This window comes from Neolamprologus multifasciatus, chromosome 15 (genome assembly GCF_963576455.1).
Source record: "Neolamprologus multifasciatus chromosome 15, fNeoMul1.2, whole genome shotgun sequence".
NCBI lineage: Eukaryota > Metazoa > Chordata > Actinopteri > Cichliformes > Cichlidae > Neolamprologus > Neolamprologus multifasciatus.
In genome coordinates, this window is record NC_140453.1 from 13,397,503 (window position 1) to 13,536,958 (window position 139,456).

Consider the following 139,456-nt stretch of genomic DNA (forward strand, 5'->3'; position numbering starts at 1 on the left):
TCTTGCAACCTATAGGCTGTCGCTATAGTCTGTTATTACTCTGTTTAAAATCGTAATTTATCAGATTGGTCGTTGTAGCTGTCAGATTACGAAAGTAGACGAAAGTAGATATAAAGTGGAAAATAGATATAATATACATAAGTAATATAGACACCTCTGTCAATTAGGACTCGAACACTGCACATTTAAGAAGAAGGAAAAAGACTTCCTAAGCTAACTCTGGCTCTTTGAGACCATGCAGGGGAGCGTCGATCCCGCAGGTGGTGGCCATCCTCCACAACACGCAGTTGGAAGTGTAGTCAGAGAGCTGTGTACGGCTCCAGTCTTGAGTAATCCCAGTCTCAGTCTCACAGCGGTGTGGTGGGAGGCTGAGGAGAAGGCTAGAGACATGGACGCGCACATCTCCTGAATTTATCTCGCAGTCTGAACCTCGATGTTTCCGCTGCTGCTGATGCTGCTGGACTTTCTAATGATTCGGAGACAATTTAAAAACGCGAGGCTTCAAGGATGTTCTTCTCAGATGGGACTCTCTCAGCCGTCAGTTTTACGCTCCTCTTGGGAATAACGTGTCTGACCGTCCTCTGCGATCTCACCGTGGGCTCTCCAGACCTTTCAGGTTGTGGTTTTGTTATTTGTTTTGCAATACACACGAAATACAATCTTGTTTTCTAGACTTTAGAAAGCGGCGCGTTCTTTTCTTAGAACTTGCTTACTTACAAATGCGCTCATTTGAAACTTGAGCGTGTTGTGTGCAGAGTTTATTTTTGCCCCCTTGGGAAATGAAACACATCACGAATAACTGCTGAGCACGACTGCCACTATAACTGATTTCAGTGCTGTTTCGCATCAAATTCTCCTCTCGGGACGACCCGTGCCTGTGGCGTGCTGCAGCATGCACACTCAAATGTTTGCGCAAACCCACTATAGGGCACGACTTAAACATGCGGAAAACACCCTTATGCTTATCTTTAAGGCCTATTCTGACACAGTTTGACCCACATAAGGCACTTCAAACAGGTTCCCTTTTACTAAACCGATCCGACTGTATGGATTAGTCTGGAGGCTGGTTTATCAGCACAGCATAAACCTGCTACACACACACCCCATTGATGATGCAGTTGAGATAAATGGAATAATGGTTAATGTGTTACTGGATGGGAACTGTGGTCTAGGCCAGATGCTGCCCTTCTTTATAGATTTACAACCCAAAGAATAAAGCAAAAGCCGACTACAGAGGAAATTTTATGGCTTTTCTGTACTTCATATAAGCTGCAATCAGCTTCAAAGGTAAAAGTGAATATCAGTGCTTAGACCTCAGGACAGAGTCAGAATTTATACATAAGCCAGTGTGATGGAGGCTGTAAGCCTTTGTGTCTGCTCCTAAAAGGTAGTATATTACTGAATTAAATTATTCTGTGTTGCATTAGTCTGTTGAGCTCTGCTGGGCCCAAGGCAAGCCTGCAGGTTTTGTTTATGGTGCCATAAAACAGAAAGGGAGCTTTGTGATGGTGTTAATTGGCCTCTAATGGGTCTAATGATTGGAATCAGCAGACTAACACTACGGGGAAAGGTGCTAAAGAGCAGATGCATGTAACGCGTCCCCCGTGTATGATTCTGTGTGCACGTGTCCATGTTGCTGCCTAATTAGCTGTGAAAGACCCTGGTCTAGTGAAGGCTGTTAACAAGCTTTCATTTCTGTAATTAACATGTACACACATACATGTGGTGGATGTTAATTTTGTCACAAGTAATAAGACTGAACGGATTACATGGTGGTTGATCAGCCAGCAAGTAAAAACCAAACAAGCAGCTGATTCCATCTCGAGTTCTGCTGCAGGCTTACACGCAATTATGCAAACATAAACGAAAAGCATGTCCGGCAGAAGTTCATTTGCTGAACTCTCAACTTTGGTGCAAATTCACTTCCTCTTGATTCTGAAACCTGTAATTCCTCTGCCCCCAGTGAGACCACTGACCTCTGATCAGTTTTTAGACTTTGCCCCGTAGAGTCATCATTGCTGACTACCCAGATGCACAGAAATGCTGACCAGTCTTTCCTGTGGATACGATGAGAAAGAGACTTTTTTCAGAATACCTCAGTGACAAAGAGAACCTTCAAGCCTCACATTTTTGACTAGCTGGATTGTTCTTGGACACCGTGCAGACCTTTTTGATTGACAGGTGCTGCCACCCTGCACTGTGACAGAAGTTTTGATCTACCATCTGTCAATCAGACCTTTATCAGTCAGACGGTTGAACCAATGATGGTGAGCAATCTGCTCACTTCAGTGGACCTCTGTCTCTGCTTTTAATGAATCTTTTCAAGTGACCATTTGTGGCAGTAGAAGTTTATTTCATTTGCATTTGAATTTGTTGTTAACAACTAAATGTAGCCATAGTTTCATATTTCATCAATGGCATGGAGGAACAAAAACTATGTTGGTGGGTTATTTAATTCTTCTTCTGCCCTGTAATCATTTTCTATTACAGTACAGCAATCTGAGCAGCTAATTAGAGGCACAGAGTGAGCCATGCAACACTTAAGAGCCTATAGGCTAACAATGGTGTCAGCCTAGCTACTTTATCTAAATTGAAAGTTCACAGAATTCAGTGTAAAACCTTGTCTCCCCATCTTTGTTCACACTATGGGCTGAGCACTCAGCTTGTAATGTAGCATCTAACTGCCAAGCCTCTCTTTCCAAAAACGCTTTCTTTGTGCAAATACTAACCACAGTCGTTTTAGTGCCCATTTTCTGGAACCTGAGGACCACATGATTACTGGCTGTTATTTCTGTGTTTCTGTCTCGGTGCCATTACCAGCTGACGTAGGACAGATTATCATTTCTGTCAACACGTAGTTGTGATGCTAAAGGAAAGTGATGAATGCCAGGCTGTTTGGAAAAAGGTCAAAACAATAACAGGAATAAAGCTTTTGCTGCAGCCGTGCCTTTTGGCCTGATGGTTGCTCACTTTATCTGTAAGCACTTCCAGCAAAACACTCGCATACAATAGCGTATGCTTCTTTTAACTGCAGAATGTTCTAGAGCCGCTACCATTGTTAATGAGATTTTACTGATGATGTTGCCAAAGAGTTACAGTCAAGCCACTTTCTTTCTCTTTTTATGTCTTAACCCCCCACCCAGGCATCCCTTATTTAACCTTACTCAAAGGGAAGTGAGGCTGTTGAGGGGCCAAAGGGTCAACTGAGGTCATCCTATAGTAACCATAAGTGTGTGGTTAGAGGGACCTGCCATCTATCTTGTGCTTTGTTCCCCTGTCGAACCTCACCTCACATGTTTTTCAAAGATGAGCAAGGTAGCGAGAAAGTCACCGCAGCACTGTGTTTAAGGTCATTTTAAAGGGTCATTTCTGGCTTGTGTGATCCTTTCGACTTGCATTTATTTACTTTTAACTGGGACTCTAACTGTGATGTCGACTTTTAAGTTTGTAATATAACAAATACCTTATTTAACAAGGAGAAAAGAGCAGCCTCTCTTATTAATACATAATTAAAATTGACATTGTAGGCCTACGATCAGTGTGTTGATGTCGTGCGTAAAGCCTGTGGCGCTCAATGCATTTTAGGTGAGAGATTAGCTGAGGACTTTTCTATAGCCAAGTGCTTTAAGCTTCATGTAACTGCAGCCAGCACATACACAGACACACAAATCCAGTGCTGTTAAACTGTTGGTAAGTCTTGGTATGGCTAGCCCTAACCCCAGCTCTGCATACACACTGAAAGCCAATCAAGGTCCCTTAATTCTTAATCTGCTTTGATTTTTTTTAATGGTCCTGGATATGGGTGGCATGCTGAACCCCATGCTCTCCTCTCCAAGCCCCTTCCCCCTCTCCATAGGCTCATCATACCTCCACCACCACCGCTTCTCCTCCCCGCCTCTTTGCTGCCTCTACTCCTCCCTAGGGCTTGCCTGATCACTGTTTCTGTGTCTGCTTGTGTGCCAGGTGAGCTCTGTCTAAACAAATCCTGCCTCCCACTTGTTTTGTCTACTGCGGTGGAGGCAGGCGGCTAGGCGGACAGCAAGGACCTGGCATAAGGCCGCTTTTCTCTCGAGCTGAATAGCGAGAGGTTACGCATCTCTTCAGAAGAATGGTTTCTGTGAACGATTTTCCCAAAGGAACGACTCGAGTACAGGGAGCTCACGCACACAAAAGTTTAAACTAAAGTCCTCTCTTGATTTCATCTTTTAAATCCACTTATATGCCGAGTGGTTGAATAGGGATATAACTGGGTTTATAGCACGTTATCGCATCTGAATGATGCTTTGAGTCTGCTTATAAGATCCAAATCCTTTTTCAATCTTTTAAAATCACAAGCAAACATTCAAAACTAAAGCTGGTTGTTTTACATTTAGTTTAGGTCCTGACGCAGCTCTGACACAGCAAATTCATATATGAGAAGCATAAAATGCTGCAAATCGACATATACCACAGTCACAGTTTTAGGGAATAGGAAACTAAAGTGGGTGCAGAAAGCTTGGGGATATAATGTAGATAACTTCTGCCCCTGTATGCATTTATGGCAGAGTGCGTGGGGTGTGTGTGTAATTTAAGATGGAAGTCTGGCCTGGTGCAACATGGATGTGATGAAAGACATGACCTACCATGTAAGTTCCTCCCCCGGGATACAATCAGTACATAAACAAACACACGCATAAGGCAGAGCTTGACATCACACAGGGGAACAACAAAGTGGAGCTGGAGATGAGAGATGGCTGTTTACAACAGGAAGCAAATCTTCTCCTCTGCTAATTTAAGACTGGCATGAGGAAATTAAATTTTACCACATCGCAGTGCAACAAACTGAGAAAACTCTGTTCTGTTTTGCTGTGGCTGTGATTAAAAGTGGCTTGTTGAGATGTAAATAAGATTTTAAGCTTTTCGTTTTGCATAAATCAAGTTCCTTATCAGCTTTTTTTTTTAAAAAACCCACAATCCCCTGAAGGTGTTTTCAAATGAAAAGAAAAGACAAAGCAATGAATTAAAATAAAGTGCTGACATGATTAATGTTTCTATGTGTGCTCACAGGACGAATAGCCTTAAAGGTGAGCTTTGCGTTAGTCAAGTAGTGGCATATGGGCTCATTAACATGATCCAGTAAAAATGAGTTATTGTGTCATTGCCAAAAGATGCATTGGAAGCGATCGTATCCTGAGTGAGGTAATGTGTAATAAATATTTTGGCACCTTTTGAGGTAATGTTATGCTAAATTAAGTAGAGGATGGAGTGTTAGTAATGTTGTGGTACCACCCAAAGAACAGACACACAGTAAGCTGCCATCATCAAGCTAGCTATTTTACAGTCATTTTTTTCTGGTGTATCACATGCACACGTAAGACACCTTCCATCTGACCTTTGGTTTGGATGAAGTTGTATTTTTGAAGTGAGTTTAAAGTTGTATTTTGTAGATTGCAGAATGCTTATTCTAGTTTGAGTGTTATGAAATGTGGAGTTTCTATCGTGTCTTAATGTGTGCTCTTCCACGCCTTACCTGCTTGCCTTGATTCAAATAGGCTCAGGCGCATTTGTCTTTTTTAGCTTGTTTTATCTGGGCTAGAGTCATAGGTGTTATATGAACTCTTGCTAGGGTCATCTGGTATAGGACAACTTGAGATGGCGGCTTTCTTAAAACAGATGTGACCCTACCTTTGTAGTGAGTGGTCACACGGTATTTCCTTAATAATATTAAAATACTTTTTTTACCCTATTCCTATTAGTTTATCTTTATTGCTAATTTTTAAAGTATAGCCTCAGTACCTTTATAGACTTGCATTCCTGTCTATTAATCTTGAGACAACTTGTCATATCTGAATAATCACCCTGATTGTTTTGTTTGCAACAGTGGTGACGGCATTCTCACCATGTCTGACTAGAATTAATGATTGCATTTATTTCTGGGCAACCTTTTTTCTTTTACACAGCAGTAGCACACAATGACATTTTATCTCAGTAATCTGTTTAAAATTTTCCCTTGTAGAAAAACATTTGTTTATTATGAATTTTTGCTATTCCAAACTCAGACCAGACATGTGTCTGAGCCTACATGATGTCATTTTTGATGGTGAATGAGGACCTTAAATGCAGACTTGCAGGCAGACAGGGATCAAATGAAAACAACCTTTTATTGAAGGGGAAATTGTAATCTTACAAAGTGCAGTAAAATAACAAACCCCATGTGAAAACACAAGAAAGCGAGGGAGACACTGGGAGCTCAGAAACAACGGGACTACAGGAACCACAGAAAACAGTAACCACCGTAAAAAGTATCGGGAACAGTACAGGTACCAGTATGACCTGATAGAGACCTGAGACAAACTGAAGGAATAAATACCTCGACATCTTGGGAACTGCACATATGTAAGCCAAATCTGGATAATGAGACATTTGAAGTGAACTAAGAACAAGGCACAAGGGCACACAACTACAAAAATAATACAGGAAGAAACTAAACAGGAAGACTTAGCAATACATGGGGAACACAGGGGAGGCAGGGTATACTGAAAGAAAGAATATTATAAATACAATGGTAACTGGAACAAATGGCACATGGCTGAAAACACAATAAATGAAATAAGAATGAAACTGAAGACAATTAATAATCAGCAGAACTTAGGAAACCTTATTCAGCAGCACAGCGGTGCACACACACAAAAACAGAGAACACATTGGGAGATTTTAGAATTCAGAACTATAGTTTTCCTTTGCTAGAGTTGACACTGACAGTAAGTCATTTACACTGATGCTCAATATCTTGTACGAACTGTGGCTTTCTCCATCACTGTCAATGTTACTGAATGACAATATGATGAATTGCTGAGCGGTGGAGCAGTAATATATAAGGTAGGGCCCCTTGCAGTACAACTACTGTGGCCTAATCACCAGCATGTCCAGACACACATGAGCTTTCCAGAGGATGTGTATCTCCTGCTAATATATTCAGGAGGTCCTCCAACTACAGGATATAACAGTTAAGCAACAATTAATTACAAGATTAACTTCATCAGTGCTTATTCTACCCTTGAGAGTGGGATGTAATTAAAAAAATTTACCTACTCTCTAACTGCTTAAATCAACTTATCTTTCAAACATCAGATCACACTGAAAGTACATATTCTGCATTTGTCATATGCTCCCAGGAACTTCAAGATATAAAGAGTCCGGAAGGGCTCGGGCTGGTTTTGCAGTTCCTGGGTCCAAACGAGACAGAAGGCAGTTTAGTAAAACACTTTAGAATTTCATATTTGACTTGACATTACCCACATAACACAGCTGGGTTAAAAGCGCTGTGCATTATGTTTAGTGGTCACGGGCCTCCTAGTGAAAGGAATTATTTTCCTTTTTTCTGTTATACATATAATGGGACATGAATGCTCATATTAGGGATGGGTATTGATAAGATTTTCACGATTCCGATTCCATTTTCGATTCTGTTTAACGATTCGATTCTTTATCGATTCTCTTATCGATTCTTTTTAAAAAAAAGGAGAACACTAAGGTCAAATAGCTTAGAACTTTGTTTTATATCTTCTCTTTGAATGAGATAGAAATTTAGGAGTAACATGGCCTTACAAACCCAACAGTGAGATCTTAAGAGATCCACAGCCTACGGCTTTTCAATGGGGTGTCACAGGGTCACCAGGAAAAAAATTGTAAATGTAAAATAATAAAATAAATATTCTTCTGTAGCAATAAAACAAGAATATCCAGTAATGTTCCTGCCTACAATTAAACACATTCACTTACCTAAAATCGGGGCATCTGCTGTGGCAAATGGGTGCAAACGTTTGACCACAAACTTAGTCACTGCTCGGTGACATTCGTCTATCCTGGCCTGAAAGGAGACGCTAACGGTAGACTGCAGCGACAACTGCCAGCATCTGAGCCAGACTCTGTCTGTCTCTCTCATCATGGTCACCTAAATGCAGCGCACAGTAATGGCAGGTTTTGTAATAAGGCAGATCGCGCTAACATAATATGCACTGTTAGTTGATTATTTACCTGCCGCATTAACGGGAGAGGACGTGCAAACGTTACCGCTGCTGCTGGGTTGAGATTCACGAGTCCGGAGCGGAATTAAAAACACGACATTCATTTAAGGTTATCGCGTGTTTTGTGAGCAAATGCTTTTGCATATTCGTAGTGTTTCCTCCCTTAAATGAAATATCTACTTTGCAAGTATTGCAAGTTGCCCTGTTGTCATCCTTTCTCGTAAAGTATAACCAAACTTTTGAGCGTTTGAGCCGCTTAGGCGCCGTGTTTCCTGCCAGGTAAATGACGCTCCGCAACGTGGTGACGTCATTCGGGGCGACTGGAATCGATAAGGGAATCGTTTGCAAAAATGGCAAACGATTCCAAGGAATTGAAACAGTGGGAACCGGTTCTCAACAAGAACCGGTTTTCGATACCCATCCCTAGCTCATATTAATTAATCATTTTAATACAAAAGGACTTGGAATGCTCTAAATGTTCAGTTTCTTTCTGTGTGATGTCGGTGAGAGCAGATATCCTTAGTATGGTCATCTTGCACTACTGTCACACTAGGTAAAACTTGTAAATCCCTAAACAAAATAATTGTGCAACGAACTTGCAGTCTTGTTGTCTTTTAAAATGGTTTCTTGTCATTTGCTGTCTTCAAAGGAAATTTGCTGTTTTAAGATGGCAACAAAATGGCACAGCCATCAGTCTGCTTGTGTTTGTGACTCAGTGGGTCAACTTGGCAATTAAATGCAATCTGTTTGTGATAATATGGTGATTAACTGTGATAAACTGGTAAAAATTGTAAATCTGTTGACATCTGTTGCAAATCTTTTGCAATCCACATGTGCAGAGCCAGAAACACGTGGATTTGAAACATAAATTCCTTCATAGTGACGTAGTTGCGGACTTTGACTTTAATAGATGACTGAAGCCCGCAGTGTTAGTTATTCTGTGAATGAAGGGGGCTTAATAACACAAATAATGGTCATACCTTTTCCTTTTTGGGCTCTTTGAGTTTTGCAGGTAGATTTGAGTAGTGGTGATGAACATCACACGTTTTTCTCTGGGGTCTGAATCAAAAGAGCCAAAGCTGTGTGAAAGCAAACTCAGCAAAATACTGCGACGGACTGTTATCTGTGTGTTGACTGTGGGCTTATATTGGCTGCTGACGAAAAAAGAAGAAGAAGAAAAACACTATAATTTTACCATGTTGGTGTTGCTTTTTCAAACAACGCCTGTCTCAATCCTGATTTTAGGCTGAACTTCATAATTAAATCCGGGCTGAATTTCAAATTACTAATGTTGGCCAAGAAGGAAGTCTGACTAGCAGCTGAGAATCGAGGTTTTTTATCAGGAGAGAACTTCTCGTCCAGTCAGCTGTGAATACTGCACCATAATCGTTATTTTGTATAGATTTCTCTCAGTACGTAAAAACACCCAAATGGCCCAATCAGACGCTGAGCTGGATGGTGTTATAGTAATAACTGTTATTGGGGAGAGAAGAGAGGGTCTAATTCCATTTAGCTGAAAAGATGTATATATACACATTGCAGGTGTGTGTTTCTACTTGCCCTTTCTTGCATTAGGGAGAGTTAGAAGATCCAAAGAAAACACACAGAAACTTGTGAAGAAGATTCTTGAGTGGCACCCTGGCGTTGCTGTATGCAGCTGCACTTACAAAACTATCTACAGATCTCTGTGTCTATTTAAGCTCTAATTAAACAATAAATTAACAATAATAATTCATATTTCCAATACAGCCACAGTCTTTTGAGTTGTGTCTTCTGCTGCTAGTACATAGGGTTGGACAGTTTATGTTGAGCTGTAAATAAACAGCAGTATGTGGGGAGGAAAAGGCCGAAGGGTGTTGGCACTTGCTATTATTATGCTCTAAACAAGCAGGAAGACATGCTCACATGCTAAAAGATACAAGACAAAAAAAAAAAACCTGTCACTCTTTATTATTTCTGTGACTTGAAAAATGTTAGCCGTGCATTGATGCCTCCTCTGTCTTTAAGTCTGTTTCCTGGGTGCTGATTTGTGCTTGGCTCAAGAGTTGATATCTCGTTCCATCCATCCACCCATGAGCAGGTTGCTATAGTAGAGAAAAGGAAACAATTTGAGCAGCATTTCTTCCTTTTATAGTTTGAAACCCTTGGAGGCTAAGAGAGAGACAGAGGGCACAGAGCGATGGAGAGGTAGAGAGGTGGGGCACCGAAGGGCCAGTCAGAACAAGGAGGCATTGTGTAGCCCCCCAACTGTGTTGGACTGACAGTCTGCATTACAGCACGCTACAGCAGCCTGCTCTCCAAAGCACTGCTAATCTGTTGCTTACTGCCCCTCTGGCCAGTTCAGGTAAAGGGGGAGGGAACGAGAGACGGGAGGAGACAGATTCCACTCGTTTTCCCCTAAGCCAAATAAATTTTTACCACCCAAACCTAGATTGTGTTTGTTGCTCTTTCAGCACAATTTAATCACGATAATAAAAAAAAGAAACAAAAATGTGTGTAAAGTACAGACTGGATTTTCTTCAATAGCATTCAATGGCATTTGTAACTGAAGCTCTTTATAACTAAAACAAAGTAGGTTTCACCTTCAGTCTGTCCCTGCAGATCTGTCTGACTTTGTTGTAAAGGGAAAGGGATCTCCTTCCTAAGTGCCAGTGGACATCCTGCAGATGGTTTTTACTTTTGCAGTTCTTCTGAAGTTGTTCTGTTGCTTGTTTTCACAGAACACCCCACCAGATAAGCTTGTTAATTCCCTCCAAAAAGCTCAGCCTTTCAGTGCCCACCCACTCCTATGCTTTTTTCTTTTTTTCCCTTTTTTTAAAGGAAATATTTCTCTTTTTTGCCAAGCACATGCCTGAACTGTGATAGAGGTATGTGGTCTTGCTGTTAATGCATTAAGAATGACGATTGCTTTTGGAGGGAGTTTTGTGGGCTTTTGAGAAAAATAAAGAAGGATGAATGTAATGCAGCAATTTGCAGGGTTACACCCTGCCAGACAGCCAGGCTGTTTTGATGGTGTTGCAAAAGGGTTTGTTATTTTTAATGCAAGAGTATTTTCAGCTTAGACAGCGTTAGGAAACCAGCTGATGGAAAGAAGGCTTAGAAGGAGAATTTTGACTGTACATTTCATTCTCATTTTAGGATGACTATTATAACGTACTATCATTTAAAAGAATTTTTTTTTACTAATGTCAAGAAAGATGTGAAACTTCACTCAAAAATAAAAGTAAAGCTTAATTAACTTCATTAATTTGGCTGCTGTGTTTCAGTTTCTATCTTATTGTGATAACACTGTTTATTGACTCAGACAGAGCTGAGCTCAGTAAATCTTAAGCAGATAACAAAAATATCATTTTGTTGGTAATACCGTAACTGGTTAAAAGTGTAGTTTAAAGTAACATGACATTGTAACTCTTCAGCAGTCTGCACACTATTGTTGCATAGTAAAATTGAAATTGAAAAAAATATTTTCTACCATTAGATGTATCTCAGGCTGAGCTTTGAAACTACTTGCGTCAAGTTCGGATCGGAAAGGAAATCAGTGGTATCGCGCATCACTAGTAAATTGTACTGGAAAGTGTGTTTTGATCTCATGCATTGAAACCATTTTCTTGCAGATTTTACAAGTAAGCACGTACTGGACTCTTTTGGTTTTTTTTAGATGTCTAATTTTTTGTAGCCAAACCTCTTTCATATTATTTAAGTAGCTCTCTTTTTAGGTACTACACAGGCTGACACTCTGCTCTCGCTCTCAGACATGCCTGGGCTTGTGTTGTTGTTCTGCAGAAAAACATCGCTACATCCTATCATGAGAAGGTTTTTAATAATGCATTAATATATTTTACCTTTGTCATGTATAGTATGATATGTAAAGGCCCCATCCAGGAGACAGTTTTTCTAATTTAAAGAATATTTAATGAATAAGACTGAAAAAAATCTTCTTAAACATGACTTTAATGTATGGTTTGATTCTAGAGCTGTTAAAACAAAAATTCTTGCTTTCTATTTCTTTCTTTCTTTCTTTCTTTCTTTCTTTCTTTCTTTCTTTCTTTCTTTCTTTCTTTCTTTCTTTCTTTCTTTCTTTCTTTCTTTCTTTCTTCTAGTTTTTTGGATAACAAAAAAGCTTAATTATGTCCATTACCATGATGACCACGAGTCCATTACCACGCATTGGCCTACTGATAAAGTTTCCCCGAGGACTCCTAACCTTCTAAGTGTATGCTAATTCAAGTGTTAATATTGACGTTCGTATTTTTGAAGAGCGATAATTTTGCTGCTCTGTTGAAATTTGGACACGTTTCTTTGAAGTTTCCACACTGTATAGCCAATTGTTACAAATTGTCATAAGTATCTCTGTCTAGCCTTCTCTCTGGCAGTTTAAATGAGTGCAATGAATTGTCTCAGTGGTGACCTCACTGTCAAAAGCTCACTTGTCCAAGCCTCAGGCTACAACTGCTCCAACCAGCAGTCACTTAAATCCAATCTGCTGTGATGATGATGACTGAGGAAGGATACATCTGTCGTTCACTTTGTGAAGATGAAGCTTACACACTGATGCATCTGTCTGGTGATTAGGGATATGCACTCTGACTGCCACCCAACTCTTCCAGACCGTAAAAGTGACCATTAAAATGACAGATCTGCCCTCCTCTGGTTCTGTCTGTCCATATTTTTCTCCATCTGCATGCAAAAATCAGAGATATTCCCGGAACCCCAGTGCCCCTCACTCCTTCACCCCTTCAACCCCATATTCCATCCCACCGTTTAAAAAGAAACACGCATGCTCTGAAGCTTGGAGTGGAAGTGTCCTCCTGCCTTATGCCCTTTGACCCTCTGAGGTCACAAGAAGAGGTACGTGCTGACAGAGGTCATGGGAGTGTCCAGTATTTGGGTTTTGATGATTCCCTAAGGCAGACTTAGTGGCCACTGTCATGCCGTGAGGACATCCCCAAGCTGGGAGATTTATACCCATTCAGCACCCTCGGGACATCTTTAGACAGCAGACCCACAGGTGGACGTCCTCTGATTGTCTGCAGGGGTCGGCTCTTGTCAACAATCTAAAATATCAAGCGTGACCTCGTTGCTAAGATGACTTTAGCTGTCAGGGCAAGCTCCTCCTGTGCTTTCATATAAAGCAGATTGTCCACTGTGGGTTTTTTTCTTTCCCTTATTGTGATAAACAAGCAAGAAAAAGAAGTTGTTGCAAACTCCTTGTCCCTCCTGACATGTGCATGACCTAGCATGTGACATTCCTCGCTAGTTCATTCATTTTAGTAGCATTTTATGCACCCCTGGAAGAGTGGGATTCATGCCTCTATTAGAGTTTAAGCGACTTGCAGAGTTTCAGGCCGTAAAACGCACACACATCATTATAAGCTTGCCAGTGTGCTGCTTTTGGATTCATACATCATGCTGTGAACAAATAAATGAGCTGTGTTCGGAAAGGCTGGGGGCAGAGTGGGCTGTAGACGTTCGTTTGTTTACTTATACATGAGTCTGCTGGTTTAAATGTGAGTGTGCGTGTGTGTGCGTGTGGCTGCTTGTTTGTGTGTTAAAAAGGTGTTAAAAAGATAAGCTATCACCGGGAGGAGGAAAGGACCAGGAGAACAGAGTGTTTGTGTTTGTGTCTCTGGTTTTAATGACTTCAGCTGCTTGGTTTCTGGTCTCTCTCTCTCTCTCTGCCCCCCCCCCCCCCCTCTCTCTCTCTCTCTCTCTCTCTCTCTCTCTCTCTCTCCCTCGTTTGAGGGGAGGAAGGGTAGATATGTAAGCAACTCTGATTTTCAAAATAAGGCGACCATTGCCTGAGGGTATTGATACACACCATGAGGCCAACCTGTGCTGTTATTTTTAAAAAGTGGGATAAACAAGTTAACACACAGACCTTTTCTTCCCTCTGGATTCCAAACCAGAGAATTTTGCGCACCAGTGAAACTGATCAAAGCACAGGAATTTTTTGTTTGCTTTTTTTTTCACATCTGTGTAAAATGTTAGAATCAATGTTGCATTTACCCATATGCTCACAGTTTTGCCACTGTGCAAAAGACAAGAAAGAAACACACACAAGCATACCCACAGTTGAATGTCATGCTTATAAATCTTAATGCAGCAAAACCCTCAGCTTGTCTTCTTATATCAGTTTACCCACTGTTTATTTTCTCTCTCCTTAGGTTTTCTTTCTCTTTTTGCCACACGTTCTCCAATTTCATTAGCTATTGTTTGATCAGTCAAACAGCAAAACTAAATGTAGTGCACACAGCGTATGTAAAGTGCATGTCTGTTAACATGCTCAGGAAAGGCAACACTGCACCGGTTAGACCTCAGTCACACAGACCTTGAGACTGGTTGGCGGCCCCTTTGCGACGGCCAGTTGCTAGGGAACAATGGGAGCAGCTGGCTAGTTAAATGTGTTGCAAAGAGGATGTGGCTGCAAAAACCTCTTTGGGATTGGTTTGATTCATAGCAAATTAATTGAGGAATGCATTTTTAAAAATCCAAATCAGAACAGCTTAGCAGTGAGGACTGTACATGGCATGTTTACAAAAGCAGGTCGGCACATTTCCTTGGCATTATATTTTTGTGGTGCGGATGCCATTAGGTGTGTGTTTTTAGTAGCATCCATGTGAACATTTGCTCATTTATCTAGGTTGTTTTTGATATAATTTAGTAACTTAGTTTGCCTTACCCAGCTGTAGTAGCAGAAGATGGCCTGAAGATGTGATTTACAACTAATGGTTGTTTTACGATTCTGCTTAAAAAGAATTAAAATATGAACTAAAGAATGCAATGTTGTTGTGCATATACATTTTTATTTTTTTTTACTTTGATATTTAAAAAAATGTTGAGATAAGTTAAATATTTTAGCCTTTGAAACTCTACTACGAGTAATCCTTGAAGGGCTTTTCTGAACTGAGGGGTATATGTCATAATATAGGTGTGCTTGTAGAACAAAGCGACTGGGTGTGCATCAGTAGTTAGTGAAGGTGGTCTATGTCTATCTACCATCTACCATTGAAAAAACCTAAAAACTCTTCCAATGGTCATTAAACCAAGTCTGTAACGATATATACTGAGGTGACAAGACTCGTCATTAAGGGTACAGGGGTGGTCAGTAACTCTTGTCTTTATGGGAGAAAGAGTTAAGCAATGTAAACAAACCTGGCAGAGAATCTTACTATAAATCAGATACATTTTCAATAGAATACAATTACAAGACTGGAGATAGTAGGACTTTCTTGAGAATGACCATCGATTTGCGAAAGACTAGAAGTAAAACAACTTGTCAAGAATTTGGGGGGGTTTGTCTTTAGTTGTTCACAACACAGTTAAAGCAATAATCTGGAGAAATCTTTGTAATCCAAGTAGAAATTGTAACTGTCCTGTGCTCATTTTGCAAATTGTCCATGTTGCATGGTCATAATTCAAGTAGCAGGAAGAGGGGGACTATCTGGGTTGTTGTCAATGCACAGTTTAAAAGCAATTTATGCACATACATACTGGTTTTCCTGCAGTCCAGACCTGTCACCCCTGCAAGACATTTACTGCATCATGAAATGAAAAGTTGGACAAAATAAATAGTTCAGCAGCTGAAACTTCATATCAAACATTTCACTTTTAAAACAGCAGTTTGTCTCCTTCTTATGGTGTGTTGTTAAAAGAAGAGGTGATGCAACACAGATATGAGCTCATTCCAACATTTTTGAATATGACTTGAAAAAAAAACATAGCTTCCAGCAACCAATGAAAAGGTGTCAATATTTGATCATTTATAGACTTATCAGTCAAAAAGACATTCTGTTTCCCAACTATTTTCAAGAGGAGCGGTATTTCAAAGTCATGCTCTGCTCCAGGCCTTTGCATCTCATCTGTCTTTTAGGAAATGTAATTACTACAGGGCCTAAAGCCACCAGCATTGGTCTTTGGACCTCTGCTGCCACATCCTGTGAGTGGTGGCTTTTAGAAGCTCTGTCTTCCTCTCTCCATACAGTTTTCTTCCTCAGCAAAAAAAAAAAAAGGTCATTGTTTTTCTGTTCTTGTTTATTTAAACCACCATAAAGCATTAAATTATTGAGCTCCTTCTCCAGCATTCATCTTATTCTTTGCTCCCCCCCCCCCCCCCCCCCCCCCCATTCTCTTCTTCCTCTTTTCAAGTACCAGACTTCTCCAGAGCAGTGCTGGAGTGTGGCCCGTGTCTTTGAGGCAAACCTCATCTCTTCCCCGAAATTACCACATAAAGGGAATTCCTTTTCCAGCAAGCGAGCCTGCAGCCCTCCATCTTTGAACATTTGATTGTTTGATAGCTATAATTTGCTTAAAATAACACCAATAAATTTATGAAGCGGCAAATAAATGCCTAATGCACCAAGATGAAACGCAATACAGCCTTTCATACTGTAGCGCTCGGGAATGTCTTTATTATTTCGTTTCTGTGGAATGTTTTTTTGAGGTCTTGTTACAAATATACTTTATCATATGTGAATGTTCTTGCACTTTTAGTTTATAGTTACAGCCTGTCAATTATCTCTAAAGTACAGTTTAAGCAATCACTTTTGTGGCATTAGGCTAAGCTGTAATCTCACAATTTTATGCAATGTTATACATACTCGCCCAGTACAAGAGGATTTACATTACTGCACAAGCACCATAACACTGACTTAAAGGAGTAAGCAGCTAAAAAAGAAGCAGCATTAATGGTATTATAACACGTTGGGAGCATTTGCAATACTTCTGTCTTTCTTCAGGCCTGGCCAATAGGAAAAAGCGGCGTCTTTCAAAAACAGGGGAAAGCCCTGAGCATTAGTAACTGACAGACTTTGTAGTCGAACCGCTCCCCCTCTCTTTTATTCACCTCCACCTTCCCCTCAGTTCATGTCAGAAGTACCTGTCGTGCTCATTCTTAGCAGACACTGAACACCTCAGCTTAGTGTACCAAAAGTGAATTAGTTAGCTTCCTCTGAGGCTGACCTGAAAGGTGAGACAGGTAAGATTTCAGCTGAGGCTCCAGCTTGTGTGAGACCACTTTATATAAGCTTTTCATCAGTTTCTGCAAGACATGAAGACAATCTTTAAATTAGCAAAGGTATTTGATATGCACTAGTTTGCATACTAGTACCAGAGAACCACTATGCCAGCTGGGGTTTTTGTTATGTGATGTTGACACAACACAGCAGACCACCACTAATCACTAATCTCCATCATACGTGACCTGCTCCAACCCTGGGTCAGACTTAAGGGTCATCACATGACCAGATATAGGGGGCTAATAACTGCAAGAGCCTCTGTTTTTATGCTTCATGACTGGCTGTGACAGTGGACATTATTTCCTGCTACCGGGATAAATTGCATAATGTGACAAAATCCTATTCGTGTAGGACAATAAAAAGACAGGTGCTGTTAACAAATCCCCGTGTGTACTTGTGCAGGCGTTAAATTAGCCTTTCAATTCAGTTCATGACAAGAGTTGAGCTGTTTTTACACATGAAGCATCAGAGCCACAGCCTCCTGCCTTTTAATGAGAGAATAAACAAACCAGTAGACATAATAGCGCAGCGCTTTTGTCAAGAGAAAGGGCAGAGAGCTAGTTAAATAGGGAGTCTGCCCCCCACATGAAAAAGAACACAGGGGAAAAGGGAGGAGGAAAGACGCCTGGGTGTTCCTGCAGCATTGTCGAGCCTAATGCCTTTGAGGGACACCTGTCATTGGCTGGGCAGTTCACACAGGTGCCTTAACGCCGTCTGATTTGTTGTCCTTAAAATGAGGCTTCAGTCAACAGGTAATGGAAACAATGATGACGATCTTGAAGAAGAGAGCGAGGCAGAGTGGAGGGAGGGTGTAGTGGTGGAGAAAAAATGGATTCTTTAGAAGGCACCTGAGGGTTTTGTGTGAGATAATCTGTTTGCCTTTTACTCACAGTCCTCCTTTTGTCGGGTGGAGGAAGGCGTATCGATGTGTTTGCGGTGCTCAGACTGTTGCTCAAGGATCGCTCGCTCAAGAAACTCCTCCTGCGAGTGGTCCGTTCAAATTCACTTATCTATCCTCAGTCCCCTCTCATTTACCCCTTTCGTAACCTCTCACGTTTCCATGGCTACACAACCCCAGCCAAGGCCTGGGTAGCTGGAGGGCCGCGCAAAATCGTGGTCTGTCACGGCACTTTGCCAAGAACCAGTTCCTAATAATGTGATACTGTTACACCATCACCCACACCCTGGTTTCAGGAGCCAAACAGCAGGGCTTGTTCCTACCACGTTGTTTGTGTTGACGTTTTGCATGCATGTGTGTGTGTGTGTGTGTGTGGGTGTGTGTATTTATGTGTGTGTGGTCCAACTGCTTGGGGAATGCCAAGTTCCCTCTCACCCTGTGTGGAATGTGGCATGCAAAGCAGACCTGTGTGGTTGTGTGTGTGTGTGTGTGTGTGGAAGCAGGAGATTAGAGCTAAGACCAAAGAATTAAAAGAATCAAGGGCAATAATGATGTGAAAAGTGTAATTTATAAAACACACCTAATTCTAATTTATCTGACAGCTGCAGCTACTATCAGCTTTTTTTGTCTGTGTTTTTTAGCCGTTTGGGTCACTGAAAAACTCCTTGCACTGTGAAGATTTCATAAACTCTGTTTCTGCATTTGTGTGTGGGCAAAGAAAACAAAGATTTTGTCTTGTAAGTCACAGGTGTGTGCCTTTATCTCCTGTACTGACATCAGACCGTGCGGTTACTGTTTGTAGGCTTTGTTTGTAGGCTTTGTTTGTGGGGGGTTTACACGTGAATGCAGATAGTTTTCAGACTAAAAGCATTAAACGCCCTTTAAAAAAAATACAGCCTGAATTCTAGTTCCAGTATCATCCTGTATCAGATCACTATATCTCACCATTTCTCAGCTATTAAACATTTCAATTATTCTACCTATTACCTTACCATTTGTACTATTTGTCTACTTGTAATTTTATGACAATTTGTGACTAATTTCACATATTAATCCATTATGGTCAGCTAACAATTTTGTTTGTATTAGAAAACAATTTAATTCCTTTTCCTCGTTTTCATCAATTGCTAATTTATACTGTTTGCCAACAGTCTGTTATACTCTTTGTGAAAATAATGACAGTTTATAATCCAGATTAGCATTTTAAACTGTTAGCCATGCTATAGGTATTTTTAATAATTTATTAACTATTTAATCATTATTGTTAGGTAACAGTTTTGTTTGTGGTCTTCGATGACAACTTAACTAGATTATCCATACTTTTATATTAAATCATGCTTATCATACCAAGAACTATTTTTTTTTACCTTCATTGTCCCATATATTTAGAAACATTTCCAGCTTTTTATTCAAATGTATTGTCTTTTAATATCTTATTATATCTGTACCATTAGTGCTTTTTATATATATGTAAAACAAGCTGGGTCTATTTTTGTTCTGTTTTTGCTCATTATCTTTCTTAAGTCCCAAATTTCAACAACTTATTAACCTAAACTCTGAAAACTCAGATCAGTTCAGTTCTTTTAGTTATTTTAACAGCTGAGTTGATCATTCCACCTATACTCTGGCTAACCATTAATAACCTAGCACTTCAGCAATGTCTCAGAGAGCCTCTGAATTGGAAATTTAGGCAAAAAGTCCCCCACATTAGGGATGCAACGATACCAATTTTTACAAAACGATACGATACCGATACTTGGATCTGAGTACTTGCCGATACAGAGTACAAAAACCGATACTTCTACCACACACACACAAATGCAATGAATTGGAAGACAGGTTTTATTTTATTCTCTGCCGATAAAAAATAAAATCTTAATAAAAATGACCACAAAAAAATTTCAAGTGAAAAATAAGCACTTCTGTTAAATTATTGCAGAGTCTCCACATTGTAATTTAACAAAATACCACTGAACTATTGGCACTGTCTCGAGCTTTCAGAATAATAAATAAACACTTCTGTTTGGAATAAAATAAATACAAATTAGGTTTGAGAATAAAATAAACTTTTAAATTATTGCAGAGTGTCCATTTTGTAAACAAACAAACAAAATAACAAAAGTATTTGGCATTGACGAACTCCTCATCTGCCCGTGGATCATCAGTCCACTGCGCCGTTAAACCAAGGACTGACATCGCGCACACACTGCTTGTCTTTACCTCTTCAGAAAGTTTTGGCACCATTATCTCCCTGATGTATGGGCGGTTGGGAATTTCATATCGCGGCTCGAGTATGCTGAGAAGACGGTGCAATCCTATGTTTTCCACGGCCGGCAGTGGCTGGTCATCCAGAGCGATAAAATGAGTCAGAGCCTCTGTTATTTAAACTGCCCATGGATTTTCTCTTGACATTTTTCATCGCTTTTCCAAAACCTGAGTTAAAGTTGGCTGTTCCGGTCCACACTGCAAACATTTTGTTTAGCCTAGCTACAGCAGTCTCCAGTTTCTCTCGCCTAACCCTGTGCCTGTTTAGCGTGGGATGTCCCCCTAGTGGCCAATCTAAAAAACGACAACAGAAATGACATACCACCCTCTGATTAATGAAATAAGTTAGTATCGGTTCATGGTATCGGTTAGCTTTTACGAGTATGAGTACACACATTTTACAGTACCGATACCCGATACCAGTATCGGTATCGGTGCATCCCTACCCCACATGCAAATCCAAATGCTTACGTGCTCATTATTCAGGATGTTTTGTGTTTTTTTCTTTTAACCACAGCCCAACAACTTAGTATCTCATAAAGATAGAATCACCCAAATGCATGCAGGTAATATATACAGCTATTACAGTAGTAAATTTAAAAGTGATCTATACCATCGCAGTAATATGGCACATCTACCTTTTCTCCTTTATCACATCATAGCCACAGGTGGAAACCGGTTACTGTGAGAAGTGGTGGTTTAATAACCATCTCTATTTAGAGTGAGGCTAACCTTTCTACACCCAAGACTGTCTCCTGTTTCCCCTCTGCCTCTTTAACTGTGGCCATGGTGATAAGGGCACAATGTGTGTGTTTTGTGTGTATGTTCTGCAAGTCCACATCTGCTAATGTGTGTGTTAATGAACGCTGTCTTGGTGTTATTTCCTCTTTTCTACCAAACCCTAACCAAATAAAGGTAATTGAATGAGAGTGCGTCCACTTTGTGTGATGTTACTCCTCTGTAAACATGTTTGCAGAGCATTAACTGCAGAAAGAAGGCTGAGCTTACGTTGGAATGTGTTTTCTTTTGTTGAAAAGTAGCTCTTTAACATATTTTACCACCTGGATTAACAAAAAGTGGCTGCGTTTCCTTTTAGATATGGCAGACCTTTATAACTTCAGAGAAAAGAGATTAACTCATTCCTTAAATTTTAGATTTTACAATTCCAGCCAGTTTTTCAAATGGAAGAAGCAAAGTGTTCTTTGGCAGCCAGCTCATGAATGAGCCAGACGGTCGAGAAAAACATTATATGGCAGCGGCCAAGGGATCAGCTCTCTTCTTTATCTGTTTCCTTCTCACAGACTGGAATGTTAATGGTGGCTTTGTGAGGAGTTCTCTGGAGTGACTGACAGCCGAGTGGCAGCTCTCAAAGACTCTTAATGGAAGAAAGAAACCTTTTCTTTAATTTGAAGCAGCATCTGAGTTCCTTGTTTCATGAAATGGTTATATAACGTATCTATTCACATGAGCTGCCTTGCATAGTGCAAGAAAACATGGTTTCCAGCAAACAAATGAGATGCTAATAGATATCAAACATGTGGAGTTGGACATTAAAGGTTTAAGAATGAGAGACGACAGGTCATTCCAGAAAGACTTTATTTCAGATTTGTTCTTGGATCAATATTAATTCAGTTCAATTCTGGTGCAGTATCTTTCTTTCTTTTTTTTCTTTTTTTTTTTTTTTCGCCTGTCCCATTTGGTTCTTTAGCCATCAGAATTGTTGTCTGAAGACCAACAAGGATACCCAATGGATTTATTTTGCCAAATGGATCATCATGGCATTGCCGTATTGGTCCATTTGATCGACCTTTGTTTTTATTATTTATTTTATTTTCAGTTGTTACAGACGGGACAGACATGAGTGAGGGATAGGAAAGGGAGAAAGAAAGAGGAAGGAAAAGAAAAACAGAAGGGGAGAGGGACAGTGAGAAAGGGGGGAAGAAAAAAATATCTCCGGGATCACCTGTTGAGAGAAAAAGAATAGAAAACAAGCAAAAAAAACAAAACAAAGCAACATACTATACACAACACCATCGCATTAATCTAGCTAAGTGTAAACAGCAGTAAATACTAAATATTGAATGTTGTTGTGCAGCACGCAGGACAGACAGCGCACAATGTGCTTTGAAGTAGCAGCCAAGAAAGGTGTGATTTAAGTCTACGAACAGTGAACACCCATGTGCACACCTGTGTGGATCGGCGCGCTTGTATTCAAATGGTTTCCCCATGTAATGGTCTGCTAGAGGATGTAGAGAGCCATAGCCCCGTCCCCCAGGGCATGAAGCAGGCATGGAGGAGATCCAGGCCCCAGACATCCAGAGGCCCCAGAGTGCAAGAGCCCAAGGAGGACCACCGGAGGGGCATCCGTGCCACCTTCATGGGAAGGGCTGAGGATCCCCAGACGAGGGGTCACCCAGTAGCCACCGGGCAGGAGCTAGAGGGGGCTGCACCGGCGTGCCCGCCGGCTCCGCCGGCAGCCAGCTGTGCCAGAGTGAACCGAGCCGCAGGCACAGAGGCCGGAGGCCCGAGGGCCCCCCGCGCCCCGGAAGAGGCCTGACCGAGCAGCAGGCGCCAGGCCCCGCCAAGTAGCCACCGGGAGTGAGCCGGTACATACCCGAGCGCCCAGCCCCGGACACCAAGAACCAACAATGCACCGACCCCTGAGGGCATCAGTCACCGGCAGGGAGTGTGGTGAGGGGAGATAGGCCTCCACACTTTGGAGGGCCTTGGAGTTCCCAGAGAGGTGGAGTCTAAGACCCGACCTGACATATAGACACAGACAAACAGGCACACACAGACACAGACATGCATTCCCACCCTCATGCACACATATACAAACACTCAGCACTCGCCCAACGTAGGAATAAACGTAAATGGACATGTACACACAATCACACTCCCCAAACATACTCTATACCCCGGGTCCAGGTATCCTCACCCCCAGAGATGGAAACGGCACCCAGACCCAAGAGATATTACCCTTCCCTCCGGGGTGGAGGCAAGCAGACCGCCCCAGGCTCCGCAGCAGCAGGGAGGCCAATCGGACAGCCAGCATCTCTTCCCAGCCCCCCCGCCCCGATGGCTAGCAGAGAACGGGGGTGTGTTAAGACCCCATACCTCCCTCCTCCCGCTCAAGTGTAGTGTTGCTGCGTGTTGCTCTAAAGTGTATTTAAAACAAGGGAGAGCATGGTGCTGCTGCCAGAGAGCAGCAGGTGTTAGCACGGCCCCTCCCGAGAACCCTCAATGTCTACATGGATTTAAAATTGAGAGGTGGGCACCGGCGCCAGAGGTAGGTTTGAATACACAGACCGTCTACTGGACGCCGTTAACGTACCCACCCTCAAGGCCCTATATATATATATATATGTGTGTGTGTTATGAGAGTGTAAGTAATGTGGATGCAGTATCTTTCGATAAAATAATAATAGTTTCATGTTTTAAAAATCATCCTTTGCACATGTTTTTATAATATAAAACACAGCAGTTTGTTCTGTAGCGATAACAAAAGGGCTAAAACTTACAGCTGAATAAGATAAATCTTTACTTTCTTTGTTGCTAGTCAAGGCTTTAAAGGCATCTTTGAGCTGGAAGCAGTGATGTAGTTATTTAAATGAAGGCTGGGCTAGCATGGTTACAACTCTCTGCATATGGAAATGGGATGAAATAAGAGATTAAGTAGTGCATCATAAAATTATACAACTCGAGAATGCTTGAAACTGTTAAGTATCAAGAAATTAATTATCAACAGATGGTACTGTTTAATGTGCAATAAATGAATGTCTGCGGTTCTGCTTTCTTGCTTTCTCACAGGCTATCTGTCCAAAGTGTTGAGGAACTACACAGCGAGGGCTTGCGACGGAGACTTCCTGACTGTGCGCTGCCCTTCGCGTGCCACCATCACCATCCAGTCAGCTTTCTATGGAAGAAGAGGTGCTTCTGATCCCCAGCAGTGCCCTCAGACCTACCAGGCCCTCCTAAGCTCTTATAAAGCTCGGGAGGATGATCGATATTGCTCTGTGTCCACTGCACTACAGGTAAATAGCCAGGCTCATTCCTTTTGCGCTATTACATCATCATTATTCACAACTGTATTGAGTTGGTATTTACCAGACTTTTCCTAAGAATAAAGAATCTCCTCCCACATTTGGCATCCCGCCTTCTGTAAGTCACTTCTTAATGCACTGCCTTTCTTTTTTGGGTTGAGAGAAAGTGTTCTGTAAAAGGTTCAAATTAGCCAAGGGTTAAACTCTGGAGAACCAACGATTATGTAATGCTTTGTGGGAACGTTTTCTGGCAAATTACACTCTCTAAAGAGGAAGCAGGCTTGTATGTTCCTGTGACACAAAGCGATTTCATGGGGTCTTTGCTTTAGCATCCTCTCCTAAATTGGGATGCGGCTGGACAAGAAGACCCGCTTTGCAGCACCAACACAAACACACACAAACACATCCTGTTTGGCATTCATTCAGTTGTTCGGTTTATTCTTAGGCTCCCCTGCCTTTTAGCATCAAACACCCTCCGTTTCCATAATAGACAGGGCTGCCATGAATGCACAGACACAGAGGCTGCATTGTGTCGAAGTGAGAGAATGACTGCCGTGCCACCCACATGAGCACCACCTGTTCATGACCTTTGGTTTGCTGGCCTTACAGAAAGAATGCCTCCATCTACTAATGCTTGTTTAGTGATGCCTCAGGTTGACCAAGTGACATTTGTCCTTATCTTTTAACCTAATTATTTTCAACTCCCATTTATACTGATTCATTACTTTTTGTGCAATCAAACTTTACACCATAGAGATTTTTCAAGTAGCAGATATTTAGAATTTTTGCTGTAAAAAGGCAGATTAATCAATTCATTTCTGTCTGCCAGTAACTGAGTTAATAATTGTTTAATTAACATAACATAAGTTTCTCACAGTGAAATTTTGGCAATAGCATTCAATAATATCTTTTTTTTAGATTTTCAGCATGTAGAAAATCTAAAAAAAAGATACACCTACTTGGTGTTCCTAGAGTATTTAAAAGTAGAATGGGAGGGAGAGCCTTCAGTTTTCAGGCCCCTCTTCTGTGGAACCAGCTTCCAGTTTGGATTCAGGAGACAGACACTATCTCTACTTTTAAGATTAGGCTTAAAACCTTCCTTTTTGCTAAAGCATATAGTTAGGGCTGGACCAGGTGACCCTGAATCCTCCCTTAGTTATGCTGCAATAGATGTAGGCTGCCGGGGGATTCCCATGATGCATTGAGTTTTTCCTTTCCAGTCACCTTTCTCACTCACTATGTATTAACAGACCTCTCTGTATTGAATCGTATCTGTTATTAATCTCTGTCTCTCTTCCACAGCATGTCTTTATCCTGTCTTCCTTCTCTCACCCCAACCGGTCGCAGCAGATGGCCGCCCCTCCCTGAGCCTGGTTCTGCCGGAGGTTTCTTCCTGTTAAAAGGGAGTTTTTCCTTCCCACTGTCGCCAAAGTGCTTGCTCATAGGGGGTCATATGATTGTTGGGCTTTTCTCTGTATCTATGAAGCGCCTTGAGGCGACATTTGTTGTGATTTGGCGCTATATAAATAAAATTGAATTGAATTGAAATTGAATTGAATAGTCTGATGGATGTGAAAATTCAGCCTTTGCTGTGTGCTTAATCTGTGATATGTAGAGTCATTCTTTGGTGTATTCAGTAAAAAAGCTTTGTCTTATTTTGTATTCTTTCTGACTGTCAACACAGTTGGCACTGAAACTTGTCTGGGAAGATGAACACCTTCACTGAGCCTTCTAAGGTTACTTATTGTCACCAGATTCATGCTCAAAGGGGGAATTTTGGTGTGTGGCGGGGAGATCCTCTCAAAAATGAGCATGATCTTATTTATTTCCTATTTGAAATGCTGTGAAAAGACTTTAATTTGTTGCTATGTGGATTAAACGGAGCTGAAGCAGTCTGATAAAAGAGACCAACAATGGCCATCACTTTGCAACATAATTAATTCTTCAGCACGAACCAATGTGGTCGTTTCTCCTAAAGATATCGCCCTTTAAAAAACACAAACTTAAATATAGTTTGTAACAAACAGGATCAAATATTGCATTTACTGCCTGTTTGCAAACATGGATCATTACCCAGCCATGTGCATGTTATTAATGTAACAGCTAATTCAATTCAGTGGTTTACTGTGTTTTTTTTGTTTATGTAATACAGTGGACGTACACAGAAGAATAAGACTTCTCATTCAGTGCTTATTGTTTCATTATTTGATTTGGTTTTCTTGTTAGATCTTTTAGGTGAGAGTCCACAAATTACATCTTTTATCTTACCCCGGCACTATTTCAGGGGTAATTCATGTCTCTTTCCGTGCTTTTTCATAACTAATGCGACTCTTTTAATATTTAATTTAAGGGATGCTCTGAACTGAAACCTTTCAGCTATTCCTGTGTGTTGGATTGGTCACTGGGCTTATAGCAGGCTAAAACATGAGAAAACGAAGTGGGTGAACTGATGCCATATACCCTAATAGCTATAAGCAACCTGTTTGAAGTGGTTTTAGGGTTTTTTTGCTGCTGGTCTCACTATCATTGGCTTATTGTTTTCCCTCTAAACGTGCCTTTGTTCTTCTCCCGTTTTGTGTCACTTTGCTTCAGAAAATGCAGGACGAGTGCCAAGACAGAAGGAGCTGTCAAATCCTTGTCAACAGCCGCGTGTTTGGGACGGACCAGTGTCCTGGGAGCAGTAAATACCTAATTGTCTGGTACAAATGCAGACCGAGTAAGTCCCTCGTCGCCCCGCGTTGTGACAGCGACAAAAATTTCTGTCCCTCCCTGTGCTTGAACCATTCTTTCTTTGTCCCCCCTCACAACGCCAATACACAATACACAAGGGTGGTGTCAGGTCAAAACCAAACTAGTACACTAACAATCAAAGGAAATCCCACATCAACCTTGAAAATTGTGTACCAAGGCTCTCCCCTGTAGCCACTTATAAATATCTGAATTTGAAAAAGAAATTAGGGCTGAGATATACTTTTTAATATATTACAGGTGATGATTATGCTTTTTCATCATTCTGTGAGGTACATGCTCGTAGAGTAGATGCTCATAATAGGTTTTTCCAACACAGCTGGACTCTTTACTGACTCTATACTTTATCTAGCATCAGGATGTGGTATGTGTAGCTAACCCAAAAGCCAAAGTGCCATTGTTTGTCATGACAAAGCACTATGTCAATTAGTGGACACACTATATATTAGAAATCAAGTATATTGACAACAATTGAGGAATAAGGCTGCACAGGCAATACTGAATCTGCATCAATCAGTACTGGACACTGACAGCCATATGTTATAGCCTCATACTCACTGGATGAAGAGACTATATCTGTTGTGATCGTGGCTGTCGAATCTGTATCTGTTATAAAAAAAAAACGTCAGATGGAAGGAGCTAGCTAACACCTCTCCAGCTGTGACTGGAGACCTTCTATAATATGTTATAACTATAGAGGCCATCTTTCATCTTAATCTTTCTGATTGAATTTAATTCTCTTATTTTCTGTTATTTTTATTGGCATGCATTTCTATTCGTATGTTCGGCACTTTGGTCAGTGGTTGCTGTTTTTAAAGTGTGTTATAAATAAAGTTGGCATGGCTTGGCTTGGATGACATTCATGGTAGCATGCAGTAAGGAGCATTTTGCTGTTTCAGCAGCTTGACCGTTATATGGCAGCCTGTTAATAGTAACGTTTGGTCTTCAACTGGAAAAACATGCTGTGACTTTGCTTATCCCGTTTATATACTTTGCAGCAGGTAGACACATAGCTTCAATGTTGGTCAAAATGTTCTTAAGTATATCTCATTCATATATTGAAGCTGTTTCACTCTAGGCTCACACTTTTGCATTTGTTACTGACTAAATTTAAGCTTTTTGTTTCAGATGGAGATCCCAAACAATACTCTTGAGCATAAGGGGGTCAGACCTGGCAAGAGTATTTAAATGAATTTCTCATTTAACTACTTTTTGTAGGAAGATTTTTTTCTATAATTTTTCTATAAAGTCTGCATTGATTTAGGCATCAGTATCCATGTGACTCTCTTGAAATTTCTTCCCTCTGTGCTGCTTCTTTTATCTGAAAAAACCCCGCTTTTTGCATGCCTTGCTGTTTATCCTTGTCCATCGTTCCCCTTGTGAGGAAGTTAAGAGTATCACTCCGGAGGGGAGCCACAGCAGTGCAGTAATCCCACCCTGATTCTAGTATTCATTCGTCGCTCAGTCCTGTGCTGAGCCGAGCCGCACTGAGCTGTGCAAAAGTTCACACAAGAGTGCCCACAACTCAGCATTAATCCACTGATCCCCCCACCTTACCTACTTGTTCCTTTCTCCACTGGACCCCAGGACCAATCAGCAGCTCTTTGTTCACTGTCACTTAACCAATGACTTCTCGGGGGGGAAGAGAGAAAGGCTGCATGGGGTGTTAGTGAGGTGCAACGGGCAGGTGTCACTGCCTCTGAAAAGAGAGGTGGCTAGAGGATGGTGTTAGTGAAGGAGAACAGGGAGGGTCTGAGACAGAACAAGAGTGAGTCCATCACAAAGAAGTATAACAAACTGGTGCTGAACATTTTCTTTGCTTTCTCTCTCACTTTTCTTTTCTGCATTCCTGTTCCACTTCCCACATGGATATAGAAACACTCTGCTGTTGTGTTTTTAGTTGCAGGCCAGTGGAGCTACTTCTTGCTGTCACAGGTCACTTTGGGTGGATGTGTCAGAGGAATGCCTCTGCATGGCTCTACATGTCCACCAATCTGTCCTCCCTCTGTCTCATGCCCATTACTCTGAATGAAAAATGGAGTCTGTGCTCTCCGCATATGATAAACTGCTAAGCAGAGGTTCTAATTTAGTGGTTCTAATTTGTATCTAATCAGCAAATATCCAGGAAATGAAAACTTATATCAAATATTATTAAATATTTTTTTTTCACCTTTACAGAATATGTGTTGTTTTTGGTTGACAAGCTTTCTTCTTTCTCTCTCTGTATCCACAGATGAGTATAAGAGTAAGGTGGTCTGTGAGGAAGATAAGATGAGGCTAAGCTGCAAACAGGGAATGCAGATCGCCGTCTACTCCGCCATGTTCGGCCGAACTCTGCAGGGCACCCTCGAGTGTCCCCTTCTCCACAGGAGGTCTCCATCAGTAGGTGAGAAACCTTCTTGTTTTCCTTTTCTGTCACTTCAAGTATGCAGTGTTTAAAAATGTACTTTGCTCTTGAAAGCTGTATTTTTTTTGGCATTTTTTTGAATAGTTCGTGATCATTCAATGACTTCCTTTTTTACGAAGGTGCCTCGATCGTGTGATTGTGTCATGTATTTTCATGAAAGGTGGCACTTTTTGCACATTTGTATCATTCCTCATATAATCAATTTAGGGGTCAGTCCGAGGTCAGGGGAGGAGTTAAAAAATAAGGAGTCATAAAACAAGACACTAGCTTGGCATGCAAATCAGGCCTACATGTGTTTGCATGAAGTTAAAAAGAGTCTCCTTGTCATGCTAATGCTCTTATACATATTAATGAATGGGAAGAGTGCAACTTCAGGTCTCTGTTTTTTTGCTAAAAGACAAAAATGCCCTACAGCGAAGACATAATCAAAACATTCAGGTGTCATTACATTGAGCAGATGTGAAAAATGAAAAGGTTTTGATAATGAGTGTTACACGCCTGGACTCGAACTCCAGTGAACCACAAAGAGAACTACAAATACAGTCAGGTTCAAAACACCGGCTGAATCCCCCCTTCATGAAATGTCTTTGACGTGGGCGATATTGCCTTGAGATGCTGTTGTGGTTTGGAAACCTTTATTCCTTCATTTCCTCCACTTTCTTTGACTGAGAGGCTCTAGAGCAAACACTGGTCTGTCACACCCATCCCTGATGTCATCTATTCAAACCTCTTTGCACTTCTTCCACAATCACTGGTTGATAATTTCACTTTTAGAAGCAATTTACCTTTTGTCATTTCATCATCTTGTTCTCGGAGCATTTTGAGATAAAGAAAACCACCACTGAGCATCAGGTAGACACACACTAACGTGCACACATTGCCAGGGGAATGAGGAGGAATGTAGATCAGATGTCCCTGTCATCAAAAGCACTGAGTTTGGACTGTTGAAAAGGAACATATTGAGTTCCCTCCAAGTATGCATGTTTGTTATGTGCATGTGTGAGTGCATGGGATAACCAAATGTACCCCTGGCCTTGTTTAGAGGAATGTTAATGACTTTAAACTTGGATCCGTGGCAAGTATTAGTATTAGTTTAACCACAGGTGCTATTGTGGTGGCCTTGACCCTTTTGTCAGGTAGTCTTTACCTCTGTACAAGGAGGAAGCATTGGACCAGACATGTGGCAAGTAGGTGTAGCAGGTGAGACAGGGCTGGTTTGAGATATGGTTTCAGACTCTGGGGTTAAATACAGCAGCTCTGAGTATTGATTAAAAATCTAATTGAAGCAGGGGAGACATGGTGTTTACTGAAAAATCACATATTCACCATTAGTGTGTTTATGTCGACTGGAGACTCAGACACACACAGACGGCTGTTCGCCCATTTTATAGAATGAGTTTTCCTCTCTCCATCACATACACACGTGTGTGCATGTAAACACTGCACTCACCCACAACCACCCCATGAGCTGTTCCAGACAGTCTGGTGGTGCTGTAGTGGGATTTCCCCTGTCATCTCTATCTTTAATGTGGCTCTCATGTCACCTGGAGCAGGAAGTGAGGGTGTCTTAAGTGACAGCTTAGACAAACACTGTTAATTATTTCTAAATGCTTTCCCCCTTATTTTTTTACCCTTCCGAAGCAGCGTGGAGCCTCAGATGCATGTGTGTATTTGTGGTTCGGCATGTCTGAATTAATCTTGAGGTTGGCAGTTGCTGTAAACGCAAGTTGGTTTTGTGTCTGTTTTGAATTTAAGTTTCCTTAAATGCGGGTTCAAATGTGCTAAACGGAATAGGTTATGGTAATCTCTCAAACCTTCCTGGCAAAGTTGCAGCCTGAGGTGTGGGATCAACCGCTGAACTTACACAGCTGACTGCACGGCCCAGGTATGCTGTGCATAGTGTAATGTTAAGGAATATTACAGTGCTTTGCTTGTACACTGTTAGATGCAAAAATTTTGACAATTTAACACCAGCCACCTGCCAAATAGACGGACATTTTTTGTGATAACTTGTGCTAGCCGTTGTCTAACAAACAAATGTCTTCTGGAGGTAATTTTCTAGTCAACTTATTTAACTTAATTAGATTTGCCGCAAGGAATTTATGCCATGGAAAACCACTGTCTGCTTTCATTTTGAATACAAAAGTCCTGGAAAAGTATACCAGGAAAAAACAAGTATGTACACAGACATGTACTCACAACACAAGGACTCTTTGATCTTGTCTTCTGGGTGGGAGTGGCGGAGTTGGACGGCTTTTGGCGGCGATGAAGAATCCTCAAAGTAAAGGGGCCTGCTTCAGCCCTCCTCTCTCATCTGCCCCATTACCATGATACATACCTCTTGACATCTAAATAGCCCCCCATGCTTGGCATGCAGGATCTTAGAGTGTGTTTTTTTTCTAAAATAAAAGGAAGGCCACTGTGCTTTCCCTTTTGTGCTTTGAAAACGATGGTTCACACTTTAGTCTACTTGCAGGTTGGATACTAGATTATTGTGCACAGCTGCACTTCAACTTTAATACTTCCATTTTGGACTGCTTGTTCCATTTTTAGGGTGTGAGATACTTCACTGTAACTCTGTCTGTATTTATTTCAGACACTAATAGATGCAGAGCAGATAAGTAGCATGTTTATGCTGTTTTGGACTTTGCTGATATAGATATAGATGTAGATTTGTGTTAAATGTGCAGGTCTGTCTATTTAAATCTCTCCTGAAAGACCTGAGTTGACAGATTTCTGTCAACAAATTGTTACTGGTTGACTGTTTTTCCTAAACTTTGCAAAAATATCATCAATGACATTTGTATACTGGCTATCATGAATTTCACAGGCTGCATGTTTTCTATGATAACAAGCTCATGCAGGGTTAAGGTGATAACACACATAGCACACATACCAAATTCTCTGATTTGCTGGAATGATTGTGACATAACTTGCTATCGCCTTACAAACCCACACAAGGAAAATCTTCTGTACAGTACTGTGCAAAAGTCATCAAGCCCTTTGTATTTTACTAAGAATATAAGAAACAATTGGAGTTATTTACGGAAACATGCATAGGAGTACAGCATATGTGGCAAAAATAGAGTTTGTAAAATTCTAATAAGTTTAAAAGTCAGTATTCAATATGACCACCTTTATTCTTAAACAGAGCCCGAACTCCTTTAGGCAAAATTTCTTATCATTTCTTTAAATAGTCTTCTGATCGCAGATTCAGCTAAAGTAATGGACACAAACTTTGTGCTTTTGTGACAGGCTGCTTGTAACAAAGTGCCTAAAGATACAGTTGTTTGTTAAGTGTAGACACAACGCTGGTTCATCCCTTGAATTAGGTGCCTTTTTTATGCATGAATGATTCAAAGGTTAGTGTTAATTGGCTTAACCAACAAAACAGTCATCTGAAAATGGTCAGGGACGAGGACTGGAATTAAAATGAGTGAAAAAGCAGCCAATGTTTAAAGAAAAACTACTATAGCTAAAGATCACTTCAAAAAAAAAATCCTTGCAACCAAAAAGCGACGATATGAGGGGTGGCTCAAGACTTTTGAAAAGTATTGTTTACGTCTGGCTGTAAAATATGTTTCCAGAGAAGTGAAAGAACATTTTGGGGTAAATGCATGTGGTGTTACCTTGGGTAAAAGGTTGTCTGTCAATGTATCATTGACATCTACTGAAAGCATTTGGCGTGTGCAGATCCTTTCACCTTATCACCATATCTGAAAGTCGCTCTTCTATTACACAAAGAGTTTAAATCCCACAACAATGAGTTAAACCTCCCTATTAAATGATACGTATTGCCGATGAGTCAGAACGAAAGAGGAGTCGAGTGTTTTCCATCCATTGTCTTGAAATTCCAGGAAAGGTGTGCGTGGGTGGAAAACTTGGACTGTTATGGTGGTTGTAGTGACAATTCACTAGGAAAGGTTGCTGTGCTCTTTGCACGTGTGTGTTCATTTGTGTGTTTGGACATGTATGTGCTCTGAGGTGTGTTGTGTTTATTTGAAAACACACAGTTGCTGCACACCAACCTCAGAATGTATGACAGTGAAAATGCACTAACCTTACAGGACATCAGGCTTAATACACGTGCTCTGTGATGAGTGAAACTCAAGATGTGGCTCTCTACTGGATAAATTATTATCTTTTTTTTCTTTTAAAACAATTGAATGACATGAAATGCCACATCACACAGCTTTAGGTGGTTTCTCCACCCAGAATCACCCTTTCGTTGTATTAGGAAATCATCTCAGTAACTTTTCGAACTGTGTAATTCATTTTAAGAAAAGTACTTGTAGGTGCTTTTCTGTGTGTGACCTCAGTTTATGTTTCCTGCTGTAATTAGTCATCATTGAGAGTAAGTGTGTGTATGCATGTGAATCTGTGTGCATGTGTGTGTGTATCCAGGAAGCTCCTCCCTTTCCTCATATGCTGCTTCTCTTGACTATGGACCTACTCTTCTGAGCTATAGTCCTGTCCTTGTTGGGTGTGGAGGATAGAGGGGTGGTGGCCCAAGCTTGGAAAATTGGAGAGGGTAAAGGTTAGAGGTAACAGGGGTTATTCATGCCGTGTGTGTGTGTGTGTGTGTGAGAGAGAGAGAGAGGGGAACTGTTGTATGCTTGTCTATCTGTGTTAAGACCACTAATGAGAGCCAGAGGAGGTCAGGCCCTTGGGAGTGTTCTTTTAAACTACATAGAAATTCTGTGTGTGGCTGAGCTGGTGAACAAAGAATACATGTGTGTCTCCATCCTCTCTATCAGCTCCTGAACCTCTAAGTCCCACCCCATTTTCTGTGAGCTCTGTGCTCAGCTAATCACCCAGTCAGTGAATCTAAGGTGCAGCTAATGGGGGTCTGTCTGTCAGTGGACTTGGCTTGTCAGGCCCTCCGGACAGGAAAAAAGAGCGGCAGAGAAAATTAAGGCACATTCGTCAGAGCAGGAGGTTATTGAACTGAATCAGAATCAGAATACTTTATTAAGCCCTAAGGAAGTTATGTAATTATGTAACGGCTGTACTATATATATATATATATATATATATATATATATATGTATATATATATATTGCTATAAACAGTGAGCATAAAACCAACTAGTACAAATGTACACATTATAGAAAAATATAATGTCATTAATAAAGGAAATAAAAGCCAATAGTTACACCATTGATCTCTGTCATAGACACAGACTGCTTATCAGTTTGTCTTACATAAACAGATAATAAACTGCTAATACGAATAATAAACTTTAACATTAAACGCTTCCTCACCACTTTATTAGGTACACCTTGGTAATACTGGGTTGAACCTCCTTTTGCTCTCAGACCTGTGTTATTTCGGCATAGATCCCTCTGAATTCTGTTCCATATTAACATGATAGCATCACACAGTGGCTGCAGATTTGTTCTATGATGCAAATCTCTCATTTCACCACATCCCTTTTTGATTGAGAAGCGGGGATTGATGAGGCCAACTGAGTACATGTTCAAGAAACCAGTTTGAGATGATCTAAGCTTTGAGACGTGGTGAGTTATTCTGCTGGAACCAGCCATATTAAGATGGTTACTGTGCGGTCATAAAAGGGATGGATATAGTCAGCAACAATACTCAGGAAGGGTGTGGCATTTAAACGATGCTCAACTAGTACTAGGGGGTCCAAAATGTGCCAAGAAAATATCCCTCACACCATTATGCCACCATCAGCTGGCTGAACCTTAGATACGAGCCAGGGTGAATTCTGACGCACAATCAGATTAAGCACATTGTGACGCTTCCTCTGAATGCTGCAGTAGAAATCAAGGCTCATGTGACCGTGCAATTTTTTTCATCTGTTGTGCGGTTGTACTTAGATGTACCTACACGTCAAATGTACTTAATGACTTGTACCATAGTCCTGCTTCTGTCCTGTCCTCAGGATGCAGCTCAACATGTAAAGTCTGGCAATGCAAATTTAACAGTAAGGTAATTTGTAATTTACTAAATCAAAACAAAGTTGAGTTGCCATTTTCATAATTAAAAAAAAAGAAAGATAAACAATTAAAAAAATGTTTTTTCTGTAAGTTTAAGACTAATGGCAGAATTAAAATGAACTTTTTTTAATTTTATTTTACATTACTCCACATGTTTTAAGTGACAGCAGGAATTATTTCACCTTTGAGTTATGGTCCTTCATATCCAGTTACTCTCACTGGTTCCCACAGGCTTTCACCTCACTACATCCTGGTTGGGAATTCCACTATGTCAGCTCCAGCTGGGGGTGTACCCGTTTGATCTATGTCCAATTGAACCAACAGTGGTTCAGGCTTACTTCATTGAGAAGCTTAATGCTTTGCATATGCTGTGACCTGTAACCACACAAGATTTATGGAACAGATTTCCCCGCAATTTATTTATATGACATAAACTGTAAATAAATCTCCTGATTATAAGACAGGCCTGCACGGTTACAGGCCATCTAAGGAATTTCCAATTTTGATATTATGCATGACCGCTAGATTACCCTCAAACACTTCCAGGCTATGACATTTAACCTTTGGCCATAATTTGTTGAGGCTTGGTGACACTTGAACCAAGTCTTAGCCAGCATGCCCTCAATAGCTTTTTTCTGCACTTCTCCTTCTGCGTAGGCCACCAAGACAGCCGAGTGTCCATTTTCAAAGGCTCATTTCCTTGTGTTGTTTTTAGAGGTTAGATGGCCCGTGGGGGGCCCGGGAAGCATCCATGTGGAACCAAGGGCCATCCACATTCCCACAAGACCACAACAGGAGTTGATTAGTGCTTCTCACACCCTTATCCTTAGTGTCACTGGAGTCATGTGGAGATATGTAGAATGGGAATTCCACTGGGACTGCACCTTTGAGTACTTTTATATTTCCTTCGCTGTTTAGCTCATTTGCAGATTATTGGCTTAGAAGTGCCGTGTCATCTTCTGCAGCTATGTTACAATTATGGAATAAAGGAATGAAATCAAAGCCAAAAAACGAGGAGAGGAGTTGGCTGGTGCTTAGCGATGATGTATGAGAGGCGTATCCATTACTTTGACTGGTCTCCATACACAAACATTCACACACCCACATGTATTGGATCAGATATCCTTTAGACAATGTAAGGCCTGCGGAAGGTTCTCTATGTGGGTCTGATGTGGACACAAACTCCATCATGGGATCTGAGATGTGTGTGTGTGTGTGTGTGTGTATGTGTGTGTCTTTGTGAGTGTCATGTCATCTAAGAACACAGAGCATAAGAAATGTAAATTGATAATAGTTATAGGGGAAGTTGTTTGGACTTTCAGTCCATTTATATAGAAAATATGTTAACAGAAATCTTCATTTTTTTAAAAATGCGTTTGCCTGTATTTTTAACAGAAATCCACATTTTACAATGCTGGTGGAATTTTTCTGTAGACTATAGTTGATGATCCAGTGGAATAGACATTACTGAGATGTGGGAGGTAACAAGCATGGTTTTACAACATTGTATTACATATGTTTCCCCATCTCTGTCTTTATTCCAGAGTGCCAGTCGTCCGTGGCTCTGCAGGTTTTGACCAACCGCTGCCAGGGAAAGAAAACCTGTCTCATCCGAGCTTCCACGAGAGAGTTTGGAGATCCGTGTTACGCTGGCACCAGGAAGTACCTCAGCGTCATCTACACCTGTGGTGAGTCCCCAAGAAACCAATACTCATGGTTTAGTTTTTGCCTGCCACCAGGGGGTGATGTTTGCTAATTTATCAGCTGCACTCCTGCCCATCATGTTGGACCCCAGTTTCAGGATGAGGGGGTTCTGCTGTAGTTGCAGAAATATGATTATCATCTGCGATGATCGTGGTTATGGTGAATAAATATAGGTAACAGGGGGATAATTTGTTAGGCTTATAATTTTTACTTTGAAAGGAAACTGAAACAATGAAATAATTTCAGAAATAGTTTTTTACTGAAATGAGGAAACTATTCAAGGATTTAAATGCTTCTACATGTATTTTCCACCTCAGATCTTTAGTGAAGAAAACTACATTAAGCATTGTATATTGTGTTTAGACCTTATGTCTGTGCGGAAGGATGAGATTAATGATCTTCTTCCTTTATCAGTTCCCCTCCCAAAAGCTAATCTGGACATGTCAAGACTGTAATTAATTAACCACATGCTTTAGACATGCACAAAAGTATACATACACAGACAGGAACGGATCAATCAGCACCATGCCCGGGAATCTCTTAAATCCATAAAATCCATTTGCCCAAACACCCAAAGTAACATTCGTTCTGTTTTTTGCCTTGGCATTTCAATCTGAATTCTGAATTTATTTTATAGATTTTGAGATTTTTTTTGTGTGTGGTGTAAGTTGATCTCTGTGTTTGTTGCATTTTCTGCTGCTTTTCTGCTATACAGTTCTTGTCATTTCTTGCTTCAGGGGATAATCTGTATCTTGATGTTGTGATGAGAGTTTACAGCTTGTTTATAGTCTGGTTTTGGAGATCCTCCATGCTAAATCTCCAAGAACCGTCAACTGTGAGCTAGCCATTGCAGACAAGAATACGGACTGGTCAACTGTGTTTATGGAATCGTTTGGAATGAATCTGTGTCTGACCTCTCTTATCTGTCACTGATAGCACAGTGTATTATCCTTACAGCTCTGGTGCTGAGTTTGGCTGGTAAATGTGTGAGTGTCTGTAGGGCCTCAGAGACAAATGAGATAGAGGACAGATATAAGATGCTAACACACACAGAGGGGGATGGGGAAGCGGGAGAGGGAGGTCTTCTGGGCTGCGGTGGGAGTTGAGAGGTTTGAACGTGAGTAAATCAGTATAACTGCAGTAGACATGAAGTCACTGGTTTCTTCAGGCTCTCTCAGAGTGGTAATTTTGGGGGATCCTCTTTCGTTGGTGGTTGAATGTGTGCAGAACTGACCCCATTTTTGTCAGAGTAGGGGATGAAGGCTGTCTGTCCGCTCATGATTGGTGGTATTTATGTGCATGTGTGAGTGTGGTGGTGTGCTTTGTTCCAACTGGCACTGACTTACAAACTGACTGAGAGGACATGATCACCAGAAAGAAATCGCACCTTTAATGCCTTTTCAAATAAATACCTGTTATTAGCAAAGATTTTATTGATCTTAGGTTTATTATAGTTCAGAATTTACTTTTTGCGCTTTTGTTTTAAAATCTACAGTGTGTTAGATGTTTAACTTTGAGTATTCAGGTTTGTGATTCTCTATGCCCTGTGTTGAGAACCTTTAATGGACTATAAACTGCTATTTTCATGCTTTTGAACCCAAGACAAGGATTAGGGCCACGGAATACATGCTTTTGGTCATGACTTTAAAAAAATAAATCCCAGAATTATGACATTTTTTCTAAAATGCAGATTTTTTCACAGTTTTTAGAAACAAAAAGTCAGAATTTCTATACAACCCCAGGGGTGCCCTCTGGAATGCCTTCTGAATAACACAGCAGCAAATGACCTGGAACCTGCCATCAGTCTATCAGTAGATCTCTCTCTCTCTCTCTCACACGCACACACACACACGCGCACACACACACACACACACACACACACACACACACACACACACACACACACACACACACACACACACACACACCACTGTCAAGCACCATTTACGACCACTGCCCTAGAAGGAAGTCCCTTTAGTTTATGAAAAAAATCCTACAGATTAGTCAGAAATAGATTGTTAGACGTCTGAGAGGAAAAAGTCAGAATTCTCAGTTTCAGTCAAAATTCAGATAAAAAAGAAAAAAAGAAAAGTCATGACACCAAAATCTTTCCGCTGGCCCTCATACTCTTTTGTAGGTACATAACAAGCTTTTATTTATGTATCACATTTAAACCAAAGTTACTTTACATTAAAAAGAGAGAGTAATGAAAACATTCCTGAAATTACTCACATACAATAGCTAGCTGATCCATTGGTTCCTGTGGGTTGTGGGATTGGGGGCTTTTGTGGATCGGACTTGTTTTCGTGCATCATGCAGATGTTTGATGAGATTGGGATGCAGGGATGCCTTCTTGAACAGTTTTTAGAAGGTGTTGGGATGCACTGAGGGGTTTTCGTGTACAACAGGTCTTAGGGTGCAGGGTAAAGTAACAATCACACCAAGGCCAGGACCCAAAGTGTACATACAGAACTTTGCATTGTAATGACACACTCAGTGTTATTCACTTCACCTGTCAGTGTTTTCAATGTTGTAGCTGTACTCGTGTCTACTCTCTCTCTCCCTCGCACACAGACACACACAGTCATCCACCCTTCATTATCGCCCTCAGCTTGCCTCTGATTTATAATTCCATCAGGGTCCAAGCTCCAGCTTCTTCGTCATACAGCCCCAGGGGTGATCTACTCTTTAGGAATTAAACAGCAGCAAATGGCCTGGAACCTGCCATCAGTCTACCAGTAGATCACACACACACTCTGCACAGCCACCACGTCAAGCATCATTTACTCCCCTAGGAGGAAATCCCTAAGCTTTATTTCTTTGTTAAAAATTGCTCCAGGAGTCCAACTGAGTGCAGTTCATTTAACATTTGAATATTTTAAGGAGATGATGTTTAAAATATATGTGTAAGAATGCTTCCTGTATTCCAAATTATTCATAGGCTAAGCTTGAAAATATTTGCATCTCTCCTCCTGAAGATTGATGAATGAGTCTGCTTGGGGCATTTTCTGCAGAAAGCAGAAGTTCCGCTGCGACTGCTTTGAACAATCTTCCTTTATGTCTCATTATTTACTGTGTCAGGAAGTTTGATGTTGGAATGAAAAACTGCCTTATTCAACAGTTATCTATATGTATATTTAATACAGCGTAGGTGGAAATATTTTGGCAATGTGTAGTTAGAAGAGCTCAGTATACCGGTCCTGCAGCTCTGCAACATAATTCTTCCATCTTGCCAATAACCCTCTTTTTCCAGATAGCCTGAAGGCATCCTGTTTCTGTATGTGCATGTCTTTATACCATCAAACACGGTGTTGTCTTTGAATTATTGCAAAAACATGATTTATGGACCCCCCATGCTAATCCGATCGTATCTGGAGGAATCTTTCTCTTTCAAGTGTCAAGGGTCTCCCAGTTCCTACCCAGTGCACAGTTATTCTCCTTGCCTGAGAGTTATTAAAGCTTCAGATCTCAAAGGTGTGTTATAATGGGTCACGCCGATCAGGCCACACAGCCTCTTTTGAACCATGTAGCACAGGCTTCAGGGGAATAAAAGGTTATGGAAAGCTCAAGGACCAGGTCTAATTGCTGAGTAGGAAACTGATTGATTATGGCATTTAGCTGGTCTGGTCTTCCTGCACTGGGAGCTCTGTGAAAATACCCTGTTCTAATCCTGAGGTTGAAACCACATAATGGACATAGGATCCCTCAAAAATCCTAATGAAAGTATAATGAGTGCATTAATATAGTTTATGTGTTCTTGATATAAAGAACTTCCACCACTTCTCTGGCCTTTGGACCAAACATGGAAGTGAAGTAATGAAGTAGAGCTAATGAGCTAAGTTTATCTCAGTTCATGGCTTAGTATCATTTTCTTAGAGCTGGTCAAAATGTATATCCTCAGATAAACATTATTTTCTATTTGTTTTCTAATGTAGACTTTGTAAATATTTCACTCAGCGTGGATCCTGCACCAAGGCTGGTGTCCTATCATGCGATTTTAAAAGACAATAAGTAATTTCAGAAGTCTTTGTTTGCTCATGCCCCACCTCTTCACTGACTTTTATGAAATTCAGATGGGTGTTTTTTTGCATAATGTTGCTCATACAAAGGTGCACAGACATGTAAATGGTGCTAAAAACACAAATTGTTTCCTCTTTAGCAGTGGAATAAAAAGTCGAGTAATAAAAGTCGAGTATATGTGGTTTCATAGTATCCCTCACAGTCAAAAATAAGCCGCCGTGCTGTCTATCACGCCAGTTACATGTGCCAAAAACATGTACACTCCATAGTGATTTTGTAGTTCACTTGTACAATTATTTTGCAGTCTAACTTTATGAACAGCCACAGAATAAAAGAAACCAGTGATTATGTTTTCAACATTTGTTTCTTAATCTTTTTTCTTGTAGTATTTGAACTTTAGTGTGATGCGGAAATACAGAGATATATGGAGGTGTGGTCACTGGAGCGCACCGATGGTATTTTTAATGGACAAAGGATGGGCAGTGGAGGCCGTGGCTGCCAGACATAGCTCAGCGGGGGCTGATTTAGATGTAACTGGGGGAAAGAGAGGAAGATAAAGATGTAATTCAGAAACTTGAGGGTTTGAATTCTCCAAGTTGGTTATGTGGACACGAACACTCACGCGCACATACGTACAAATACACATGGACATAGATACTTGAGGAACACATGCGACCGCTGGTAGCCACACACTCCTCTGGCTGCCCCACACACATTCATGTCCTGTCAGCAAAGAGACTGAGGTTGATGTTTATTTAGGCTCTCATGCATAGAGCGGCAGTCCAGCCGGGCAGCCAGTAGTTGCTGCTGGCCCCATCATTCCCCCTTAGAGCGTATCCTAGAGCTGTATGACTGGTGGTCATATGTCCCAAAATATACCAAAGTATGGTATTCATCTTTATTCAGCACGTGTAACCTGACATGCATAATAGGGTTGTCAAGACACTAGAATTTCAAACTCAGTACAGTTACCCAGGAAAATACTCAGTCATTTTCGATTCCACAAGGGGGAAAAAAACGTGAAACTTAGAAGTATTTTTCTTTTTTTGTTTTTAAGTTGTCTTACAAAATAAAGTAACATAATTGTAAGGTATATATAAGACTCTCTTAGAAAGTGAAAAAAAGACATCAGTATTTTTAGGCTCTCTGAGATCGTGCTGTGCCTCTAATCATTTGGGACTACATTTCCACTGTTGATCAAATACAGCTGGTAATATGAGCTACCACTATTTCTATTTAGTTGTTGTAGGCTTTTCTTTTCTATCTGGGGCTTTAAGACAAACGTAAAACTTTTAAGATGAATATAATTGCATTATGGGGCGATCGTGGCTCAAGAGTTGGGAGTTCGCCTTGTAATTGGAAGGTTGCCGGTTCGAGCCCTGGCTTGGACAGTCTCAGTCGTTGTGTCCTTGGGCAAGACACTTCACCCGTTGCCTACTGGTGGTGGTCAGAGGGCCCAGTGGCACCAGTGTTCGGCAGCCTCGCCTCTGTCAGTGCGCCCCAGGGTGGCTGTGGCTACAATGTAGCTTGCCATCACCTGTGTGTGAATGGGTGGATGACTGAATGTGTAAAGCGCTTTGGGGTCCTTAGGGACTAGAAAAGCGCTGTACAAATACAGGCCATTTATCTTGTTAAACTAACCATGTCTATTAACATTACAGACTAGCAAGTCTGATCATGTTTGCTGCCTAGCTCCACCATTAACACTGTAATTTTATTATTAGCCACAGTGATAACAGCAGGCTAATGTGGCTGTTGGGAAATTGCTAATAGCTAAATGGCTAATGGTAGCATGTGTGCTGGCCAAATTAAGATTAATGATAACTGTGAAATGTAATATTTCAATTTCTCATAAATTGTTATTCAGTGCTGTGAATGTCAGTCATTTCAGCTGCTAGTGAGGGAAGGGGGGATATGGCGAATATGGCGCTGTTGCTATCAATATTGTTTTAAATGACTATCTAATCTCATAGGAATTTTTAATATTGCTTAGTATCTGAGTATTCACCTATATTCTTAATCTTTAGCATCAATAACAGTCTTGCTAGTTTTTTTAATTCAGGTGTTTTTAAGGCATCTTAAAAAAAAAAGTCATTTGTAAAATATGATCATGGTGAATGCGATGATCAAAAGATTATTTACTGTTGGCTCATCTGAGTATGAAGGCACAAGTTGCTAGGTTTTGCTCTTAAGGACTTATTTATACATTTTCTGGAACTAACCATCACCGTTATTTAATTTTCTTTCATCCTGTTTGGTTTTATTATGAATGACTCAGCATCAGCTTGTGACTTCATTATTAGTCTGAACAAAGGAGCTTTCAGGATACAAAAATAAAAACAAATTTCCTGTAAGCTGGAGTTTTATTATTCCACTTAAGTAGGTTCCATAGTGTGTCCACACTGTATATTCATGGCTTAAGGAAACAAAGAATTCCTTGACTATGTATTCACCTGAATGCACTTCCAGCAGAGGTGTGCTCTGCTACAGCTGGCCTAATGCAAATGTACCAAGTACGGCATCAACAACTTATCCACGACCTAACTCTACCCTTAAATACCTCCTAGGTAACGTCAGACGATTCTGGCTCTTATTGCACGATTATGCCATTTTACACCTTATAACTAACCCCACACATTGAGTATTTTATGAGGGTAATACAACCAGTAAACCTGGAAAATGTGATCTGTATTGCGTCTGAGTTTAGTGAGCGGAGAAGTGAGCACAAAGGCCATGGAGGCAGCTCTAAATGCTCCCCAGCCTCGTAACACAAGCCTGACTCTGCAGAAACCCCGTGATAACTGCCACAATTGGCACACTCATGAACACTGCAGCGAGAAAACACAAAGCACGTGACCTGGCCTGACCTGTGTGGGTGTGTTGCATTAATAGTAGTTGTTGTGGGTTTAGCCAATAGCCATATATGGCATTGGTTTTGAGTAGTATAACATCATCTTTGCTGACCTTTTTTGTCCCTTCAACACACCACTAATCTACAGTAGCTTGGTGAAGTCACAGGCTAATGTAAAAAGTATTCTTTGGAAGAGGATGAAGAACATGTGAGGAGTTTCTTGTAATTTGCTGACACTAGAGCTCGCGGGTTTCATGTTTTGCCAACATGTTCAGTCAGCTGATGTCTGGCTTACACCATGTCTTTCTGACTCACAGCATCTGGTGTCTGCTGTCACTCTAGAGCGCACAAGCATTGAACGATGTATGTGATTTACCAGGTATACAGTACTTTGCGAAAGTCTTGAGCCATTGTTCATATCTTTATATTTTGCACTAGCAGTGCAAACATACACGAAAAGACGGTAAGTGAGGCAAAACTGGACTTTTTTTTCATTTCGGACAAGCTTGAAAGTCAGTTTGGCACAACCATCTTTATTCTTCAACACAGAACAACCTCTCTTAGGCAGACTTTCTTCTAATGTCTTCAAGTGGTCTTCAGGGCTCCAGACTTTTGGAAGGACATTCAAAGCTCTTGTTTGGATGTCGGCTGCCTTTTGTACCATTTTCTGTCAACATGGTCCCACAGCCCTCTGGGGAGGCCAATCCGTGACAGATAAACTTCGACACACACATCTGAGCACACATGAAGAAAAGGTGTTACATTTTCTGTTAAAGTTCTCATAGCTTCTATGACTTTTCTTCCCCCCTTTTGCCTTTGGTTTCGTTCCCTCTCACCAGTCACAGATGTTTCAACAACTCAAAGAAAACAATCAAGCACTTTCACTGGGTATGTCTGGCACTGTCAGTGTTTTTTGCCTCTTTCCTTTGTCATATTCCCACATTTCTGCCACCCTCATTGCTTTTCAAAGCCTCAAGGCCTCTGTTTTTGGCAGTCGCCACCATGAGCCACCATTTCAAATAAGATGTGACAAGCAAGAGGGGACTCTGACTATGGCATTGCATGCTTATTGGCTAATGTCAACTAATGAACATGCCCTGGATAACCCACCTTTCAGAAATTTAGAATAACCAAAATTTCACCAAAATGACTGACTGAGCCATTAAAGTGTTTAATGGTCAAGCCAGAAGTGCTGTTGTCCTATAGACTTTTCTAGAACCCCCTGGTGGCTATTAAAAAGAATGCAGGTTTAAAGCGCTAGACCTATGTTATGTATGAGGTTACAGAGTGTCTCTTTGTGAAAAAATTGTAACTTCTAAAAGATGGACATCTCATGGAGGTCTGAAAACTGAAGCCAAAGTACAAGGGCCTTCAAAAAAAAAACAAAACCCTGAAACCCAACTCTACAAAAGTCTATGAGGAAACAAACCCCATAGACATTCGTATGGTCACTTTTTTTTGCTATTTTTCAATCTTTCTAATGTGCACTTTCTAAATGACGGTCTTATTTAAAGTCAAATCAACAATGAAGCGGGTGTATTCTTTAGGGCGAGTCCGACTTGTGATTGAGAAGTACCTTTTGAGCCTGTCAAGCACAAACACATTCAGTTTAAAAAAAGAACATGACCACAATGCTTAATTCAAGGTTTCAAGTGTTGGCGGAAACCATCTTTTGCATACAATCCATAGAAGAAATATGAATTTTGACTTTGGGAATACTTGGTTTACGCTATATTCAAAGTATTCAAAAGCAATCAACTGAACTGCCACAAGCTTCAGCTGTAAACATTGCTTTACTGCCCAGAATATGTCATGTTACCGAAGCTGCATGCCACATAATCAGAATGTGTTTAAAGGAAAAGTCACTTGCTACTTAAACTCTAGAGCCTTTAATTTATCCGATGCAAGATAAAAAGAAAAAACTAAAACAGAGAGAAACAGACTTTTTTTTTTAATTAAAAAGCAAGAACATTAAAGAAAACCATGAATAAACAGGAGTCATTACAGTAACTGATGTGGCACTTATAAAGTGTCTTAAACTAGATATTAAGAACGCACCCAGTCTGCCGGGCGAAATGCACTTAAGCAAAGCTAAACTTCACCAACCCAAAAATTTTCCCAGTTACAGTCAGAAGTGAAAAAGAGCGAAAACGCCTTTGTTCTTTCACTGTGTCGTTTAAAACTGTAAAAAGAAAAAAAAAATCCATTATGAAGCAAAACTTTGTATCTGTGACCAACATCCATGACTGAGGCAAATTAAGAGCATTGTCAGAGCTCAGCCATGATGTTTTTCCCCCTCAGTGCTGCAGTGTTTTCTATCCAAAGCTATTCAACGTGGCTGGTACCAAAAAAAGTCCCTTAAATTAAAACAGAAGGAGAAAAAAAAAGTAGCAAAGCGGAAGCTGGACTGTGAGCCAGCCAGACGCTTTGATCCCACTACAGACTGCTTAGTAAACATGGCGGGGAAAAAGCAAGATACAGACAGAGATAGCACAGGTGACTTGATAGACCTTACAGTTAGCGCTCACTGGGTCAGGTTAACTCTTTTGTAACCTCTGAAGCATTCAACAGCTCTGTTTGCACATGTCTGTATATGCGTAATGATCTGTTAACCCAAACACAAGATAAACCCAAACGGTGATAATACTGTGCATTGTTTCTGTGATGTACTTTGTAGGGCATTGATTAGGGCCAGAATCAGAGGGAAACATACACATAGTCACTACGTCAGAAAGATTCTTCATGTGAAACAAAGCATTACCTCAGAGGTATGTAAGACTGTATATTGACTGTTTTATTACTAGATTCTAGTAATGATTAATGGTAATCCTTTTCTCTATATGATGTTTTGCCCATTTAGCTTCATTGTTCAGACTTTTACATTACAAGTTTATCCTAAACCAGATTTTTATACCAGTTTCATACAAATTGGTCACATAAAAGTCGTGACTATTCGATTTTGTTATAAGGGTTTTTCTGATGAGCATTTTGGGGTCTGTCGCTCCGCTGCCACTTATGTCCCTGTAACTGTTCCAGCCCCCAAACATATGAAGCTCTTTCCAGAGTGAAGGAATGTTTTGCATTTAGCTGCGGGCTGTTTACCTCCTTTACAAATGAAGAAAAATCGAAGCATGCAGTGAAGTTAACATTCATACAGTCACACATTTGCATGGATGTAAAGACAAATTCAGATAAAATATACAAAACTGTACACACTAACACAAACGTCTGCCCCCTTCCTGTGGTCTTTTTGCTTGGTGTTCACAAATGAGCAACTGCTTCTTTGTTGGGCTGGAAACTGCAAAATAAGCAAAGCTCCGGACGAGAATTTGCTGCCAACTTTGTCGGCTTCACACACTCGTTAAACGGTGCACACTACTGTTTTCGTGTCATTGTGTGCCCATGGCAAAAACTACTCTCTGCTTTTTCTGTGAGATCCATACTACTTGTTTTCATTTGTGTGAGGAGTGTTGAATCAGATGTGTTGGGGGGGGGGGGGGGGGGGGGGAGCAGGCTAATGCTTTCCAGTCTGTGGCTGGTTTCAGTTTTCTTTCTGTGGTGGACAAAGACAGAGAAGAAGAGAGAGAAGGCAGAATTTTTGTGAACGGAGGGGGCAGTCTTGGGTGGGGGGATTCAAAGAGAGTAATTCCCAGGATATCTTAAGGTGGAAATAAAGTGTAAATTCAAATGTTTACAAGAAACAAATTAAAATTCAAATGTATTTTCTAGTTAATGCAAATTTACTTTCATATTTTTTGTTTTGGTAGTATTTTGAGAATATGATTATCATATCTTGTCAAGTTTTTGTCCAGTACTATGTAAAACTACATCCAAAAGTCTTCAGTCACCCATCATTTCTTTATATTTTCCTTCCAAAGAGCCAGGCTGTCAAGGTCTTTCAAAGTTGCCCTTGGACATTGATTACTTTTTCCCTCATTTTTTGTCAACAAGGTAATTCCCAAAGAGCTTTTAGCCAAAAACTTGGCATAGTGTTAGCCTGAATAGAAAAACACACAAGGGATCGCTATCAGTCATGGATTGGCCTCCCCAAAGCCTGCATCTCAACGTTACTGGAGCAGTGTAGGATCATCTTGACTTGATAGAGAACAGAGCAAAAACAAGCCAACATCCAATGAAGAGCTTTGAATGTCCTTCAAGAAGGACATTAGATTTCTTAAGAATCAAATGCATGCCCCACAGTTTTTAGAGTTCAAAGATGCACCCAAGGATTTAGAGATATTATTATCAGTTAAGTTTAAAGAGAAGTTTTTCTTAAACATGCTCATTATATCGGTTTCTGTCAAACGGATCTTTTTTCTAAAGATCGTGAATCTTCTAATGTTTCTCCTGAGAGGTTATGAATGAGCACAGTGATCTGCTTTCCAAATCTCAGCAACAAGCTGCTTAGTTGGTACAACTTCCTGTCAGCAAACCAAAATAATGGGGGAAAAATGCTTTCATGTTACACAAATGATCAGTATGGACAAACCGCTGACTGCTGACAAATCTATCTTGTCTAATGGAACGTATGATCTTACTGCCCAGCCCTGCAGCCGTGCATGTCTGTTTACATACAGCCTGGAGCCGCATGTTCCATCTCTGGCACACCGCATTTCCAGTTTTCCAGCCTAAGTTGAATGAAATTTTCAGCTTATTCCCCGGAGCCTCACTCGAACTTTTCATTGCTTCTCTTACTTTATCTCGTTCTCAGACAGCCCTCCTCCTCTCCTGCCTGCTCCTTCCCTCCCCTTTGTACCTCTTCTCTGACTGCTCGCTCACACAGCAGTCTGCTGTGTAGGTGGACACTACACATGTCCCTTGTCTTTCTCTCCTTCCCTCTCTCGCACACACACTCTCTCTCTCCCTCCCTCACCACCTCATTCTCTCTCTTGCTCTCTCCTGCTGTCACATTCCAGTTGTCTAAAGCCAGGTTTAACTTTCTTTCTCACTGAGTGTAGGAAGGAAGGCTAAACCAAAAAGAGCCCAGGCATTAGCAGAGCCTTAGTCTTTCCGGATGAGAAGAAGAAAAGACGAGGAAACTCTCTTCATACTCTATTTGGCTTAAAAAGGGGGAGTCACCCAAAAGAAGCATACCTTCTTAAAGGGGCTATTTTTTTCCTCCCTCCTTCCTTTCTTTGCCTTTTTTGGGCCGTGCTCTCTCATTCTGGTTAAACCCACAGCGGACTATTCACGTGAGTGCTTGTTTTTACAGCAAAGCCAGTTCTAGTTCTTTTGCCGGGACAGAGAGGAGGCGGATTGGGGGGGGGGGGGGGAGTGTTTGACAGAGATATACGCTCAAAGAGAAAGCTGCCGCTTGGACCTGCAAAGGATTTTCCGTTCAGCGATGTGTGTGTAAGTGTCACCTGGTCTCCTGTCTGAACACGCTTTTAAATCTCTTCGCTGTACTCTGGCCACTTTTGCCTCAGACTTGGAAACAAGCATGTGATCTGAGATGCAATTTGTAATAGTTAAAGAGTTTTAAAGTGTACTGTACTGAACTCTAAACCAAAATAAATAGTGGTTATGTTTCACATCCACAGCATATCACGTGTTACATATCCCTTGGACTCCCTGTGGCTTCCAAATCCTCATCTGTGTTAAAGTTTTACATTCTGAACTTCAAATGTTTTATGTCCTTTTGTGTCTGCTTATTTTGCTTTTGCCTTTTGCAAAGTCTTGCTTGCATTGCCGCCCGGAATGTTATTGCTGTTTTAGCTCTTGCAGTTAAGGATTTGAGAATGTATGAAGGAATACAATAGTGTGAGACTGAGTGCCAAGCATTTGGAACTTAAGACAGCAGTCTGTGAAATGTGAAGAAACAAGTTAGCTAGATTAGATTTGTAGACATAAGCTTAGATAAACATCATAAGATCACTTAGTTATAAAATACGTGTGTCTCACTCGGTACTGGTACCTTTAATAGAGGGACTGAAACTCTGTTTTCAGCTTATCCTTTTGTGTGTGGGTTTCTATGGATGGTCAGTGTTTTCGTCAATGAACAGGATCTGTTAGCAGTTAGACTCCACTGTAATTAAGCACGGGGTGCATAATACTGTAAAGAAAGTACTGACTTGTTGTTACACATGCCAAAAGGTTACTGCTGACTCAGAGTGGGTAGTGGCATGAACTCCCCAAACATAGGCCACCTTAACTCCAAAACTCTATAAGATCACTTTCTTTCTCATGCATGTAGCTAACAGTTATTTTCCATTTGAAAGATAATTTTTATGTATTAATTAATAAGTTTGGTTAGAGACTGGTTGGCAACAACCAGGCAAACTCAGGTTGCTAGGAAAATTATGTAACCCCAAATGGTTGCCGGGTGGCTGCTGCAGATTTTGGTCTATTGTTGGGTGAAACCAGTCGAGAAAAGTATGTTGCATCAAAAGCTTCCTTTTGCTGTGGCAGATTGCCGCAGTCACACATAGTTTGCACTGAAGTCACCAATTTGTATGTAAACACTTGCCAACTACTCACAAGCTTTAAAGCTGAAGCCAATGCATGCTGTGTTCACACAACATTTACTTTAAAAATAAACCCTCTGCATTTCTGTTCTATTTCTGTTTCTGTTTCACCAGCAGTTGCAAGTAGCTGGTGAGTGTTTGCTGGCAAGTCAGCTTCTTTCATACAAACTATGCCATCATAATGTACTAGCAAGCAAAGTGATCTCAACAGGGTTTTCAGCACAGCACCAAGTAACTGCCAGCAACCTCCAGCAATTGCTCATCGACTAATGGCAAACAGGGCTTGCCTTGAGGTTATGACTAGATGATGTGTTCAGATCAAATTAAGATAAAGGGACCAAGCTTTAACATTTGTTAACCTATTAACAGCATTTTTTTATGATTTTCCTAGAATAAAATTAGGAAAATTGGATCACGTGTTGACTAATTTTCTGCTGATCGTGTAGACGATAAGTCCTTTTATCAGTAATCTTTTGTGTATTTCTCCCGTAAGTCGGTTTAACTAATAGAAAAACCTGAACCAGTATAGTGAGAGGGCTGGTTGGCTCTCTTATGGTCACTGCAAAAGATTTTTTAAGTGATCTATTTTATCCAGTGATAAAATATTTCCAACCTGATGGAAATTGCTAATAATTTCTCTATAGGGAACCAGGGTCACTGAATGGTTTGATAAGTATGATAATGACTCAGCAGTTTCCAGCACTATTATAAAGACTCCAACTACTGTAATCCAACACTCACTCATATGTCATCTAATGACACTTAGTCAGCAACCATTTCACATCATAGTTTACCGCATGGCCGGAAAGAGCTAGCCACAAAAGATACTCCTTTACCTTCTTTTTCAATCATCTTGAAGAACATTAACCAACAACACTTTTAAAAAGGGGGCTAAAAGGCAAAACGGCAGATGGCAAACTTCTCATTAGTTTCCTTAGCACGGAAAATAAAGACACATTGTGTGACAATAGGAACCTGAAAGCAAAGCTGGACCAGAATTTTCAGTCTTCTCACATTTTTCTTACATTTCTTTAATGATAAACTAGAAAACATGTTTAATGTTTAAACCACTGGTACAATTTAAGCAAGTCTTCCTGCACTTCAACCCGTGTGTTTTTACAGGAGCCTGCTTTGAACACAAATGTGGTTTTAACTCCCAGCAGTGCGTGCACAACACCCGAACGCACACGTCACCCTTCAGAAACAGGCCTGAGAAAACCAGCGAGCTGCTAAGAGCACACAATGGTGCAGTCAGTTCCTGGATGCCAAAATGACCAGACTGTTTAGCTGGCTTCCAAATTGTCGGTGTGTGTCTGTGTGTTTGTGTATATGTGTTTGTGTGTGTTTTACTGTCTGTTGTGAACACGTGTATGCAGCACTTTTGCGCTCATTCCTCCATGTTTGAGCTACTTTAAATGTGTCAGCCTGTGAGTGTGTGCTGTGTCCACACCTCTCCCTGCCAGTCAAGTTTCCCTCTAATTGACGCGTTGCTGTTCCCCCGTAGCGCCAGTTTGCAGTGCCGTCCTGGTCCCTCCCAAACCACAAGGGACTCTTTGTTTGTAATTTATGAATTAGTGTGTGGTTTGGGTTACGAGAAGAGAGGGCAGGCCGGAGACTAAGGCACAGGAACGGCAGCAGGTCTACTTGATTAGCTCAATGCTAACCCGATTTTGTTTATTATTTCAAATTATTACTTTGGAAGTCCTGCATAGAAAGAAGGAAAGCTCAAGATGACAGTAGACATGATTAATGGAGAAGAAAATGAATGAGCTTCTCTGTCTCTTTCCCTCTGCTTTTCTTTGTGTGTCTTTTGCGCCCACAGATGTGACTTCACGTTTGACAATGCCGTGATAATCTTTTTAAATCTGTGTCCAGCCATCAGATAAGGCTGGCGGCTCAGTTGTAAAAACAGTGCATACATAAAGCCTTCTCTTCATCTTCATAGTTTCATATATACAGCTTCATACTGAGCTGCCTGGAGCACTCTTTCCACCATCCGTTCACCCCCCCTTGTCTCTTTTTCATCAAGTGGTTATATTTACTTTGTCTAGTCTGAATGGAACCTGGCACAGTATTATGCTTTGGCCTGGTCCTTCTTTTCACAAAATAGCAAAGCCCTTTCCAACCTCATCTTTTTTTTTTTACACTTGATTTGATTTTTATCCCTTTCTCCCTGTTCTCTGTTTTTGAAACTCAGCATGCATTCCTAATGGCTTCAGCTCTCCTAGAGAGATGTTTTCATTTTTTCCCCCCCCTTCCTTCCTACTGACCTTCCTTCCTTCCCTCTTTCCTTCCAGGATGAGGCTTGCAAAAGAAAGTGAAAGACATTTGAAGGGGGGTGAGGAGGTCCTCTGATTGCCAAAGCAGATGCCCCACTCAACCCCAAAACAAAAAAAGTTCCTGACATTCTTCAGCACCAACGTGCAGCTGCTTGCAGGCCAGGCTGGGGTTCTTCTGCCCCCACATCCCACCCAATACTTCCCCACCAGCATCTTGGTCTATATATCATCATCACGTTAACTGTGTAGCCTTAGCTCAAGCTGCTTCTCACTTTTATTTTCTATTTTTTATTATCTCCAGAGTCCAGAGCATCTGCCATGACTTAACCCATACTTCAAATCTAAATACTGGGGACCCCCCACTCTCAAATTTTATATACTACAGTTTCATTGATAACAAGCTGACTTTACAAACTAATAATCATGTTAAAGGTTTGATAGTTCTGCTTCCAAAAGGTACAAGAATCTTTTCTTTTGTCTCGGGCCAGTTCTTTGTACTTTGAAATCAGTGGCAGTTGTAGCAGACTTCTTTAGTCTTCTCCTGGGGGAATAGTGTTTTATCACTCCTCTGATGTCCAGGTTATTGCCTGGACTGGTCCAGGATAAAGGGATTTGAGGAGCTCATAGCTTTTGAGAGCAATTTATTTCCCACTGAGATTGTGTGGGTAAGTCCTCGGGATCGTGGCAGAATTAAAAGGTCAACAAGGTGAGAAAGGGAAAAAAAGCGCCTTAGCCCGGTGCACTTGGGCGCACAGAAGTTAACACTTGAAGATCTGAAACACACCAAGACACTTGCACTTGTAGTCTATTGCCGTGTGAACATGCAGCAATGAGAGTGATGCACTGGTCACGGTGAGTAAGATGAGCATTTATTCTATTCCCCTTCACTTTTATATTGTTTCCCGTTCATACTAATTGGTGCAGAAAGTGTCAAACTTGCTGATCTAACTAAAGTAACTCTTAACAATGTCATGGCAGAGAACCTCTTGAAAGAATTAATTCAGCAGAGCTTTTTGCCTTTTAGTTGACCTTTAGCAGGTCACGCTTACCCAAATTAATATTCTCTAGAAGGGAATCTGGTAAAGATCAAGGACACTGCACTTCACAGCGAGAATGTGTCCCTAAATATGTTGGCCACGTTCATAGTAGACCGGAGAAATAAAGAGCATTGTACTGTTAGCTTTGTCTACTCATGTCAGTGTTTTACCAACGGTGCAGATGTTTGCTTACTTACCTGTCTGGCCGAGTTTGTGTGTGTGCGTGTATACAAGACGTGGGTCAGCCAGTATCTGCCAATGACTGTGAATGGTTTAACCTGCTTAGAGTAAAATGATGGATGGTGTTTGACAGTGTAGTTACACTGGGAGAGTGTGAAAAATTAAGTTTGCTTTTATGGCTGCCCGAAGTTTCCAGACACGTTCAAGTTCATGAAAAATGGCTTGAAGTGCTCACCTGTGAGAGTTAGATCTGCTGTATGGAGTAATGTTGCATTAATGCTACTCTTCTCTTCTTTGGAGGCTGGTTTGGAGTAGCATGTGGTGTGTTTTTACAGCTCTTTCTTCGTCTACCCCCCACCCCCCCATCCCCACCTCACCCTGCCTCACCCCCATTAAACTCAATTTGTTCTGAGACTTGAAGATCACTTTGAGCCCAGAAGCATGTGCTGCATGAGCAAAGCGATGCAGGGAAATGTATTTTAGAAAGTTTAGTAGTAACATTGTAAAAAAAAAAAAAAAAAGAAAAGAAAAGAATAACTGCTTGAAGATGGGCCAAAGAAAGGCACCATCACAAATGCTTTGGTGGTAAAACAGTTAATCAAAAATGTAGTTTGAGCGTGTGGTGTGTGCTCTGTAAGGTTTTGCTCACATTTTGTGAAGTTACAGTACTTCTTATGATCTAACTCTTATATGTTTTAACTTTTATTTTGTTTTCTTATATTTTCTTTTCTGTTTCGGGCCTGGTTGAGTCCTTATTAGATGTCAGCAGACTTTCAGAAAGCCCAAACTCTCCTCAGAAATCTACTGAGACCTCCAATAAAGGTTAAAATATGCAGCAGGATTACAGGGAACAGATTTAATGAAGACCCAGCATCTCAGTGAAGAGAATTTAAGATGAAGTTTGTTTTATCTAAACATGTGTTTTAACTCAAGACACATGTGATAGGTTTCAATATACAGTAAACATGTGTTGCGGATTGTGTTGCCTTGGTAGTTTTATCGCTGTTGTAGTTCAGGTTTTAGAAATTAGCAGACATGCTTAATGATGTCTTGAGATTTTACAGCCCAGGGTTTTCAAATGAAGCATTAAATGACTATCTACAGATGTGTTTTAGGTTTTCTTAGACTGGAGAACATCTGCTGCTACGTAAATGTGTGCTTGTAATTTAAGATAACGCCTGAACTTTGGGGCTAATTTTTTTATGGTATTTCTGGATGAACTGTAAAATTTGTTGGAAATATTTAACAAGTAACAAAAAATATAATAATGTTGGAGTTATAGTGCATTTTATAATTTTTTTAAAATTAGGTCATCCTGTGTGGGGAATGTTTATACAATCATATTGCATTAGTACGTATTAAAAAGCAAACATTTTTTCTGGCCTTGCATTGAAGTCTATAACTTTACAGTTTAGCATGATGTTCTCAACCTGACATCAGGACACTATTTATGCCACAGATCTGCTCAGAGGATTGATTGAAAACTCTTTTCAAATAGCATGGACAGCTGTCCTAGTTCTGGCATGAGAGAATTACTGTGATAATTATCTGAAACAATCTGCAGGACACAGAGCTCAAGTAGAAATGCGATGCCTCAAACAGCCGGGGTCAGTCCACTTATCACTTGTCCTGTGTGGAGGGTGGCTCTGCTGTAGACAATATTGACCTTTAATTGTTGTTTTCAGGGTCAAAGGTTATCTCTTATCAGCTGCTGTCACACAGAGTATAAGGATATGCTGAAGGAAATAAACTTAACAGAATATGTCTCAAGGAATTCAGGTGTCGTTATTCTCCAGACGTCCAACTTTTTTTCTGTCTACTGTTTACAGAGCAGTATAATAAATACGTCTGAATCACAGGGTAGTTCAGGTTTTTGCTTTTTATTTTTGTAGTTTGTGTCGTCATCATTTTTGTCTATTAACATAATACTGATCAATTTTATCAGAATGAATGCATCAACAACACAAAGCTGGGCTGAGTATAGAGTGTTAATAAATCCACATGGTAGCCATTGTTGCTTGTGTCCAGATCTGTGGCAGCATTTCTGTTTCACTAGCTTTCAGTATTATTTCAAGAAAAGAAAGTATAGTTTTTACAGCCTCTCCTGCCCACTCCTAAAATAGGCATAATTACACCAGCAATTTAAAAACACCACTGCCTAGTTTTACATGGAGTTACAATACTGGTTACAGTTGGTTCCTCCTTGGGAAGAAAAAGGTGCATTTCTGTTGTTTCTGTTTAATTACTGAGCCTCAGTGGTGTTTTTGACTGTACCAAACGAGCCAGGCAGGTGAAATCCAGTCTTTCGCCTAACCTAGGGTAACCGGTTTCTTGTTTCAGGTAAGTGATGACCATCTAAAGGTGAGAGTGGTGTTGATACCTTCATCCAGTGCTCTGTGAGATGTAGTATTAACTTACACCTTTGGGTGAGTCCTAAGGTTACCATTTCAAATTCATTTTCTTTATACCATATACCATTTATTTAACTTCTGGTGCCTCTTCAAGAATAGATTTTAATCTCAATCACACTTTCATATGAATAAATAAAGGATAATGGGGTTGATTTTAGATGCAACACTGGACAGCAATATTATTGCTTGTAGGCTTAAAATATATTTTCACTATTTGGGACGTACCCCAAAGTCTTTCTTAAATAGCCTACAGGCTCTGAGGCTCAGCCTAGCCCAGTACAGTAGAACCATGCTGAGCTGTTATTTAAAAATCTGCCACAGAACTCCAGCACTCTGATCTTGAGCCAGAACCCGCTGATCTACGCTCCAAACACCACCATGGCCTCACTCTTCCTTTTCCTTCCAGCTGAGGATGAAGGGATGATGGAAGGAGAGATGGTGAGAGAAAAAGAGGGAGGGAGGCATTCTGGCCTTCTTTGGCAAGCTTTTTTTCTCCTCTTTTCCCAGCAGCCCATCTGTTTCCTGTCTGCAACATGACACCAGTGCCCGATTAGGTTCTGCTACTCTTGAGGTGTGTGTGTGTGCGCGCGCGTGTGCTATTGGAGGGATTATGATTGGCTGCCATACACCTAGTCATATATGTTGGTACAAACTGGCCCATGTGGTTGCATGTGATCCAAGTGTGATATAATAGCATCACTAAAAATGTGTGGGAACCTCTGACTTCTGTCACTGAATCGTATTGAGCATGCTCAGTGGCTGATATATTGTGGTAATGCATTATTCTACTCTTTTCACACTTGTTTTCATTAAAAAGTGAGGATGTTCTTCAGATAAAAATATCAGTACACTGAGCACTCTGTGCAGAAAAGAAATGCACATTTTGAGCTGTCATTCGGGTATATGCTGTGGCTAAAATGGCTGTTTTCTCAATCTGGTTTGGATCTTGGCTCTTATAACAGTAACAGAGCTGTGTGGATTAGCCGAGATAATCCCCACTCTGTTCTTCTTCACTCTCTATGGCAGCAAAACTGGGAAAGTGAAAATGTATCAAATGGACATCTTGTACATCAGCTCAAAGTACCCTTCCCTTTTTGTTGCATGTCTTTCCCTTTTTCACTGGTTTTTCTCTGTCTAACCCTGTCCGATGGGGATTTTTCACCCTCAGGCCCGCACTGAAAAGCTGGACGCTCCGCTCTCCTACTGTGTTTGTTTTTATTTGACGCACATAAAGACGTCCGTCAGCTAAGGCCAAGCCAGACCTCCAAGTTGTGTTTGGCAAGGCCACAGTGGATGCACTGGATTCAGGGCTCCGTAGGTCTAGTTATAGCCTTCTCCAAACCAGACAGATTGTGGGATGCTCCTTTATATAATCCAAGATTTTGGTAGCTGGGCTAATAGAGGGAAACACTCATCAGGTCTCTGTTGTCATAGTCCTTGACACATTAAAATAGAGTGAATCCACCGCTTTACCAAATTGAAGAATCAATTTGGTAAAGCGGTGGAGACAGAAAAGCTCTAGGATGTGTTATGGATAAATGAATGAAATAATGTTATATTATGTAGATACAACAGTAAAAAAAAAATACATTTAGAGAAACATAAAAATGCATTAAAAAATGACAGAGCCTCTTTAAAAATCTTATAGACAGCCACATGTTCTGTGTTTTGATCACATGATTTCTGCTCTGGCAGTGTTAATATGACAGTTGCCCTATAAAGGTCAGGGCTGGTGAGCTCGTGGGTGGTCTACCACCTAAGAATCCTTTTAAATCTAGACTTTGGCTCCTCATACTGCTGGTAGCTAACGCTACAAGAACATTTAACAAACGTCTACATTAAAATGTCTAAGTCATAAAATGTTACTCAAAAATTGTCAAAAATGTTACAAAAATTTTACTTAAAAATTAAGAAAAAGAAAAAAAACATTATTACTCACTTTAATGAATTCAGATAAACTCATTAGCATATGCTTACTTACATTTAAGCGATAGTTGAACTCCTTCTCACATCTGCTGGTTAAATATGCTTACAGAGCGGTGAGAATGTTAGTGTGCTATAAAGACAGGAAACCAGTCAAAATAACTCTTTTGACTCACCTACCTACAAAGCTAACTCATTAGCATAATGTATGAGAAATGATCAGTTTCTTTTCTCTTCTTGCTTTTCTGTCTCTGCTGTTCTTAAAGGTCAACAGCTCAATGTGCTCAAAGGATGTTCTTCATTGTGTGTGTATGAGTTAGTGTTAGGTTTTGACCTATGTGTCAGGATATGTTTGTGTCTCACTTGTGTTAAATAAGCATCACACCCCCTGCAGAATCCCTGTTTTGTTGATACACGTCTTACTGGTCACAGTGCATTTTCTAACTCTATAAGCCACAGCTGTTGCACTTCTTTTTAGTGGTTCTACAACGTTTTGTTACAGGAAAGATTCATAACACAGTGTGAATTAAAATGCACAGATCTTCTCATCTCTGACAAGGAGCTGAAATATTGTTTTCAGTCCTAGTATTTCGTACTGTAAGTTAGGTCAACTGCTTTTTGCTAGTAACTTTAAAGTCATAACAAAGCTCGTTTTAAAATAAAGACAAAATTGATGTTTCATAACTAATATATTTCCATCCAAATACTGACACAACTTTTTTTAGTAAAAACCTCAGACCCTATTGGGGAGATGACTGATAAAATAATAATTGTAATAACTTCCCTTTCTTCTCTTTTTTATTAAAGCAGTGAACATCAGTGCCAGAATTTATTGAAACTTAGCTCACCTCCTGCGCTTACTGTTCTGGACTTTCTACATTAGCTTACAAGCACTGATGTTTGTGATTTAAAATATAAATATATCCTCCAGCCACCAGTGTGTTAGGAGTCTTGCCAACTATTGGCTCTACTGTATCTATTAAAAATACTAATTTGTCTTTTGGATAACTTACAATGTACCCCATTTTGAAGAAACCAAACCTAGATCCTGCTGTCTGTAATATCTATATTTTAAATCACTTTTTAATCTAAGTTCTGTTAAGGATATACTGTATACTATAGAGACACAGTTTCTACCACAGCTCTCTGTCAGAGCAGTTAAACTACTTCTGAGAGTGTTAAATGACCTGCAGTGCCCTTGGGCGCAGGTGATTTCTCTGTTTCAGTATTAAACATCAAGCACTAATTAAGAGGCCACATGGATTTCTGCCTGTATTGGACTCCAATGTCAAATTTGGGACCCCTGTAGTTCATTTTATATCTGTTACATTTAAGACAGATACATTGAAGAGAGTTTTAACATTAGATATCACTTATTCACCATGGTGTCCAGCTTTATTTTTCCTTCAGACCATATGTGGTTAATAAGTTAATTATTTATATGACTAATGAGCTGCCTGAAGGCTATCAGTGAAATAAAAATACAGCTCAGTGCAAAAGAGTTTCTAGACGCTGGCCCAGACAATGTACGTCTCTTAATCAGGAATAGTAAAGACACCCTCTGTACTATTCCTTTATTTAATTTAATCATTATTTAATCTACTAACTGTTAGATTAAATAACCTTAATCTAAAGGGTATTTTCAATCAGTTCCTGCCTTTCAATGCCCATGTAAAAACAGCTCTTTTAACCTAATTTTATTACGTCTTAGAAATATTAGTGAATTCAGATCCATATTCTCTATAGTGGAGCTGGAGATTTGTTTATGCATTCATTTCATCTTGTATTGACTTCCACAGCGGGGTGGCTGTAGCTCAGGTGGCAGAGCGGATCAGCCACTAACCGGAAGGTCGGTGGTTCAATCCCAGGTTGCTCCAGTCTGCATGCCAAATATCCTTGGGCAAGATACTAACCCCATGTTGCTCTCCGATCCATCCATCGGAGTGTGAATGTGTATGAATGTTCGATACTGCACACTTAAGCTTAGAAGTGCTTGTGTGAATGGGTGTGATTGGGTGAATGAATTGGCTGTATAAAGCGCTTGAGTGCTCGGACAGAGTAGAAAAGCGCTATATAAGAACCAGTCCATTTACCATTTACAACTCACTGTCAAAAGCCTGTCATAAGACATATGCGTATACTCTGGCAGTGTCTTTAAATGTACAAATTCTATTCAATGTAGATTCTGTGCTTTAATTCTTGTACTACTCTGAACTCTGTTTCATTTCTTGTGCTGTTTTTGCCCTGTAGAGTTTTTCTGTGTTGTTTTACATTTGTAGTCTTTTATCTTCTGTCCTCTTCAATTCTCTTTGTCATTTTGGTATTCTCATAAATGCTTTTCTGTAAAGCACTTTGTGACTTCTGTGTGAAATGCTATATAAATAAATGATGCTTGCTAGCTTGACTGTACACTACAGTACAGGGGGGTACTTTGCTTGAATGTACTCAGTAATTTGCCAACTACAAAGGTCAGTGTACATTGCCTCCTAGGGCAGATAGAACCTTCAGGACCTCCTTCCTCTGTTACTCTGTGTAAACTATTCAGATCCATATTTGTGCTGTAGAATTTGATTGGTGTCTCAACAGAGTTTTATGTGCATTTACCCTCCTCCACAGGCCTGAATGCACATTTGAATTGTGTGTGCATTTGTCTTTATAAAGAGTATGTCTAAGAGAGAGAGAGAGAGACAAGGATTAAGCTCCCTTTCATCATCTAAGCACATGCTGGCTACATGCTGGATCTCTAATGTCCGCCAGGCACTTCAACCACGGCAGCAGGTGTTTATTTTAAAGACTGCTGTAAAAGTGTCTCTGGCTGCCTCTGTGTCTGTCACTCCTCTCTCTCTGATGGCCTCTTGTTCTCTGTCTGTCTGCTCTCTCTTACCCCTGAGGCCATGTATATGCATCTGCTTTTAAAGACCATGATCTAGGTTGACACAGGCAAAACGAGTCAGGAGACACACACACAAATACAGGCAGCAACACAAATAGATAACCAACTGTACTCAAAAAGCATCTGCAATGGGGATGGAATGCCAAAGCTTTGAGGCCTCATAGGACACGTTTGTATCAACTGAATTTGAGATTGTATATATAAGAAACCCAACTGGAGTAATGCATGTGCTGCCCTGTGAAAATGCCAAGAAAACAAAAAACAAGCAGATAAATGAAATGTTTTTAGCAGTTCTGCTCATCTTTTCCTATCTCGTCTGTCCTCCCTCCTCTTGATCACAAGCAGCTGTTGAGGGCAGTCTGCGATAGAAGTTGCCTCCTAAAATCTATTTTTGGAACTGATTCTAATAATAGTCCATATTAAAATACTGTCAAAACTCCCCTTAGGTGGGAGAAATTTGGCAAGTGTTTGGGTGGGGTATAGAGCCTCTACTTTTTGGTATTAACCAAAATTTGCTAATGTATCTATTTAAAAAGGTGTCCGTAGCCAGTTCTAGACAGTATTTTATGATAGCAACATTTCTAATTCTGTGTCAACCAAAGTGTAATGTTTGAGAACTGCTTTCAAAAAAATTTCAAACAATACCCAGCTCACACCCTGCGTTCTGGTAGTAGACTAAACGAACCGTGTGTAGTGTCATCCATTTGTGTGTGCAGTGTGTATTTGTCATGATAAGACCGATGACGGCTGACCCAGACCTCACTGTTATTATCACTGTGCAGGCCTGACCGCTAATATAGCCCAGCGCTCTGTCAGCACATGGAGAAAAAAATACGTATTTAAATACACAAGAGCAAGTCAACTCCCACACTTCAATTTAAGCACGATGGTGCTTAAGTTATCATTAGGTTTTTGACTCTGGAATACAGAAGGCTATTACTTAGTATGAAAGCTGTCGGTTATGATTCACTCTCACTTTGGGTTTGTGTAATTACCTGACAATGACAGGGCACAGGAGCACATATGATAGACAAGTGCTATATGAGGCAGGTGGTAGTGTTTAACCAGAATGATAAAGAGGGAAGAATCAAATCACAGAGCATGTAATGAAACGCAGATGCTGAAACTTTTGTGTTATGCTGTTATGAGTGTGTATTCTATTGTTTAGAACAATGGGCTGTAATGTAATTTAGTCCATTCTAGTGTTTACTGAAAAGACTGTGTGTTATACAAAGGTCTTAAATGCTGCATTGGACTGTGAGGTTATACTGTCACAGGGTCCTAACTGTCTTTTCTCACAATTGCTATGTTAACTTGCTAAATTGTATAGTTCTTCTACTCTGAAGCTGAGGCTTTGCACTGATTTTATACTCAAGAAAAGCATTAATCTATTACTCTGTTGAGAAAAAGTGTGACCGCAGTTTGGATTAACAGCAGCACACAATTGGATCATACCTTTAAAGCATTAATGACAGAACCATACTATCTTTGTACCCACTGCTCTCTGTTTGCTCCTTAGTTTAATGGAGTTCAATGAGACTCATTCAGTGCCGACTTCAGTCAATCTTTGAGAATTCGTCTTTGGTGTGAAGCAGTGTCTTTCTAACTTTTACTGTACGACATTTGCATCTCATCCACTTTTATTATTCCTGATTTTTAAATTGCTTAATTTCAAATTAACCTCTTATGCATTGTGTCATATATACACTGACCAGACACTTCACTAGGTACATCTTGCTAGAACCAGGTTTGAACACCTTTTGCCTTCAGAACTGACTTCATACTTTATGGCATAGATTCAACAAGATGATAGAAGCATTGCTCATCGATATTTGATAGAATCACAGAGTTGTTGCAGATTTGGACTGAAATCTGGTGACTGTGGAAGCCGTTTGAGTACAGTGAAGTCATTGTCATGTACAAGAAACCAGTTTGTTGATTTGAGCTTTGTGACATGGTGCATTATGTTTTTTTATGGAAGCATCCAACAGAAGATGGGTACACTCTAGTGTTCAAACAATGCTCAACTGTTATTAAGGGGCGTGCCAAGAAAATATCATCCACATCATTGAACCACCAAAACTGGCTGAATCTGTTGATAGAGCACAGGACTGATTCATGCTTTCATGTCATTTACACCAACTACATGACCCTACGATTCAAATGTCAGTGCAGAAATCAGACTCATCTCTTCTTGGTCCAATTTTGGACTGGAAAAATGAATTGTAGCTGTAGTTTCCTGGTCTTAGCTGACAAGAGTGGCCCATGGTATAGTGTAGCTCTGTAGCTCATCTGCTTTAAGGTTTCACATGTTGTGTGTTCAGCAATGCTGTGATGAGTGGTTTGAGTTACTGTTGCTTTCCTATCAGATAGAAGCAGTTTGGCCATTCTCCTCTGACCTGGGGCGTCAACAAAGCATTTTTGCACAGAGGATACCTGCTCACTGGATATTTTCTCTTTTCTGGACCATTCCCTTTAAACCCTAGAGATGGTTGTATGAGAAAATCCTAGTATATCAGATGAGCCCGTCTGGCACCAACAACAATGGCACATTCAAAGTCTCATAAAACATGTTGCTACGACACTCTAATGCTCAGCTAGAACTTCAGCAGGTTCCTTGACCTTGTCTACATGCCAAAATTCACTGATTGCCTATTTGTTTTGAGGCGCAGGTGTACCTAATAAAGTGGCTTGTGAGTATCAGTTATAGTGTTACATTTTTATTATATTAGGTCATCCAAAAGCTCAGGCTTAAGGTTGCTCTAAATGCTCTGTTTCAGACAGCTCCACACACCTGCTCCCCGGTCCTTTTGTTTGCAAAGGGGAGCCAATCAGAAGAAAGCTGACTTATATGGAGGGTACCCTTAAATAGAGAGGAGCTCATCGTCATTGTCCACTCATTTGTTGTTGATCCTATTATATCACTGACAAAAACGTTGGCTTAGTACTGATGGCATATATTCTGTTAAGGCAGGCTTACAGATCATTCCTCCATGAACAGATGGCAAGGAGGGAGCTGAAGTGGAAAATTAAAGTAATTTAATTGAGCATTTCACATCAGTATGAATGATATCTTTTTGTCACTTTAGAGCTCAGTCTGTCAGTGCTAATTTAAAGCTTAACGAAGTCTTTTGTTCAGGCGTGCAAGAGACTAAGTGAGAATGAAAGAATGTGGACTGCCAACATGCTTAGTAACTGCCAACCTTTAATAAAGTTGACTAAACAGTACACAAAGACTTACACTGATTCATTTGTATATGACAAAAAATGATAGAAAATGATCATAATTTTTCGTAGTAGCATCACAGTTTATCTTTCATTGAAGTAGCCGGTTCCCAGTAGACTTCATGTTGCCAAGTGTTGATTTTATTAACTGCCTTGCACAGCCAGTTGTTGCTTGCAGCTAAAGATAGCACCATTGTTTAGATCATCCTTGACATATGTTGGAACATGCTTGTTGAAAGCTGTTGCCTTTATTTCTGTCACGTGTGGATTCTAGACGGCACAACTATTTCACAACTATTTTTTCCCTCTCTGCTTTGTTTCATTAACTCACGCCCTCTGTCCTGTATGCAAAAGGACTATGTCATTTGCTGGTCTCATCAGCCCTCTGCACACTAAAAACTCAGTATCCCATTACCTCACAACACTGACATGAAGGAGTGCGTTTAGGCGGGTGGCTTGATTTGATGATTCAGCGCTGGTCTCATCCTTGTTTGCCCAGTGGAACATCAGATAATGCTGAGCTTTTGCTGATCTCTAGTGTGGCCCGACTCTCCCACATCCAGCCAATAAAGATTTGGGAGTAGCAGAGTGTTAGGTATGTAAAGAAAGTGGGTGGAAGAGATGGTCATTTAAGTACACTTCCAGCATTAAAAGTGTGTTCTGGATAGGTGTTATAAATGGAGAAATATGTCATGTTAACATAGCAGGAGACACAAGTTGGGCTGTCTTTGGTTCATATGTAGGCTGAGTGGATCTGTTCAGTGCCTACTTTTTTATGCTTGCTTAAAACTCGGAGTGAGGTCATGGGTGAAGATATAAACTCTAGCATGTGTCTGTGTGGGGTCTGAGGGGATAGCTCCACAGCTGAGTGATTTTCTCACTGATTGTTATGACCCCCGCGCTGTCAACAGAGCATCTATTTCTATCTCCGAATCTGTGTGGATGATGCCAACTGTGTGTGTGGACTGTTTAAATAGCCCACACGGCTGGGATTTGGAAGTTTAACCAATGGTTGTGGTGAAGTGAAAGTGTTCATGTTGAGGTCCCATACACACATGCACACATGCGTCTGTGTGTATGTGTGTTTGCATACATTAGCATTTGTGGGTATCTCACAGCAGAGGGTTGTGTGTTATCCATTAGAGTAAATGGGGAAAAATTCGACGCAGGGTTTGGGGTTTTGAGCTGTTCCACTCTCTCCATTCTGGAATGCATTCCCAACCCACATTATCCTGACTCTGGATGCTTTTAGACTGCATCACCTTCATAATGGGTCTTACACAGACTGCATACCTGCATTATTGCATATTAGAAAAGCTTCATCAGGACATGGCCTTCGTTTATTTCGAGCTTTAACAATCCACACTGACAAGATAACTTGACGCAACTTTTTGCATTATTCATTTAAGCATCTGAGCCAAAACATAAAGCAGAAAAGGTTTCTCCACCCCTCCGAGATGTGAGGCTTGATTCTCAAATTTTCTCAAAGTTTTTTCAAATTCTTAATCTCGTTTTATTTTTTTCTAGGAGAAGGGGAAATACATGCAGTAATTTATTGAAACATCTGAAAGCATACATGAGGCAAAATTCTAACGAGCTTCCCAAGGGACAATAAAAGCTCTTCTCTGGATGTCGCCTGCCCTTTGTCGCATTCTCTATAAAGATGATCCCATACTGCTTACTCAATGTCAGGGTCTGGGAACTCAGGAGGGAAATCCATGATTGATAGTGTTCGACTGTGTGTTTTCCTATGCACGTATGCTTTTACAACAATATGTTTGAGAATGTTTGTCATGCTCAGAAATTGAGTCATTGCCATTTAGATGCTTTCCAAATGATGCTGCATGTTGGATCAAAATCTGACAGCACTTTTCAATGAGTTTTGGCGAGATCCCCAAAAGCATTGGCTGAAATTCAGCCCCAAACCATGACACAGCCTCCAGTGTGTATCTCTTGAGTTAGGTGCCTTTTATGCTTGAATGATTCATAGGTCATGTTAGGTGGCCTTACAAACAAATAAAATACCCAAGTCACATAGAAGGACTAGATTGAAAATGAGTGAAAAAGCAGCCAATGTCCAAAGAAAAACTTTGAAAGACATTTAGAAAGACTCAAGAATTATTGATCAAGACTACTTAAAAAAAAGTACAAGTATGGGTCCTTGTAAGCAAAATAATGACTTTTGAGCACAAAGTAAAGTTTAACATCTGTAGGTTCTGTATTTTACAGGTGTGGGAGGCACAAAGTGGTTGTTTTGTGAAAACGAACCTTTTAGCACGTCTTTGAGCTCATGTAGCATAAAAATGTAAATTTACAGCTATCCTGATCTAGAAAGTAAATGTAAGACTTACAGCATGCATCATAAAACAGTCAAGTTGTGTAAATTTGATACCATTTATATTTAATGAACTAAAACCACTGGCATTCTCCTTTATGGATACCACAGTCTCATTGTGCAGTATTTTTGTACACACATGCATGTACACTGCTACTGAACCTAATGGAGTAATATAGGAAATTTGCATTCCTCAAACTCACATAAAAATGGAAGCAGAACCAGGAAAGGTCTTCGGTGTAGACCACCAGTCCCTTGGTAGAGTTCACATTACTGGTGCAAAAGCTGGTCTACTTTGTATACATAAGACGAGAATGAGTGTGTTAATCATGCTCACCGACACACGCGCTCTCAATCATGCAAGCACGGGGATATTTAGAAAAAAAACATAAATTTTCACAGTGTGAGGTCAAAGTAGTGCAAACATGGCTGTAAGACCCCAGCTTTGTATTACACTTATGCACTTATGTTGTTTTATACCATTCTTATCTGAAAAATGCTAAATCATGCTGCATATTGAATACTGGCAGCCTCCCACACTGCTATTAAATGTGCTCTCTCTCTCTCTCTCTCATTCACACACACACGCACACACACAGTGATACCCAAGCTCAATAAGCTGCTGTCAGCTGGATGGTGTTAGAGTGTTACGCTGTGGGTTGGAGAGAAAGAGCAAAGGGAGGGAGAGGTTGAATGCAATCTCAACACCTTCAGCTTCTGCCCTATTCACCTTGCATTTTATTTTGCAGGAATGCCATTAGCTAAGTGAAAAATGACTGTGTGTGTGTGTACGTGTACGGGTTGGTGGATGGCTTCATGAGTATGTGCATGCAGATGTCTGTCTGCATGCCTGCCTGTGTGGGAAGCAGAGACTTGAAAGGACATAATAGAACATTAAAAGCATTTTGTGAATCTGAGTGTCCATAAACATTGAGTTTTTTGAGGCACTGCCTTTATTTGTGTATCAAGTGAAAGTGGAGCCTTAACCAGCACTTTAATGTCATAGATTAAGTTGGCACTGGCTGTGTGCTGATGAAAACCAGACGTTTTTGCTCAGACTTCCTACACACATGCACACGTGTGCGTGCACATTGTGTCAGTGGACTGGTTCTTTTGAAGAGTCCATTTAAGAAAAATGTATTACCCAATCTGTTATGTGTTTTGCCATCTAACTGTGTTTATTATCCATTATACAACAGATTAAAGAGTCAAGCTATTTTTGAAATGATAAATATCTCATTTGAAACAAACTCTGGAAGTTTCTCACACGGGAAACGACTCCCATCTCTATGCAGTGTCTCCATGTCTATTTTACAGTTTCTTGCGCTCATTTTTGGGGTCAAATTTTAAACGGTTGAAGCTAACCAACCATCAAGGATGCCCTTAAACATACCTCAAACATCTAGTCTTCAGCAGTCTCCCGTCTAAACCCATAAAGGCAAAAGTATGTGCAAATTATTGGCCGAGGTCTTTGAGATTTACTATGGTTTAATATTTCATTATATCCCCTCTGGCTTATAGGGCTTTGTCCCAACTGTGTTCTGCAATGGTCAGCATATGGCTCACAAACACAGACACATACAGACATGCACACACTCTCTGGCCTGCAGAGCCCAGTGAAAACAAAGCTGGGCTCTGCCAGTGTAAACACAGCCCATTGTTAAGGGCACTCTTTCCCACCTCGTATCTTCGCTCCCTGTGGCGATCCAGGGCTCTGAGAGGTACAGTTCTGGGACAGATCCCATGTAGCAGAGTTATATTAAGAAGTTCGAGGACTCATTTGCTCCACATTTATGTGACCATGTCATTATAACGAAGGCTGGAGAGTGTGATTTATGTGCTGGGTTTCGCTCCCTTGCACTCCTCTGTCTCTCTTTTACTGATTTAGTTTAAATGCTTGGCTCCTTAAGCGTGGTTTGTGGTCGCTTATTTTGAGGGGTTTTAGCTTTTTGACACTTATTTTTAGAAAGGCAGCAGTCAATATACTATACTATACTGTACCATTTTTTGTTAGCAAATAAAGGTTACAGAAAAACTTGGCAGACTATTGTTTTGGATGATTGATGGACTGTGTGTGCATGTGCATTGGCCAGGTAATGCATCCGATTACATAGTCTTTTGTTAGTGAGGAAAATGCATGTTTCACAGTGTGTATAAGCCACATTGTGCCCTCTTCAGCTATGACTCTGGTCCACATGTGCAGCCAATTAGGACCAATGAGAAGCCTAAAATAAGGGCGTGGCATGGCACCACGGCAACATGGCAGTGGGGGAGTTGTAAGCCCTGTGATTAGTGTGTCAGACTGATGAGAAGGAACAAGGGTTTCCTGCCAGGCCAAATCTCACTTCTTAATTTTGCTATTTTTTTTATATCCTCTTAGTTTGACCCAACCAAACCAGGTTAGTTTGGGCTTCTAAGTCTCATTTTTAAAATTCTTTTCTGTTGACAGATCACACACACGAGATAACACAATTATATAAAGTTTTTTACAGATATGAAAATCTTATTTTCACTTTTCTACTCAAGCATTCAAAGTGCTTTAAAGAACATTTTTCATTCATCCTTCACACACAAATTCATACAAGTGCTTTCTATCTAACATTCACACATCAGGAGCAGCACTGGTTTCAGTATTTTGCCCAAGAATATGTAAAAATACAAATATACATGTATGTTTATACAACTGGCGAGAAACTACATTGCTAATGGTCTTCTTTAAACTGAAACAAAGATCAGAAATCATTTACTGGTTGTTACTTGATGTTGAGGAGGTTAAAGTCAGACCTGTTAGATCCAAGTCCTCCAGGAACAAGAGCTGTTGAAACGACTTTAAGTGCAGTCTTTAAACTGCTGTAAGAAAAACATCATTTTCATGTCTATTGCTCTCTGTTTAATTGTCAGAAGTTAAAATGGTATTGATTGTACAGGGTGGGCCATTTATATGGATACACTGTAATAACATGGGAATGGTTGGTGATATTAAAGTCCTGTTTGTGGCACATTAGTATATGTGAGGGGGCAAACTCCTCAAGATGGGTGGTGACCATGGTGGTCATTTAGAAGTCGGCCATCTTGGATACAACATTTGTTTTTTAAATAGGAAGAGGGCCATGTGACACATCAAACTTCCCATGTTATTACGGTGTATCCATATAAATGGCCCACCCTGTATATTCTCTTATAATATTTTAGCCTGCACAGTTTTGCAGTCTTTCAGATATTTGAGCCTTCAATGTTTTTAGTGCCTGCAGAAATACAAATTGAGTTAATCACTTAACCTCCTGCACAAAGAAATACTTCAGTCTTCTCCACATTCCCGTGTTGTCTCATTCTTCTTTGATGCACGGCACAAAAATCTACCAAGTCAGCCTTAAGAAAATGGTTTGCATATTAATTTTGGTCTTAAACACCATAAATGCATCCTGCAAAGTAGAGGCAACATACTGGTTTACTTAAGCAGCCATATATGCTCCATCTTTATTTATTGCTTCTTCAAAGAGCTTTGTCTGCTTAATTGTCCTGTTGTGGAAGAACAGGTTTAGTAGGAAGATCATGTAACTGTGGCCACCAGCATCTCTTATCAGCCAGTACTGTCCAATATCCGATAAAGGCAAAATGTCACACAGTATAATTACACAAATTGTATCATGCACTCTTTTCATCATTGCCTACAACTGGAAAAATGTGCACAAGCCAAAAGCAGCATCCAGTGCAACGGGGGAGTGTGGCCTGCTCTGCTCCTTCCTGTGCTTTGATTGGCTCTTGGATCACTGCCAAAATACGTCTCTGGTAATTTGATCAGCGTGTTTATCGTCATCCTTTAAACAAATGCTGAATTTTTACCCCAATTTTCATGTCATAATTTTACTATTAGTACTGATGATCTCCCGTGGGGAAAAGCAGCAGATTTGTCTTTGTGGCCATTGTTCACAAACAGCAGAATGACCAACAGCTGGACAGACAGTCATCTGTTCAGCTGTGAACTGTCAGCCAGTCTGACAGAACGGACAAACACGGTGACCGGAGCACGGCTCGGCCTCCGAAACCACATGTGAGCCGGCAGGAATGTATAGTCTAGTAGGTTTGTGTCTGGGTGAAACTTCCTTGACTAACAGGACACTGTTAGGTTGGGGGGTTGTGATGGCGGGGGCAGCGTAACTTTTGGGAACTTGCATGCATGGTCCGGAAGAGTGTGTGAATCATGGCCACAGCGCTGTCTGACACTGTCAGTGACAGCATACTCTTGAGTATGTTTACCTTTGTTTGACTCCTAATGAAATGAATCAGCAGTTGATGTGAGTCTTAATCCTTATCAACAACAGCAACAGAAACGACAGACTGCACAGCTGTGTGCACTAGAGCAGCGGTCCCCAACCCCCGGGCCTCGGACTGGTACCGGTCCGTGAGTCGTTTGGTACCGGGCCACGAGAGTTGAGGCTCAGGTGTGAAATGTATGGTTTTCAGGGTTTTTATCGGTTTTCAGCGTTATTTTGTTATTGCTTTTATTGTTAACTCTGTTTTCCTGGGTCTTTTCACGTGTGTTATGAATAAATCTTCTTTTTTTCGGTATCGGTACTAGTTTTATTTTGTTGTATTTATCCGCGACACCTTAAAGGCTGGTCCGTGAAAATATTGTCGGGCATAAACCGGTCCGTGGCGCAACAAAGGTTGGGGACCGCTGCACTAGAGGGTAGAGAAGAAGATAGTTCTGATTAAAAACTGGTTGCTTTGAAAATATAATCAAGTATATTGCTTTACAAATACTGCATTTTCCTTTACCTCCTTTACCTACAAATACTCTAATACTGCATTGTCTAATTATGCTCTGTTCTGTCTTTCTTTTCCCTAAACACCCCTTCCTTGCTTTACTTCCTTCTCTTTGTAGTCCCAAAGAAGTTGCTCCACGAGCAGGGCCCCAGACCACCAGCCTACCACCCAGCACCCAGCGCCCATGACCCTAACATAGTAGGAGACAGCCCTCCTGAAGGGAGCTCAGTCAAAAGCCCTGACACTGTTCCAGGTGAGACAAATGACAACTATAGTGTATAAGCTCATACACTCTCACCCCCCCCCCCCCCCCCCCCATGAAATGTAGTTAACGCTAAACAGGTTTGAGGCCTCTTGAGCATCAGACCTTGATCTAATTCAGGTCTTAAGTCAGAGCGTGGTTGTGTGCGTTTTCAAAGTAACACAAGTTCAACTGTTTCCATATGGATCCTTTCTGATTGATGGTACTCACAACATACTCCTTCCCAACAACCAATGATTGCACTGCATGTACAACAACCTAAGTCAGGCTTTCAAATTCCCAGAGAATGAATGACCAAGAACGGAATGAGAGAATGAAAAAGAATAGACGCCAGCAAGAAAGAAACTTAAACAAGCTTTATTCATGAGTAATGGTGGCCTGCATCCAGCACACTAATTACTCTGCTAGGCTACTGGCACTGTGCTGATTAGGAGGATAGAAGAATGAATGAGCAATTAAGAGAGGTAGAGGACAGAAGACGTGTGCTGTAGCGCTGACGGTTCCTGACGCATGAATGTCTCCTCCTTATTGCCACGAATGTACGCATTGCTCACAAACTAACTCTGGAATAACCTTTTTTGTGAGATTGTGTGATAGCAGATAAAACATGGCAAAGAAGAAGTTTTCAAAAGAAATATTCAACCAAATAAAGATGTGATTCAGTGTAAATTCAGGTGCCTTGTTCTTCTTACTTTAGCATTTCTCTTTAGTTAATGTTAGACTGCACAAAATGATGGGTATGTTGACATAGATTGAATCTTTTTGCTTGATCACCAAAGGTAGCCATGCAGACAGCAAAGGCTCCAGGAAGTCACTGCCCTCTGCCAAAAAATAGTCCAGGAAGTGGCATACCATAAAAACACTACTTACTGTATTTACTATATAACACAAGTGAGTACATGCATAATTGAAGAGGCATATTTGAACTTTTGGACTAATGCACCACTAATAAACTACTTGGATCCATTTGTTTCCCATCATAAGCCAATAAGCATATTTATATTAATCATACATGGATTAATATCAATTTTCTAATCCAATTTTGATTTCTCAGATTTTAAAAGCTTTGTGTGTTGTACTACTGCCTTGATAAATTATGCCTTTTCTATCACTGTTATCATATATTCCTCACTCTGCACACTTATGTGCTTGTTACTATAATTCAGCAAAACTATGTGACGCTTAAGACCATGATATTATAGCTTTTAGAGGAATACCATTATATAAACATTTTGAATGCAGTCTTGTTTATTTCCTATCCTTGCAAAATTGGTTTTATGTGTACAAGTTAAAATAGAGCTTTGTAAACATCATATGGCACAAACACAAACACTGAACTTTTTATTGTCTCCATCTTTGGTTCCAGCTGCTTCTTGATGTGGCGTTGCTGCTGTGCAGTTCACACAGATTACTTGACTTTTCTTTTTCCATTTATTTCATTGAAGTCAAGCTCTTTCTTTGACTGTTAAGTTAGTTTCCCTGTGCATTGCACGACATGATCTTAGGTTGAATTCACTGGGATGTCGTGTTAACACACACCTGAACACGCTGGACCAATGAACTGACAACACTTTTGTTTTTATAGAGGTGCACAATGAAGTGCATTTGATTAGCAATATCTGGCTGATATGTATGCTCTTATTGCCTAAGGAAGTAAGAAGGTGGTCTTTAGTTTCCCACAGGAATGCTAGTCCTCTGAACACAAATGTATTGTTTCATAGAGACAACAGTATAACAACAACGTATTTTATATTTTCATTGATAATGTGACAAAAGTTGTCTGTTTTCTGTGAGTTGAGACAGATTGCGGTTGAACGATAGCTCATGTGTGCAACATAGCCGTAGGTCCAGGTGGAAGCATTTACCTCATCAGCGAGCACTTCCAGTATAAACTGCATTTATCAGATAAAGAGAGCCCGACGCACCTTAGAGACTCTACAATTAGAGGTCATTCCTGCGTGTGACAAATCACCAGAGTATGCTTACCGTCATTGACAAAAGAAATAAAGCATGTAAAAATGACTATGCAACCACACAGAGAGAGAGAGCTCAGGTCACTAAACTAAATGCTTCTGTTTATTTTGACTGTCTGAGGTTTGGTTGCTTTTTTTCAGTGGTGCTAAACTTGCAGTAGTTCCACGCTACCCCATAAACAACTATGTCAGGTAAACTAAAGGCAGCTGTAACATGAGTATGAATCCCCATAATTAATTCATGGTGCTCCTGTTTTCTCTCTCTTTCACACACTCTCTTTGCAGTGAGTGCACAACAAAACCCAGCTGGTAAACACTGAAAGAAGTGAAAAAAAAGAAAAATCTAGAGCAGGAAGTAGTCGTTCCCATCTATAAATAGAAACATTTTTTCTAAGATTTTGGGAAGCTTTTGAAATGTCTCCAGAGTACAAACTTTTCCATGTGGTTCTCTGTTTCTTAATAACCTGAGTCAGAATGAATTACAGAAAAGGATGTCGTGTTATCTTCTGAATCACAAAGCTCCCTGTGAATGTGTACGTGTGTGTGTGTATGTGTGTCTTACGCATGACGCATCTTTTTAGAAAATTTATGCGATAAAATCTCCCCCAAACCACCGTGAGACTGTAGGCGACTGAGACTGATGTCATTACAATGAATCAGCAACAGCAGATTTTGGATTTACCGTAAAAGCAGCACCATCATAATGTAACTGTACATGTAGCTGCTGTAAACTAGTCATTGTGTACTCATGTCCTGTTAATTTACATTTTTTTCCAGAAAGGAAAAAACCCAGGGAGACGAACGCCGACGAGGAAAAGTCTTTTGAAAACGGAAAAGGAGGAGAAGAAAGAGAAGAAAGTCCATTGCGTCCCCCGGACATGAATCCCATCATCAACTCAACATCAAGTGGCAACATGGCCCTCATTAGTAACGCATTGGCAGCCTACACTTACATATCAGGTCGGGTAACATTGTTCTGAAATCTACTGTAACATCACACGTGTAGCGTAATCTCTGGCAGTTAGACTTTTAGAGATCTTAACTGCATCTGCTTAGGGAGTAGCCCCACAGTGTAAAGGTTAATGCATTCACCTTGCAGCCTGGATAAATGGGAGGGGTGCACCAGGAAGGGCATCCGGCGTAAAATCTGTTCCGAATCGAAATATGCAGATCCAACCGCTGTGGCGGCCCCTCGGGAAATAAAGGGGCGGACGAAAGAAACTTGATCTTTTTGGGAAAGAGATACAGTTCCACCGCAGGGATTCTCGTTGCTCTGTTAGCAAACAATAAGGCTGGATCTCTGTGTTCAAGAGCATTATCAGCTCCTGGTTGCTTCTTGGCCCATGAGATTAGTGACCACGGGATTGCACTTCATGGATTGATATGTGTAAAATCCCCGTTTCCCATTTCTTGTCACCAATAGGTCGGTAAATGTGGGCGAGAGGATGTAAGCAGAGATAATGTCTCTATACATCACACAGTGTGGGCCACCAGCTCTAAGCAGCTGCTAAAACAGTCACTGAAATAGTTTGCCTGTTTCCTGATATAAACAGTTTATACATAGTGAAATGTGCAGCACAGAAGGTCAGATAAATACACAAGGCATGCAGTGAACATGAGCTCAGGTGGTTACTTAGATCACTTAGCTTTTAGCTTTCTTTAAAGGTTTCCTCAGAACGCAAAAAAGGTTGCATGTTAGGATTTCAAGAAAAATTCTCAACGTCTTAATGGTAAAAGAGAAATGAAATTGATTATATTAATGAACAATAATATAAACAGAAGTGTCTGCAGTTGAGCTGGATGCATTCAGAATGCAAATGCAAAGTACCTGCATGCAAAATGCAAGGAAGACATGAAGGATTCAAAGCTGAAAATGGCATTCATTCACTGAAAAGGGAGAGCTGTTCTCGTCTCGTTCTAATGGAGCTAGAGTCACTTTGGTTTTTTCAGTGGTGAAACACAGATCCCATGAGAGCTGTGACATCTGTTGAAGATGAAAACCAGGAGTAGCAGAATCTGTAAGACATCTTAACTAAACCAAGCCACGTGAACACTTGCTGTGCAGACAATGTTCATTACACTGAGTGAAATGCATCCAACTAAACAGGTCAGGAAAAACTAAGAAACCCAGTGAGAAAGACTCAGCTTAGTGTTCGACACATTTTCCTCATAAAGTCAACTAACAATTTCCAATTTCTCTTCTACAACAGATCACCCAGAGAGGGCTGCACTATTCTTTGTCTGTGGTGTGTGTTTGGGCCTCTTCCTCACCCTCTTCGCCCTGGTAGTACAGATCTCCTGTCGCACCGACTGCCAGCCCCGCCAGCGGCCTCCCGCCAAGAAACGACCGCGTCCTCCCGACTCATCCTCCGATTCCAGCGACTCGGACTCAGACTGGGACACCACCTCAGATCTGTCGGCGCGGAGACACCGGCGCTTTGAGCGTACGCTCAACATGAACGTGTTCACGTCAGCGGAGGAGCTGGAAAGAGCACAGAGGCTTGAGGAAAGGGAGCGAATCATCCGGGAGATCTGGATGAACGGACAGCCGGACATCCCAGGGACACGGAGCCTCAATCGGTATTACTGAGGACTGCAGAGGGACGATTGATAGGCGGCTTACTTGACTCAAACAAAAATTTAGAACACACTTGGGTTGGAGTGGAAAGGGACAAGGCCTTGATGAAGCTTTATAAGCATGAATGCAAAAGCAGCTGGACTCTTACTGATGAGAAAAGTGGAAGGTACTGCAGACTTTTAAAGAAAGTCCTCCTTCTCTGCTGATTTGCATATTCCTCTGGGTATCATAAGCTATTCCCCTTTTGAGTAAAACAATAAGCTCCCTTTCTGTATGGTAAGCTTACCTCTTGGCTGGAGGAAGCAAGAGGTGAAAGGCTGCACTGCCTTGCCCATGACCTCCGCAGGCCTTTTTGAAGTGGGGATTTATGGGTTAGCTGCCTTAGACATACATAGGCCTGCAGAGACTACATGATGACTGAAGGACCAAGGCCTCAGACAGGTCTGTTTATACAGAACCCTAGGCAGCTGGAAGAGACTGTGACACTTACAGCTTTATGCTCTGTACCCTCCAGTATTCAAGTGTGAACTTTAGCAGAGGGGTAGCATAAAGCAAGTGCACTTGACAATGTAAGATAATCTTTCCACAGTGAATAACCATGCTGCCTTTTGAGCTTTATAAAACCAAAAGATATTTTTGTGGGAATTCATCTCAGCCCTTCTGAAATATATTTTAAAATATTTAATAGTTTATTAATGTTGCGTATTTTTGTTGTCAAGTATGGTTTATTATGAGATATTTTTATACTTGGCGAAGGTTGTCTGGTCTAGCACCTCAGGGATGCAATCCTAGTGTTTCTGTGTTTGGTTGATGTTTGGTTTTTTTTGGCTATTAAGAAGGGGATCGGCCCATTTAAACCGCTGTGCCAGCATTTAAAGAGCAGAACTAGAAAAATCATATAAAGAGCCTCAAAGAGGTTTTAGTGATTTTTAAACCTTATTTTTGATACAGTATATTTAACTCACAGTGCAGTGCCTTTTCCAACTGTTACATCTCTTTGTCAGAAATGAAGCTGATGAGTCTCTCTGTAACTGGTCAAATTATTTATTGATTGGAAATCGTAAATTCATCTCGTTGTATGCATATTCCCTTTGCTGAGGTGGACCATGTGTAAAAGCTTAATGTGTCTGTTAAACATTGCACTTCTCCCCAGATGTAAATGTGCATTACCAGTAAATGCCAATTTCTATCAGTGACTTTGCTACAAAATATTTTTATGGTCTTGTCTCATGACAGATGTGTGAATTTCAGGTCTTGCGCCATCCGTGTATTCATTTCAAAGATGCTAAACAGATGCCCGTGGAAACCAGCGCTGCAGAAAGTGGCGAATTATGTCGCCGCTTTAATCTTATAACCAGTTGTCAGTCCAGTTCTGCTCGTGCTTCCCTGACTTCAAGCGTAGAGTTAGTTTTCATAAATCAGTTTGGTATTTTTGTGAGCATAATTAAAGAGTAAACAGGACATATTAAGATCATTTTCACAACACTCCCTCCACCGTACATACACCCTGCACTTCTCCTGTTTTTTTTTGTTTGTTTGTTTGTTTTCTAACAAGGATATTTGTTGTGTTTAATTTTGAATGGGATTAAAATGTGCCAATAACTGGTGATGTGAGAGACCAAAATATGACTCCTGTGCTTGGAATAAACTGTGTTAAAAAAATAACATGTCTTTTTTCTTCTTCTGCACTTTCTTCTGAAATAAACTGTGTACACTGACCTATATTTTTGAATTTAAGACTATATTGTGAGTGTCAGGAGAAAGAAGACGCTTTAGCCCAATTCCAGTACTGAGAATACAGGGAGTTCATACATAATACGGATTTACACAAGGAGGTCATAGACAGCATGAAGGAGAACTTGTGAGCCAGCGGCTCACTGGATCTGTAAGATTTGTTATTGAGCGCCACCTTGTGATGAAGATAGATCTCTACAGTGTGTTTTAATGCAGCACATAAGGAGTGAAGTTATGACTGCAAATCACTTTGGCTAGCTATACAAAGTCAGCACAACGATATAGATAAATGCATTTGTTTTAGTGGATATAACATAAAAAAATACTTAAAATAAAAATACAAATTAAAAAAATAGAAATTATAACAACTTAATATCATGTTATTATATTGTATTTTATTTTTGCCGTGTTTATTCCTTTGTTTTTGTGTTTGCCGCTGTGAATTTCAGTATTTCCATGGGGGTTTTACCGCGAATTTAAATCTGTTTTAGGAAATATTTGCTTTGTTTCCATTGAGACGCTCCTGTCGTTACCATGGATACCATAAACTTACCACGGTGAGAGCAATTTTACACACCAACGAAACCTGCTGTTAAACCCACAAATTACACAATTACCACTGCTAACATCTTGTGCAGAGAAGGAAATTTTTTAAAAAAATAAAAAAATATCAAGACTGGAAATGTCTTGTACCGGGAACAGCCACGGACTACCATTTTTACCGGGATATACATTTCGAGATGTGACGGTAAGAATATGATTAAACAAAATTACAGGGTTTGCTTAGTAGTTTGAAACATTAACGACTGACAGAATTTTATATATATATATATATATTATTTTTTTTGGGGGGGGGGGGGGGATATTTGTCGATTATTTTTTAATAATGCAGGTGTCTTCTTACATTTCTCCACTTGTTAGGTTGTGTTGCTAAAGTACTAGCCAGCTCTCGAGTGACCTTTAACACGTCTCTAAATGTTCTCTAAAGAGACTTTGATAATTATTAGTTATTTTATAAGGTTATTTTATTTTACCAAGCCCTAATAAAAATGAACAGCAATGCTTTGAATCATAATAACACATAATTATTATTATTTCATAAAATTAACTAATTCACTGTTGACAGTTAACACAGTTATTTATTCTTGCTATACTTTAGGGATGTTATTGTTATTTTGTCTTCCTACAGGCATAGCGCTCAATACTTGATCTACAGTACTGTTCAATAGTCTTGAGCCACCCCTCGGGAAAATGAGAAATGGGTGCAAGACTGTATTGGAACACGTGCAAACATACATGGGGATACAGTACTGAAGGCAAAAACAGAGTTTGTACAATTCTAATCACCTTGAAAGTCAATATTTGGTCTGAGCACCTTTATTCTTCAACACAAACAGAACTCTTAGGCAACAATGCTTGTCATTTCTTTAAGTAGTCTTCGTGAATAGTTCCCCAGGCCTCTTGGGCGACATTTAAAAATCTTCTTTGGATTCTAGCTGCCTTTGGTTACATTAACAGGGGTGGTAGCTCAGGAGGGAGAGCAAGTCATCTACTAATTGGACAGTTAGTGGTTTGATCCCTGGCTACAAGTATGGCCAAATATCCTTGGGTGAGATAACTAACCCCAAGTTGCTCTCCAATGTGAGTGATTGGTTTATAGAAAGCACTTGGGTGGATGATGTTGGATTGTAGGGAGTAGAAAAATGCTATTTAAAAAATTATCAGAACACTGAGGTCTGGACTCTGGGGAGGACAGTCTGTCACAGATTGTGCTACCTTGTGTGTTTTTCTATCCAGTTATGCCTTCACTGCATTTTTGGCAAAAAAAAAAAAAAAAAAAAAGGTTTCTGCAATTTTATGGGTTGGTGTCTTTTTTAATGCTTCACTCATTCATAGGTCAATGTCAAGTGGGTTAACAATTAAAGAATTCCTCTAAAAATGGTCAGGAACAAGGACATGAATTAAAATCCTTGAAAAAGCAGCCAAAAGAGCAATGTTAAAAGACCTTGAGAAAGCCTGGAGAATTATTGGTTACTTGGAACAAAATACACACAATGGGTGGCTCAAGACTTGCACAGACTACTGTAACATTGGACAGAACACTTAATTGGTATTTAAGTGTAAACTGCATGAATTCGTGATAAGTGCTTCATGTAATTACATTTCCGTCTGTATTTACCTGAGCTAATTTATTTCTTCCTCTGTGTTTGCAGAAGTCAGCCTTCCATCGACCCCAAACTCTGAGCTATAGGAATGGCTATGCTCTGCCCCGACGTCCCACTGTGGGCATTGGCAACGACCCTCTTTTATCAGAGCAGCTCACTCAACAAGAGATTAGTGAGTTAGCCTTCGAGACACCTGACCTTACTTACTGCGCCTTTGGTAAAAGAGTACATGAAGACTTCATCCCTGCTCATGTGGCCCTTGACAAAAAGGTCTGGTAACACCTATAGTTGTAAAACTCATAAAAACATAAAGGTTCCTCATCTGTTATTCATCACTACCACCTGTCTTGCAGGCGCTGCGCTACTATGGATATTTTATGGAGGCTATCTTGTATTCTCCTGAAGAGCAGCACCGTGTGCGCCCTGTGGTAATTTACTATTACCTAGAGGATGACAGCATTTGCATCATCGAGCCCACAGTAGAGAACTCTGGGATACCACAGGGAAAGCGGATCAAACGCCACCAGTTGCCCAAGAATGAACATGGAGAGCATTACCATTGGAAAGATCTCAACCTTGGTATGGACCTGGACGTGTATGGGGTCAAATACCGCATCACCCAGTGTGATACCTTTACTAAGGTACAACCTTATGTGTTTGAATGCTGTGGAAATTAAACTATGCATTAGAAGTCTGCTGTTATAAATACACTTCCTGTGTGTTCTGATCTCTCATTCTTCATACAGGAATTCATGGAAAGTGAAGGCACGATTGTAAATGACCCTGAGCCAATGCCAGCGGATCCTTACATCAACAGTCGTGAAAACCCTCCACCGTGTCACACTACACCTTCCACATTTGATAATTTGCACAAGTTGCTCAACATGGACCGCAAGGTGAATGAAATTCAGTCCTTTACAAGCTGACTGTGTAACATTTATCACGTTTAGCACTGTCACATCACAGCAACGTCCAAGGTTTGAATCCACCAATCTTGATTTGTGTTAGAGTTCTAATAATTCCTTCATGGGGTATCCCTGCCATAAAATAAATGGCAGATATAATAGAGGCATGCCTGTATTTGTGGTTTCATTCTTCTACACTTTTTTGGTTAGGTGTTACGCTTCTTCACTCTGTGGGATGATGCTGACTGTCTGCATGGGGAGTCCAGGCCTGTTACCATTCACTATTACCTGGTGGATGATACAGTGGAGATCACAGAGGTCCACCAACCGAACAGCGGCCGGGATCCCTTCCCCATCCTGATGCGGAGGCAGAGACTACCCAAAAAGATCAAATCAGGTTTGATGCAGTACTGTGTGTTGGTTAAATGTGCATTTAACCGATTTGATTTGATACAGTGCAGTAAAGCGAGTTATGTCATCTGTTATGTTTTTTTTCTTGCCTACTTTATGTATGACATAAGCGACTTTATGCAATGATGACAAAAATGATGACATGTTATGTAAAAAGATTAATTACACTGGCTTCTACAAAGTACTCGGTTTTCTAGATACATCAAAAATACACCGAGACTGTGATAATATTTTGTATATTTAATTTTGACATTGTTGTACTCTTGTTTATTTGTAGAGAACTTCCCCAGTGCAGTGATGGAGGTCTCAAAGCAAGAGGTGGATGAGTATTACTCCCCAAAAGACTTCCAGGTGGGTCAAAGGATGAAACTACTGGGGCGCAACTTCCTGCTTTATGACTGTGATGGCTTCACTAAAGAATATTACCAGAAGAACCACCCAGAAATGGAGATGAAGTCCACAGAGATACCAAAGAAGGTTGATATGCTTCAAGACTGGAAGAAGGTAAATTGAACTGTATATTTAACCTATTTTTGTTTTTTATGTTGGAACAATTTTAATTTAAACTGAAGCCCATCTTGGAATGGGATTACACCAGACAAAACGATTATAAACTACATCCATCTGCAAATTTGACGTTCATTATGATGTCAGCGATACACCCGCATCTTACACAGTGATGATACTGACAGAATCTGTCTACAGATAGTCATATAAACACTTGATAAAGCTCTAAAAACTACCTTTGAGGTAGTTCCTGCTATAGTAAGTGTCTCAAGGACCTAATTTTGCCATGATTGCATACACGCAGACAGATTCAGAAGGTAATATGCAATTCCAGCCATGCTGTCAGAGCTAATCTGTATCACTGAGGAGGCATGCTTTATACCGCTTTAAGCCAGACCAATTCAAAGTGATAGGAAGGCAATAGTAGCTCAATTAAGCAGATGGACCACAGCAGCAGAAGTGTATATGTTTTTGTACATTTGTGTCTATTTCCTTCTCTCTTTCTCCATGCTGTCCATGCTTACAGACAGTTCCTCCCTACAATGGTTTTGGTTCACTTGAGGATTCTCTTCAGAATTGTTTGCGTCTGATTCCCGAGCCTCCCAAAGTGAACGTGGTGAAGATGCTAGAGAACGACCATAAGGTGTTGCGCTACAGTGCCAGACTGGTGAGCAACATTTAGCAGAGCATTTGTAGCAGTTCAAAAGAACTTGAAAAGAACTGAATCACTGAGAGTTACCAAAAGTAGACCATTCTAATGAGATTAAAAAAGCCTAGCCTTGCTCCTCATTCTGCAATGGACAAGGTTTGCTCAGAAACACTGATTAGAGACATTTTTACTCCTCAGTAAAAAGTTATTTAAAAAAGGGGTGATTATGCAAAAAGCTATTTTTATTTTTACACCTTGGTTAAGCCCACCTATGTTGCATTCCAGGACTCCCAGAATCCCGAAGATGAAGACCGCCGTTTCATCCTGTCCTACTTCCTGTCCAATGACATGATCAGCATTTTTGAAAAGACCACACGCAACTCTGGTGTCATTGGTGGAAAATTTCTGGAAAAGTCCCGTGTCCCCAAGCCGGGCTCTACTGTAGACAAACCTGAGTACTACTCACCTGCAGACTTCGCTATCGGGGCCACTGTGGAAGGTAACAGCTGAAATCCTCTGTTAATCAGGACTGGGAAAACAAACATGCCACTATCCCAACTTCTTTTAAGCGTGTTTCTGACTTAAATTGAAATTGATTATATATGCATTTTTTATACAGTAACATTTCTCAGTTATGACATTTTAAATGTTATCTTTAGTATAATATCAAGATTATAAAATTTACCTTTGCCCGCTTTCAGTTTTTGGTCACCGCTTTGTGTTGACTGATGCCGACCACTATGTGCTCAAATACTTGGAGTCTAACTGGAGTGACATCCCTTCCAAGACGCTGGATTCTTTGCGGCAGAAGCTGGGTGTGGAAATTCTAACTACCCAGCCACCTGACCAAGATGGGAAAGACTATACCAGCCATTTAGACTAAATTATTTGTCAATGATACCTTTGTGCAGGTAGGTATCTCTTTGGAAAAAATAAATGCTATTTAGTTCATGCTCATCCTAATTGCCGCCGCCCCCCCCCCCCCCTTTCTCATTGGCAGGTGAAGCAACAGAGCAGTTTCTTTGATGTGAAGAATTTCCTTATTTCAGAGTTCTGCAATAAATCTACTGTAAATCAAAGCCTTTACTAAAATTTCCTTGACAATTAAACAATAAACATGACACCTTTCAAGTGATACCTCACAGTGAGACAAATGATAAATACAGCGACCTTTTGTTGTTGCTTTAAAATTAACCTTATAGCGTCTCTGATGATGAGAAATTTGTCCATTCACACACCATAAATTCTAACAAGTGATTATTCTTTTTTTTTTTGTAGTTTTTTTTTTTGTTTTAAACACATGTGGTGCATAAAATGTAAACCAGCTGAAAAGACTTCAGATGCGAAACTTATATCAGAAAAAAAAATCTCATTATTTAATAAAGAAATTAAAAACAAAAAAAGGAAAAAAAAAAAAAAAGAAAACATGAAATAGCATGTGGTAATATCCAACATACATATTTGTTAAGTGACCAGTGACAGTTGTATGATTTCGACAGTAAGCTCATATCATACTTTATCATCAGTAACGCTTTTCTGCTCCAGCGGACCAGAATAGAAAACAAGCAAAGCCGGCTCAATGGCAAGAGCTGCAATATCTCACAATGCTACAACCAATACAGTACTTGTGTATGAGGACTAATCAACGCGTTCAGCATGGACATTAAAATGTGCCGCACACTGCGTTCACTTTACTTCTGAATTCCCTCTGCATTCAATGGTGTGCTTCAGGGTGGGATCACAGGCTTTGTGGATGTATATAAAAAAATAAAATAAAATACTGATATGATGAGAAGAGAAAATGTCTGTTGGGGCTCAAGGGGTTTCCTTGGATTTCATTTTCCAGCATTCAAGCCTAAGTCTGTAGCGACTGAGTCCCCGTGGCATCTCAGGAAATACACATCCAGAAGCTTGATGACCAGTAGCTATCAGCTTCTCTGCGGTGCTGATGAGAAGCCTTGGCCGGGGCTAAGGTCTCCTGTTTAGGCCAGTCAGTTTGTTATCTTAAGGGGATTTGAGTTTCTTTGTCCGAGGAGAGGCTCCGTTCTCTGCTTTAAGAACTCCATTTTCATGGTGACCAACTGCCAGGCAGAGAAGGGAGAAATCGGTACCTCTGTTAATGCAGCACATGTAAGAATCGGTGTGATAAAGATAAATGAAGAAAGCAGAAATGACAGCAGAGAAGAGACAAATGCTAAGTCTCATTTCCTTTTTCTTTTGCAAGTATTTAACAGGTAATGCACGTGAAATATGAAAGCCAGCAGAGCAGGTGTTTAAACTCACGTGAATCTCTTTTTAGTGGCCTTAGGGGTTGTTTTGCAGCAGACTTCTTGCGAACAGCCTGCTCATGTCGGAACTCCCTCCAGCGCCTCAGCTGGAAGCGAATAAACTTCCAGAGTAGCCACGATTGAGTTAAACATACCAACAGTAGAACAGTCATCCTGAAAGGGCAAAAGGAAAGAACAAAAACAAACGTGTGCTCGTAAAAATGGGCGATTGTGTTGCAAAATGTTAAAACATATGATGCAAATGTATGATATTTTTAATAGCCTAAATAAAATATCTAAATCCCTTCCTGGCTCCTATACATCCTCCTCAAAATGAATGATGCAAAACAATACAAAACTGAACATGTAATTATACTTTTATGTTGTTTCTGTAGCTCTAAACAGTTCTTGCAGTACCAGAAAATAAATCATTATCCACAGATGTTGGACATTGCTCTTTTTTTTCCCCTCTCAATATAACTCACCTTATCAACACAGTGTTGAAGTTCCCCATCTCCAGGTCCAGCCCCTGATACTCAGAACGAGCCAAACCAAACCCCACTGCCAGGAACATCAGGGTCAGCGTAGACATCCGCGTAAACACGAAGCTGACCGCCCACAGATCAAACCTGGGGGAGGACACACAGCGAGGTTGGGCCCAGAGAAAGGGAAAGGTAAAAAAAAAAAAAAAAAAAAGGTAGTGTTTATCATAAGAACACTGTAATATTATAATGTACTGTAAAACTAACCGAGTCAAAAGGTGAACAACGCTGAAAACACGTGATGCTGTTGCTTACGAACAAAAACACTGAAGTGTATTTTTAAAAGGTCGCACTGTTGGGTGAGGAATGAGATAGAAGTAGATCAATACTTCTATCTCATTCCTTTATCAAGTAAAACCTGCTGAAGCCTCTTCGCAGGTAAGATGGCTTACATTTTCTGGTGGTTCTCATCAGTGAAATACAGGAGTCTGGCGATGTGGAAGCCCAACTCTGACACGTACTGCAGGAAGAGGAGTACCAGACCCACACGACTTAAACTAGGCAGGAAAGAGGAGACACAAAGTCGAGAGATTAGGTGATAAAAGGAAATCATCTAAGCAGCCCGAGCATCTTGCATCTTGCAACTCGGGAGTCACCGTGAAGTGCAGCTGGACACTTATTTTGAGCCATTATCTAAAATAACTGAATCACCAGTACAGTTTGATCTGACTTAACCCTGAAATAGTGGTGGTGGTATTTTATTATACCACCACCACTACCTTTATGTTTTTCCCTCACAGATTTCAAATCAAGGTTCTTTGAGTGCCACGTTTCTCCCTGCTGACAAAAGAAACACTAAGTTGAGCAGCACAGTGAAAATTGCTGCTGCAAAGAATTTAAAAGACCTCGAAATAACTCAAATACCAAGCATTTAGTGAGTCTTCTCTACTCACACCTTTGGATTTTACTGGCCAACTTCAAAGGGATTCTTACTTTAACAAATAGGCTGCAGAGATGTGGAGCAAATACAGGCAGATGTACTGGAGCTGGCGAGAAATCTCCTCCTGGAAAACAAACAGCCTTTATTTGCAAATGATTTTAAAGCTTGACACCTTCTCCCCCACCCCTCTGTCCTTTTCCAACTTTGTCTAATGCACATGCAGAATATACATGAGCCCAAGTATAAACAGAGCTTATCTAATCACACTTTAGAACTCCTCCAGTTTCAAGGACTCTCCAACTGACCTTGCGGACTTTCTGGAAGTAGAGCTCTGGCAAGGCATGGAGCCAGTAGGCAAGCTGAGTGAGGTAGAAAAACTTCACCTGAAACCTGGACCAGACACACACAGACAGGCATGGGTAAGACAGAGGGAGAAGCACGCATAATCTATATCCTGCCTCACTGATAGTTTCGTCTTAGTTTTATTATATAATTAGGACTATGGTCAAAAAACAAAAAAAACAAAAAAAAACAACAAGCTTGTAGACAGCCAACTTATCGTGTTTCTGCAGCAAAATTGATGATCCCCACTTCTGAAAAAGAAACTCTAAAAGGCTCCTACTTTGCACAAATGCATAATGCTCCTTCTCTCCTGGAGCTTTTTACTAGGTGCCTTCCCAGCTTTGACAAACGTCCAGCTGTGATAACCACATATACTCAGGGCCCTCTTGATATGATGTTCTTCTGTTTTCCTGGCCACTGTATTCGTGGGCATGGTGTTCACTCTGTGTTGTAGTGTCCTGATGACACCCAGTTTGTGCTCCAGTGGATGTTGAGAGTCAAACCTTGGTTTACAGTACACATTTGTATGCTACCATTATCATATTTTAATAATGATTATAGCTAATAACCTCTTATTCTTATTCTCCCTGGTTATTTTGATAAATGCCACCACAAAAAGGCAGGCGGTAGAGACTCCAGAAAGTAAAACTGGTTGGAGAATCAGAGTTTAAAAATAATTTTAAATATTAAGTGGGCTTAGATTAAATAGTTTTAATACACTTTATTTATTTAACAGCCAAAATTAAATATAACGTGATGCACAAACTCATTCTGTCAATTTGCCTTAACCATCTGAAGATCATTTGCACTCAGGTCCATACCCAGGCCAAAAACCCAACCCCAAAATAATCAAAATCTGGCAGCAGCATCAAGATAAGAGTATCAGAAGAGGAAAGGTTATGATAGATTGCTGTATCGGTATTGTGTCTCACTCCTAATAAACATGATATTTGTTAGCTACAGTTAGTGTTTTATGGTTAAATTAATATATATAAATATATATACCTGAGATGTACATGAGGATAGTTCTCCCAAAGGGTGCTGGGATGCAGGAGATATCCTTCCTGTGTGAAGAAATTAGAACACTGAAAAACTTAATACTATTATCTATTAATGTGCGCGTGTGAGCGCCTGTTTTAAGAATATGTGCGGCATTTCCTTCACTAGGAAGTTGTCGCTTGAATGCAGTCTCACTCACTGTAATGAGGATGTAGAAACTCCACACACTAGACACCAAGTGAAACACGCAAAGTTGACCCGACTCATTAAACTTGGTGTTCTTGCTCTTGGAGAGGTGAAGACGTCTGTTCACTTTCTGCAACATGAACCATAACAACAGGACGCGTGAATGAGGTTAGATCCCGGCAATAACGGGTGGCATGTTGACTTTGGCGTTTGTCATGCACAAGGAAGTGTTACAGGATTACCGTAAGGAGGACGAAAAAAAAAGAAAAAAAAAAAAAAGATAGAAGCTATTTATGGCTGCTACTTTAAACACTTGCCTGAAGAAGTATTCCTTTCAAGACACGCTGGAAACCGTGGTGATGTTGCTAAAATAAAACACGATCCTTTTCGCTGGCCTATTTCTAAACAATGACCAAATACTAACCTTGCTCTCTTTCTGCCTCCAGTCAACCCCCCGCCATCCCCCCACATCAATCTGTTTAAGCTCTTTTGTTTAAAATATTCATAACTGGCATGTGTGGGGTTTTTTTTTCATGTGGTTTGTTTTAAACTGACACACTGAGAGCATTTGAATGCAAACACCATGAGATGAAACAGCACATATCCTGGTTTCAGTATATGGCACGCATCTTCCTCATTATAATATCATGTTTTTGAAACAGTAAAGAGGCTAATACTGTGCACTGAAGGGGTTTTTTAAGCTACCGTAATCAGTTCAAAGCCTGGATGACTACACCTAAAACAGTAATATTCTGATTATTTTAAAGCTTCTTTATGGTCTTGGAAAGATTTATGTAACTTGGTACAACCTGGTCATAACCTGTAGTGTTCTCCTTCATTTAGTAGAATGTGTATATAGTGGTTAATGAATCTTTATGTGGGTTTTATTGGAGCGGTGCTTTTGTGGCAATGGGTATCTTATGACGCTTCCTTTCCAAAAACCTTTCTACCAAATTATTAAGAATTTGCATACCCAGAACAAAAACATTTTCCCTCATTTTAATTACCTACTCATTTTTTATTTTCTTTTTTTTTTTTTAATCTGTCTGCTGGAAATAATCAGCATAAAACACACCACAAAGCTGAGGCATTGTGAAACAGTAAAAAGACGCTTACATCCAGAAGATATTCCTGCACTACTGCATGGAGGATGATGGCGATGAAGAAATAGAACAGGATGGTGGCACAGTCCTTCCATCCGTAATGGTACAACGTCACCTCTCCCTCTAAAACACATACAGGAGATATGAAACACACATAGGATGTTATTTATCAGGGGTGTGTTAAACATCCTGGAAGAACATCCAGCTTCAATAATACCGTGACGCAGAGGAAAAGGTACGGCAGAAGTGAAACTCCATGAGTCAAAGGTTAATAGAGGCTGAATGAAAATAAGCACGTAATCAAAATCTGGCTCTTCGTACCTGACGATAACGTGGTGACGTTGTACTGAGGCTGAATGAACAGTATGGCCGTCTTTGCTGTTGCCTGGAAATTAGACGAGACGTCAGCAGCAGCATAGTTCAGCGAACCTGCCTGAATGCAACCTCAAGAATGTGGGCTTCCAAGTAGAGCAAACACAAGTCAGTCTTTCCTTCATAAAGACCACATCCCCTTGCAGTGTTGTAACAACTTTTTTTCTTAATCGGGTTGTCATTTACTGAAGTACAATAGCCATATCAGTTTAACATATAGTCAATATGCTATATATATATATATATATAGCAAGTGGGTGTGTGAGATTAAGGAAATAGCCTTATCAGTATAGCAGAGCTGTCAAACAGTCACACATCTGGTGTCATAACTTCCTCATGAGAACTGATTTCTAAGATGTCCTTCTAAAAAAAAATAATTAAAAAATAGAATGGCAGAGGTTTTTTGTTTTAACCCAGTATAAACCTTATTTCAAAACAAAGCCATACCTGCCTGCAAGCACCTGTTACAGGTTGCTGAGTGTGATCCAGGATCAGATTGTTATATTCAGATGATCCACATTTCAACATGCATACATGCATAAATAAAATACATTTGATTATTCCTGTCACTAATATATATATATATATATATATATATATATATATATATATATATATATATATATATATACACACATACACATACATACACAGATATTTTTCCATAATTGTTCCAACCAATCATCCATTATGCACAGAAAACAAAAATGTTTTGTTGTTTGTTTGTTTTGTTTGTTTGTTTTTTTTACTTAAAACTTGAATACCCTTGAATGTAATAAGAAAAGGTGAAGAGGGCCAGATCCTCAGGTTTGATTATTCATTGCTCAAGCAATTCAAACTGTTAAAAATGTTTTCTGCTGATTAACAGACTGCATATTAAAAAGATCACAGAGATTGGTGTCCAGTATTCTCCTTCTCAACCCAGGATGTGAACCACTGCAGTAAACTACCGTTTCCCACATGCTAAATTCTGACCTTAACACATACGATTAAGCAAAGTGAAAAAATGAAACTACAGCCCCCTCCTACCCCTGACCCCAAGAGACCTTGTGGGTCCCCTGATACCAGTTTGGGCGCCACAGTGAAACAAGTCGCCAGTTATTCCCTGTGGATCGAGGCTACTGGTGACATGTCATCAAAATTTAACATAACTGACTACATGTAGAGCACTCTTGTTCTCTTTTTTCCAGTAATGAAAAAAATAAAGGAAATCCCCTATTTTTTTCCCCCTATTCGATCAGCTGTGTAATCACAGCCAGGGTTCCGTTTTGAAACTTTACTAAATGTCCAGGCGGTGGCTGCCTGGGAGTGTTTGTGCTCACGCAGAAGGAAGAACTACTACATGAATAATCTATTTAATTATTTCACTAAATGTCAGCGGTGAAATCCCTTCAGGTCAAAGCGTGTTAAGAGCAGCTGACCCCCCCGGGTCACAGCAGCAAATATTGAGACGTGGCAGTTAACTAGTTGCGTCAAGACACTGACAAATAGTCAGACAGCTTCCGTTTGCGACTTTCAAAATAAAAAGGCTGGCAGCGGAAGTTTGTTGGAACTCATAGGAAGGAAAGTCGTTGCTTTTAATTTGAATACAGGAAAGGCTTTAACACCTATTTTATTTTAGAAATGTCTGGTAACTGACAATTGCAAAAACAATTGCTTGCAAAGAGTTTTTGCTGTAAAAGACACTGTCATGCGATTAAACGGTCATGTAGCTTTGCTACCCAAGTCAAGTGTTTAGGTTTTACCCAGATTCTAGAAACTTAAAGACAAGACAAAGGGAAACTTTCAACATGTAAAGCAATAATACGAAAACGCTGTAGTTTGTGCACAGCTGCTTTTTTAACCCGTTTCCTCCTACCTTAAGAGCAACGCATAGATTGTTACTTTGACTGCGACCAGAGCAACATTTTTTTCCTTCCCCAAACGTGTAAAAATTAAAACACAAAAAAACAGCACGGACGACAAACCCGCGAAACTGATAACAGCTAAATTAACAGACACAATCTTATGAGCAACCGTTTCTACAAAGCGAGAATCGCTTTAAGTGGGATTTCAAGTTAGAGCTTAGTTTTCCGCAGGCTTTGCCATCTTAAAACAGCTGAGGGAGACGAGAGAAGGAAAAAAGGAATGTGAGTTCATCTCACCTCAAACATCAGTCCAATCAGAATGAAAATCACCAAACCGAATACGATGTCAGCATGGTTTTGAATTAAGAACTCCTGGCTGAAGAACGGATAGCTCTTATTTCTTCGGCGAAATGCCATGTCAACACAATGGACTTTTCCCTTCTGTTTTAAAAATCAGAATTTTTCTGACTACGAAGTTCAGTGAGTTAACTTTCTCGGCGACGTACGCATGCGCGTCGTCTTAAAGGGCCAGAGCCATAAATACCTTCTTTGGGTCGATTTACACAAAAAGTTAGATTCAGTCTGCCTTGTCAGACTCAACGTAACCACTTTTACAGCTGCATGCAGAATTGGCATAAAATGTTGTGCAAAAGTCTTGAGCTATCCCTGTTTTCTTTGTATTTTGCTTCCAAGGAGTCATATTTTCTTGCATCATTTGGTAAATGGTAAATGGCCTGTATTTGTATAGCGCTTTACTAGTCCCTAGGGACCCCAAAGCGCTTTACACAACCAGTCATCCACCCATTCACACACACATTCACACACTGATGATGGCAAGCTACATTGTAGCCACAGCCACCCTGGGGCGCACTGACAGAGGCGAGGCTGCCGGACACTGGCGCCACCGGGCCCTCTGACCACCACCAGTAGGCAACGGGTGAAGTGTCTTGCCCAAGGACACAACGACCGAGACTGTCCAAGCCGGGGCTCAAACCGGCAACCTTCCGATTACAAGGCGAACTCCCAACTCTTGAGCAATAGTTTTTCCGTGTTCTCTGAAGGTCTTTTAAAGTTTTTCACTCATTTTCATTACTAAACTGTTTTCAGAAGAATGTAGATAACAGAAAACTAAGCAAAGAACCAAGTTTAAATTGTATCTTTAGGGACTTTGTTACTAGCAGCCTGCGTAATTTGCTCCTTTAGTTTCTTTAGTTTAAATCTAAAAATAAAACATTTAAAGAAAGGCAAAGACAACGTAGTGGACAAAATTGTATTTTTGCAGCAACAACATGATTCCCAAAGCCTTATTAGTGTTGGCTTTGGCACATCTTGATTTATGTGCAGTATGTTCTTAAATAAATCTGAGGACAAATAGAGGACAAAAGAATCTCCAGCAGATGAAGTGTATCTGAATGTTATGCCCTTAAGAGGTGGGGCGGAATTCAACACAGGACTTAAGAGATGAATCAGGCCCTTCAGCGGATCCATCTACAATTCAGTTAGGTTCAGTTGCCTCAAGGCACTTTATATTGTAATTATAAAAAAGACATGCTGTGGAATGGAGCCAGAGATTAATAATAACTATTGATTACATGCAGAGTGGTGTATAAACACATAGTGAGTGAAAAAAAAGGTGAGTGAAGAAGAAACACTCATCATGCATTATGTCAAGCCCCTGCAGCTGAGACCTATTGCAGCACAACTAAGGGAGGATTCAGGGTCACCTGATCCAGCCCTAACTATATGCTTGATCAAAAAGGAAAGTTACAAGCCAAATCTTAAAAGTAGAGAGTGTCTTTCTCCCAAATCCAAACTGGAGCTGGTCCCACAAACGAGGAGACTGGAAGCTGAAGGCAGTGCCCCCATTCTACTTTTAACCACAAGTAAACCAGGAGTCTGAGCGCAAAGTGCTGTGTGGTCTTTAAGATAAAATGGAACCTGATTCTACAAGGTCTTGTATGTGATAAGAAGGATTTTGACTCTGGATTTTGACAGAGAGCCAATGAAAAGAAGTCAGTATGAGAGAAATATGCTCTCTCTCTCTCTCTCTCTCTCTCAAGTCCCTTGCATTACTATTGCTACAGCACTTTTTTTTAGGTCATCCTGATAATAATGAATTACAGTAGCCCAGCGTAGAAGTAATAAATGCATGAACTAGTTTTTCAGCATCAGTCTGAGACAGGATGGTTCTAGTTCTAGAGATACTGAGCAAATGGAAATTCTGGTCAACCGTGACTCCGAGTCCTCAGTGTTACTTGAGGCCAATGTTTTGGGTTTTTTCTTTTTGTTTTTTTAACCTTTATTTATACAGGTATGCCCATTGAGATTTGATGTCTCTTTACAAAACACAACTCTTTCGGACAAACACATTAAAATTGCAACAATAAAAGAAGCAATAAAACGTAATGCCATCTAGAGTAAGCATCATGTTAGGTACCATATTTCAAAGCTTTTTAATGCTGAGTTCAATAACCTCAGTGTTATCTGAATATAGGAACAGGAAATTCAAGGTCATCCAGGTATTTATGTTTTTAAGACTTTATTGCAGTTTAAGTAATCTATGTGTGTTATCTGGCTTCGTGGATAGATAACGTTGGCTATTATATGCATAGAAGTAAAACATATGCTATGCCTTCTAGTGATACTGCCTACAGAAACATATACGTCATTGTGTAAAGATGACTCTCCATTTACATGAACAAATTGGAGACTATTAGATAGATATGATTCTAACCACTTTAATACCTAAAGCATGCTCTAATCACTGTAATAAAATATTAAGGTCAGCTGTATCGAATGCAGCACTGAGATCTTCCAGGACAAGCACAAAGATGAGGTCCACTGTCAGGGACCATAAGAGCTTTTGTTACCTTCACTAATGCTGTTTTTGTACTGTGATGCATTCTGAAACCTGACTGAAACTCTTCAAATAAACCATTCCTTTCAGTTCGTTGACTCAAGAACTTTTGAGATAAAAGGAAGGTTGGTGATTGGCCTATAATTAGCTAAACAGCTGTGTCGAGGGATGGCTTTTTAAATAAAGAATTACTTACTTGAAGCCTACAGCCTACAGTGTCTACAGCCATTTGTAAAACATGGTGGAGGTTCTGTCATGATTTCGGGCTGTATTTTACTCGGTGGTGTTGGAGATCCTGTCAAAAGAATTTTGAACACAGAAAAATACTGATTATGATTTACTATGCAATCCTAGAAAGCATCTGATTGGCAAGAGCTTCATTTTTCAGCATGACAATGATCTCAAACACACTTTCAGTGCAATAAAAGCATAACCGGACAGAAAAAACACAATAAAACACTAACGGTGTGGGATCATCTTGACATAAAACGGAACAAAAGGCAGCCAACATCCAAAGAAGAGCTTTGAATGTCCTTCAAGAAGCCTGTAGAATTATTTCTGAAGTCTCCTTCAGGAGCCTAAATTCCAAGAAAGCTTGCCTAAGATAGCTGGCCATCTCAAATGTTAACTTAAAAGGTGATTAGAATTGTAAAAAAACAAGTTCTTTCCCCACTTTATATACTATATTTCCATGGATGTTCCATGTACTTTGCTCAAAAAAATAAAACACTCGACACATCTTCACTCCACTCACCTAAACATGTACTGTATTTATTGCTTATTCAGAGCCACCAGTGGCTTTACACTTCACAGTTCAAAATGTCATATAGGCAGTCAGCTGGGCATGAGAGAAAACCCAGCATAATTTCACTGCTTTGTTAGTGGACTTTAATCCTGTTACAGAACACAATAAGGGGCAAAGTACATTTGGCCCCTGCCAATAGTAATCAAGAGCACATACAAAAAAAATCACCACAAATATCTCATAAGCATCTTTTCACTTTGTTGCAGAACATATGAAAGCTTTGAGACGTTAGTGCCTGAGACATTGTTTCATTTCCAACAAAACGTAAATTGCAAAAACAATTCCGCAAATTACATGGTCAACATGTAAATCAACACATCAAACAGTTTCCCTAGGCCGACACACCAGCCCTGCTCAAAGCGATGCCTGTTAACATCATACAAAAGATACACTTTGATTCTCAGATAAGTTCGGTTTTTTGTTTTGTTTTGTTTTTTTGATAAAAAAAAAAAGAAGAAAAAAAAAATCACAGCATCACAGCAACAGACATATGATACAGTAGATATTTGTGCTTTTAGGAAGCCAAAAGGCTCTGGCTTATAGTGAGATGGTTATGATTCAGAGGTCAGACACTCCGGCCATTGAAAGATACAGGATTAGTTTCTCTATTTTCATAGTTGCTGGCAACTGACATGAGTAACAGCAGTTTTAGTGCGTATTAAAGAGATCATCCCCTTTTTTAAGATCGTGAAGCATCTGCGTACTTGATGTTTATTGATACAACTAATGCCTACTTCCTTATTACGTTATTCCGGTCTTGACCGACCGGTGTTCATTTTGTTGCACAGTATAATTGTTATTATTCTTGAGGCTTAAGTTCACTGTCACCAAAAGAATGAAAATGCCAGCCGAACATCAGGCAGAAGGTGTGTCTGAGCTCTACACACAACCTTTGTGGTAAATGAGCTCTACTGAAGGCTTTACTCTGTGTCCGGCTTTTGGGCAAAGGAATGCTTTTGTAGAAAATCGTTTATGCTTTGAGAGGATTATTCCACAATTGTTGCATACGCCCCACAGTGCACTAAATATATGTGTATAGACAAAAGGAGAAATTACTGCCAGCTTTCTAATTCTACAATGCTGGACTGCTGAAAAAGCACTCCCTTTAAAAGCTGGTGTACTCCTTTAATGTTGGATACGTTTTTACTTCTTCCCTGATTCTGTCACATGTAAGCTAGAAGTGTTCATCCTCATCCCTTCGGGACAATATGAGCTGCTTTCTTGGACCTTTAAGATGAGGGACACTGGAAGGGGAGTCTAACACTCCTGAGTCCAATTTAGGGGTGGAAATACATCGTGGTCCAACCCGGCCCATGAGTCCACGGACGTCTCTGTGAAGGGCTGGATCACTAGGGATTGAGTTGAGGCGAACGCCTTGCTCCAGAGCCCCAAGGTCCCGGTCCAAACGGGGGTTACTGGCGCTGCTTGGAGATTGGGGATCGGCGCTGAAGTATAAGGTTGAACTTGATTCTGTAGGGCAGAAATAGGGCTCTGGGCTGTCTCCAAACATTGATTTACCCTCTGGTGAGCTGCGTTTGAAATCCGATGTGGGCGACTCCATTGGGCTCTCCATCTCCAGACTGTCGTCTTCTTCCGGTTGTTCGGTCGACGTGGGTTCGCTTACGCTCTGGAACTCGTCTTTACAGTCCGAGAGGGGTGCCAGACCTTTCCCCTGAGACTCGGAGGTGGAGACACCCTCACAGCTTCCTCCAGCTGTAATTGTGATGCCCTCGTTACTTTTAAATTCTTGGTTGTACTCCTCTATGTCTAGTATGGCCGCTGCTCCCCCAGCCCCATACGCCCTGTTGATTTTACCAAGATCTCCTGTTTTCAGAGCAAGGCGGATCAAGAGCCAGTGGTGGTGGTAACACGGACAGGAGCTGTTAGGCCTGCCCCCGCAGTTCCCTGGATGCTCCAGCAGAGAACCAGCAACACCTGAGAGGGAGAAGCTGCCATGGTTTTGAATAGAATGAGCTGGCAAACTTTTGTCCCCAAGAGAGAAGGAGGACTCCCCTTGTTCTATGCATGTACTGCCCATGTGGTTGTGGTTTGTTCCCTGGGAGATCTCTGTGGACTTGGGGTGCAGGAACCGGTAGTATAGGACAAGAGAGGTAGCACCTAAGAAACAAAGGAATAGGAAATATTGATTTTAGTGGCCCAGGTATGTTTTGGCCTTTCACAAGCAATTAGCTGACTGCACAGTCTGAATCACAGAGGGAGGCTGCAGCAGAGATCACAACAGTCACTCTGGCTGTTACTATATTAATTCTATCGTGCATATCAACCTCACACAAAAAATTCAAGGTTTCACTTATTTTTTGCCATCTTACGATCCCATCTCCACTCTTACGTATTCAGATAAAGAGATTTACAATATCCTGCACAGTAAAATCTCACAAATAAAGAGTATTGCAAGTAGGGCAGCATATCGGTAGCTATGTTTGTTGTACAACAATACCTCTAAGAATTTGTGAATAAACACGGGGGGATTTATCGCTTAGGTATGACAGAAACTAATAAACAGCGTGACATTATTCTAACTATGACTAATGTCCCAATACAAACAGCAAATTCTCTAGAAACGAATGACTCACCGAGGAGAAAGCCACACAGCACAGTGGTGGGAAGGGTCATGCTGTCCCATGATGCTTCGCTCAGGAAGTCAGAGGCGGCCAGCAGCAGAGTGGCGTTCTCTACAAGCATGAACTGAAGAAGGAGAGAAGGTCGCACCATCAGTCATCTGTAGACAGCTTTACGTCACTGTGGGCTTAGCACACAGAGGTGAGGATGACATTGCAAACTTATGCATCTATATCTGTTTGTCCCTGCTGCCCTGTGAGTAGGCAGATGAGACAAAGCTGCACAAAACAACATAATGAAAACAGAAAAAAAAAAAAGAAAAGTTGAAGAATAATAACTTTAACTCGTGCCATACTGCATAAAAACTGGCCATGCGGAAGCGCGAGGGTCCATCTTTGACGTTGAGGAAGAGGAAGACGTGGATGAGCCCCATGACGCCATTAAAAGCACGCCAACACCAGGGGCCGGTGCAGATGTCTGGTTGCTGTGATACCAGCCAAAAGGAGGCCGTGAGCCAGTGAAAACCTGAAGGTTAACATAAAAATAGAAGGTCTACAAGTGCAACGCAGGATCCATATACAGTGTGCAACGCTGATGCAGAGGCGAAACAGAAAACTGGATCAAGAGGACATGTCACAGTGCTCTGAGGATAATTACATAACTCAGTGGTTAAATGTGAGTTAATAGAAAATGGGTTTTTTTTAAGCTCAAAGTCATAAAATACATGGAAATCTGTGCGTGTACTAGTCATTGAGTCTCCTGTACCCTTTAATGTAATGTACTAGTTTAATATAACTGTACACTTTCTTCGGCTTTCAAGTGTCTTAACAAAATAAAAGTCGCTTCTCAGTGCTCACCTGCTACTCCACAAACCCACCAATTAAAAACCCTGGCAAAGAATGTGAGGCAGGTCACCCTGGCACCCAGCATGCATGCCCTCCACACCAGCTGGCACAGCAGGGCTGCTGGAGGCATGGCCAGGTGGCCTGGCCTTATCAGACAGCAGGCTCGGCTGTACAGCACCAGGGCCCACGCAATAGACAGCACACACAGGCCACAGCAATACGCCACTGTAGATAAAACATGCATAAAAAAATGTAATATAACAAGTTACAGGCCATAAACATCACACGGATCCCGTGATTCAACTAAACATAAAATTACCTGGTGATGCAATGCCCACATCAGTAGACACCACGATGTACGCCTGCAGCAGGCTCTGAGGCAGCGTGAGGACAAGGGCTTCCAGCAGCCAAAGGGCAGCAACATCTGCCTGCTGCATAACAGCAGCTCCCAGATCAGCCACTGAGCCCTGCATGCGCAGCACAGACCTCATGCAGTCCCACAACCTGCCAAAAGATGGAGACAAAAACCAGAGGAGGCATAAAATATAACCGACTCAGTAAGGCTTCAGAGTGATGTGAATTTTTTTTTGGCCCTTTTTTTGCCTTTAACAAAAACTAAAAATTATTACATTTTATAAACATAGTCTACTTTTGTAATGTATCTACGTAAAGCACATCGAATGGAAAAAACAAGCTTACCTTTTGAAGATGCCCAAGTGCAGGATGTGTATAACAGAGAGGTAGCATCGCCTGTCATCACCATCATCATAGTACCACTTCACACTTAGCAGCTGGACTGCTGTCCCCGGTAGGAAGAGGCCAAGTGTGAGGCCTGCCCACTGTGTCTCCTCATTCCAAAGGTAAAACCCTATACAGTAGATCACTGACACACAAACACACACAGATAAAGAACAAACACCGAGATGCACAATGGTGTCAGTATTTTGTGATTCCAGTTATTCAGATTTTAAAGGACACACAGCTCACTAAACCCAGCACTAGTGAGGCCATATTTAAAGCTGCAGAGTCATGAGAAATGCATGCTTCACTAAGTAAATTTAGCTTTAAGAGAAACTCTTCTAATGGGATGGCGCAAGCTCACAAAAAAGACACCAGAGTCATTCCACACCACTTTAAAACAGCCATTAGCTATTTCTTAGCTTCACTGGTACAGCTTTATCAATGTGCCACTCTACTGATAATCTAAATAGCCATTCATTTATGCACGCATTCACTTTTTAAAATTTTAATTATGGCAGAATGTCTAATGTGTGAAACTCAGGCACAGTATTTTTATCTTCTGGTAATGGTATACTTGCTGAAGACAAGGGCACACTCTGTACACAGCCAGGTATCCTCCTGGTGTCCTGACCTTGCCCGATTGATCTGCACAGTCAGGAAATCATAACGCTGTGCTACACCTTGTTTTCAATACAGATCCTAGATGTGCAAAAAATGACTTGGGAAAAACAAGTGTTTATTATGTTCAATCATATTTTGGGGGAGGTGTAAGGTGGAGAATTATAATTTAAAAGTTGGGCATTATGCGAATATTGATCAGCGACGGCAATTTAGTAACACTTCATTAAAGTCACTAGTTAAATTCAATAACTAATAGGCTGTGTTATCCTGTTTTACGATCACGGGAGTTCTCGGGGGGCCCAGTTTGGCCAACAAAGGTGGACTAACCAACGCCGATATTGGATTGCAGTGCACACGGAATTCAGCTATGTTTTCCCGTTCAGTACTAACGGCTGTGTCATAGCATCTCCAAATGTGCTTCTTCTACCGTGAAGTACGGCCGCAGCTGAGACGGCTCCAGCACGTAGCATCATTTTCAATCACATTACGGCAAAAGAAAAGGAAAAGAAAAAGAAAGCCCAACATCTATTTTCCACGAGGTTGAGTTTCAACACGGCAAGCAAGCTAGCAGCCCGCTAGCGCTTGGAATCCCCACTTACGAGCGCTCCGTTCGGCCACAATAACCAGCCCAGACACGGCGAGCAGGACCGCTTGGCACCACGCTATCCAGCACCCGCTCCGCCGCGCCGCCGACGGTATCCTGCGGGCGACCGCTCCTGCGGCGTTTATCATGATGCGGAGAGGTGTGAAGGAGGACACACCGATGACATTATCCTGGGCATCCTTTGGCCCCCGCTTGGTACATCCGCTCTCCTCCTCCTCCTCTTCTTCTTCTTCTCCCGCTGCCTGCCTCCTGTCAAAATATCTGACGTCACAGCACGGTTTAAAGGTGCATCAGTTTAGCGAGCCTCTCCTCCCTCCACCGTGGAAACCTTTTCTGCATCACGGTCTATTTCTTCAAATTTTTTGTAAAGGCGGTGCTGCATCTTACTTGGTAGACTGGTGAACAGCAGACTGATCTGAGCGTGAATTTCCTTGCATGTGGAGGTCGCAGGTCACGGTGAGCGCTGTTTACAGCTGTGGTTCTGGTGCGTTTTTTGTCTGCCATGCCCGACTTTAGAACAATAAATAAAGTTCATCCCCCACATCACACCGGTGCACATCTCTGTGTCCTTTATAATCGGGTTTCAAGGGGCCAAAAGCAGAAAAAGCTCCCATATTATGTGTGTTAACGCTGTCTAGGCCGAATAGTGTTTTCTATTTTGGCACTTGATCATGACTTAACCTTAAGAGTACACCAAATCTGAATGCTTCCGTCTCTCTGGTAGAGTTTAGCCCTAAGATAACGACTTCTGTGGAAGAATACTGCAGTTGCTATTCATAAGCAGGACTTGTGTTACTTGTTGACTCTGATTTGCTTTATTTATTAATTTATTTATTTTCTACTTTATGTGCATTCATGTTATATTTGTTTTAACAATTTTTTTGTCACTTTGAAAAAAAAACAAACTCCAACAGGTTTTAATCTAATGGGGCTTCCTGGTAAAATCAAGTTTTAAATAATAAACACTGAATAAAAAGGAAGATTTAATTTCAATTAATTGAAGGTCATGACAACAGCTGGAGTCTTTCTTTAATAGTTCATGCACCACTTACAGTAGTTCTACGCCCCATATTTCGAGGACTGTGTCACGATTGTGTCATTTTGAAAGCCATTAATGACACCTACTTGACCCACCACTTCTTTAATTTACTTTCTTAAATGGAGAAAAGCTCCAGAGCAGTTTACAAGAGCCCCATTACCTCATCATCACTCGCATAAATTGGCACTTTTTTAACCTTTTCCACAACTACACTATTTTAGGTTGTAGTAAAAGAACCACAGAAGGATACTGGATAGAAAATCCTGTAATAATTCTTGAGTATAGCAAGTATAGCTCTGTTAATATAGAGATATGGTTGCAGTTTTATTCACAAGCCTGCGCTATACGAATCAGCGTTCATTGTGAATAAAAGTAGTCATCTTAAGTCTGTTTTGTTCTCTTTGTTTGAGTTTTAATTCATTTATATGTCTTACTAAAACTGTGGAGTCATACATTGTGGGTGAAATGTCTGACAACTGCCTAATACCAAAACTCAAATATAGATATACGTGGATAAAATTATTCACAGGATATTGATCATGAAGATAATCTTGTTCAATTTTGTGTGTGTGTGTGTTTTTTTTCCTTCCATGATGACGGCTTGGTATTTACTGGTTGTGAGTATCCCAAGACTCATAACAGGATGTTTATCTGCAACTCCGATTCAGCACTGTATACTCACCCAGAAGGCAAGTTGAGGTTTCTTTTTGCTGTCATTTCAGTGCTTAACCCACTTACATTATAAAGTCATGCTTGTACAGTAATAGTTACGTGAATCACGGGACACAATTACGCATACATACACAAACAGAAACATTCAGTCTCACGCTAAAAAACACATTTTAAAGCAAACATCTTTGTTATTTTTAATGCATAATCACACGTGTAGTTGTTCCATCAAGACATTCCAGAGATATAAAAATCAAAATATCAAAAAATGCGTTGTTTTTTTGTACATTTTAGATTAAAAGTAATTGAATAAATTAACAAAGATCTATACATTTAATAAAAAAAAAGTCACTTTTTCCAGGACAGGCTGGTTAAGTCTCGATTTTTCACATGCTGCGGTCTACGTAGAGTATAGGCTAGGAAATCCATGCTTGAGATAAGGCTTTACTTCAAATAGGGCAGTAACAGACAGCTGCTGAGTTGACCTGTAAGGATTATATGGATGGATTAGCAGGGCTGTCTTAGGACTCTGATATGCAGCTTGACTCCAGCTTGATGCTGGCTGAATGAAGAGGTACAGGACTGCTGTGATGCAGCTGAACACCCGAGCGCTCTTTTGCTGATTTGTAGTTGGTTCTCTCAGACTCCCCTCTGTCAGCATCCCGGTGGCCCGAGACACAGGTCTCTATCTTCTGTATTAGGTCGGTAACATTCCCCTTGTCCATATCAACCTCTGCAGCCATGGCTTCAAGCTCTTCTGCTGCCTCACTCATGTCAAACCTCTCAATCTCAGAGTTAACTCGACATAGCTCCTCTGACGAGTATCTGTGTGAGGCCAAGGGCAAGAGTGGGCAGAAGCCTTGGAGGTGCACTTGGAGGCTGCAGTAATGGAGATAGGAACAGGAGCAGTGAGGACAGCGGTGTGGTCGCTCGCCAGTGTGGAGGCGCTTGTGGAGTTTGAGGTGGATGAACTGAGTAAAGCGAGCAGGGCAGAGCTTGCAATGGTAAGGCTTCTCTCCTGAGTGTAGCCGCTGGTGGGTCTTCAAGTTACTAGTGCTGCTGAATCGCTTGTGGCACACCTATGTAAAAACACAGCAGAGAGGAATCTTTGTATGAGTCTTTATTTTGTTCTTAGTCACATAACCTCTGCGATGTTTCGATGTTTTGTTTCTGACGTACAAACTTTTAGTCCACCTACGTATTTATTATGAGAGTGATATAAGGCGTCTAATGCTTTCCAGCAATTTCCGACAGCTGCAGCCTTACCTTGCATTCATGGGGCTTTTCTCCTGTGTGAACCAGATAGTGTTTCTGCAAGTGTGCTAGCTGCGTGAAGTTCTTATTGCAGGTCTGACACCTGAAGGGACGCTCCCCGCTGTGTACTCGCAGATGAACCTGAGAAGATGTCGGAGATATGATAATTTATTTGTTATCGATCAAACTCAGGAAATCAGAGGAACCGGTTAATTCAATTATACTATACTCCGGTCACTGTATTCAACTGGTGGTTGTCATTTTCTTTCACACTGCTTTAATGTGTTGAAGAGCAACTAACCTTAAGGTTAGACAGCTGCCCAAAGACCTTTCCACAGATGTTGCATTCATATCGGATCTTTCCATTCTGCCTCATCAGAGGGTAAGACAGGGTCTTGTAGCCAATTGTCTGCCCACTTTGCTTTGTCTTGCTTAGGTCCATTGCATCCTCAGCTTCACTTTGAGTGGCAGAGGTAAAATTGGAAGGGAGGCAGTTTGAGGAGGCTGCCATTCCCTCTTGCGGCGAGCATCCTCCAGGTGCGAGAGACGGCTGTGCTTCACGGATTTTAGTGACCATAGATGAGGCGGTGGATGTGGCAGGCACAGCGAGGCCTGTGTGAACGTTGGTGGGAGGGGAGTGTTTGAAATCTCTGAGGTCGTGTGAGGGTATGCTGAGGTAGGCTCTTCTTTTGGATATGAGGTCCTTGTTGTCTCTGTGCTCACGGATTGGTGAAAGAAAGAGGTCTGGTTTGGAATCAGAAAGTGCACGTGTCAAGTCTTTGCAACCACTGGTTAAAGGCGATTGAAAATGTGCATAGTTGTGAAAGGGCGATACATGGGGTGAGACTGCCAAGTGAGGTTTCAGTCGATCACGATAGAATGGATATGAATGAGGTAGGAGGCCAAGCGAGTAGTGGGGGAGTAGATAGGGGCCGTGCATTAGAGTAGAATTAGCGATATCGGGCATACAAGGATCTTGGTAAGGCTTTGCTACGGGAGGGCCTTGACTGTGCTGAAAGGCAAAGTGGACATTAGCAGGGACAGGAATGCTTAGTGCTGGCCTTTTGGCAGCTGGAGGGCTACAGGATGGCAGAGGTGGTAAAAATGCATATCTATTAGCATGCATAGATTTGGAGATAGGCTGAGGTGGGTAGACAACACTGGGACATAAAGGAAAATCTGCTGAGACATTTGTCTGAGGCAAAAAACTGTCCACACGTCTGATGCAGGTAGAAGGGGATTTGGAGAGGTCGTCTTGTAGGATTTCAGAGACCGTATGACCTCGTTTCCTTGTTGTCTTCTGCGCTGGACTCTGTTCTGTTAGACAGATAAGCAATAGAGAAAGATCGTCAGAGACAGGAAACTCATTTCTTAACATACACTAGATGTAACATTATCATCGTTCAACTAACTGACACATGCAGCCATACAAGCACATATTCGTCTTATCAAGCAGACGTGTTGTATGTTTTCTTTCTTAATCACTATGCACGTTTGCTTTCAAAAGTACCTACGCTAGACAAACAATTTACTTTAAACTTCAGGAGATGCACTTTTTTTTTTATCAGATGCGACTGTTTGAATGTCCCTGACCTTTGCACTCTGTTAAAGTGGACACCAGAAATGAAACAATGGGGATCTGATCATGATACAGATAGCACAGAGAGCAAGAGTCAGTGGATACAGTGTGCTATTTGCATTAGAGGGCTGGGCAGTTGAAGGTGTATTTTCTGTCACAAGCCAGACAGGATACACAGTGTACAGGAGACAAAAAACAACTTGTCATTTTGAAGTGACAAATAAACTACAGCTTCCAAACAGATAGGAATGATTTTATAAATTGGATGGAAAATCTGGATTGAAATCTGCATTTTATCTAGTTAAAAAAGGTACTGCTTCACTGACTTTACCACAGGATAAGCAAGGGACTCAAACTGACAACAGAGAGGAAGACCAAATACAGTGGTTTGCATGTACATTTCACCTACTTTTAGACACAATTAACCCACAACCCACACAAACAGCAAATCTCTTATCTTTTGTTCACTCCCAGGTTACCCTGCCCCCACTCCAGGGAGGCCAGCTCTCAGCAAACAAACAGCCAACACTGAGTGAGATATCAATCTGTCAGCAGGTCACCTTGTCAGGAAGTTCAAGTAGTCAGTGGAGAAATTCCTACCTCACTTCCTCCTTAAGAACCAAATAAATAAAGGGAGTCGTGCCAGAGTGCCATCAGCACACCTAGCGGCCTCTTTTTGTGACTGTGTTTGAATTAGTATTTTTCTGCGTGGTCTTTCTGCTAGCATGCACATTCCTACTGTTTGTGAATGAATGCCAAATGCTGTCTGGCTGAATGAGCTGCCGGCAGCCTTCTATGTGGGAGTTTAAAAGGGAAACTGAAACATTGCTTAAAATCCTGAAATTGGTCTCATCTTACGCCAGTACTGCTGCTGCACCTGGAGACAGCTCTTCTCTGCTTTCAAGTCTCCACTATCCTCCTTTGTCTTCTGCGTCAACAAAGGAGCTATGGGTGTGACGGAGTAAGTTCTTAAACACCTACACAAAGAGTGTGTCAGTCGGCTGGCGTTTTGACTGGGGGCCTTACTTAACAATGACAGAACAAACCAGATACGTCTCGATGCGTGGGCACCGTGTTAGTTTCTGTTGACTTCAGCAGCACTCGGTCCTTGCGCATTCCTAAATTGACAACACACACAAAAACGCACGCACTCACCGTTTTTGTCAATAGCAAGCTGTCCCAGTGGAGGGTAGTTACAACGCTGGGCAAACTCAGAGCAGTACCACACCAGAAGCTCCTGGCCTGGCTGAAGTCGTTTGGTGGTGTAGAAAAAGATGTCCAAGCCACTCTGGCATGCAACCAGGTTCTGCTCTTCCACAGAGCATGCTGGATTGACGTAACGCATCCAGTTGCTCCGCTCTTCATTCAGCCCATCCAGAATGTGGTGTAAGCACCCCTCTGAGAAGACCTATAGCGTGAGCAGAACAAGAGATCAGAAATAATTCACTTGATTATTAGAAGTGAACCTGAAACCATGAAGTCACAGTTTCCTCGTGCCTTTATGGTAAATGCTGTAATTTCTTTCATGTTGGATAGGCGCAAGTCTTTGCAGCACACAATATGAGTTACAAAGGGAACACTCAAAAAGAATTTCTCTGTATGACTGGATTGTAGTATTGGGTATACTGTTTCACCCACTCCTTACTCTCACCTGTTACATTCACGGTGTTAATCACCTCCTCCCTTTGCGATTGTACAAAAGTGTTCTTTCTGTGCTGTTGCTTGAGTCATGGCTGTATTATTAACAAATTGTCAGACTGTTGCAAAATTTTGGTTGGAGTTGCATGATGTCAAGGTTGCTGAGTGTATGCTATAGAATTACTCAGGAGCATGTGTGCAATGGAAGATGCCCTGATGCTGCTGAATGTGTAACATAAACAGTTCTCAGGCTTGAAGCCACTTCCTTGCTTAGTCAGTGTGAGAGTTTGTTAGTTTGGAGAAGTGCGGACATGTGTATGGTGTATTTACTGGCAGTGATACCACTACTGTGAGAAGCGAAGACACAGGAGAACCGCTGCGTCACTGAAACCAAACAGCTGTGTGTGCTTGTGCGTGTGTGTGTGTGTGTGAGAGAGAGAGAGAGAGAGAGAAAGACCTCAGACAGAAGCGCACAGAATGGGCAAACACACTGACATATATGGTGTATGCACTTTTGAAAGCTATCAAGTCAAATGGCATTTAAAAACACCAGACCATTGACAAATTTGACTCATACATTGACAGGATGTCAGACGTTGACCACATTTGCTAACTCGTGCCACGACATAGCCAAAGCAGCATCTCCAGTCAGTCAGAGATACAGGATGTGAACAGTTCTGAAAGGCACATCATTGAATTTAACATTTAAGTTTGCAGAGTCTCACATGAGGCTTGCTTACCCTCCAAAAATACTTCCTGTCGGCGTCTTTCGGCAGAGTTTCGTTGGTGTAGCTCTCCCCCACCAAAGGGCCAAAACGTGTTCCCTTCGGAATGATCTCCTTAGTCATCACCCCAAGCACCTGTTAAACAAAGAGAGCACATAATCGTCAAACAGCAGGTCAGTTAATAAAACTGAAGATCTGAGCGAGCAGTTAAATGCACGTTTAGTTGTTAAAACATCCTAAGATAGATGAGATTCTTTGGAATACAGCCTCCAAAGAATCTGGTCAATTCACTGAATATTTTTGTCCCCTGGAGACACTTATGTGGAAAAAAGGAAAAAGGCAATTAAGCAGGTTGTCCTTGTTTTATAATATACAGGCCGAGAGGATTTTCAGAGGCTGTGACTGAATGCTTTCTCTCCTTCACAAGTTAAATATTTAATAAGCCAATCGACCAAGTTATCTTTAGTTTCTCTCCCATATTAAAATTTCACTACTAGTCTTGTTCTGCTACTACCAGGTGTGAAACTCAGTCCTCTGTCTCAGTCCTCCAGGGTGGGGAAGAGTGGATAAGGTGTCATGGTCACACCCCAACCAGCACCTTGAGCTCCATGTTCAAAAAGCAAAAGCCCTAAAGCGATGGTAGTGTATTTCTCTTTCATCTTTACACTGCATAGTGTATGTATCTGACCCAACTGCTATAGACTAAGGCCTACAGTTTTGTCTTTAGTTTATCCAGATATTTTTGTCCTTGCATTCAATGACTTTGTCTAAAGGCATCATTTGACTTGCCCTTGTGTCACAGATTACTGTCATGTATCCTGTTCTTTAGCGTCAACCGGACATTTCTTATAAGAAGGTCAAAGTGGTAAATGCAGGTATTTTACTGCAGATGTCAGGGATACTCCCTCTGATCTCCCTTCACTACACTTTTTGTAGAGGAAATTTAGTGTTTCCTTTTCATGACTAGTTCTTTGCGGTTAACCTTTTATCATGCATTTACCACACTATATGATTGTCAGTTCCTTATCCACTCACTTATTTATAGATGAGAGGATGGAAATAATTCTCCATGCTAGATGACACATATTTTACCTGGAAGAACATTTAGGGTATTATGTATATTATGGGCTTTTGCCTAATGGTGTAATTTTCTGCTGGAACAAAGGGATGGGAATCTAAGATAACTACTAATCATAGAGCCCTCAGGCTGAGTGCCCAGAGGCTTGGCTATTGTGTCTGTGTTTGCTTCAACATACACATAGCAGAGAGGAAAAGCTCAAATTAGACAACAATATGTCAAGTACTTCCCACTGGAGGATAGATGAGAGGATGGAAGGATGTTGGAGTGACGCAAAGAATTGTCATTTACTAAAAACATCACATAGCTGCTTTGATATATTTGGACTGGGACTTTTGTCTTCATAAATGTCTTGCCTGTTTGTAAAAGAACAAACACGGAAGGCCTTGTGTACCTCTGCTGAGTCGTGGCAGTGTTTCAGGGCCAAGTTCCTGGGCAACGATCTCTCAGCTTGTGTCTTGCAATTGTTTTCGGACTCGCCTTCCAGAGGTTGGTCCTTCACGATGTAAGTGCAGTTCTCCTCGAAGTCTGCCTCGCTCCATGATGTCATATCAACATCGTGTTTTCTTGGCATCGCTGCAGTGGCACCCACAGTTTGAGCTGACTTCTCTGAGGTTAACATGATTGAGGTACATGAAGAGGCGGCCTATGGAAAATAAAGGAAAATGCTCTTAAATCCCTATGATTCTATATCTGATTTTATTATTAAACGCTATTTTTGGTTATACAGGGTGGAAGGCAAACCTTTCTTTCATAAAACAGCAGATGCAGAATCGAGTTGAGTTTTGAATGAATCTAAAAGTAGGTCCCAGATTGTGAAGTGTGATATAGAGAAGGAGGCAGTTGTGATGCTGTAGAGAAACTAACCTTCCCGTCTACTGCCAACACCGGACAAACAAACTTCAAAGTGGAACCTTCAAGTTTGAGGTCCCATTGGCCCCCCCTCTGTCCTTTACATCCTGTGACTCAGAATACAACCCCGGGGCTATAACAGAGGTTCCTGTGCACGTCAGCCCCGAAGCAGGACCACTTTCACAAGGAAACCCGCACTACCAGGGAATCAACCAGACTTCCTCCGAACTGACTGAGACTTGGCTGTCGGCCAGGTCTTAACACACTATAGTGACTATTTACCTTATTAAAAAGCCACAGAAGGGCTGCTAGAGTGAGATATGCCTGATTTTAGTCCACAAAAACCCCATAATATGAAGACACATGTAAAAAAACAAAAACAAAAAAACACCAATTGATCAAAAGCACAAAAGCAGTACATCTGCTCATTGATTGCCAGCCCCAAAGTGGGTCCCTTTCCTAAACAACTGCTCTTAATTGTCAAAACGAAGAAAAGAAGTGCCACTCTACTCTCTGTTTCCTTTTCTTTCTGTCCCTTATTTTCACTCTTTCCCTTCTCACGACATTGCGATTGTCAGGCAACTCAGCCGCGACAAAAGATACGGCTCCCAGACTGAAATAAAGAAGAGTGAAAAAGCGGATGGCAGGCTCGTGATTAAAAGGCAACACTCAGATGTGTTGTCTGAGAACTTCTTCCTTTGTAGACTCATCAGTTTGCCTCTGAGATAGTGGTAGATAAGCCTGGTGCTTGCTAATATATGGTAAACACTCATGTGACTTAAGTTCCTTACTGATGAGAGATAAAAAGTCAAGTCAAAACTTCACTCCTGAGGGAATGACTGCAAGGGATAGCAATTCTAAATTCTCCACATTTATGTATAAATAAATCTACAGTCAGTAAGCCGCGATAGAAAGCCCACCACTCATCTTTTTGTTGTTTTCAGCACTAGTGGTAGAAACTGTACTCAGTGGCATAGATGCAGCAATAACAAAAGAATGTCAACGTATTCTCAAATGCAAATAAAAGTTCAAAGAGACGAGATTTATATATGATGTTACACCTTATTTTTTTTTTCTCTGAAGTGTCACCACAGCTGACTCGGAATGACTGTCACAAGTGTGACAGCTCACTCCGAAACCATTGAACCAAGTGACACAGCAGAAAATATATTTTGAAAAATCAAGACATGAGTCAAGAGCACACAGCTGTGGCTCGGGGGCGACATGTAACGGGCTGTCTCTAGAAAGCACACTTTGAGATTGCACTTTGTGGGAGAGTGTCGTAGTGCAGAAAAGAAAAGTCAAGCCAAAGACGTCTAACCCTTCTTAAACATGCTGAAAATATAGAACAATCGATATTATTCCTGTAAAAATTAAGAAGATGATCTGAGACAGATGTTGCAGACTTACTTTAAAGCCTTGTGAGGAGCCACACATAGGTCAGGCTGTCTGTGCCCTTCTTCAGCTTGAGTGTCTAGAAGCAACCAGTGGCTGTTCTCTGCCTCTTGTCTTCTCTTCCTCTCTCTCTCTCTCTCTGAGCAGACCTGTATACTGACTGCGCAACCGAGCAGTCAGTGTATGTGAGTCTTGCTCACATACACCGTGTGTGTGTGTTTGACAGTGTAAGAGAGAGAGAGATACACTCCCTTTCCTCTCATGCTCCCTCCCCCTCTCTCCCCTTTGCCCCATGACTCCTCCTTGGAGTGTGTTTGTGTGTGTGTGCATGTGCATGTGCATGTGTGTGTGTCACACTCTTGCCCCAAGGCAAGAGGCTTTCTCCAGGGAGGCTGTCACACAGCTATGTCCGGATCAAACAAATGCATCTTCATTTTCGGTCTGTTGTGGATTGCAAGACGGCATACCTGTGTTATGTTAGAGAGCCAAGGACGTGCAGAGGAAATTAGATCATTTATTTGTAAATTGTAGGTTTAAAGTTAGTCAGATTAGTCGTAATTCACGTAATCGTGTATGTTACAGCAACATAGAGATTTAACAACCTGTAAAACTTCATCGTCTGTCTTTTAAACGAAGCAATTGTTCTCTAGGTTCTGTAGCTAAATAAGATCATCAGTTAAAAAAACATAGACAATAAATTTTATTACATACCAAGAAATTAAAAATCACCAAATAAACAGCTGTAAGTAGAAATATGTCTGCTTTGCTTGGTTGACTCATTCATATTGATACTTGATGCTTCAGAGCTTTAGTTACACAAACCCATAAGATTAATCAAATTTCTTGTTATGGTATTATGTCACTGTAATACTAAGAATGATGAAATAGGTACTTCTAATGAGAATCCTGAAAACAAATACACAACGACAGTTTCTGGATTATATTGTGCATGCACACCTTATTCGGAATTAAAATGCAAGCTGGTGCAACAAGAAGCAGTGTCACACCTTAGAAATCTTTATAAGCTGCGATAAAGACAAAGAAATGGAAAACTCTTGAGGGTGTGTTCTGGTGCATGTAGATTTGTAATCGGCCACTACACACTACTTCACTGGGGAGGAGGTCCAGAATTTGTTGATGCCCAGGTAAGATTGAGATCTACAGCCCTGTTTTCACCTCCACCTCCGCTCCCTCCTCTTCTTGACTTCTCTCCAAACACAACATTTGATTTGGCCGGCTTCCAGCCAGCTCAGGAACTGTCAGAATTTTCTTTCTCGTCACCCACGCGCTAGACACGCGCCACGCTCTGAACATCACGCCGTACGCCTATCTGTAAACTTAATTCCACACGGCACATTAAACATCTACACTGGTCACATTCACTTTCAATTTGGGGAGGTTCATAATGCACTGGCATATGTCAAGTGGATTCTGGCGCTTGTAGACTCTTCTTTGTTTTTGTGGTGTTTTGTCCTTTTCATGCTTCCTGCCCACTCACCACACCTGACCAAGCTACTAATTAGGACTGCTGACATGAGCCACCATGTAATTTAAAATCCACTTCTGTCTCTCACTCTTTCGTTCTCTTTCTTTGCCTTCAGTCATGTCATTCATCACCTTCTATTCAGCTCTCCTCTCCTCCACCTCCTCCTCTTCCTCTCTAATGCCTCTTTATCTGGACCTTCTCTACACTATGTCTATTACTCATAGGTATGTGTGAGTAATTCTCATAATGACAGCATGGACTTCTAGTCTGAGTTGTGTACAGGCCCTGGAGACAAACTTACACGTACGTGTGGAGGTTTTTGAGTATGGTTGTACATATGCCCGTGTAGCTGGTTATAACTTGGTTTAGATCATCTGATAATTGAGATGGCATTCTTAGAATGAAGTCAGTGAGCAGGAAGTGTAATGAAATGTAAGCTGCATACAAGTAGACTAACAATAACAAGATCACTGACTGACTTTAACCGGTTTAGGATGTGCTGTAGGAAGTGAAAGTAGACACGTCATGAACCCAAACCAGGGCAATGAGTATTTTGCTAAAGAACAGCCACCCTTAGATTTACAGTATCACAATAAACGCTGAGCAGACTGGGATTAAAAGTGCTTTCAGGCAGAAAGTGAAGCAAATGTTTTACTTTCATCATTTGCATGAATTTGGCTTTGCCAAACAGAAGTCTGTGTGCCAACTGTACAGGCATTAGCTCTTAGCTAGCTCGCAATGAGCAGCAGGTTTCAATTCGCACCCTCCTGGGAAAACTTGGATCGTTCTGCCTTTGCATTGCCCTTACATGAAATAGCACCAGCTCTAAATTTTGTTTTGCACATTAGATACGTTCAGCTTTTTGTGCTGAAAGGGTTGATTCAACCAAAATAGACCACAGCATCTACCCATTTTTTCACATTTTGAGAATTTTCCTCTTTAATCATCGAATTGATTAAATCTCCTGCGGTACATGTAACAACTATTTTATGATTAGAAACCTGCTTTAACACAAGCCAAGGATACCTGTGGGGGAAGGCTCCATTAATGGCATGGGTTGCTCTATAATTTCCATCTGCAATCTGCCTTGGGTTATGTCTCGCAGGAAAACCAAAGGTGACCACTCCTTCCTTGTCACCTCCCGCAAGAATGAGGACAATGCACTTTGGCAGAGATGGCTAAGACTAAGCCCATTTTATAACCCATTACCCCTCAATTGTTCAACAGAGCCTCCACCTCTGGCTTTTTTTCTGAAGTTTTACGGCTGACTCAAGGAGAAATATTTAGAATTTTATCACAGCTATCTTGCTGTCACTGTCCCCTACTCTGACCTATGTCACCCTGCCTTACTGTGGTGTTATCAGCGTGTCAGCCATGACAGCCTCCTCATCCATTTCATGTTACTTTAAGTGATTTCCTTTACCTCGAAATACCCTATACTCTCGACAGCTTGTGGTTGAGGAAACATTTACTCTCACGTGCATTTCATCCGGTCTTTGACAGTTGACTGAGGCAAGATAAGCTACATCTACATGGCGGTGGTAGCAATGTGAACGCAATGAATGATTTGGGTTGGATGCACGCCGTCTTTCTCCATCTTTTTTTCTTTCCTCTGATCCATTTCATTTGTTAATCTGAAAAAAACAAAACCTGACAGTGCTGCACCACAGCCACCACCCACCCAGTCCAGCCATCTCCCTTCAATTGCTGGATGATCTCCTGTTGACAGGCCAAGGGTTATTATCGTGGTTTCAGGGCCAGGAATGCTACTGCACTTCACAGCAGATGTCTTTTCAGATCCTGACAAAGCCACCCACAGAGATGAGGAGAACAGGAAGAAAAAAAATGTATCACTGTACTCAGCTGACCCACAAAAGATGTTCTTAACAGGCTGGATAGTAGAAATTATAGGTGTCTGTATGTTCTTATCCTAACTGGCATCAGAATGTCATGCCAGTCTTGTCATGCATATAGCAATCCTTAGTTCTCTGCAAAAACAGTTTTTTGGGGGTTTTAAAAAATTCGATTCACTGTTTATTTTACTGCACAAGCTTCCATACAGCATCACATGAGTTTACAGTAACCTGATGGTTGATAATGGAAACTAACATGCTGCTCTGAGAACCAAAGCATTGTGGTTGACCCCTCAAAGTCCTTCCTGAGTATTTTGTCTGAAATGAGGTGTACTTTTTCTCACTCTTTAGTTGTATCATGCCTCTTTATCACAATTACTAATACTTAGGAAACGGTTTGACTCTCTTTAAGGTCCGACTATTACTCTAAAATAGCCACAGCATTTGTTTCTGATCTAAAAAAAAGAAAGAAAGAAAGAAAGAAAGAAAGAAAGAAAGAAAGAAAGAAGAACCAGTTGCTGGATTAAATTTCACTTGAAGCATTGAGTGGGAAAACAAGGGGGGGGGGGGGGGGGGGTGTGCTTACAGACACTAACATCTTTAGATAGACAGTTGTACAAGCAAGGAAGTGTCAGACCCCCAGGAGCCACACCTGCCTGTATCAAAAGCCTTTTCACATTGTTTTGTCTTCCTCTTGATTACTAAGCCAGACTGTAATAATGACCAACAGAGGGGCCTGTCATCCGGGAAGGATGCACACAAACTATTACACATACTCACTCACGCAAACACGCACTCTCTTTTTCAACCTATCTGCCCAACCCCAAAGAAAATGGTATGTAGTCAGAATCTCTTAAATATACACAGTAGTGTTTTAAAGTCATGTGAAAAACAGTTTCCACAGGACAGTTTTCACAATCCTCTGAAAAACTTAGTGCGCACCAAGATTATTTTAGCTAACCACCTTTAGAAGCTATAACTTGAAGTCATCATTTACTGTATGACTGTCAGTACGTCATTCTCTCACATCGCTGGGGAGGAATTTTAGCCCGCTCTTCTTTACAACATTACGTCAATTCATTGAGGTTTGCATTTGTTTATGCACAGCTTTCACCACAGCATTTCATTGACTTCTAGGTCTGGACTTTGACCAAGCCATTGCAACACCTAGGTTATTCTCTTTTTCAGCCACTGTCTTGTAGGTTTGCCACTGTCACTGTCGGACAGATGGCCTCACATTTCACTCTAGAATTTGGCATACAGAGGGGTTCATGATAGCAAGGTTCCCATGTCCTGTGAATCCTTAATAAGCCAAATCCTCAACCCTTCATCACTGTGCTTCACATTTGATAAGAGATGTCTGCACTGATATCCTGTGTTTGGTTTGGTTTCCAGCAATGGTCAAACATATCTACTTTGGTCTGTTCTAGACATTTTTCCAGAATTTGTTTGTATATATGGAACTTTACAAACTTAAGTCATGCTCCAACTTTAGCATTTAGCTTGCTAACTGGGGCCTAAAGAGTCTAAAATCTGACTCTTGTTTTTTTTGGGAAATCCACTCCTGGGAAGATTGTAGGATTTTACACCTGAATTCTCCAAACCAACAAACTACCAAAATGTATGCTTTTATAGTGATGCTCAAACTTTTTGATCATCAAAAAAACACTTGAATTTAAATTTGCAGCAACTGTACGCTATTTACCTTTTTGATTCCTATGGAAGTAGATGGTGTGTACAAAGATTTTCACAAGGCTCTAAAGAATCCCATAAAAACTCTCTTTTTGACATGTCTTTATGCGTGTTTGTGTATATATATCTGTTTGTCTTTGTCTATATCTATCATATTTTTTGTCTCTAAGGAGCAGCCTCCTCATATTTTTGGATGGCTCTTGAACAAGTAGCCATCCATGAGGCCAACCTGATCCATGCAGTCATTTTTTTAGCCACTTGTAGAATTTCCCCTCACTATTTCTCTCTCATACACTCACACACATACATGCTTAACTTCCTTTTATATTTTGAACAAAGATCCACAGGAAGCCTGACTGTGACCCCTAAACTGATGCAATGTGCTTAGCTGTATACGTATTCATGCTTACCCCTTGCTTACTTTGTAAGTACCCTCTTGAGTGAGTGCAATCAGTTCCTTACACAGGAAATAATAATCCTTTGAATCTCACCTTGACAATTCTTTAATTATTAGCAGTGCTGACCAAAATACACTTCTTGTGTGTGATGGTTTTTAAAACAAAGTATCAAATGAAATACCTTCACCAAAGGAGCATCGCTCTCTGAATCACAAAAGAAAATGAGTTTGCAGGCACTTGATGAGCGCTTAAATCGTTTAAATATAGCAAGTGGGTATCCCGAAGTTACTTGAAAACACTGATAACTGTCAATACAAGGAGTGTTAAAATAAGACATAAATGAGTTAATCGAAACAAACCCTAAATATTAACAATATTAGTGAAAAAACAGTTTAAATACAGTGTTATGTTCTTTTATCTTCAGCTAGCTAGCTATAGTTGTATCATTAGGCTAAATCAAGGTAATGTGCCGGATGAGGGTTAAATTGTTAGCAAAATTAAAAAAAAAAAAAAATCAATACCACATGATGAAAAATGCTGTAATAATATAGGAGGAAGATCAAATAAAAGAAAAAAAAAATAAAACTAAAAAGACTGCTTTTTTAAGGGGATGGGGAAATGTAAGCAGTGGAGCTTTGTCTGATGCAATAATGTCTCCAACCTGCAAACAGCTACTTTATCACTTAACAATTAGGTAACTGATGTTATTTAGGTCTAGATAAGACGGTGAAGTGAAGTTATCATCTAAGCTAGAAAACTTGGCTAGCAAACTGTATCCGTGCATAACAAATATACACATATCTGTGCATTAGTTCCAAGTAACATAGCAAAGAAAAAAATACCTACCAAGATGAAGCACATGTTCTGTGGTTTTTGGTTCCTGTTAAACCACATTTATTTTATTTGTTTTCTTTTTTGCCCACTTTGCAATTGTATCTGTTTCACTTCCTGCTGTCTTGGTCAGGTTTTTCACTTCTTCTGTTCTTCTTGTAGCCAGCCCCAAGTGGCCATTTGAGGAACTGCAAAATCTATTGCTTGAGTGCTAGCTTCATTTTTTTAGCCTAACAGTTAGCTTAGGTTAGCATAAAGAATGAAACAGAGGAAGTAGAGTGCAGAGACTCAACCAACTACCCCAAAAACAAAACAAAACAAAACAAAAACAATATGCTAGGTCTTCTCTTGACTCAAACAAGAAACACTACATGTGCAGGCTTGTACTTTATAGTATTTTTCCCTTTGTGCTAGGACCACAGTTTTTCTTATACAAAGCTATCTGTGTAAGTTTGTACAACTTCACTTTCAATGGGCAAACAAGAGAGTGATACTGAGAAATACAAAAAGCGAAAACTTTTTTTTGGCACTGATGAACTCTGTGCTAATGAGAGTGCTGCTATTATTGTAACGTCCTGTTTGAGCAAGTGAGCACAAATGGTGTGATTTCTTTTTTTTGTCACAAAAAGAGGAAGCTTACAGTTATTCAGTGACAACACCAGTGACATCATCGGGTGCCAGCATGTCTGTCGGCACATCTGAGTATGTGCGACAACTTAGAAACCAATGCAAAGACACATGCACACACACACACGCACGCACATCAGACCAGTCAGACAGCGCTGTCTTCCACCTGTCTCCAGCGTTGCCCGTCCCGGTCATTAAAAGGGTCCCAGAGCCCCACTCTAAGTGCACATGTCAACTGCAAAATTACAGGGCACGCACAAACACATATTTGTTTTGTATTTTGAAAGGGTAATATCTGTCTGCACGCAAGCAATACGTTCATTTTCCTCCTGATAGCTCCTCCTCTTCTCTTTGTGACAAACCCAGAAAACAAAGCAGGTAAGGTTCAAAGACAAAACAAAGGAAAGGAGATAAAGACAGGAGACAGGTCGAGCTGATGGACATATGACATAGGGAAACTTATCATTTCCCTAATGATTCTCTGGTTACTGTGGACTTTACCACAGTGATTACAAACCACTTCTTTAACTGAGGTCGAAGTATCATGACATCTCAGTTTTGTTCTACCACTTAGCTCCCCCTTTTTCTAACTAATAAAGACCACAAAGCCACTGCAGATGCCTGTGATGAAAGCATCGCTGTTTGAAAACATGAGTGCCAGACATTGGCAAGACTTGATTCAGTGTAGCGGGAAGAAGTGCACAGACAAGTTTGACCGGGAGGAAAGACGGAGCATAAAGGAAAACAAATTGCTTCAACTGAAAGATGAAGATCTATTTTCAGACAGTGACATCATCGTTTCTTTTCGCTGGCATTACTTCTGGGTGCGTGAATACGACAAGGAGCACAAACAAGCAATCAAAAACCCTTGGCACCTGAAAGTTGTGTTGTTTTAAACCTGCCCTTTTATTCTCAGCTCTTTCACCACGTTGCCTTTGGGTAACCTGAGTGCTCTCTTTCCCTTTTCAGCATGATCGGTACAAACAATGGCAAACGTCTTTTCTCCTCTGGGTGATTGACTTGGTCTTATTGCGGTTCTTATTTTATGCTTTTCTGCTGAATGAAATCTCGGCTGTATGTCTGAATAGATGCTGACAGGACCTTATTAGCTGCGTTATCCCGAAATACACAGATGTGAGATCACTAGTGGACAACATTGGGCTTGTTGTCACAGCTCAAACCCAATTTTATAATGGCTGTTTTGTCACTTGTCAACATACGGCATGAGTCACGGCATCTTGCCTTAGCCCGAGAGTCAATGAAAATGGCACAGTAGCACGTCTGAACACCATGACAAAGGCATTTAACGTTTCCTATAATTTTTGCACTGGTCGCATCCTTCTTCCACGTGTGCTGTAATTTCCCTCGGCTGGATACTCAATAACATCCTGTTGTCTGAGGATATCTGAGGGGACAGATTTTACTGACCCCACCACCACTGCATCGTCACACACTGTTATCCCAGCCCTGGCTAATGACAGCCAGGAAGCTGTCCCCTGTGATCTCTGTGATTAAAAGCATCCTTATTATTGCCTGGGTATTGTTTTGTTGTGCGTGGATCCCTTTGAACTACTGTTATTAAATCGAATTACTGGGACTCGACTGTGACACCAAGAATCTTTGGGAAACACTTCATAAAAGGAAAATGCACAGTGACAGCATCTGAGATGAAAAATAAAAAAATGTCACAACTAACTGCACTGACTAGATTACATGAAAACTAGTCTCCCTGTCCCATGATAAAACATTACATCAGCAATGTATTTGTTCCCTAGATTTATAGCGTACATAATATTTTGCACAATGTTGATCTTACTTTTACTCCTTTAACTTAAACCTATTTCTATTTTTTAGTCACTTTTGCATATATACATTTTTACACTGTCTCACAGCATAAGGCCCTCACTATGCGCTTTGTTGCATTTTTACTTACTTATTTTAACTATGCTGTTTATTTATTGTAGACTGTACTATTTTTATTCATTATCCTGCTGCTGTAGCATGATAATTTCCCTTATGGCATCAATACAGTATCAATCTATCTGTAGATGCTGAAGAAAAGCTTAAAGACAGAGCTGAAGAAGAGATCTACTTACTTACATAGCTCTTATAATGACTAAGCGATGTACAGATTTCACAATCTGTACATCACTTAGATCTGTTTAGCACAGTTCATCTTGGTACATTAAACTGTTTTTTCCAGTCAGGTGCTGATATCAGTGTCATCTCTTCTCCTTAGATGGACATCATCGGCAGCTTTCTTTATGCTTTACTGATTTGTTCGTTTTCTTTTTGGTTTGCGTTTTAGTCAAGCCTAAACCAAAAAGAGCTTCACACATGCAATGAAATGCAGTGCATCACAGGAGCCAGCGTGAGTGGAGGTTTTTTGAATGAGATGACTTTGTGGTAACCCTACATGGTGACACAACAGGTGGTCATCCTTCTTAAACTGCTGCGACAGAGACAGGTGCTTCCGACAATTAGGGTTAGAGTGGGGGTGGGTGGGTTGCGTGGATCTCCGGACAGGCTTTGGACAATGGTGGAAATTGGGCATGGGGGGGTAATTCATGCATGGGCAGCTCCTGGCCCATCCCAGCTCTATGTCAAATATACAAGTGAATGAACCCAACTACTCTATGAGCATAAAATAGTCCGCATTGCAAGGTAAACACAAACATGCTCATTCAAACTGTTGAGTGTTTTTTTTCCTCCTCGGTTTGTCAGGGAAACAGAGGCGTCAGAGGACAATGACAATCGGCAAACAGGAAGAGATCCCCTTTGCATAGAAGGGTATTCCTGAGTCCAGCTTAAAAAGGGAAGACGGCTGGAGGTGAGAGGGGCTGTGGGGGTGGGTGAGCGCAGCGACAGCACTTTGACCTCAAAACACCACCACAAACATTTCCGACGTAAAAAAAAATCCATCTAAAAAGATCATATCTATCCGCCCAGGAACAATGCAACAACCCGAACACAGCAATGACACAACCTGAAATATATCCCGCTCGCAACTACATTTTCTCAACAGAGGAAAAGACAACACAGGTAAAACACTTCTTGCTTTTCCATCACCTGCACTTAGCTTCTCTCATTCTTTACTTTCATTGTAAATTCACCCATGAAAAGATCTCACTGATTAAGAATCTTTTACAGTCTGAACTTTTCAAAGCATTCCACCCGGTTTGACCATGTGACAGCCGGGAAATGCTTCAAGCCAAGTCTAAAAGTAAAAACACTTTCCAATCTCCCTGCAGACATCTGCACGTCTGATCGCCAGCGGTATCCCAACAATGTGTTTCCTTTTTGATGCAAACGCAACTACGTAATTAAAGCTGTCACAAGCCTCTTATCTGCATACCTCACGAATGACATGAAGTCAAAATGTTGCGTCACAGATAAATAAACTTATATAAAACAAGTCAGATCACTGCTGGAAATACATTTAATTCCATTTAAAAATACACATAATAAGCCAAATAAAACTAAAGCCCATCAGTTCTCTAAGAAACACACTGTATCTTATAATTAATCACTTAGTTCCGCTCATTTCCTCAAGCTATGAGCTGCCTCGGTGAGCCTTATCCTGCGCTATCAGTCATTGTGTAAGAGTAGGTGCCAGAGATAATAATGGTCAAATCAGCGCTGATTGATTAAGCAAGAAGTGGAAGGAAGGGAGGGGACGATGATGAGCAGGAAGCAAAAAGAGTGAAGAGTTGACCGTCCTCTTGTGCTGTCAGATAGATAAGGCTAGTGATGGAGATTCCCAGTGGACTCAGATAACCTTTACCAATAATGTCACTATTTAACAAAGCTGCTCTGTTTAGAGTGGACTGCTAACCTATCAAAAAAGAAAAGAAAAAATAAGATAAACACTGTTTACAGGTCTATACATATTGTGTATTCATTTCTAAATTGAAATGACTTCTACTGGCATTCCAGCTTTATTAAACTGTATTAGTCTATTTTTGCAAGTAGACTGAATAAAAACTACAAAGATCAATAGCAAACACAGAATTCGAAACTGTAGATGCTGATAAGCATCTGACATTGTTTTGAATTCCTTTTAAATTTACTGTAGCAGTTTTCAAGAAGTGTTTCAAAGCTTAGCTTAGACCTTGCCATTAAACACTTTATGCTTGCATGAATCCCTGGTTTAGATACAGTTAGATACAGACTATTTAAACTATTGCATTTCATTTCTTTGTCAGTTATGTTGCTTCTTTAAAGAAGTGTGTAGGCCTACAGGGGAAAGTACTGAACCACGTAATCTCCATTTTATTTGTTTTATTGCACGTAATAGACTACATAAATGATTTCACATTAAAACCTTTTAATTGAGGTTATTAAATTCATTTTAAGTGGTTGGTTAAATCAGGTTCCAAGAATCGTCTTCTCGCTATTGGCCAACAGAGGGCGCTGTAAAACATTGGTTGACAGTCAGTGAATTCTCATGAAAGCGCTTGTTGGCTGTGTACAAGCAGCGGTATCTTTTCCACACAAAAGCTTCTGCGGTTTAAGTTTATGTTTTACAGGGCCGCGAGAGTCATTTCAAAAGCACCTTTCCAATCTCTGCGGCAGCTTTTTTGGTTACGAAATTCCCGAAAACTGACGTCCAAAATGTCCTTTCAGTATCCCCAGGCTTACCGCGACGAGTCAGTTGTAAGTAAATGTGGGTTGCTAACTAGCCTAGCGTGCTAATAAGCCGGGATGCTTAATCATCACGCGCTTTCATTCATTGAAAATAGCGTTCGCTTTGTTAGCATGCTAGTTAGCTTAGCCATCACTGGTAAACCGAGATTGGCTATGTTGACAAAAATGCATGCACTTCAGAGATAGCCATAACTTAACTACAAGTCCAATTTTAGCCTTTCAAGATGCTACCTGATTAACTTTACTAAACACCCTGGGCTTATAACCCCGATAGCTCAACTCTGTTTTGCGTAGCTACTTCACCTTTTAATCATTCCTCTGTGGCTGGTCTCAGGTGGATGACTATCATGGCTGCAAAGTACCTGACCCTTACAGCTGGCTGGAGGACCCTGACAGTGAAAAGACACAGGTAAACTCCCCGTTACCACTCAAATCACCAGCGAATTCTGTATTTTTTACTGCCATATTTAGTTGTTGTGTCGCGTTTTGTAATTAAGAAATGTGGGCATGTGATTTGATAGTTAAGTGTTGGTATTAAATGTCACAGGCGCATTTAAAGCGTAGCATCTTTTGATTTCTTTCTTTCTTTCTTTTTTTGCATATTTGTCATACTTACGTGTTTCAGATGAAGCACCTTTTAATATTAGTATAACCCCAGTACATATAAAATGCTCAGCCTATCAGAGGCATTATAGAACAACAATATTGGATTTTCATTTATACATTTCAGTTCTTCCATATTCATTATGGATTTCTGTGGAGAGACACTTGCTTCAAAAGCATAAACTAATATTAAAAATTGTGTACAATCATTTACGTGTAAGTTATATGTGGATTGTGAGTCCTGAAATGTTACACACAAATTACTGTACACATTTGTAAATCATATTTTTCTCCGTAGGAGTTAGGATGCCAATTGCCTGATCCCTGTTTACCTGTGGCAGTTGTGGCATTGGGGTTAGGGTCAGTTTCGGGGGGTTTTTGGGCCACCAATCGAGTCAGGCGGATATGGCAACTTGGCCTTGCAAGACTACTTTCTAATCCCTTACTCATTACTCGTAGTTGTTTTGTTATATTTTCATGCACAAAGAATCAGTAGTCATTGGGTCTGTATGTTTTTAGTGTCTCTTGGTATATTTTAAACTTAACCTAAATTAACAGACTGCTTCAGTTCAATAGATCATGAGACATGAGAAATGAAAAATATGCAAATGTTTAACAAAATTATCTTCTCTAATTAGTATGATCTGAAAACCTAGCTTGTTTGAAGGTTTGGATAGCTTTTTTCCCTTAGTAAAAATAAGATCTTTATTTAAAAATGGTATTTTGTATTTATTCAGGTTATCGTTGATATTAAAGTTTGATCTAAAACATTTAATCATGACAAATATGCCAAAAAAAGAACTCAGGAAGAGGTGGATACTTTTCCCACAGCAAAGATATCTGCTAAAATATTATTTTCTCTTTTGAGCAGTCTGTTGAAATGATAATGGTAAAATGTAAAGCATGGTTGTATTATGCTTTCTTCCGTTAGGCCTTTGTCAGTGCCCAGAACAAGCTCACTTTGCCATTTTTAGAGCACTGTGAGGTGCGAGAGCTGTTCAAAGAGCGCATGACTGAGCTGTATGACTATCCCAAGTATAGCTGTCCCTTCAAGAGAGGAAGCAGGTAAAGCTTGCTGCAACTGATTCCATAATAATATTTTTGATGTTGGATTTCAGCTTTAGTGTTAGATGACAGAGTGATTATGTGACATTCCAGTAGCTTTTCTCTTTGTTTTTTAGGTACTTTCACTTTTACAACACGGGCCTCCAGAACCAGAGTGTGATGTATGTGCAAGAGAACCTAGATGCCGAGCCCACAGTCTTCTTAGATCCAAACACATTTTCTGAGGATGGGACAGTTGCTCTGCGAGGTATCAGCCGTGGCTATTGTAAAAGCAAAGTACCCATTTTACTAATATGAAAAAATATGTTGCCTGCATTTCTGGATCGTGTGCTCTTTTTAATTTTAGTAATTTTAGTAATACATTTAGTTCAAAATTGCCTTTCAAGTAATAGTTGCTTCATGTGGTAGTTTTTACTCAGTTTTGAATAAAAATCTCTACAAATATAGTGTCCTCTCTGATGTCTAAATTTTGTTAAGTTTCCTTGATAACATTCTATTTATGTTTCTCTGATTTCTTCAAGGCTATGCATTCTCTGAGGATGGAGAGTACTTGGCATATGGCACTAGTGCCAGTGGATCTGACTGGGTGGAGATCCGCTTTCTGCGCGTTGAGGGCGCTGTGCCTTTAGAGGACCACCTGGAGCGAGTCAAGTTTAGTTGCATGTCCTGGACCCATGATGGGAAGGGGCTTTTTTACAACTCGTATCCTGACCAGGAGGGCAAAAGTGATGGTAAGACTGTGTTGGACAGGATTCAAACATTCTTAAATACTAAACCCTCATTTAGCTGCAGTAGATTACCCTCAAAATATGAAATACTTATAAGATAATTGACATTCTTGGAACTCAGTCTGCCTACCTAGCCTCATGGGACAGGGCTCTCTGCCAGGACAGAAGAAAATGGATTAATGGATATCTGCTTAAGGACTCGCTTTTCTGTGCACTGGCCAGTTACCATTTAAAAAAGCTAATGAAAAGCTAAATTGTCATTAGATAATTGCTAGCGGTTTCAAATTTATATATCTCCAAATGCCGTCTACACAGACTGTTAAACTGCATGCAGCAGCAATGTCTGCTCAAATGTGAGTGGAAAATAAAACTTAATTAATGTATTATTATTATTATTATTATTTTTTTTTTTTTTAAAAACTTGAATTAAGAATAAAAAAACACATGTTAGATGTTGAGGAATTACAGACATTTTCATACACAGACCTCCGTTTTCATAGACTGAAATTGCTAACTGACTGACAAGCATTTCAATGGCCAGGTGAGGCCTGTTCCATTGTTATTTCATGACAAATGAGTCAAAGTGCTGATTTTTTTGTAACATTTGTAACAACTTTTCACTGTCATCGTTAGACTAAAAAACTAAAAACCAAAAATAAAGAGATCCGGGAGCTTTAGACAACAAAGTTGGATGATGACAAAATTATTTTCATGGTTTAGAAAAGTTAGTTCACACTAACACGACAAGAACACGACAAATTGTCAAGGTACAGCAGGAAATGCAGCAGTTTGCACTTTGCTATAAAGTGAAAACTGCTCATTACAGTCAAGAACAGGAGGACCAGATTAGATGTTACCAGAAATCATCTAAAAGAATCTGCATTGTTCTGGGAAGGAAATAAAAAACAAACAAATTTGAACTTTTTACCAGATGATGACAAGAGAAAAGTATGGAGAAGCGTGTCATGTTACCATATTGGGGCGATCGTGGCTCAAGAGTTGGGAGTTTGCCTTGTAATCGGAAGGTTGCCGGTTCGAGCCCCGGCTTGGACAGTCTCGGTCGTTGTGTCCTTGGGCAAGACACTTCACCCGTTGCCTACTGGTGGTGGTCAGAGGGCCCGGTGGCGCCAGTGTCCGGCAGCCTCGCCTCTGTCAGTGCGCCCCAGGGTGGCTGTGGCTACAATGTAGCTTGCCATCACCAGTGTGTGAATGTGTGTGTGTGTGAATGGGTGGATGACTGGATATGTAAAGCGCTTTGGGGTCCTTAGGGACTAGTAAAGCGCTATATAAATACAGGCCATTTACCATTTACCATATAATGTCAGTGGAAATGGATCACTGGTGTTTATTAATGATGTAAGTGTTGAAAGAAATAGCAGTATGAGTTGTGAAGTGTACAGGTTTATACTCGCTCAGTTTCAGCCAAATGCTACAAAACTCATAGGGCAGTGCTTAAACAGTGCAAATGAATATTATCCCAAAGCATACTGCAAAAGCAACCAAAAAGTTACTCAAGGCAAAGAAATTGGATGTTCTTCAGTGGTCAAGTCAGTAAGCTGTTGTCATTCCAATAGAGCAAAGTGCACAAATGCAGAAAGACTCACAAACAAGCACCAAATGAAGGCCTAGCAGACCATCTCCAGCGAGGTGAAACACAGCATTTGGTGATGTTTGCTGGTTTTAGACAGTCAAAGATTGTAAATGGTTTTCATCCATGTAAAGTTACGTTTGTATGTCCAATTACTTTTGAGCCACTGTAAATGGACAATGTATTTAATGTCATAAGGCGAAATGTTTGTCATTTGTCAATATTTTTTATTTTCTGTTTTGAAACCTTTTGTTATCTAGTATTATGAAATTGGCACCCACTCGTAACACTCTTCGTCTTTTTGTATTCGATTTTGTTTTTTGCTTTCAGGCACTGAGACCTCCACTAACCTGCATCAGAAGTTATACTATCATGTTCTGGGGACTCCACAGTCTGAGGACGTCCTATGTGCAGAGTTTCCTGATCACCCCAAATGGATGAGTGGAGCAGAAGTATGTGTGAAGTTGTTTTTTGTTTTTTTTTCCCCTCTAGTGTCATGTCATCAAACTTGGACAGAATGCATGTTTTAGTTGGCATTCAGGTGCAGTTTAATGATTGCAGATGTACTGTAGGTATCAGAAGATGGGCGCTACGTGCTGCTGTCTATCAGAGAAGGTTGTGATCCTGTCAACAGACTGTGGTATTGTGACCTCAAGACCACTCCTCAGGGTATTACAGGTATTCTGTACTTGTTTCTCTTTATTTCTCAAAGTATTTTGGCACTTTAAGACAAATATTGTTCTTGTTACTTGCTTAACACTTTGATTTTAGAACTGAAATCCTTGTTTGCTCAGGACTTTTGCCATGGGTAAAATTAATCGACAACTTTGACGCCGAGTACGAATACGTGACGAACGAGGGCACATTGTTCACCTTCAAGACCAACTTAGACGCCCCTCGTTACAGACTAATCAACATCGACTTTGCCTCTCCGGAGCAGAGCAGCTGGAAGGAGCTCCTGCCTCAACATGAGAAGGATGTCATTGGTGAGGTTCTGCAAAACGTGCATGACCTTTTCCCTATAAAATATGAAGCGTTAGCAGTTTCGCCCTGTCATTAAAGGTACATTTCAATGTCATTCATTCTTTTGCCATGTCTTCCTTGCAGTGTTTGCCACCTGTACATACTCCAGCTATTTGTTCGTGTGCTTCCTCCATGATGTGAAGAATGTGTTGAAAATGTATCGTCTGAGCTCAGGAGAGGAGCTGAGGACCTTCCCTCTTGATGTTGGATCCATAGTAGGGTTCACAGGACGAAAGCGAGACTCTGAAATCTTCTATTATTTCACTTCTTTCCTATCTCCAGGTACTATAATGCAAAAATTATTATTTTTAATTTAAAAAAGCTATTTTGTTTATCAGATGCCTTTGTCTCGCAATTTCTACCTGTGCAAATATTGTTGTTTAAGTGAAATAAGTCAACCTTTATGTTAAGTTTGTATAAATAAGAAACAAGTAATGCAATTGTTCTCGTTTCTAAGTTCCACGTATTATTTCATGAAGTAAATTTGTACTGTCTTTAAGAATTCACTGATTGTGAAGTGATTTCAAAATAGTAAAGAAAATGAAACTTTTACTTTCTTTTCATCTAGCCATCATTTACCACTGTGACCTAACCAAGGAGCCCCTGCAGCCCCATATCTTCAGAGAGGTCACTGTCAAAGGCTTCAACCCCTCCGACTACCAGACCACACAGGTAACTAGAGCCTAGACTGGGATTACCAGTGTTTAAATAGGTGTGTTTCATTTCTCTTTAAAAATAGGCTGCAGTAAACACATTTATTAAAAGATATCTTAACAGTTAATTATGCATAAATGCCCAACTTTAACCTAGTTTTTAAAGTACTGACCCAGCATTTATCCAAAATGACAGACATAAACCGGTGGTGTACAGGCCAGTTTGTACCCTGACAAACAAAATGAAGGGTTTTATCAATTGTCTGGCTCGAAAACAGCAAACTGTGGGCAAACTATCGGCTTAGGGTTGTTGTAGAAAAGGTGGGCTAAATCAGGTATTGGTAGCATTTATTAACGTAAGCAGCACTCAAACTGAGCTTTCAAAGTATGTTTTTTTTTTTAACTAGAATTGTACCCTAATAGTCAAATCATCAGATATTTGTTTCTTAGTTTAATTTTGTGTTTTTTAGATGTTGTATGTTTGTAAACATGAGGCTATAAACCAAGTCAGCATGGGTGTGTTCACAGTAGTAACTGTCACATGTCAGTTCACCTTGTTGTGGCAAATAAGCAACTTTTTCTGACATTTTTTTTTTTAAACTCTTAGCAAGTTTCCTTCTTTCAAAAAAATCACCTGGACAAAGGTTTATGGAAAGTACTGCCTCATGACTGTAGTTCTTTCTACCTGCAAGGACACTCAGGGAGTGAGGCACACCTCCATCATCAAATTGAACCAAACAGTTGAGAGTAAAGCCTTGATGATACTTGCTGCCTGGGTCTAAGTAACGTAAATTTGTTTTTAAGATGGTGAACGTGAGTGTGCGTGCAGATGTGGTGCTTCTGTGGGCTCCAATGGAGTATGGAGTATTCGGAAGTATAACGGGAAGGATTGCTCGGCCGTCATAGGAGACATGAGCCCTTTCTCTTTAAATGTAGCCAAAGTAACAGCCATTAATTCTGATTTATTAAAAAAAAAAAAAGATTGATTGCCAGATGGAGTTGGAAGCTGGTCACCTGTGGAGAGAAATGAAAGAGAAAGAAATTTTGCAATTAGTAATAAGATTTGAAGCTTTTATGTTACGATAGATGTTGTCAGTGTCCCTGGGAAATGATTATGGGCCGGGAATGGATGACCTGACATAGCTGATTTTATATTTAAGTGGTTCAGATTCCTGAGAAACTTGCAGTAAATTGTCCTTTAGATAGTCTAGCCTTGGCCAGACCATGTTTCAAATTCTTTTTACTTCCTCTGTACATATAGTGTCCCAAAGTTAGATATATTTATATACTTCTGCTGAAAACAGCGGCCTCGAAAATAGCTCTGTAAGTGTAAAATGTTCACGATGCAGACAGGATTTTAAAAGAGCTCCTGTGTCTTCTCTTGTCTTCTGACTCAGAAACAAGGATAGACTGGTGATGTAAGCTTTACTGTTCTTTACCTTTTTGTAATTCGCATCCCATCTCCTTTTGTTTCCCTGACAATCTTTTTTTTCTCTCTCTTGTTGTCTCAGATCTTTTTTCCCTCAAAGGATGGCACTCAGATACCCATGTTCATTGTTCACAAGAAGGGCATCAAAATGGACGGCTCCCATCCAGGTTTTTTATATGGCTACGGGGGCTTTAACATCTCCATCACGCCAAGCTACAGCGTGTCCAGACTCATATTTGTCAGACATCTGGGAGGAGTTTTAGCTGTCGCCAACATCAGAGGAGGAGGAGAATATGGGGAGACCTGGCACAAAGGTGAGGAGCTTTTGACACGTAATTATAAACATGACTACAGAGCTCAATCGCAAGGGCATGTCCAGTTTGCCCTGTTAGAAAACGCCTGTGTTTGTGTGTGTTTGTAGCACATACAGTAGATTGTGTCTTGTCTTTTAATAATGACATCTTTAGTTAAAAGTTTGAAATTAATATATTTGCATATTGATAGAGTTTTCTGTGGCTGAGGAGGCATAAATGTTGTTTTTAAGAATTTCTAACCTGACAAGCAGACACACATTATCAGACACACATTATTATTCAAAGCAGAATAATTTTAGATCTTTTCAAACGTGCCTGGATGGAATCTTTTAAATATTACCAGCGCAAAGTCCTCATTTACATACTTTGTATTCTTTTTTCCAGCTGGCATGCTGGCAAATAAACAGAACTGCTTCACAGACTTCCAGTGTGCAGCTGAATATCTAATCAAGGAGGGATACACTTCTCCCTCCAAACTGACTATAAATGGAGGCTCCAATGGTGGCCTGCTTGTAGGTACGTACGCTTCCACTAAAGAACAAGATACACTAAAACAATATAATTGCAGCAAATGGATATAGATGATGATGTTTCTGAATCCTTGGTGTCCTGTCTCAGCGGCCTGTGTAAACGAGCGGCCTGAGCTGTTTGGATGTGCAGTAGCTCAGGTGGGCGTCATGGACATGCTGAAGTTCCACAAGTTCACAATCGGGCACGCCTGGACCACAGACTTTGGCTGTTCAGAAGACAAAGAGCAGTTTGAATGCCTGATCAAGTAGGTGCTCTCTGACCACAGTCTAGATTTTAATGTGAATTATATACTGTAGGGTGCATTTACATCAGCTGCCTTTCTTTTATACATTTTAATCTAAGCTTCACTGATTACATTGGCTACATGGACATAAAAAAATATACAGTGCTTGCAGAAGTCTTGAGCTACTCTCACTTTTTGAACCCTAGAATGGTTTCGAACAATAGTTCTCCAGGCTTTGTGAAGGTCTGTCAAAATCTTTCTTTGTCCCTGACCACTAAAAACAAAAAATCATTAATTTGTGTGACTCATTCAAGTACAACAAAGGCACCTAACACAAGGTAAGAACCAGCGTTGTGTCTACACATAACAACCTGGTGAAGAACCAATTTCAAATCTTATCTTTAGACGCTTTGTTTCTAGCAGCCTGTCACAAAAACACAATTTATTCCTATTTCTTTAGTTGGAAAAAAAATTATGAAGATAACAGTCACACAAAATAGTATTTTTGCACAAACAAGGTGAGTCCCAAGTAGCTATTAGCTGTAAACCTGGAATATTTCAGCATGGTGTGCAGCATGTCCTTAAAATAATTGAGGAAACTGGACAAGTGGAGGACAAAAGAAAAAGTTCCAGGCCTAAAACCCTGTCTGCAGCAGATAAAGTGTCTGAATGTCATTTCCTTAAGGAATGGGGATTTAAAAATTCCAGTTGTCAAGAAGCCATTGCTAAGGAAGAGAAACAGGGAGGAGGCTGAGTTATGCCAAATTACACAAAGACTGGATTGAAGATCAGTGGTAACAGGTCTTTATGGTGTGATGAATATATACAGAGGCTGAGGTGTAGTGGTTTTGGGCTACATCTCAGCCAGTGGTGTTGGTGATCTTGTCAAATTTTAAGGAATTATGAATTTGGAAAACGCTGTCGGATTTTAATCCACCAGGCAATACAGTTTGGAAAGCATCTGATTGACAGCAGCTTCATTTTATTTTTTAGCATTACAATGATCCTCAACACACAGTTAATGCAGTAAAAGCATACACAAATAGAAAAATAAAAATACACCATGAAACACTGTCAGTCATGGATTGGTCTCCCCAGAACACACACTTTAGCATTACTGAAGCAGTGTGAGATCATCTTGACAGAGAACAGATCAAAGGGTACCCAACATCCAAAGAAGATCTTTGATCCCGAGAGAGTTCAGGTTGTGTTGAGGAATAAAGGTGGTCATACCAAATATTAACTTTCATGCTTATTAGAATTGTACAATGTCAGCTTTTAGCTTGTATACTGTATTCCCTTGTGTTTGTTTGCCCATTTTAATAAATAACTGAAAATCTGTGCAGTAATTTTCTTTGCAAAATATAAAGAAATAAGGATTGGCTCAAAACTCTGGCACAGTACTGTATTTTAATGAAATATCTAATTCCAGGAGGTATCCTTGTGTCTTGATTTGAGAACTGAAGCTCACAAAGAAATTCAGAACAAACAAAATTACCCGACTGTTTCGTTTGTGATGTAGGATAGCAGTGTGAATATTTTAAGGTTAAACAAAATACATTTTTTACTCCAACATTATCATTGCTCTGACATTTTTATAGAGAGAATCTGCTGTTTACTTAATATTTAAATGGTTGCAGTCCTAACAAAGCTCCCATTGGTCCTCTCTTGCAGATACTCCCCGCTTCATAACATCTGTGTACCAGAAGGCAATGGGGTCCAGTACCCTGCTGTGCTTTTGCTGACAGGCGACCACGATGACCGGGTAGTGCCTCTGCATTCCCTCAAGTACATCGCCACTCTGCAGCACATTGTAGGTCGCAGCCCCAAGCAGACAAATCCCCTTTTCATCCTTGTGGACACAAAGTCAGGCCACGGTGCTGGAAAGCCCACCAGCAAAGTCATTCAGGAGGTGGCTGACACTTACGCCTTCATCGCTCGCTGTCTCAACATCTCTTGGGTCAAATAACCTGCATCTACCTTTTAAAGTGTGTGGGGTTTCTCTTTTTTTAATCCTTTGATCAAACCATATTTAGAATACCGTTAATACCAGAATACCGTTAATACCAGAATACCGTTAATACCAGATGTTGACACATTGTTTATAGCACTGCTACCTTTTTTTTTTGTGCTGATCTGTTTTTGTCCCTCCCCCTGTGTGAGCAGATTAGATCACAGAGTCATCAGGCTCTGCCCTGCACACAAATATAAGCCAACATGCATCTCTCACACCTAATGTGTTTTGTTTTGTGTAGTCACAGGGGGCTCTTTTCAAGGATGATGCAGTAATCAGCCAATCAGCCGTTAAAGTCATGAGGTGAAAATAGCAAATAGTTCATTTCAAGATTGTTCCTGCTCCCTTTGGGTGCTGCAACGTGATGTGTGTGTGTGTAATTTATTTCTGGATTGTGCGCAGAATGGAGTCTGTTTGATGTCAGATGAAATCAGTACATACAAATGTTAGTGACAGTATTACACGGATGATGGTACTGCTGGTGGATGAAATGAAAACAAATGCAAAAAAAAATTGGTTGTTTCCATGGGAAAGTGTGTGTGTGTGTGTGTGTGTGTGTGTGTGTGTGTGTGTGTGTGTGTGTGTGTGTGTGTGTGTGTGTGTGTGTGTGTGTGTGTGTGTAAGTAAATGTCAGTCCTTACATTAATTTCAGACTGATGATTTCTACCTCTTGACTTGTGCTGATTGTTTTCCTTTTCAAAGGGAACAAAACACAATGCCACAAATACAATAAATAACTTTTTCAACAGTGACTCATCGGAATCTTTTATTATTTGTGTATGTTAACAGCTATGCACCTTTATGTAGTAAATAAAATTACACTAGGGTAACAGCTCAGGATAAAAATATATGAAATTTGATTGTCCAAATTGGGGAATAATTCTCCCATCCAAAGTGGCAAGTTTGAGTGAAACAAATGAAGGCAGTGAGTAAAAAAAATCTTTTATTTGAGATAATCTTGGACAAAGACAAATATTTTGCTTTCTATTAAAAAAATATAATGAAATAAGAAGCGAGTCGAGAACCTGGGATATGAATCGGTCTGTTGTTCCCTGACAAAGAGCAAGTCAGGGCGTCTAGATCTAATCTTGAGTTCAGGTGTGGTCTTCCACCAGGGGGCAGTCACGCTGAAAGTGAACAACTGGTATAGCAGCAAGTACAAAATGAGGGTGGTCTCACAGAGGGAGCCATGAGGATTAATAAACGTACATGTTTCATGTTCAAAAACCTCTCCGATGCCCCAGTTTTGGTTTTCATAAGCATAATCAGTCACACCTGAGACTTTTATAATCATCTCAAACACTCCATCATCATCCAGCTGACTTTCTGTGACCGCGCCTTTAGTGAACAATACATTACAAAATAGCAAGAAGTTGAGCTTCATGATGACTTTTTCATCATTTATAGAATGGGTTATATTTTTATTTTTTAAATGTTTAAATGCATATGAGTTAGTAGGAAAACACATGCACAAATTTCTTTTATCTAAATTCAAACTGGTGTGCACCATTACATTACATTTTTCACAACATTTAAATAAACTGATATCAAATTAGAAAAACGTCTATTAGAAGTGAAGTTAAAAAAATTAAACAAATTCAAATGCTTTGCAAAAATGTCAGTTTCAGATAAACATAAATCTGAAGACAGAAAAAATGACAGTTTATATGTTTCATTTCTATTATTTAAAACACCCAATAAACATTAAAGAAACATTAAAGATGGACATGAAAAAACTCGTGGTTTCAGATTCAGATAATTTTGAATGAAACGTGCTCAGTGTTCCAGCAAAACCAAATTACTCGTCATGTTATGAAACTAAAACAGTCGTAAAATCTGACGCCAAGAAGATTCAGTTTTTCTTTTAAGTTTTGAGAATGTTTTCTGACACAACACTTCAACACTGACTCGCTTTACTTAAAACCAAATTATACTGCCTGTCTTAATACTTTAACATCTGTTCCAGCTCCAGCTTCCATTTATCAAAAATGTTAAAAAATAAATAAATCCCAGTCGTTACAAATAACTTTGTCAGCACTCAATGCCTCATCTAAGGTTTGGCCCCCCCTTTTAATCACCTCCCAGCCAATTTAGATTGAATGCGCACGCGTCCACATACACCCGCGTGGGAAATCAGAGGATACTGGACCACCAGATGGCGCATAAAACCCCGTGAAATCCTGCTGCCTGCCTACATGTAGACTGGTGTGTCAGTGAACTGATCCTAGTGGTAAACTTCACAAAAGAAAAAAACACCATCACTGTTTCACTTGTCTGTGCTGAAGCTGGCGGGACATCACACACAAAGAAAGTGGTTTATAGGATTAGCCCATGCATGACCTACATTATAATATTATGTTAAAACATCCTATTATAAGTTGGCTTTAGGTGGAAATAACCATCACATGTGGCAATAATCTTATCAACTTATGTCTAGTGAAAGCGGTGAAAAAGATCCTCATTTCTGATTGGCTGACACATTCGAAGACATTATAACGCGCCCGATGAACACACACCTGTGATTATAAGCATTAACGCTTATAATCACATATAATCATTTAATAGTTGCGAATGTAGCTTTTTGTATCTATCTATCTATCTATCTATCTATCTATCTATCTATCTATCTATCTATCTATCTATCTTTTTTTTCTCTCTCAGTGTGAGGTACATTAATAATAGTGAAGTTGACTGTCTTTATCAAACCGATGGATGGCGCTATTTATTCAATCCCACCCCCCACTTCTCAGTTACCAGTCGCTGATCTGGAACCAGCCCAGATGCGCTATTCAACAAGGATATGAAGCTGAAAGAGTCAACAGCAGACATCAGATCAGTGAGGAAAGTTTGGGGTTGCTGAAGGAGAGGATACATTATAGGCTAATAATAACTTTGGGGTGTCTTCTGTATGATCGCTTCACGGGTGATTGGAGTGAATATTTATGGTAATCTTGTAAGGAAAATTAATTTGAGCTTACTGAGTGGTGGGTAGGTCTTTTAAACGGGCTGGGTGGGGGATGTTAAGTATGGATCTTCATCAACAAGAGAAAGAGAGGGAGAGAGGTGGGGATGGTTGGGAGCATGTTGGGGGGAGGTCATAGATGCCGCATGGTTAGAAGAGCAGTGATAAAGCTCAGAAGATCTCGCATACCAACGACGCATCTGCATCTTTTCTACTGGAAGACTTGTTTATGGGGAAACCTCACATTTGCAGCTAAAATGCTAGCACTAATTCAATTTTTAGACCTGGCTTGTGGAGGGTAGATATGAGATTGAGCCGTCAGTGTCTTTGAGCTTGAGCAGCCTTTTGTGAGAAGTTGGGAAATGAAGTGAGAGAGAGAAAAATCACCTTTGGAGCAGTTCAGAGGATGTTTTTTTCGGATCTGTGCCTCAGCCTCACAGGAATCTGTTGGTTCAGTTTAAAACAAATCAGTCTGTCTCTCACGCTGCTGCAGCTTATGTTACAGAGTCACTATAAAATATTCATCCATGGAAAATCTCTTTGATTCCAGACGGTCACTTGGCTTCATCCGCCATGCAGGTTAAAGTCAGATGAAACATGTAACTCAAACTAGAGCGTCGGGAGACCTGATGTCCAGCAGGCTGATCTCTACTTCACCCTACATTTGCTCTATCAAAGGAACACCGGGAGAAACGCTTGGTCTGCCTGTGCCATCTCATTCATTCACGGCGAGAGAGGGAGAGAAAAAAGGAAGCATGTCCACTTCCTCCTCTACCTCTTTTACAGGTGAGTGCGCTAAATTTTACCAACATTTTCCCCTATTTCCTCCAGCTTAAATCCACCCTCCTCAAGAAAAGCCTTGATTGAGACTGGCTCACCTATGTGCTGAAACCCCCCCACTACCATTCCTTGACCTGAAATGACCGACGTTACCCACCGTGAAGACTTGATGGATTGGTTCTTTAATCAAACGTAATCAAAACCGATTTGACGCTAAAGATGCGCACAAATGCGCCCAAAAGATTGCTTATCGTTTTGTTTTAAGGGAAATTACGCATTACACAGTTATTTGTATAACTACAACTGGAAGTCTTTAAAGGGAACTATCCCCAATACACGGGGGAAACCGGAAAAACAGCAATTAAGCAAACGAGATCCATCATCACGGGATCTCTGTTAACCACTCTAAGCTGTATATTATGATATTTAAGGAGTATTAGCGTTGGTATAGCAGATCTATAGATTACATTGTGGGTGGATGCTCAGCTTCTCCATTTGTTTGACTAAAACTTCAGAAGGTTCAGTGAATCCAGGAGCAAGAAAAAACAGTCATACTGACCCGCTGAAGTCCCGCAGAACAACACGACAAAATGATCCAAAAATAAATTGGAAGAATGCGATATAGATGCGTGGCCCCATTGTGCGCAGTTTTTGGCGCACCGGCGGTACAAGCGCTTCTTCTCCAACCTCCCCCCTCTCCTCGCGCTCTCTGTGACGTCACTGATATTTCATTCAGATATTTTCACCCTGTTTACTCCCGGTGCAGGAGCCTTGGCCGGATGGTTAGACTACCACTACGTGATTTACCGCCCATAAAGTTTACTTTCGTCGCTTTTCTTTCTCTTCCTCCCTCAGAAGTAAACGGGAAATTCATCTCCTGAGACCAAAAGGTAAAAGAAAAAAAATATGGCTGTTGGAAGTGTATCAAATTGAAAGTCGCCCTAAAATGCCTCCAGTGAACAAATATCCAATCCTAATTTAAATGGAACGGGGCTTTTAAAAAAATCGTATTTTACGAACTGAAGCATGAAAAACGAAGGAAAAGTTTTTGAGTTGCCCCTGTGGTCAAGTACGAACCACACAATACGCGTGTGCTTTTCTGTGCTGTGTGAATTTTTTTTTTTCGTTGAGTCTAAATATTTGTTAACGAAATCTGTGAAGAAAGCAGAGGAAAATATTCGATGAATGGATGAGAAAAAAAATATCAATTCTTCTTTGTCTGCAGAGAGTCACCAACATCCAGGGATGGAAATTAAAGTGAGCTGTGCTTCGAATTTGAAACTAGATAAAAAAAAAAAAATTAGAAAAAAAAGTCATTTCTTGGCGTGTTTTTTCTTCTTCTCTTAAAACACTCCATAAGCATATAGTCTTCAGGTCCTAAAAATAACCCTGAGGGGAGATGACCCCGCTCTGCCAACACTGTTTATCCATCCTTGTAAACGATAGGGAAAAGTGAAGGATTGGTAGCTGGAATGCATGAGGTAAACGACAAAAAACAACCCCCTCCTCACAAAAAAAGAAAAAGAGAAAAGAGAGAGGGACTCAATGAACCCTTTGAACTGCATTGACAGCAATGCAGGGTAAAATGCAAGTTTCCTCTGGGAGCCTACTTGGTGGAGAGTGGGGGTTGGGTGAGGTTAGCTGGGGAGAGGGAGTTCAAAGACTGCACAGAAAGTTGGTATTCAAACAACTCAGGAATCTGCATGTGCTCATAAATATATAGTTCATCTAAGACAACTGACGATCTAAATCGCCACTGTACTGATCTTTCCTTGCAGGCTTAAAAATAAAGAGCAATACAGATTAATTAACATTTGAACAGGTTTTAAAAGATGGCTTATAAAAGATACATTTAAACAGAATATGTACTGGTATGTGACTTCCACTTGGTTTTCACTAAACCCCCAAAACACAATTAAATTTTTATTTAAAAAAAGAAAACAAAATGCTCTTAAGATCCTATAGTTTGCAGCTTGGATGCACACATTTCTTTCCACTGATTAGAGCTATTAACTGAGAAAATAAAGCAACAAGAACAATAAATAAAACAAGGCTAATCCATTAAAAATATTACATTTGTTTTATTAAATATATCTAAGCAAATCTTATCAGTAAGCCAAATAAAACAAACCCAAGACACAGCTTCTCAATTCTACACCTGAAATTATTGCAGGCCTTACAGAGATTCATGTTATGCCAATTTTTTTTCTGCTCTCGTGATAAATTTGTACTTGTAGTGCTGAACATCATATATCAACACTACCATATTGAATTGGACTGTACTGAAAAATAAATGAAGCCTCATCTGTATGATGTTGCATTGTCTCACAGAGACTATTGTGACATTCAAATTGGAACAAAAACCTTAGATGCACTTCTCCAAAACAGCTTATTTTTATATGAGGCAAATTATTTACATCACCCCTCTCATCGCTAGTTGTGATGAAAGAATAAAAACCATTCAGCTAATCACACATCTTAAAAATCGGGCAGTCCAACAAAGTGCTCCACAGAACAGGTGGGGATTAGATCGATATAAAGATACAGCATGTATGGAAACAGCTATGGAAATAGAGAGAGTAAAAAGACATACAAATGGGTTAAAGTGTTGCTCCTGCTTTGCATTCAAACAAATAATAAATGAAAAAAAATGCAGTTGCTTTGTCTTAAAAATGTATTTTTGTTACATAAGAATTAGCTCTTCAACCTTTTTCCCCCGCAAACATTCACATAAAAAGTTTCTTCTTTATCAGTGTCAGTTCTCTTTTTTCACATGTAGGGAGGTACTAAAATTAGATCATATCATAAGAAATGATATTAAACTAAAAAAAACACAAACAGTGATGTTGGTTTTAAAATGAAGGTCATCTGCAAACAAGGAGCTGCTCGGCTCATTTCAGAAACAGATCATTTGCTAGCAATATTACAGATTTGACACGAAGATCCTTTTGTAGAACTTAATATGTGAAATATTTTCAATGCTCATCTTCATGGATAGAAGTGGAAAAAGTACAGATCCTCATATAAATGTAAATGAGTGTGAAAAATTAATCTTATTCTGTAGCATGACAAAACAACTAGTGCAGAGATTGTTACAAGTTTTATGTTCGGCTTAAAAACAATCTTCAAAAAGAAAAGAAAAATATACGTCTTCAAAATATGTCAGTTTGTAGATGTCTTTGCAAAGTCTCAGTTGAAAAGTGTTATTCTCTTTTTTAATTGCCACAAATATAATGAAAAGGTTTGAAAGTAAAAGAGGTTTCAAAACAGTCTTATCTTGTAGTGCAAACAAAAGGCGTGACTGTGGATCTGTGGCAGCTATAAAACAAACATCTAATGCAGAGAAACAGTTTTTGAAGTTAGGCCATGTCACTTTTTCAGATGTAGGAACTTTAAGGTTTTTTTTGTTGTTGTTTGTTTTGTTTTGTCACGCTGTCAAATGATGAGAACTTTCTTCTGCTGAAGCTTGAAGGCAACCGATCAAACGGAGAAAAATCTGAATTTTCATAAATCATAAATCTGCATAAAGAAAAGTATAAAAGAGATGGACATAGGTTTAAAAACCAGTTGA

General features: G+C 40.5%; 6 protein-coding genes across 7 annotated transcripts; 3 read left to right on the forward strand and 3 right to left on the reverse strand.

Annotated features, from left to right (window-relative positions):
- The first annotated feature begins 254 nt into the window (after positions 1–254).
- Positions 255–77,873, forward strand: eva1aa (eva-1 homolog A, regulator of programmed cell death a). Its single transcript, XM_085132560.1, has 8 exons — positions 255–616; positions 23,994–24,217; positions 26,819–26,942; positions 29,208–29,360; positions 36,890–37,033; positions 71,553–71,687; positions 74,447–74,629; positions 75,880–77,873. The coding sequence occupies exons 1-8, from the start codon at positions 508–510 to the stop codon at positions 76,257–76,259; spliced, it is 1,452 nt and encodes a 483-aa protein (XP_084988686.1). The 5' UTR covers positions 255–507; the 3' UTR covers positions 76,260–77,873.
- Positions 77,874–78,491: 618 nt separating this feature from the next.
- On the forward strand, positions 78,492–84,396 carry efhc1 (EF-hand domain (C-terminal) containing 1). Its single transcript, XM_085132559.1, has 10 exons — positions 78,492–78,729; positions 80,195–80,416; positions 80,500–80,787; positions 80,893–81,042; positions 81,262–81,448; positions 81,740–81,966; positions 82,496–82,636; positions 82,904–83,117; positions 83,320–83,529; positions 83,619–84,396. Exons 1-9 carry the CDS (start codon positions 78,664–78,666, stop codon positions 83,499–83,501), a joined length of 1,677 nt encoding a protein of 558 aa, XP_084988685.1. The 5' UTR covers positions 78,492–78,663; the 3' UTR covers positions 83,502–83,529; positions 83,619–84,396.
- Positions 84,397–84,557: 161 nt separating this feature from the next.
- tram2 (translocation associated membrane protein 2) lies at positions 84,558–91,671 on the reverse strand. Its single transcript, XM_085132562.1, has 11 exons — positions 91,454–91,671; positions 89,259–89,322; positions 88,951–89,060; positions 87,848–87,964; positions 87,655–87,713; positions 86,613–86,697; positions 86,361–86,431; positions 85,820–85,924; positions 85,371–85,514; positions 84,902–85,059; positions 84,558–84,699 (listed from the first exon to the last, which is right to left on the reverse strand). Exons 1-11 carry the CDS (start codon positions 91,571–91,573, stop codon positions 84,623–84,625), a joined length of 1,110 nt encoding a protein of 369 aa, XP_084988688.1. The 5' UTR covers positions 91,574–91,671; the 3' UTR covers positions 84,558–84,622.
- Positions 91,672–95,274: 3,603 nt separating this feature from the next.
- Positions 95,275–101,990, reverse strand: xkr5a (XK related 5a). Its single transcript, XM_085132558.1, has 7 exons — positions 100,205–101,990; positions 98,943–99,126; positions 98,563–98,747; positions 98,256–98,468; positions 97,754–97,923; positions 97,413–97,524; positions 95,275–96,936 (listed from the first exon to the last, which is right to left on the reverse strand). The coding sequence occupies exons 1-7, from the start codon at positions 100,335–100,337 to the stop codon at positions 95,993–95,995; spliced, it is 1,941 nt and encodes a 646-aa protein (XP_084988684.1). The 5' UTR covers positions 100,338–101,990; the 3' UTR covers positions 95,275–95,992.
- A 112-nt stretch (positions 101,991–102,102) lies between these two features.
- prdm1c (PR domain containing 1c, with ZNF domain) lies at positions 102,103–110,719 on the reverse strand. Of its 2 annotated transcripts, XM_085132557.1 has the most exons (8): positions 110,454–110,719; positions 108,586–108,837; positions 107,129–107,248; positions 105,906–106,158; positions 103,473–104,488; positions 103,184–103,312; positions 102,941–102,996; positions 102,577–102,801 (listed from the first exon to the last, which is right to left on the reverse strand). In XM_085132557.1, the coding sequence occupies exons 1-8, from the start codon at positions 110,478–110,480 to the stop codon at positions 102,687–102,689; spliced, it is 1,968 nt and encodes a 655-aa protein (XP_084988683.1). In that variant the 5' UTR covers positions 110,481–110,719; the 3' UTR covers positions 102,577–102,686. The 2 variants fall into 2 exon arrangements, with proteins under 2 accessions (XP_084988682.1, XP_084988683.1); XM_085132556.1 differs by having other exon boundaries at positions 102,103–102,996.
- Positions 110,720–121,751: 11,032 nt separating this feature from the next.
- Positions 121,752–132,895, forward strand: prep (prolyl endopeptidase). The gene is made up of 14 exons (XM_085133381.1): positions 121,752–121,981; positions 122,307–122,381; positions 123,507–123,640; positions 123,757–123,887; positions 124,162–124,371; positions 126,287–126,408; positions 126,529–126,634; positions 126,751–126,942; positions 127,064–127,261; positions 127,548–127,651; positions 129,144–129,375; positions 129,760–129,891; positions 129,994–130,150; positions 131,804–132,895. The coding sequence occupies exons 1-14, from the start codon at positions 121,844–121,846 to the stop codon at positions 132,096–132,098; spliced, it is 2,226 nt and encodes a 741-aa protein (XP_084989507.1). The 5' UTR covers positions 121,752–121,843; the 3' UTR covers positions 132,099–132,895.
- Positions 132,896–139,456: the final 6,561 nt, after the last annotated feature.

What these genes read in the sequence shown, in the direction of transcription:
- eva1aa (XM_085132560.1), top strand. Translation starts at nt 508, where the DNA reads ATGTTCTTCTCAGATGGGACTCTCTCAGCCGTCAGTTTTACGCTCCTC. An exon ending in GGGCTCTCCAGACCTTTCAG is followed by an intron (nt 617 to 23,993) that starts GTTGTGGTTTTG and finishes GCTTTCTCACAG; the next exon opens with GCTATCTGTCCAAAGTGTTG. An exon ending in CTGTGTCCACTGCACTACAG is followed by an intron (nt 24,218 to 26,818) that starts GTAAATAGCCAG and finishes ACTTTGCTTCAG; the next exon opens with AAAATGCAGGACGAGTGCCA.
- efhc1 (XM_085132559.1), top strand. Translation starts at nt 78,664, where the DNA reads ATGTCTTGTACCGGGAACAGCCACGGACTACCATTTTTACCGGGATAT. An exon ending in ATACATTTCGAGATGTGACG is followed by an intron (nt 78,730 to 80,194) that starts GTAAGAATATGA and finishes CTGTGTTTGCAG; the next exon opens with AAGTCAGCCTTCCATCGACC. An exon ending in TATCGGGGCCACTGTGGAAG is followed by an intron (nt 83,118 to 83,319) that starts GTAACAGCTGAA and finishes GCCCGCTTTCAG; the next exon opens with TTTTTGGTCACCGCTTTGTG.
- tram2 (XM_085132562.1), bottom strand. Translation starts at nt 91,573, where the DNA reads ATGGCATTTCGCCGAAGAAATAAGAGCTATCCGTTCTTCAGCCAGGAG. An exon ending in TGATTGGACTGATGTTTGAG is followed by an intron (nt 89,323 to 91,453) that starts GTGAGATGAACT and finishes TCTAATTTCCAG; the next exon opens with GCAACAGCAAAGACGGCCAT. An exon ending in TCTGCAGCCTATTTGTTAAA is followed by an intron (nt 85,925 to 86,360) that starts GTAAGAATCCCT and finishes TTTCCTGCCTAG; the next exon opens with TTTAAGTCGTGTGGGTCTGG.
- xkr5a (XM_085132558.1), bottom strand. Translation starts at nt 100,337, where the DNA reads ATGATAAACGCCGCAGGAGCGGTCGCCCGCAGGATACCGTCGGCGGCG. An exon ending in CACTTGGGCATCTTCAAAAG is followed by an intron (nt 98,748 to 98,942) that starts GTAAGCTTGTTT and finishes ATCTTTTGGCAG; the next exon opens with GTTGTGGGACTGCATGAGGT. An exon ending in TGTGGGCATTGCATCACCAG is followed by an intron (nt 98,469 to 98,562) that starts GTAATTTTATGT and finishes TTTTATCTACAG; the next exon opens with TGGCGTATTGCTGTGGCCTG.
- prdm1c (XM_085132556.1), bottom strand. Translation starts at nt 110,480, where the DNA reads ATGTGTGGCTCCTCACAAGGCTTTAAA. An exon ending in GCTTGCTATTGACAAAAACG is followed by an intron (nt 104,489 to 105,905) that starts GTGAGTGCGTGC and finishes TCTGTCTAACAG; the next exon opens with AACAGAGTCCAGCGCAGAAG. An exon ending in GGCAGCTGTCTAACCTTAAG is followed by an intron (nt 103,313 to 103,472) that starts GTTAGTTGCTCT and finishes ACATCTTCTCAG; the next exon opens with GTTCATCTGCGAGTACACAG.
- prep (XM_085133381.1), top strand. Translation starts at nt 121,844, where the DNA reads ATGTTTTACAGGGCCGCGAGAGTCATTTCAAAAGCACCTTTCCAATCT. An exon ending in CCCTTCAAGAGAGGAAGCAG is followed by an intron (nt 123,641 to 123,756) that starts GTAAAGCTTGCT and finishes TTTGTTTTTTAG; the next exon opens with GTACTTTCACTTTTACAACA. An exon ending in CACTTCTTTCCTATCTCCAG is followed by an intron (nt 127,262 to 127,547) that starts GTACTATAATGC and finishes CTTTTCATCTAG; the next exon opens with CCATCATTTACCACTGTGAC.